General features: G+C 44.2%; 6 long non-coding RNA genes across 9 annotated transcripts; 2 read left to right on the top strand and 4 right to left on the bottom strand.

Annotated features, from left to right (window-relative positions):
- Nucleotides 1–5125: 5125 nt before the first annotated feature.
- LOC137862629 (uncharacterized) lies at nt 5126–11031 on the bottom strand. Its single transcript, XR_011100439.1, has 5 exons — nt 10893–11031; nt 10413–10475; nt 9918–10023; nt 7785–9471; nt 5126–6612 (listed from the first exon to the last, which is right to left on the bottom strand). It is a non-coding gene; the product is annotated as an uncharacterized lncRNA (long non-coding RNA).
- Nucleotides 11032–26063: 15032 nt separating this feature from the next.
- Nucleotides 26064–86170, top strand: LOC137862321 (uncharacterized). Its single transcript, XR_011100183.1, has 3 exons — nt 26064–26264; nt 54574–54712; nt 85111–86170. It is a non-coding gene; the product is annotated as an uncharacterized lncRNA (long non-coding RNA).
- On the bottom strand, nt 69103–76156 carry LOC137862457 (uncharacterized). Of its 2 annotated transcripts, XR_011100290.1 has the most exons (3): nt 75948–76125; nt 69685–70556; nt 69103–69546 (listed from the first exon to the last, which is right to left on the bottom strand). It is a non-coding gene; the product is annotated as an uncharacterized lncRNA (long non-coding RNA). The 2 variants fall into 2 exon arrangements; XR_011100289.1 differs by having other exon boundaries at nt 69103–70556; nt 75948–76156.
- Nucleotides 83269–89341, bottom strand: LOC137862315 (uncharacterized). Its single transcript, XR_011100175.1, has 2 exons — nt 89026–89341; nt 83269–85862 (listed from the first exon to the last, which is right to left on the bottom strand). It is a non-coding gene; the product is annotated as an uncharacterized lncRNA (long non-coding RNA).
- A 22-nt stretch (nt 89342–89363) lies between these two features.
- On the top strand, nt 89364–93303 carry LOC137862320 (uncharacterized). Its single transcript, XR_011100182.1, has 3 exons — nt 89364–89530; nt 90132–90227; nt 92399–93303. It is a non-coding gene; the product is annotated as an uncharacterized lncRNA (long non-coding RNA).
- Nucleotides 93304–94145: 842 nt separating this feature from the next.
- Nucleotides 94146–101527, bottom strand: LOC137862316 (uncharacterized). Of its 3 annotated transcripts, none has more exons than XR_011100177.1 (3): nt 101100–101527; nt 98644–98763; nt 94146–96535 (listed from the first exon to the last, which is right to left on the bottom strand). It is a non-coding gene; the product is annotated as an uncharacterized lncRNA (long non-coding RNA). The 3 variants fall into 3 exon arrangements; XR_011100178.1 differs by having other exon boundaries at nt 98649–98763; XR_011100176.1 differs by lacking the exon at nt 94146–96535 and having other exon boundaries at nt 98055–98763.
- Between the last annotated feature and the right edge of the window lie 6764 nt (nt 101528–108291).

Raw genomic sequence — 108291 nt, 5'->3', positions numbered from 1 at the left:
CATCCGCCCGCTGCCAGAAAATGAATTTGTGAGACGCGAGCTGCTGCCTCCAATCTGCTGCCATGCGGGGGCCTGGCGCTGGCAGGCAGCGGGACACACGCACGCGCGCACACACGTGCACGCACACAAGTCCTGCGAGGCGCAGGTGCTCTGCCAACGTGCCATCTCATGGGGATGGAGGCGAGCAGATGGGGCTCCAGGGCCCTGCGTGTGGTTTGGGGAGCTCCTGTCAGCGAGGAGCTGCTCGTGGATGGACATCTGGGTGCCTCACGGGTACGGCCCAGCCTGAAGAAACTCCTTGAGACCAGCTGGGATCATTTATCCCGAGACCGTCTGGGGATCTCTGCTCACCAGAGGCACAAGCTAATGGAGGAGAGCCCAGCTGGAGTGGCAGGGTAGGGATGGTGGCCTGCTGGCCCTGAGCGTGTTTGCTGAACACACATCTGTCAGCACAAGGGCCACACCGGCCCTGAGGTGCCTGAACCATTATACAGCGTGGGTGGTACCAGGGCAGCACCACATTTCAAAGGTTTCATGGCACCTTGCTGTCCTCCTCCCGTCTTCTCACAGTGCCACCAGCCTTGGGGTTATGGAGGAGCTAAAAGTTCCCGTAGGGCCCCAGAGCCAGGGGATGTGGGCTGTGTGCGCTGCTTGTTTCATGGGCGGCCTGGTGGCAAGATAACAAGTCGAAGCACTTCCAGCTCCCAGAAAACATGCGGCGTGTTCCCCTGAAACCGAATGAGTGCAGTTCAGCTGGAGCCAAATCCTGAAGTCCTTCCTTCACACCTCCAGAGTCGGTCTTTAGATTTAAAAGTCCTCAGCTTTCATCTGGGGCTTGGCTGATACTGTTGGTAAGGACAATAGGGCTGGGGCCACTATTTAGCGTGACTCAGAGACAGCCACTCCCCAGCAAAGCACTATCAGAGCAATTCAGGAGGGGCTTCTGCTCCAGGCATGCATTTCAGGACAGATGATTTGAGTCTATGTGAAAACAACTGCTACACAAAGAGTTAATAGCAAGGGGTGTGGAGGGGGAGGGTGTGGGGAAAGTCAGGGTATCAGGTTTTCCTCCAAGGGGCTCTCAAATGATCCCCAGCCCTGCCAGAAGTCAAACATCTCCTCCCCAGGGAAGCCAAGGGTGTCTGTCTGTTTGACTCAGCTGCCAGAGTCATGTTGCAGAATTCGATCCCTGTGCCGGTGTCCCTTCTCCCCTCTTCTGATCGGCCTCTGCCCACTTCTCTTCTGAAGCCCGAAAGATTTCAAGACCATGAAAGTGCAAAGTGATCTCATCTGGCCCTGTGGGCAGTGCAGCAGGTTCTGCCTTCACGTCCGATACAGTTTCAGCCTTCATGCTGTCCTCTGCTGTAATGCTAGATGGGCTGAACAGATGGGGAGGTACCGTGGCAGGGCTCAGGGCTGACAGCTGCTTGGCAATTATAAATCTGGAATGCGATTTGAGGGGTCTAAGATACTTAGTGCCGGGGCCTTAGTGCAGGAACATATATCAAGTAGGTCAGGCTCTGCACCAGAGGAGGAGTGCAGGGAGTTGCTGTTGTGTGACAGGCAGCTCTGGTCCTTCCTTACTGGGTTTATGCTTTGATGTCAGGTTGATCATTGAGATTTTTAACTTCCCGTGTCATTTTTTTCCCCCCATTAATTCATATTTCTTTCCTGGGCATGATTTAGTAAGACCAAATGCTTGTGAAATGGGACTGGGAATTTCTCACTGATTTTACAAGTCTTGTCATTTTGTCCCTATCGATATTGGAGTGTAAACAGGCTACATCTGGCCTCTTTCTGAGGAAAGGGAACGTTTATATCCTGGTTTCTTATGTGAGAAAGCAGAGAGTTGTGGAGATTAATGAGTTTGTCCAAACCTTGGCCTCACTGGAAATTCACACGGAATTAAGCAAATTCCTGTCCTGCAGCACCCTCCTCCTCCCTGCAAGTACCCAGACTGTAGACTGGCTCAGGGCCTCCTTTAATTAACCCGAACCTGATTTTACACCACAGAGAAACCTCTTTGAAGGAAACTAATGGCATATCTGCGTGGCACCTGATTTGGCTCTATCCAGGCTAAGCCACAGTGTGGATGTGGCCCGGCAGGTGCCAGCTAGCTGAAGGATCTCTTCGTGGTTCTCCTTTGCATGGCGTAGATGCAGCGCGTGGCCATTCTGCAGGTGGGTGTAGGACGCATGCTGGGATCATGGGAACAGGAGAGGCTGGTTTGTGACTGTGGGGAAAAGGAATTTGAGCCCTCAAAGCCAAAAAGCTCTGCAAAATAAGCAAATCACCAGCTCTAGCACATTGAAGTCATGCTAGAGAAAATGATAGTCAAACGCTTTTCTGTATTTTCATGCAGCAGCTGAGATAATTTACTGCTACTTCCTTTATATGGCACAATTGTGTGATTAGGGCCTGGTATGTCTGTGGATGTTTTTGCTTTTTCTGTCCTGTTACCTAGGAGGGGTAATCAGGGGCTTACATATCACAACATGCTGTGTGCTCTTGACTTTTGCAGGTAAAGTTCATTTATGCAAACCCGACTGTATCTATATTTAGCTGACATGGAGTTTTCAGCTTCCATCCTTTTGAGCTCAGTGTTACTGTAACTGATCTCTGCCGTTTGGGACAGAGTGACATGGTCTGAAAAATGGCAGTGAACGCTAATTGAAAAAAAAAAAAGAAAGAAAAGAAGAAAAGAAACAGGACAAATTCAGCGAAAAGCAAGCTATATTGAATATATTGCTAAAGTCACTGGGATAAGGCCTGTTTGCAAAGAGGCCATAGCTCTGTCTTCTGACATTTTCTCACTTTGCAAAGCTCCTTTTATAACTTCAGTCTGATGGCTCAGGATTACTACGCTGGTTTCCAGCTTCCCCAGGCAGCCAGGAGGGATGGAGGATGATGCCCAGTAAAATATCCTGGTGTAGGCTTATGGCCAAAGACGTCTGAGAGGCCAAAATTAGAAGCCCATGTGGTTTGGATGTTTCCTTGTCGCTCTCTCCCTTGTACTGTGATATACTTCTGTTTCCAGAAAGTAGTGATAAATCAAAGATCCAAAGGATTTTCATTGCCATTCTCAGACAAAAAAGACTGGCAATACTCTAGAACCACTGCCTGTCGTGTACAGCAGAATTAGCTCTGTAAAAAACAGTGTGTGGAGCAGGAGCTCTTTCTGGGAATGTTTGTGACTGTCTTCTCTAAATCTTTCTCTTCCAAGGTCTCTGAGAAAAAGGGCATTTGCAGAGCATCTGGAGCTGGACATACTCATACTCTGATGTTTCCATCAGACGTGGAAGTAATCCCATTTTTACTGGAGCAATGTCCTTTCTGAAGCAGTGCTTTACAAAGTAGGGTTCCAATAATAAAACCGCCTGATTTCAGAACTTTTAACAACAAGCACCACGCTCAAATTTTCCTAATTTTTGCTTTTGCTTGTCAATATTTTACCCCTCAAATTGTGGTAATCATATAGAAGGTCTAGATCTCCTGAGTCAGTGGATAGTGTCTATTCTCCAAGTATCAGTCTTCAAAGGGGTCATGAGAGGAGACTATTGTGGTCTAATATTAGGGGGGAAAGGGGAAATTTGGCCTGTTGCCCTTATCCTACATGAATAGGTATTGCTGTCTCATAGTAATGGCATCTCTAGTGTTACCAATATGAAGCATTTAAATCTTACATGTTGGGCTTTCACAAATGCAGGAAAATGGGCATAAAATTACTAGTTTTTATTTTTTAAGAGTATATTTTATTATTAGTCTTATGAGAGCTTAATGTTAATTGCTTTCTCAAGCTTTTTCCCAGTCTTGCGGAGTGGAAAATTACTTTTTTAAAAAAAATAAAATATGATAGAAAAGGAAGAGAAAAGAAAGGGAAACTGGGATTCACTACCTTCCAAGAACTGTAGCTAAGAAATATCAACATACAAGCTGCATTTCTGTGTTATCTCTGGTCACGTTTTGTTTGGTAGCTGGTTCCAGCAGCGGGCGTGCAAAGTGCTTGCTCACCTTGGACCCTCAGCCTTAACTTTGTGTTTACGTATAGCAGGGGATTTCTTTAAAAGCTTGAATCTCAGGTCAGGTTTATGATAAAATGATGGGACAAATCCAAATTCTTTGGTGATGAGACACCAAATCTGGGCATTGACCTTTTATTTTGAGGTGGGCAGAAGAATAACATGTTTCACAAGAAATGCTGAGGCTTTTGCAACTTATGTGTACAAACCTTCGCCTGGCTGACCGTGCATGAACAAGAGCCAGTGCTGGGACGTTCAGCACCTTTGTGCAGTCACCATGCCAGGAGGGCACTGCAGACTAAATCTTTGCTGCATCCTCAGTGTGTGCAAGGGTCAATCTTGTAATATCCCCCTAGAACAGTGGCTGCAGTCCTCCAGATTGGGTGCTGAGTCCTGCCACTGTCCCATGTCACTGCCCTTTGCCCCCACGTCAGAACAGCCTTTGTGGTGTAAACGTCCAGGCAGATCTGAAAGTTCTGCAGGATTTTTTGCCATAAGGAACAGCAGATGGTGCCAAACCTTGCTGCTCATAGGCTTCCCATCTCTTGCTTGGATGCTCAGGAATCTCCTCTCGGAAAATCTGCATCAGCTGTGCCATGCCATGGTGATAACTCCTTGAACACTGAACCTACCTGACCCGACGGGTTTCCCTTGGGTGGCCAGCAGCAACATAATCTAAATGGCTGGTGGCTGAGTACTAATTCATGAAGCTAAGTAGCTGTGGATTGCAGGGTTTGAGGTCCAGGAAGATAAATAGCAAGTCCCTGACAGCGTGCAAGACGGTGCTTTACAGCAGGATATTTCCAGCATGTGTGTGAACTGCAGGAAACAGTAGCTGCTTACTCAGCCGTAGACACAGGATGGTTTGCTTTCCAGCATCATAGGAGAAGTTCATCTCAAATTAGCCTTCCTGAGTTAGCATAAGCACAGGGTGGCCAAATTCCAAGCCCTTAAGATGCTCCTTCCCTGCAGCACACCATACTCTTCCTCCCACCGTGCCAGCCTCCATCTCACTGCTCACAAAGCACAGGGAGACACAGGCTGTGCCAGCCTGCTTGTTGCTCGCTGATCTCAAGAGCTGAGCTGCTGCAAGGTAATGAGGAAGCAAGGGGGTGATGGTTAGGATTGGTAGAAATCTCTGTTTCACCACTTAACCCAGTAATTCTTTGCCTCCGACTCCATTCTTCATCATCCCTTATTCTTGCAGTGAAAGCATGAATCTGGTGATTCCTCCTCCTTGCACTGAGCAAGCACTACACTTGTTTGGGACCTCTAAGAGCTTCTACTGGTAATGGTCAGAAGTAGGTCATGTCACCCTCGGTGATGTTGAGTTCTCAGATTTACTTTTTATACCTTTGTTGTAAGCTGCCCTTCATCCTTTTGCCCCCTCTAATGATCAAATAATTTTCCTCCACTTTCAATGGATCACCACTTTCTTCTATCGCATCCAGAGGGACTGATCGTGCTCAGCACCCCCCTCCGCCATGGAAATCTGGAGCAGCTCCATTAACTGCCATGAATTTGCTCTCAATTTGCATTGATACAGCTGAAGCCAGCCTGGTCCATGGAGCTGCACTGCCGTTCCCATGGCAACAGGCAGCAGTTTGGGAAGCAGGACCCAGCAGGCAGGAGGGATGTCGAGGGTGTGATGGGGGGACTCCTGCAGCCAGCTCGCGGCCACGGGATGAGAATGGAGGCTATATTTGGAGCACGGGCCCGGGGCTCTATTTCTGACTCCACCAACGAACGAACCCTTGGGAAAAATACCTCCCACTGCCTTGGTTTACCTTCCAGTAAAATGGGGATAGCATTACACAGGAGTGTTTTGAAAATTGATTCAGCCTTCTAAAATGCTTTGAGAGAGATCCTCAGATGGAAGGCACGGTAGATCACACGCTATTAATAATCTCACTTTATGCCAGCATCAAATAGATGGGGCTGCGTTGTCGGAGAGTAAGTTCCTATACAAATGCAGGCATTTCCACGGTGCCACGGGGAACGCAGAGCATTGCACGGGAAGCAGGGAGGGGCTTGGGTTCAGGTGCGCTGCTGTATCTTGGGTTATTTCAGTCTGACCCAATGGAAGGTTTGGACACATTTTAGTCCCAGCTCAGGTTCAGAAGCAGCCAGTAAGTGACCTAATTGAATTCCAAATCCTCTTCTTAAATTGGATAGAGCTCTGAGTATTAACTGGGTCCTCTGAATCCTTGTCTAACACCAGGAAGGAAGCAGTAGGGTTGCAGAAGCATTAACAGCTGATGACTTAAATTCATTATGAGAACAGTATGAAAAGCAGTTCGGCAAGGGAGGCTGGTCAAGTTCAGGTCATGCCCAGGTGTGACCTCTTATCAGAGTCAAAATAAAAATGCCGCAGTCCGGGATTTTGATTTGAATATTCACAAGAGAAACAAAAGGACCTTATGACAGACCACAAGTTTAAAAAAAAATAAAAAAATCCACCTTGCCCTGCCCTGGGCATGCAAAACTGTTTCCATGGCTCTAGGAAGGCACAGCTGAAGGATTTCAGAGGATGTGCTTTCTTCTGTGTTTTAGTTACAACAAAGATTTGTGGTAACAAAGGAAATTGAAGTAACTGCAAAAAGGGACAAAAAAAAAAAAAAAAAAAAAAAAAGCAGTGGTTTCCAATGAGTAGATTTTGTAGATTCCTAAGTTTTATTATCAGAGAGGACCATTCTGACTTCCCACAGAGCTTCTGCCAGAGAGCTTTGCTGCTCTGCTTCTCCCACCAGTGCTACAAGCACTTTTAAATCATTTCCTACCATTGCTGAATGTAGCTGGGCTCTCTTTACCTGCAGTGTTGAAAGCTTTGTGGAAACTTGAAAATTTGCTTGTGTAGTGTTGTGTGATGGGGCATGTTATACTGACAGTGGTCTGAGTTACAAAGACTACAGAAGTTTTTTCATCCATTTTAAAAGAAATTATGAATTAAAAAAAAAATCATTTCTAATTTCATTCTGATGAAAAAAAAATCATACTCTCCTTATCTTTTTGACTGTTTGTTTATTAGCTTCCAGTCAAGAAAAGCAGGGGAGTGGAGCACCTACTTTCGTTTACTCACCAGCATAGGTTTTCCCCCAAAAAAAGATACAAAACCACTATTTTCCTGATTAAAATATAACTTAAGATTGGATTTTTGTTTAGTTAAAAAAAATTCATTTGGAAGTGCTTACTCAAAACAAGCACGTTAAAAAAAAAAAAAAAACAAAAAACAAAAAACACAAAACCACTTTTCCAACACATTTTTGACCAGCCATAGTTAGATGACAAGTGCTGGTGCCAGACCATTTGCTCTAGGCTTCCCATTGTTAACACTGCTGGAACTGTACGGGTAACAATGGAGGAAAATATGTAGTAAATTTTGGTAATGAGAAGGCGACATTCTCACACAGTCATTTTTTAACATTTAAAAGAACATTCAAAAGCACAATATATAAAGCAAATTCCAAAAAGATTTATCCTGGGAGAGAAGGCTGAATCAGAGCAGAAAGCCCTTTCATTCCACCAATATTAATTGAGAGAAACACATTTGGCATCGGCATTCAGAAGGTCTGAGTGCTGAAGAAGTAGTGCCACTTCTTTTTCCCAAGAGAAAACACTGTCAGAGCAGTGAGGCCAATTAGCTTTCCTGATTTAGAGGGTGAATATAGGGTTCTTAGAACTGTGAAGGATTCTTTTGGATCGTCTCTGTAGTTCCAAGCTGTGAAGCAGGGGGGAATGTTCTCCTTGTCACCTGGCCGTACCCACCTGTGGAGCACCCCGGGCTGTGGGGAAGGGGCTGCAGAGGTCCTGTGCGCTGATGGTCACACAGAGCGGGAGGGGAAGGGTTATTTGATGAGAGCATCCTGCCCCGCAGTGTAGTGGCTAAGTAAAGCAGGGTTAACGGAGCTAAATATGTGTAGCCTAGCTCTGCAGGATGATTAAAAGGAGGCTTGAAAACAGTCTGCAAGTGTATGCAAGGAAGCATCATCAGGAAGGGAAAGAGCTCTTGGTAAAAAGGAGAAGAGAATTCAGGGCTTGATAGTGGGCAAAGAAAGATATGTACTGGGCACCGATACATTGCTTTCTGGACATAAAGCCAGTATAATCAGGGAAAAGCACAAATCCTTATTGTGTAAGGTTGGATGAAACAGGTCAGCTGGTTCTTCCTCTCACGTGCAGGGAGACCCCATAAAGAAGAGCCTGCATCTGGTAAAAGCAATACCATGGATGATCTCAAATGCTTTTTCCCTCGGTATCTCCATCATTCAAACCCAAAATACAAGGAATGCCTCAGCTGCAAAGGTACATCTCCATAAATATAGTGGGGTTTGCAGGGTCTGATGCTCCAAGAGTCTTTACATTTCGTTTGCAGGGGCCATTGCACAGCGTGGGTGGCATCCTGGCAGTGGCTCACATGCAGCATCTGGAATCTGGCTTCTGTATCAAAGAGATGTAGTGCACCTGAGCATCGACCAAACCTGACGAGGCAGAACAGTGCCTGGGCTATATGGCCAAGGCTTCTGGGAGGGTTGGTACATTTGTATGGAACCATCTCTTGTTTCTTTCTACATTTTTTTTAGTGTCAGAAATGCCCTTGGTGGCATACAATTCCGAAGAAAACTCCTGAAGGGCTGTATTAGTGCGATAGGCTGTACCCTGCCCTTGTCTTGGTGGTGTTATCCTACAAGGAAGATTAAACAGAGACAGCATACCTCTCCCTAGCTGTCAAGTCCAATCATTTAATTCCACTTCCCTGTGGATTTGTAGGTGAGGAGGTGCTCCGGTAAGTCCTCTGCTGCTTTCAGCTGGAATCTTTTTGCACATCAGCTTCATCCGCAGAGCCTAGGGGCTGGTTTTCCTGGGCACGGCTCCTTGCAGCCTTTCTGGAAAGGTTCTCGTAGTGGCACTTGGGGAACGCAGAGCAAGAGCACCGTGAGCAACAGCAAAAAGCCCTTTCAGCATCAGGCGCTCAGATGAGGCACGGACATTCACGTATGGCTGCTTCAGCAGATCACTTATAATGACAGGTGTTGTTTATTTTTGGATTCTGAAAATGTTCCAGCACATTTGCTTTCAAATCCTGCCTCTGAATCCACAGGTGCAAAAAAAGAAGCCTACAGACGTGAAGGCACCAGCAAGTAAGGGCGGGCAGCAAGGGCAAGGCAGGAGCACCTGTAGGGAGACTGCCAGCACCCCCGAAATGTGCTGCTGGACAGCTGCTCACTGCAGCTGGCACTGGGAAACGAGTCACAGCATCTTTTAGCATGGCCCTGCTGCGGACCGTGGTGGTGTCAGACAAGGAATGGTACCCACCCCTTGGCAGCGGGAGGAGGCGCTCCTGGGACTGGAAATATTTCCCCTTGGCCCGTGGAGTTCCCTTGTGCCCAGAGTAATTAGCTGGGCCAGGAGCATTTAAAAGCAAGCACACATGACCGTGCCTCTGATAATGACCCTGGAAAAGTAACGGAATCTAATTATAATTAGAAAACAGCCCCAGCAACATCCCAGCATCACGACGACCATCCTGACTTTGCCACAACAAATGTAAAAATATATCAGCATATTTATAGCTTGGCATCCCTGACCATTTGCAGCCTGGTGCCGGGCCCCCTCCTGCCCTATTCTGTGTACCCTGTGTCACTTCACGAGGAGTAAATAACAGTGAGTGATGTTTACATGGTGTCCAACACCCTAAGATCTTAGCCTTTTTTCTCAAATCACTCAATCTGGCTATTATTAATCTGCTTAATCTTAAAGATCTGCAAATTGACGTATATTATTGCCAAACCCAAAGTCCCATAGGACACCACAGCAAGCCAGTCTGAGTGACAGCAGAAGCTTTAAAGGTGCTTTGGGCTAAAACTTCCAGATTTTAAAGATTCCCCTAGTGCTGCTCACCTTTTTAGTCAGGAAATTCCTCCTTTTCCATCCATTGCAGAGATTTATTAATGTAGTTTTAGGATCAGCATCTCTGAGATCACTTTGCGCAAGATGTGGTTTTAGCCTGGTGATGGAAAGAGTTTGTGGTGTAAGGGGGGTGTGAATTTGGTAGGGAAAGTTCTGCCTGAGGGGAAGGAAATTTGAATGAGTTGCTGTAGGAGCAGACAGTCCATCCTAGTTACCTCACCTTTACTTAGCCTGCTCTGTCATGTTGCCCTAAATGTTCAAAGAGTTGCTATGGCCCCTTTTTGAGGTGGCTGTGTTTTGGAGGGGGGAATGGATGATGGATAGAAACCCAGATTTGCACATAGTTCATGCAGGCTTTACTCCTGAGCAGAAGGCAGGTTCTGAAGCAATGCTTTCTCTGAGAGCTCAGTGGGGATTTGCTGGGTATTTCCACATTTAGGCCCCAGAGCATCCCCTGAGCTCATGGGTAGTTTGTTGATAGCTTACCTCCAGTTTTCACATGTCCTTGGCTATGCTATAATGTTCCCTTCAGCTCATAACAGTTTGCATCTGTGTTAGAAAAAGATCATAAAACTTTTTCTTTACATTGTTATAACAAATTAAACACAAATTCTAGCTAAAAACTTATAAGCATCTCAAGACCTTCAATGCTTTTCCTCTCCTGAATCTTTTCAGACCACTGATTATTAAACTAACTACATAGAAATAAAAGCTATGTCCTGTCACCCTTTCCTGTATGAGTGGCTCCCTGAGTCATTGCTGGAGGTTTGCTAATACTTTTTTTTTTCCTGTTCTTGGAAAAACTTCCTCTAAAGTCAGTGGTCAGATTCTTATCTTGGTTGCAGTGTCTTAGATCAAAAGCTGGCTCACGGAAGAAAACAGAAGCAACCTGAACTTCTTAATGGTATAATCGATATCTGAATCTGATCTAGTAAATATACCGCATTTCAGGTGTTTTTTTCTGACCTAGTAGGGGTTTGCCTTCATGTGAAGCAATTCCTGGCTATTTGCAAGCAGTTGTCTCTCTGAACACTGGTGTTGGAAAAGCCTGACTCACTCTTAATAACCTTAAAGCAGGTTAAGGGTGAATTGCACTGGTTCTGAATTAGGCATTTTTATTCCGAAATAGGAGTGACCACAGAGGGAATTAATCAGGATGAACTGTTCTGCTTTTAATCCATACTGCTTGAAACCAAATTAACCTCTCTGTGTGCACAGGCCTGAAGGATTTAGCTGAAATTGCTGAAAAGCCTCCAGATTTGCATGATAATTTCAAGGGCCCCACTCCTCTATCCCAAAATGCCAGTTTCCCCTCTTGCACTTAGTAGCTTTATCTTTGGTTGTTTTTTTTTGTTTTGTTTTGTTTTTTTGTTGTTTTGTTTTTATGTTAGAGGCCATTACAGTTCAAATGTGTCAGCTCAGGTTTAGGCTGTTGTTCCCAACTCACGTGCTGGAGCTGGCTCCAGACAGTAGGCACGGAGCTCTCGTGTCCTGCCCATTCATACATCACACTGGAGCCATGGTTTTGTGGTGGAGAACCAGCTAGAGAGCAGTACATAACCAAGGCTGACAGCAAACAGCTTTCAAGCACTGTTGGCAGGGAGATGTGAAGCATCAATCAATAACGGAAAAAGCCTGAAACCCTTAAGCAGGCAATCAACCATTCCACACAAGTAGGGGCAAATATGGCTAGACTTAGTCAGTGATTTGCTTTGCTCTGTTCAGTCTCATCCAACTTTCAGAATTGTTCCCAGTAGCCAGAAGTTAGCTTGGATGCAGCCATCACACACTGCTGCTTGTGCAGCCCTGGGTGAGTTGCTGAAGGAGTGAGGGAACGCAAAAGGCAGGAGTGTTTGGGATTTTAGTGTATTCTGTGTTTTCCATTTAAGACATTCCCCAGATTTTGAGGGTAGAGGTTATGCAAAGCTCAATAAGAAAAGTTCTTAATCTAAGCAATCAGGATCCATGCCAAACAGGAACAATTCTGGGAAATAACCATTTTATCTTTGGTACCTAACTGTATTATTTAGAAAAAAAAAAAAAAGTCTTTTATTATGATTAATTTATTGTGCTCAGGAAGTTTATGCAGCTGTCCCTGATGTGGGGTGCTTGTCTCTTGGTTTTTCAGGTCCTGTGAAGTCCAGCACTCAAAGAAAAATGTTTTTCAAGCAGAGCTTTTTTTATTTCTCCTTTGGGTACCTTAACTCAGTGGCAGAAATAACCAAAGGAACGTACTGTGAGAAATACAGAATCCTGTGAAGGGATTTGGAGGGATTTGGGAGGTTTAAAGATTTTTCATCATCATGATTTGGAATGATCAATTTTTTTTTTAAACGTATTTTCCCATGTTAAGCTCATGAAGAATATGAAAATCCTATTAGAAGGGTGAGGTAGATATTTGTGTCCCTACAGGATGCAACAATCCACCTCCTCTGAGAGGTGGGCTCTGACGGCTCTCATTGCTCTTGCTTCTTCCCTTCCACTGGAGTCCCTACCCTGCAGTGACATTGGCCAGCACTTCTGCGCCCTTGTCTCACTAAGGCACCAGCACCTTGCTCAGTCCAGCTCTGAAACCTGTGATGAAGCTGTTGGGGCTGGCCAGAAAGCGGCACAGATTGAAAGCGTTCAGCTCTGGACTCACCTCTTGTCTGTCCTCAAACTGTTCCTCTGTGACCACACTGCAGGAGGCATTCTCCTTTATTTCAAGCCCTCTTTTTATCTTGTGTAAACTAGTCAATTTTATTATCTATTTATTATTTGCTATACCCTATTATATTTGCTTCATCTACTACTCATTATTTACTATCTATTTTATTAATCTAAATTCCATTTGACTGGAAGGTGTATGAAATCCTTCAGGTTGTGTACCCAGGGCAGCTCAGCGTGTTTCCAAGCAGTCTTGCTGTGCAATGGGGATTGCCAGGACGGGATATTTGTTTGCCCCGGGCAGAAGGCTGAGCTGTAAGCTGAGTCTGCCCGGGTTTTGTTTGCTTGTATGTGGAAGGCACTGGAGAAACGGTCTTAAATGCCAGGTGTAGATTTTGGAGTTGTCTCCACCCATCTCCTGATGTTCTCCAGAGGTGAGAACTGTAAGGTAAAGTGGGGTTATATGCTCTTGTAACCCACAGACGGGGTGGTGAGGAGCAGAAACATTCAAGTGACCTGCCTTACCAGAGGGTGGGTCCCCAGCCCCTGGCAAGTGTGACCTTCACATTCCGGCCATGTTTCGTTTGTCCCCCTTTCATCTGTGAACGGCTACGAAAGCCTCCATAGGATTTTGGGGTTTATCATCCACAAATGGCACAGATTTTCCCCATAATGTCAGGTTGTATTGATACTGTGTTGGGATACGGAGGTGAAAACACTGTGTGAGAGACTCACGTGGGTTGAGTGAGGTGCTTTGAGCTCTGTAAACAAAAGGTGTGACACAAATGCCAGAACATAGCCAAAATCTCGTTTCGATCATCCCCAAAGATCCTTTAAGAGAGGAATGTGTGTATTGGGGTGACACAACAGCAAAAAAATTGTTTGAGGGAACCTGTTTATTTGAAAAACGTGCCTTGCTGCTCCAGCCTGAATTGTTTGTCTTCCTTGGAATGAAAGAATGTAGGACATGGAGGGGAGGCTTGCCAGAAAAGCCCTTTGGAATTGCAATGAAATGGCCGTGTTTGTGCTCAGAAGGGTCTCAGCCTTGTTGTGCTCACATCTGCTTTAAGTTATCCTGATGTTGTTTTTTTAATTTTTTTTTTTTTTTAATTGAGTTTAACATACTGAGAAATGCACAAAGCTCTCCGGCCCCCAGGCGCAAGAGGAAAAGCCTCAACAACATCCCCTGACCCTGCCACCACCATGTGCTTCCCAAAAAACATTCCCGAACAGGCGCTGGCGATGACAAACCAGCCTGGGAGCAACTGGATGGCGGGTGCCTAATTGCGCACCACGGAGCGAGGCGCCTTGGAAAGACGAGGGTGGGGAGCAGATAATGAGGGTGGGGTTTGCCAACAGTGGGCACTGGCCGCAGCTGGCAGGTTTGGGGAGCACAGATCAAGACAATTAGCACGTTTCGCTGCGTGATGGATGTCCGGCTGAGTCAGTCAGCTGCTAACCAGGACCAGAGGAAGCAGTCCTCACGCCCTTGGTCCTGCTTCTCAGCAAAGGTGGCTCTGAGCAAGCTCTGAGCTCCATCTATATGTCTTCAGGGCTATATTATTTTGGGAAGAAACCACCGCAGGCTTTCTGTGGTACCCAGGCAGCTGAGGATGGCCGCAAAGCAGCGTGCTGTGACCGTGCCTGCCTTCCGCGCGCCGCCTTCCCATGGGGCAGGAAGGGAACCAGCCATGAGCCATTCAGGCAGCTCTGCTCTGGCCTAAAAATACCAGAGGTTTTCACTGGGATGGTTTCTAGCCAGTTCAAAGAGGGAGAGCACAAAAGGGATTGGGCCCTGTGGGTGTTGGTTGGCCCAGACAACAATTCAGTTGGCAGGGGCTGGGGCTGCAGACAGCAGCTTTATCATGTGAGCCTGGAAGTTGACAAGGGCAGCCGTAGTGCCTGGCTGTCCTGGGGGAATCTCAGCATCTCCACCCTTTCCTTTTGCACATGAATGCCTGTGAATAGAGACCCTGGACCAAGCGCTGGTGCTTACCCTGGAAGAGAGCAGCGCAAGGGCTGTAGCTCCGTTTTCATGTGCAAACAGGGGGTTGTTTGCATGCCAGCAGGCACAGTGAGAGGCACCTACACAGGGGTCTGCTGTACAAGGGTCTGTGCTTTTCACTCTAAGGCAGATACTGTGCCTTCCCCTTCCAGCTTTGTGAAACCGGTCCACAGCTGCTTTGTTTTAAGGTGAACCAGTTCTGATGTTGGCTGCCTGCAAGCATCAGGTTGTAAAGCGCAGGGGGATAGCCCAGGCAGCTCAGCTACGATGCGACAGGCAGGGAGCAGAGGGCTGGAGGTGCGGTGTCACCAGCACATACAAAGCAGCACAGGGACAGTCACCCCCACAGGGACAGTCTCCCTGCCCAGTCACTGCCCAGGGGCTCAGGGGTCGGGGGTGCCCCGCTGGCACTGTGCATCTGCATCTGCGTCAGGGGCAGCCTTGTTGCTGTGTGTGTGGCTGTGCTTGCGTGTGTGCTTGCTGGAAACACGGAGAGTGCTTTAATCATGTCAAACTGCTGGGCTCCTGGACAGGACGGGGCACAGCTGTGCGTGTACTCATACAAGAGGACGATGTATGTGGTGTGGTATGGACGTACGTGAGCATCTCAGTGCACACAGTCTCCTCATTGTGTCCAAAATGCCCCTAAAGGTTCCTCCTGCCCGGTTTTGCACATTATTGGACTCGCCGATCTGTTCTCAGGTGCACTGAGTGGCTGCCAATGAAAGAGACCGTCTAGACATGATGTCAAGCTGACCAGCTTCAAATCTCACTCAGCCCTAGGGGGGTAATCACAAGCCTAGGAGAGGCCTTATCAATAAAACATTTTCCCTGCAGGAGGGTAAAGAAAATATGTAGCAGGTGATTCAAGCAATGGTTGCAGCCGCATAGGTTTGTGGGAGAGAGGGGGAGCTCTGTCCTTCTGTCCTGCCAGGCCAGCTCTCATTTTCTGTGTCAGCAAGGTGCCCGTTGCTTGCTGTACCTTCTTTCCTGGATTGTTCGTGGGGATTGTTTGTTTTAGATCAAAAAAAAAAAAAATCTCAATCTGTGATGGAGTTTTGTTTTTGCTTGTGGGCGAGGTTTGCTTCTCATTCGGGGAGGGCTGCAATTTAGCACTAAGCTCTTTTGGCAACTGAGGGACAAATTCAGTTAAAAAAAAAAAAAAAGCCACCACTCAATCAACAAATAATGCAGGAGGTTATGTAAGAGGAATAAATAACATGGACCCAGGGCTCCCCAGCCTCGGTGCATCTCCCCCTCCTTAGGTGATTAAAGGTTTCAGCACTCCCAGGGATGGGGCTGGCATTGCGTAAGAGCCTCTTTGCTTTGAAGCGTGTTCCCCTTTTTTAAATCTAAGAGACCCAGTGGATATATGGCCAGCCTGAGCTTTTTCAGCAGATGGCTGGGTTTGTTATCATTTTGTATGAATGATGATGATAATGCTGCAGGCTGAGCGGATTAATGCAAGAAATGGAAAGCACCAGCAGTTTTTTTCCCCCCATGGTGTTTTCCCACACTCTAGGGGCAAAACGCACAGCACCAAATCTTTGCAAAGTGTAAAGCGATGGGTCTGCACTGACAAGTGCCATGGGGCCGGCTGTGTGTTTCCATAGGATGGTGTTAAAGAAAAGAATAGGTTCCAGCCTCTTTCCCTTTCCCCTTTGTGGAGTGAAGTCAAGACAGAAATATACTGCTCTTTTGATTTTTAAAAGGGTTTTAACCATATACTGGCAACTCACACCCTGCATATCTTATATTTCATGGAAAAGTGAGGACAACCAGAGAACTAGTAGATAGAAAAAACATCAGCCCCAAGAGAGGAGGCGAGTTATATTCAGTTTATATTTTCTGATTGTATTAGTATCTTCCTTTGTTAACTGTCTGATACATAGCTGAACAAAAAGCTTTGCTTATTAAAGAATTCAGCAACCTACCATGGGCAGCCTGACTTCAAGATCCCGAAGTGGAACGCAGGTCTTTCCATAAGCAGAAAACTGCTGGAGCCTACTGGATTTGCATCTGTGGCTGAGTGCCTGTGCGGATTCTCTCATGGCTAATATGGTTTGAACCCTGCCACAACTTTCCCTTGGAGAGAACTAAAGGGGTCTCTCTCCTTTGCCATCTGCTTATTTGCACAAAAGTGTAAGAAGCTCCTGTCTTTGAGACCTTTGCAGGTCTTACTTTGACTAACAGGCTCAAGACCTAGAGTTTTTTTCTGTTTTCTTTTTTCTCTCTTTTTTTTTTTTTTCCCATTCAATCACTGAAATCTTTTTCCTACTACCATGATGGAACAAATGTAAAAGTGAAAATTTGTTTATCATGGGTCCAGTTACTGGAGCTGTATGAAAAGCAGCAGGTTTTGGGGTCTTGTGACAGAATGGTGGCAGCTGCCAATGCTTCGGGACTTCTGAGCTCTGCAACCAACTCGGAGAAGAGTGGACCAGCCATGCAGTGTACTTCTGGGACTGAAAACCGAGCTGAAGGGAGATGAAAGAGAAGATAAAGTATTGGGACTTTGTTATAAATGCTGGAGAAGAAAAAACGAAGGAATGAGATAGAGAAGCGAAACCACCACCCAGTTTTAAAGCAGGCCTCCCTGTGGGTGCTGCGTGCTGCAGTCCCGCTGAGCTGCAGCAAGGTCAGCGTGCCCTCGGAGGGCCCCTGCAGGAGCACACGTTGTTAGGGAGCTCTGCGTGCCGAGGTGGGAAAGGGCATCTGAGCTGATGCTGGGTTTCACTGCTGAGATCTGGAAAGTGAATCGTGAGCAGAGTTTGCTGGGAATGCTCTGACAAAATGTTTTCTTCATCAGAAAGCAATGATTAACTGAAAACAAACAAACTTTGTTTCATCTAAATGAATAGATTCCCGCTGAAATACAGGCTAAATTCCCCTGGATCCATGCCTGGTTGCTAGTGTGACTGGCAGAAAGCCGGGCAGGCACTGAGGGTCCACAGCTCCCGCGTAGCTCCCACATGCCAAAGTGGGGCTCCAGAGCTCCCAGCTGCACACCCAGGAGCCTGGGCAGCCTCATGAGTCCTGCCCGTGGCTGCATGGACCAGGGCTCTGATCTTCTTCCCCTCAGCAACCAAGGCGTTTCACTGATACCAAAGGCTGTGGTGCCTGAAAAATAACCTGAGCTGTTTCCAAAGTGTTAACTAATATGAAAAGCTTCTGGTGCGATGGGCGTTGGGCTGCCCCTCGTTCAGACACTGTCCTCCAGCAGAGAGGAGCTGGCTGGTTTATTTGAAACATCACGTCTTTTTCTTTACAAGGTGGAATTAGGCACAGGCACTTTGCAAAGAAAGATTTAATCCCATGGATGGCTCAGCTCCAGATGCAGAACATCTCCTCAGGAGAGGGAGTAGTTCTGCTGTGGGCAGCACCTCGATAACCTGTCATCACAGGCAGCACAAGTGCTTAGGAGGGCCACGAGAGCTCTGTCACACTCCCATCACATTTCTATAGGATAAGGAAAACTTGCAGAAGCCAAGCTTTCACCACAAGACTCAAGGATGTTGAAGGCAGCTGAACTCAGAGCGAGATCATTACAGGAGCAGAGCAGCGCTGCGGGTAGGATGGTTACTGGGAGAAAAGCCCAGCAGTGAGCAATGAGGCTGCTTTGCAGGATGACCACTGGTTCTTGATCTTCCCTGCATCTCTTGGATATATCCAAGGAACAAACAGCAATTTAACAAATTGATTGTATGTTAAGTAAAAACTTAGCAGGAAAGCACTGAAACTCTGATTCACAGAATCCAAGGGAATGGTTTCTTGTGTTTAGGTGGAGATGTGTTATTTAGTGGCTGCACAGAGCACATTAATACAAACTGCTCTATGGGAGCCATCCTTGTTGGCTAAAGGGGATCTCAGCAGCACCACCATTAACTCTTAAAAAGCTATTAAAGATCAGGTTTGTCATCAGAGATATTACATATGTTGTCATCTGTTGGAAAGGCAAAGCCATCGTGTTGTATTTAAGTTCTTCCCAGGGTTTTCATCTGCTGTTACACAGCTGAAACAAAATATACATAATTTGCTCTTTGTTACTGCTAAAATGTTCAACATATTTAAAACACTTTGAATTCCCATGCTGAAAGGTATTGTGAAAGCAGTGTTCATATTTATTATTAGAATGAGGTTAGCAAGCAATCTTGCCTGCAGAGACATCTGGCAACAAACACATCTGAACTGAGCGGAGGCCACTTACTAATAAGGTTTCTAAGTAGGGAAAGGGACAGGGTGTTCTCAAAGATCCCGTAGCTGGAATTAAAACAGGGAGATTGAGCTTATCTGCTATGATTTACATGGCTCTCTTCAGGACCTTTTCTGGACATTATTGCACATATAGCTGAAATCATGCAGTAATCTAATATAACGTTGGTTCCAACTTATAGAGCTAAAAATGAACTGCCTGTACACAGTCCAGAAGCGCTCTGGGAAGGCATTGCCAGCAGCCAGAGTATTTCTTTCCTTTCAGACATCAGGGTGGATAATCAGAATCAGTTTATTTTGCTCATTGTAGGAGTTACTCAGTTCTCTCTTAATTATAAGTTGCTGTGGGTGAGCTAAGTGCATATGAGCCAACAGTCAGCAAAGTTTGTTGCAAAGATTTTTTTCTGCCTTCTTATTTTGAATGCAGAGAGGAGGAAAAAAATACAAGGGTGACAGCTGAGGAGGGAAGTCAAATCAGTAACAGTGATTTGCTGCGGGAAATGAGGGCTGTATTTTTTTTTTTTAAGTGGATACCTGACACGATCTACATGTGCACAAGGAATGATGGGGATTATTAGAATTTACAGTCTAGGGATGACCCAAATTTGACATAGGTGCCTTTTGAAGATACTGAATGTGGCAGGAACCACAGAGTATTTAAATGGCTTGTGCTGGAGTACTGAATAATCTCCAACTTCAAATTCTGAGAGACCTGATACAAAAATTACATGGTTTTGTTTGTTTGTTTGTTTTTTAATTATTAATCCATCAAGTTAAAGGCAGTACTGTGTGATTATAGAATAGAAAACATAACACAAATACTTGAGATGGAAAGAGGAATCAATCTGCAAAATTATCAGTCAGACTGCGGTAGCTTGTAAGGCATTTAGAACAGTTTTTGAAGAAAACAGTAATTAAAGACAAGCAAGTAAAGGAAAAGTGGGATAAAATAAAAGCGTTTATCACAGATAAATCACGTCTGACTAACCTCATGATTTTACTTCGTCAGGTCTAGACAAAGGAGATGTGGTGGATCACATCTGTCTAGACTTCAGTGAAACAGCAGAGGTGTAAAGTCATGATGGTGAATTTTTAGCAGAGCTGGAGAAGCTGGGGAGTACAAAAGCGAAAAAATGGGAAAGGAGCCGGCTGAATGGGAGAGAACAGAGGGTAATGTTGAAAAGGCCTGGAGGGAAGTTACCAGTACAATTCTTCAAAGGAAAACTTAATGCCTATCTTAAGTTTCATGAATGACATGTATAAAAGTATCCCAGTGAAATCTGGTGAAAACACAAAGCTGGGCAGAATTGTCAATGCAGAAGAGAAACAGCAAATCAAATGGAAATGAAATGGTCTATTAGACTGGTCCCAGTAGAGAAGCTATCATTGAAAATGTTGAAATAACCTTTTCTTGTTATGCCTAAGAAGATGAGGCCAAGAGGGGATGTAATTGTTCTGGCAACGCAGGACCAGGGTATTAGAACCTATTCAACTTTGGCAAGGAAATAGAAGGGGATGAACTGGCCAAGAATATTGTTATATTCTACTGAAAATCTATGTTTAACCTGGAAACTAGAGAAGTTTTAAACTTTCAGAAGAGGGCCGTTCTGGAGGGGCTATTCAGTAAATCATCTATTTCCGAGATGATGTTTGATCATTTTCTCAAAGGATTTTTCTATGCTGCATGAGGACTGTTCCTGGCCAGTTGTCCCTATTGCCTCTCCTTGCCTCCCCTCCTAGGGAGACTGAAATTCTGAGCAACACTGGGTCACAGAGGGTGTGGGAACATCCCGCCTTCCCTGGGATGTGTGGGTTCATTTCTGGCATTGTAGATGTGAGTCACACGATATACCTGTGAGGAATGACAATGTGGTAGATGGAGCCCTGAGACACGGAGCCCGGATTTCATTCCCATCCTATTCTGACTTGCTTGCGTGCTGTCGGATTAACCGCTAAGGATTTAAGCAGCTGAATAAGAATTTGGGTGAACTGAAGACTCACTTCTGAGCCTGCTGCCATCAGCGAGTGGTCAACTAACATAAGGGATCAAATAAACCTCACTTCCTCATTATCTGAAAGTACCCAAGATACCCCCCACTCTTTCTAAATATGTTCCCACCTGAAGACCTCAAGGCCTAGTTTCCATCTCTGCTCGGTCGCACATTGGAGGGGAGGAGAGAAGCAAAGAGCTCCAGACACCACGGTGGGATGGGCATTCCCTGCCTTGAACCACTGGGACATCTTCCTCGTAAAGAGCTGGAAGAATAACGCTATAGCTGAATTCACAAGAGCTCCAGCATCTTGGGTTTCTGTGCCCAGCCACAAAGGCACTTACCTGGGATAGGGTCTCTTCTTGTTAAAGGATAAACTCATTTTCCAGGGAGGATTTACACATTTTGCGATTTCATTTTTGTGCAGACCAAAAAATAGTTGCTGAAACCTCACTTTTTTTGATTTTCTGGATTTCCACCAGCTTTACCTGAGGTCTCTTCAGAGGTCCTCCTCTCTATTAAGAATTAATAGCGTGTGTGAGGGCTGCCCTCTGAGCTGGTGAGGATCCCAGGGGAAGCAACTCACTTTGGTCTCCACCCGTGGGGTCAGGGAGGCTGAAGGAAGCAGCTGTTCTAGCTGTGGCTTTTCATTTCAGTCCCTGTGCTGGAAACAGAGAGTCTGCAATTTCCTCAGAGTCCAGCCAAATGCTGGACCTGAGTGACAAAACCCTGCAAGAACAGCAAGTTCGCGGAATGTTTTTGCAGCTGCCAGCTTTAACCCAGAGCAAATGACAGGGAGGCAGCTGCAAAGGCTTGGTACTGGGATACCCAGACCCTGGCATCCTTTCCTCTTCCAAACTGCATTGGCTTGCTGGTGTTGGCTCTGCTGGCTGCAGGTTTGCCTTGGCATGTGGCGAGTCCTGTCACACTGCGGCACGGGTAGTCCCTGCAAGGCTCCCAGGGCAGCAACCCATATCTGCCTCCTCCGTTTGTCCTCTGATCAGTGGCATCAGGATGCTCATGGTCATCACGTGGCTGGTCACGAGGCAGCTTGCTGCTCCTTCTCTAAAGGCTCCCTGTGTCTTTTAGGTGAGCCCCGTTATTTGGGATTACGTGCTGCCCAGTTTTCTGCATGAAATGTTGCTCCATCTCAAAGCGTAGATTTGCAAATGCCAGTGTATGCAGTGGCTGGCAAAGGCTCCCAGAAAACTTGTGATGTGTTAACCTGCTTCTGTACCTGGAGAGTGGCGAGAACAGAATGGGATTCATCTCAGGAGCTCTGCCAAATGCAACACAAAATGTTTACATAGGGACAGTGATACTAAGCTGAGAAGTATCAGGCTTTTTGATACTAATTGTGCTTCTCTAACCATCAGGCTACTCCTCAAGCCCTAGATGTATGGGGAATTTCAAGACAGGCCGTAGAAATAAATAGAAGGAATATCCTTTAGATCTTGATTATTGTGTGACTGCTCTTCTGAAATACTTAGGCCTAATGGGCAATTAAAAACACTGATTGTTCTGGCTCCAGTGTCTACCAGCTTGCTTAAGGTGTGATTCAGGACCTCAAGAGAAGACAGCTAAAATGGAAAAAGCAAGTACTTTTTTGTATGTGTGCTAAACAATGAAACAAGGGTATATGGACATGGATGAAGCCCATGCATGCATTTGAGAGAACAAATTCAGAGAGAATAACATTATGCAACATAATTGTGTCCTCCTAGAGCCAGGAAGATTCGTGCACTCTCTGAGTCACGATTAAGGAAGGCCACCCAAAAGCTCATGGCAAACTCTGCAAAACATCCTTCTGGAATGATCTTGTGTCCTGGGTTCTCTCTTCCTTTTTGAATTTTTTTTTTCTTTTTCTCCTATTTCTCTCGATTTCTTTCTTCATAGATTTATCTTTTTCAAGATAAATCACCAGGAAGTGCAGTCACGGTTTCATTCCTATAGTCTTTGCCGTTCCTGACTCCTCTTGATAAAAGCACAATTACACAGCTTTATCCAGAAGAGAGGACCTGGGCCCCTGCTGCACACTTTAACCAGTTGCTTGCTTATGGTGAGCAACGTTTTCAGAGAGGATTAGGATTCTGGGTGCCCAGACACTAATAAAAGCCCTTGCACAGCTACACAATGCTCCCAGAAATTGAATTCCTTTGCTGGGGGCTTCAGCTGGGACACCATAGATTAGCAAAGGGTTTTGAGAGGCTTTTCCCAGGAAGACTGGCAATAAATAATTAATCTGCTTTTCACAGCTGAGACCACAACATATATGCTTTTGCCAGTTATCTACAAGAGAAAAGTTGAAATTAAAAGAAAATAGCTTTCCCCAATTCACGAATAACCACATGGATCTGCTTCAGAGATTGTTTGGCTTTGTCTAAGAATTTTATTTGCTAGGAATATGCAAGCAGGACATCACATCAGTATTTTCTTAGGCTATACGTATATGAATGTGTGCACACAGAACAGAGGGAGTGTTGCCGAGAGGTCCACGCACAGCACTTCTGGATTGCAGCCGTAGTTCTGCCACCATCTTGCTGAAACACCTTACGAAACCCCACTTAATCTCTCTGCTTCTGTAACAAAAGACTTCAATTACAACCGAAGAAGAGCCCCACACTGTGTCGATGGTTGCGGAGTTTCACAAACGGTGGTTTGCAAAGAGCTCAGAGGGCCCGAGTGCCGGGGGCGTTGGGAGCGCTGGCCATTCGGTACGTATTAAGGAAGGCAGAGAAAGAAACTCCTGTGTGTGCTGTTCATTACTCCTGTGCTTGCTGTTCATTACTCCTGTCTTTACTGTTCATCCGAGGAGCTGAGATGAAGACAGGCAGAGCGGCCAGAGCTGCGCACTGACCCACGGATGTGCCGTGGCCTGTGAGGAAATGCTGGGAGCCCTGGGCTGCTTCGACCCGTGGAGGAGACAGGCTGGCTGTGCTCAGCTCCATTAAGGGATGTTCTGAGGGAGAGCACACATCAAATATCCTCATTAGCAAAATGACAGAAAATGCTGTTATGGCTTGAGGCTGCAGCAGGGAACATTTAGTATAAATATTAGGAAAAAACTTTATAATTCCAAGAAGAGTTACAGCAATTGGAACAAACTATCAGGGGACACTGTGGAATCACTTTTAAGCTTCCAGCCATCGCTCTGGGAAGATTAAATAAATCCCAGTCTATGGCAATAGTTGGGGTGGTCTGCATGATCCCCGGCACTCCCTTCAGCCTCAAACAATTCTCTGAATGGAAGGAATGGCTTGTTCGTAGAGCCCGCAGCTGGGATAATGCACTGACTGCTCTTTCAATTATACACGGCACTCCAGGGCAGGGCCCGTGGTTCTTTCTGCCTTTGGAAAGCACCCAGCACACATTAGGCAGCACCACAATATAAATAATAACAACCCACAGTCCCCCTCTCAGCAGCGGGACAGGCGTTTTCTTCAGATTCCCTCCTGTGCTGTGAGCTGCAAGGCCAGACAGTAGCCCACTCCAGCTGAGCAAGTCATTTAAGAGGCAGCCGAAGGGCAAAATCCCATGGCTACAGCACATGGCACGGGGACTTGATGTCAGTACGGCTCTACAAACTCTCCGTCCTCTTCACCCCATCCATCATCCGGTGGGCAACTGCCACCAGGCCTGGAGGAGGATGGCTCCACATGATGTTTTTTAGCATCATGCTAATTATTACTGCAGAGCTCTTATAGGTACCCCTGTCATGGTAATGCTGCCTCTTGCCCTACCAGAGCCGCCTTCCTGAGCAGTTCGAATTGCACTGAATAAATCTGAGTCCCCTTAAGGCACCTCCCTTCTCGTCAGACTGGGGGAGTTTGAAAAGAGTCAGGAGAGCATCTGAAGCCAGAGCTTCTCTCATTCACACCAAGGGAACAGAGCAGCCAGCTGAGCACCTGGGTGCCTGCCAAGAAAGAGCATCCCTGGGGTTCCCAGCTCTCTGCTGTAGTTGTTGCAAAGGTGGGAAGGTGGCTCCTGCTGCACCGTAAAGTCGCTTTGGCCCCATCAGCTTGGATTGATGCTCCTCATTCTCTCATTTCTGTCTGCAAAGGCACCGCTTTTCCTGCAGTAGGCAGTCTTCCAGCACGCTGCTACCCTCTTCATGCAAGGAAGGAAAGTAAGACTGGTAGCTGGTCTTGGCAGGGGAGGAAAGAAAGACTGAGAACATGCAGACACCCCCTGTGACTGCCAGCTACACCTCTGCTGGGTGTAGGTCCTAGGAATGCTAATCTGCGTTGTCTCCTGCTTAGTTTTCACTCTTTTGTTTTAACACTTGTGCAGAAAAAAAATCATTTGGGTTCGGAGACATGCAGAAGTCCCTCTGCAGTTCCTGAGTGGCTTTGTCAGGTGTTCAGCATGCCACATCTGTCCAGCTGAATCGCTCCAATGTGTGTTCCCAGGCTGGAAACAGAGTGGGGAGCTCTGCATTTTTTTGGCACCACACTCCTGCTGCAGAGTGTCTGCAGATTTATAGAGCTATAGCAATAGTATTGGCCACAAAACAATACTGGCTACAAGACACACTTACGATGATACCTAACAGCTTCAAGCCAGAGAGAACATTCCCAGGAACGTCAGGAGAATCTAATTTCCTACTTGGAGGGTGTTGAATGACTTACAGCTTCTGCCTTTGGTGCCAGAAGATAATTCTTAAAAACACACGTTTTCAAAGCACCGTGCAAACATCATTCCTCCTCCACCCCCTGCAGGGATGGATAACTGAGTGCAATGGCTTTATTTTCGATGGGAAGAAGATGATCTTCAAGAGGAAAAGGTGCAGAGACATGAACTGATTTTCTCAGTGACACCAAAATGATGCCTCGGCAGAACACAGAGAAGAGTGTAGCAATACTTCATTCCCAGCACTGCACTCAGACCGTCGGCTCTGAGTCTCCTCCTGATTTTTTCCCTGGTTAAAACAGGCAGCCTCTCTTGACTACCTTGATGAAACTACAAACCAGGAGGGACTTTCAGTAGCAGACATCTCCTACTTGACATGCCAGTAACAGACAGGTGATAACACTAATTAGGAAAAGCCAAAGAACCAGGATTTGGGTATGAATTCAGGTCCACAGCTGATTCAGAGTTAAAGCCAGGGTTTCTAGGATTTGAATTACACAGTGCTTTTTCACCAGAAGATACAAAACTGAACTGGAAATAATGTCCAAGCTCTTTTTGTTTCAGCTGTAACTTTAAACCATGAGGCTCCACAGAACGGCTAGCTGGGGATGAAGAGGTTTGCTGACATCCACCTCTGCCATCCCTCTGCACCTCTGGGGAAAGGTCAGAGCACACCTGATCAGCCCAGGAGACGAACACCTTGGCAGCCTCGTCAACCTGATGAGGTGCAGCTCTAAAAGGCCCTGCCCAGAGAAGCATTAGGTTTTCTGATCAAAGCTTTGAAATCTCCGTTTGTAGGTTTGGCTCGAAGGTAGATGCATCACTAAACAATGCAAGGTAGCTGTGTTGTGTGGGGTGAGTGATAATGAGAATTTGTTTTGTTTTATTTATTTATTTTAGTAGAAAAGCTGCAAATATAAGTTGTATCTTATAAGGGAAAGATGTCTCAGAGCCAGAGCAGAGCCTGGAAGCTGGCTGTGTATCACTAGTGAGTGTAAGTCGAGTTGCCTAGAAACTGGGAGACTTGATAGTCATGGTGAGGCCTCTAAAAGTTGTCTCTGACTGTTGCAGCCCACAGCAACTTCACTCTCTTTGAGCCTTAAAGGTGTTGTGGTCTGAAGTTTGGGTTTGAATTCATCACGTTTTGTGTTTTGTTGTTTTCTGGGCGTCATTAATGTAGGACTGTAGTTTTGCTGCATTTCATTGTTGTAGTGATAACTGATCTCAGCCCTTCTAGCCTTCAGATATTTTCTTTCCAGAAAGAAAAAAAAACAAACAACAACAACAACAACACCACAACCAACCCCCATGAAATCTTCCTACTAAAATCCTCCTGCAAAAGAGAGGGAGCAAACCATTTTGTGTTTGTGGCAGACCGGGTGAGAAGAAATAGGTTTTTGTTGCTGGAGAAGAGATTTTGTTGGGATTTCAGGGCAGTGCAATCCTGCAGCAAACTGCCTGGGAGTGCACAGAGCCTGCAAAGCTCTAAGGACAGTCAGAGAAGCCCTGATAAAGCAGGGCAAAGGTAGAGCTAATCCTATGGCATGGATGAGCTCATTTTTGGGGGTGGTTTTCTGTTTGCTTCTGGGCTCAGGATTTGAAGGTGAGTATTTCAGAAGTGCTCCTCTCTGATTTAGATCTGTTCCTACTGAAATCTGTCTATATCTCACCCCTGATCTCAGTGGGAGCAGAGTTAAACCAATTGTGCAAATCTCAGCTTTACCAGTCACTTCAAATGAGTGCTGTGATGCTGAAGGTTTTGGCTTGGGGTAGCTTTGTTCCCTCTGGATCAAGGAGGTATTGCCCAGAACAGCAGATTAGGCTTTTATTTTTTTCTTGTTAGACCTTTCTTATTCTTTTTGTGGCTCTGAAAGACTCTGTGACAGATGTTAGTGTTCATCTCCAGCTTATTAATATTCCTATACAATTCAGTAACACATTGCTGCTGCTACAGCACTGCCTGACAGCTTACACTCGCAGCACTGAGCCAAGATGTGTAGAAGTCCTGTCTGGCTCCGTTCCTTCCTTATGGCCCGATTCAGAGGGAGGCTGGCTTGGCGGGGGGAGGACGAATAATTATGCCAAGACAATGCGTTTGGCAAGAGACTTCTCTCTTCCTCCCATAACAACTCCATAAAATGTTTGTAAGCGAGCAGGAGCTAGTGTTTTTTTTCCTATTCAGGCATCTTCCTTGCTCTGGATCCTCTCCTGCAGCTGGGATTAGCAGCGTGCGCTTTTCTGCTTCTCGTCAGGAGCACCGAAGTCAGGACTGGTGTTTCCAAAATTAGGGGGGGGGGGTGTTTTGGAGGGGCAGGGCTCTGGCTGTAGAAGACCTGACAGAGCACAGCCAGCTGACTTGGATATTCACCTTATGCCAGGCAGAATAGAAATAGCTGAAGCATCTGGACGCTTTTCAGAAGTGTCATCCCTTTGAGCGACAGCTTGGAGCTGAATGCAGCAAGGGGAGCTGAGCGGGGAGGAAAGTCAGAGCGGTGCTGGGCGTAGGAGGGGAAAGGAAGCAGCAAGAGGCTCTGCTGGTGCAGGAGGCAGGCAGGGGAGGGGAGCGGAGGTGCCAATGAACTCTTCTGGACCAGTCTGAAAGCCACATCTGAGCCTCCCCTCCTGCTCTCTGGGTACCCAGTGCTAGGGAGCTGGCTTAGGGCCACCTGCTCTAATTCTGGAGCGGTTCTCATGTTTTCTCCCCTTGCTTTCACAAGTTTCTCAGGAGGGGCACAGAGGCGTATGTTAACCCGGGGACAGCTGCTGCTCGCCAGTCCCACCTGTGCATCTCATTAGCAGCCATCTCCAGCCTGCTGACCCTCTCAGCTGAGGAAATAGCAGTGGTCTGGTGATGTGACCCCACCTCTGAGCGCCTGGCCAGACAAGAAATGGAAACGTTGCCGCAGCTGAGGCCGTGCCTTACACTGATCTGTTTGTTTGTTTGGCTTTCCTAACTCCTGGGCAGCGCACTCAGGGTTAGCCGGTGGTTCAGATGAGCCCCAAAGAGGGAGAAAGACCTTGAGGGTTGACTTCCTTCCAAGCTGACCTGCCTGTTCCAAGAAACAGAAACTTTCCATGCTGTATAAAGCAACTGGCCCTCTGCTTGTTTACAGGGTCTCTCCTGTGTAACTCCACACATTGCATTTTACATGGCTTAAATGAAAAAAACATAACGGGCTTCATCTCTGAGCTGGATGAGAAGCTCTGTCCCAGCCCCTGCCATGCCCATCTGCATTGGGGATACTTTAGCAGACCTGTAAAGGGAACAGGGCAGGATCAGTACTGGCTTAAAGCAGAGGTTTTGAGGTGAATTTGAATTTGTAAATTCCAGTTTTAAGGTGAGCTCTGAGAGCAGGTCTTACTGTACCTGTGTGATGGATGATATTGTGAGCCCCTTTAACGTATCGTATGTACAACAAAGGGCAGGAATGGAAGGAGGGGATGAAGAAAAGATGTAGGAATGGGAAGAGGAGAGAAGGCTGGCTGTAAATAAATGAAAAAAGAAGTCTGTGAGAGATGAAGAGAGCTTGTTACTTAAAATGCTGTAGCTTCAAGCCTGCAGTGCCTACTTGAATTTTGCTGGGGAAAATGTTGCTGCTGAGACCTGTGATCCAAAAGGCATTTTATCTCTGCCAAATGGCTGCAGATTTTTACTTCTCATTGATGAATACCAACATTAAAATGAAGGTACCACTCAGCCTGAAAGCATTTGTCAGGGCAGGTTGATACATGAGGGATAGAAATCCACATAGACATACCGGTGGTAGGGGAGACTGCTGCCACGGTCACAGGTGGTGGCTGCCAGATCTGTGACATCTTTCCTGACCAACTAGCTCCTTTCTCATGGTATAAAACAGGAGAGCAGCCCGCCTGCCCTTGAGGCTGTAGCTCACTGGAAACACGACGGGTTGGACTGTAAAATCCTTTTGGTCATGGAGCAGGTGGCACTGTGGGGCAGACGGTTCCTTGTTCAAGCAGCCCAGAGGCTGCGGGCACCCAGCGCCTTCCACATTTTCTCACTAACTTGGAATCTGCATGGGGTGGGATGGGAGAAACTATAGGTCAGTGCTCTGACAGCTGCCTAATGGCCTGTGGAAATAGAGATGTTGGGCATGGTCCAGCTTCTGTGGGGTTATATGTCAGCCCTGCAGATCCTCCCATCACAACTGAGCAAATTGTTGCCCTTATTGGCAGCCTCAGCAGAACGGCCAGGGCTGAGGGAAGCCTTGAAGGCTAAAGTTCAGGTGGGCTGGCAGGGCAGAAGGTTTGTCGCTTCCTTTTCCATAAGTTATTTCTGTAGAAAGAAGACTGCTGTGTTGCTATTCTTGTGTCCCTTGGGAGTGTCCTGTCTGCTGGACTACAAGAGGTAGACAGGCAGCTTGGCCAATGTGCACTGTGTCTACTTTTTGGGATTAGGATAAGGAAAATACCTGAAACACAGTAAATATAATTCTAAGGTCCCAAGGCATGGGTGGGCAGCACCTTCTCTTGTTTTGTGGAGTGGTAATGTTTGATTATGGGTATAAAACAGGTGAGCATGTTCAGCGCAGCTTCTTGGGTGGTGGTGAAGATGAGAGAGGCTTCCAGTAGGCTCCCCAATCATCTGTTCACATCAAGTCCTTATAAGCTTGGTGTAATGCTTCCTCCTTTGCAGAGGGTGGTGTGGTGTTGGGTTTAATACAATCACATGCTTAACTTGCACATGGAATTACCAGGACCTGTGAGTAAATTGGATAATTCAGTATGTGCCACTAATTAAATGAATTTAAACTGTTTAATTAACTGTATGTAGCAGATGGTGCATGTGGTGCGTTTGACCTTTAGTCCAGGGGTTTCTACCATAGAGAACTGCAAAGTTGTGAGGTTAGAAAGCTGTGCTTTTGGTCATTAACATCACTGCAAGAGGAAAAAACAATGCATGGCGAAAACCTCCCAGTGTTGTGTACACGATGGCACCATTTTCAGTGAGAAAAGATGATTTCAAATGGTGGATGTGAAAAATGTTTTTCTGCCTTTATTTGCATGAAACTGGAGGAGAAACCACGCTGCTTTGTCTTTCATCAAGATGATATTTTTGTCACTGAAATCTCAAATGGTATCACGAATGCAGTACCAGTGGATTACCTGGGAATGTCGTCAGTACCGTGAGGTGTCTGGTTGTCAATAATAATCTACAAAGTGGTCTCAAATATAGCTTGGTTGCACAATCTTTAGGCTTCAAACTTGTAAAGATGTAATGCATAGATATTCATACATACAACTGCTGAGCTTGTGTATCTGGATGGGGGAGCAGTCTGCTGGGAATTGGAAAGTCTCCATTCAGCTCTTTTCCACTTTCTGGGTCTGAAACACCAACTTTTAGATTGTTGTTTACAAATTGTTTCTGCTGAACAGAGCGACTACTTTGAAAATATGTCAGTGTTCTGCTTCAGTGTTCTCAGAACAAAATACTGCCAAAATGCAGAAACATCTGACACTTCTGAAATTCAGTGATGAATTGGTCAAAATTCAGATGAAAGAACAAAGCTTCGTTTTTCTGTCATCCCCCTGAAAAATCCAGCAAGTTTTCAATATGGTTAAATAACCTGAAAAGGTAACTTTCAGAGTCAGCTATGCTTGGCTTCTTTTATTTATTTATTTATTTTTAAAAACTTGTTAATCAATTTTATAAAAGATGATTAAAAACAACCTTTTGAATTGTATTACTGGACTGTATTACCTGTTTTTTTGTTTCACTGGACCCAAACCAGCTATTTTGGCACCTGTACTGATTTTCAGTAGAAGTCTTTACAAGATTGGAAACTTAAATACCATGCAACGCTACTATTGTGGGTAATACCATTAAACCTGAGTAAGTTTTGTATATTTAGGCAGATTGAGGCAAGTGTTAGTAGACAAAGGAGGAGGGATCTACGTGTGATTATTTACAAAAGACCTAAAATCCGGCATTTCCTGCCAGTGTATCACTTTCATTTAGAGACATGCTGAAGACTAGCTATGGTCCAAATACTACTTTTATTCCAGCCAATATATGGGGGAAAAAAAAATGTCACTCTGAAAGAGCTTGGGCCCTAAAAGTAAATACCTGGTGCTCATATTCAAACCACACTTAATATGGTTCATTTTGTGCTTCCAAGCTCTAATATTATTTTACCTCCCTTCAAAAATATAACCCATCTGTGTTTTTTAAAGCCAGGTACTTATAAGCAACCTTACAGTAACAAACCTCTGTGTGCAACACCATTATTTAACAAAATACTGTCTGCCCTAGAACAGCCCCACAATAAAAAGTCAGTTCATCTGGAAAGTGTCAGTGCAGTGATGAAGTGCAAACACCTTAGGAAGGAAGCAAATAGTTTCTTTATGGCCAAAACCAACAACCTATTAGAAATAGTAATACCTTTTAAAAATAATTTTAATATGTTTTGGTGATGCTTGAAAAATTCCAAACAAACTGGGGAAAATGGGGGTGGTGCTGGGGAAGCTCATGAAATGCTGTCCTTCAGTGACTTCTCATTTTTTCCCTTTATCTCCTTCCTACTTTGATTGCTTAGCTCCTCAAATGTAGCACAGCATCGTTACAGAAGTGTTACCTGCTTGGTGTTAGTTCCAGCAGCACGTGCAAGCTTGTTCTAGGGCTCTGAATTCAGTGCATTTAACGTGAGTCTTCCCAAAATCACCGCTGGCCAGAAGTGCTTAGCGCAGTGGGTTTTGATAGCCATGCTGTCATGTAACCAAATCTGCACAAACCCAAACTGCAAACAGGGAACGCTGTGGCCATAGCTCCAAATGGTCAGAATTATTTGTGTTGGAAACTTCCCACACTGCGCACTTCTCTTCCTCAGCATAAATAACATCTTGAACCTCAGCTCTAAGCAGTATTTTATGATGTCAATCGTTCCTAACCATAGAAGTAAGGAGATGCCAAAACCTTACGCAGCAGAAGATCCTAATGTTCCCATCTAATGTGGCGCTTAGGCTGGAAATGCTGCACTCGTGGTCTGTTTCAAGCAGAGAGTCATTTCACAAAATAGGGACCAGATGAGAAAGATGTGCTCTGTGTCACTGACAAAATGCTGTCAGATGCCTCCTGGCTCTTGATGTGAGTTCATGTCAAAACAGTAAATATTCCTGCAGGAGGAAGGAGGCACAGAAGAGAACAGAAAGGGAGGGGAAGGTCCTATCGGTGTTTTTCTTTTAGCACAAAATGCAGGCAGTGCCTGCTAGCAACAACTTAGACAGAAGCAGCTGGGAGGTGTCCACAAAGACCTTGGTGGTGTTGCCAGCAGTTGTGCTGGAGAACTCGTTACAGGTTGCTGTAATCTCAGCTCCTTCCCTGCCAGTAAGCTCCACCACGGAGCTGCAGCTGTAATCGCTGCTCCAGAGTGGCTTCAGCAGCAGCTGAGACCTTCAGCCCTGGGGAGCCTGTGATCATGGTGCTGGTGGGGCAGAGATGGGTCAATGGTGGGGCTACTGGGCAGGGAAGGCAACCATCAGCTTTCCCTTTTTTCTAGAATTTCAATTTCCCATCAGCTTGAATTGGGTTAGGAAAGCTGAGCTGCCTGAGGCAGCTCACATTCCCTCACTGAGAAAGCTACGGTTGTGTTCCTTGCACTGTGGCCCATGTTTACTTTGTGCTCTGACTGTTGGCACAGAAGGCAGCAGGCCCCAACCATCATTTCAAGACAGAATTGTGTTTTTAAGAAAATTTCAGAAGTGGTCGTTATAAGGTTGAAGAAAACCAAGGAAAACTGCCAGTGATGGGAAGCAGCTGATCCCATGTCAAGATGTGCCAGTCTTCCAGGACCAGCTTACAGACTGATACCGCAGAGCCCCTCGTGTTAACACGGGGCTTGGGGAGGGGGCCCGTGAAGGAACGGGCCCAGCAGGGAGACAATGCTGAACCTCCAGAGCCGAGCTGCCAGCTGTTATTTTCAGCTCTTGCTGACCAAGCCGAGATCCGTGCTGGAGCCCTGTGAGGAGTGCTCTCCTCCCTCCTGCCCGTGCTGTGGCCTGACAGGAAATTCCCCGCTGCAGGGACCCGGGGACGGGTGGCTGCAGGAGCCAGCTGCACGGCCTGCCACAGGGCGGCCGCTTCCTGAGGGCTGGCTCCGCTCGTGCCACCGCCAACAGATTTATGGAGAAGGCAAACCTTGGCTCTTGGCAAAAGCTGCTCCTTTTTTTCTTACCCTTTTCTATGTTTAACCTGTCTACAGCGTGACCGGACCCATAGCCATCACCAGAGCTGCAATTCCTGCTTCTGCTGCTGCGACACGGCTCTCTGACCAGCAGGAAGGTGAATTAGGGTCCATCTAAACCAGTGTATTTAGGCTGCCTTGTTTAAAAGGCTGCCTAGCCTAGCTGGCAGCTACATGGGCACGCAAGCCATGCATGGTAGGGATGGCTGTGTATGTTTTCAGGCGAAATTGTAACCACATTACATGCTATGCAATTCTCGCTGAAATCTAGTCAAGTTTTAGTCTTTAAGTTGGAACAGAATGAATAGACCACTTCTTTGGGGAGTCTGGGCCAGCCAATGGCTTTTAAAAAAAAAAAAAAAGAAACAGAAAAACCACAGCCAACGAACTCTAAACCAACTCTGTTTTGTGTCCAAAGACCGAAGCATAATTTGAAGCGACTTGCTTAAAATCCTTCATGGTGTGGGTAGCTAAAGCCATTGGGTATTTTGTTTACTTGTCTATAGAACATGTTTCTGTTCAGTCCTGGCACCGTGCTCCGCTGCTTGTTTAAACATGCCTAGGAGGAGAGGCAGTGTGAAAACACTCTTTAAATCAATAAAAATAGTTGTAAGACTGAACAAACACTCCAGACTGGAACAGTTCACGATCTTCAGGATCAAGATGTGAATTGTTTTGGAAAGTTGTGGATCTCTGCACCTACTTTGATCAGGAAAATATGCATGGCTGTGGAGGGAAAACTGACCACCGCTCCTGCAGAATGCAGGTCTAAGGCTCGCATAGTACCTTGGACCCATTTTCATCAGATTCTGAACGGCTGCTGGACAGGTTAGCTGCAAAATTACTTCTGATGTGCTCCTACTGCACCCCCAGGAAAGGTCTGAGTGCTGTATGTCATCTTGCCCACCTGGGCAGAGGATAGGCCAGGTCAAGTCTTCGTGTGCAGCCTGAAGAAATAACACGATGGGAAATGAAACAAGGAGCAAACAAGGAAGAGTGTCTTACGTATCACTTGTGGGAATGGACATCAGAATGTTAAACCAAGACAGGCAGCTCAGTTTCTCCACGGCCATGCACTCCCTTTTGGCTTTTGCCTAAGTAAGGAGGAAATATAAATTCCTTGCACATAAGGAGCACCTTGTTCCAAGAACAAGAACAGCTTGGTCATCTGACGGTTTGCGCTGGAAGGTGTCCAACCCAATTGGTGCATCTCCCGCGGAGGATAGCACTGCTACAATGCAATGTGTTTTGGAAACAGCTCGTGATTAACAATGTTCGGTGGAGTGGAAGTAAAAATAATTAGAAGATATTTTAAAGTTCCCTTTGAATGTAATCTGTGGATGGTGATTTTTAAGCAACCTGTCAGCTTCAGCAGCCTCTGAGATGACTCACGCACAGATAAGTTCAAGGGTAGTGATATCACAGCAGCACCTGGCACTGCTGTTAGTGCGAGGAGGTGACTGCTAGGTCTTTAACGGGCATGTGCTTTCTTTCCCAGGAGCTGCAACTTGTCTTCGCAGTTTGTTTTTAAGTGCTTTCTTTGAGGTTGTTTGTGTTAGATCCTCAGGTGGTGAGAAGAAAAAATAATCTTATCTGTGCTGATTCATCACAGCTACAGATGTCCTGCAGCCTGTGGCTGGGGCTTTGCAAAAGCACCAGCCTGACTCGAGCGGTGTTTCTGTGCTGACTCAACGGGACCAGTGCTGAGTACAGTGTCTGTGCACATGTATGTGTGTGCACAAATGTAGGTATGTACAGACATGCACATATCTAGGGAGATCTGTCCTGGGTCTGAAGCCAGATTTTGGAAAAACTAAAGGCTTTGTCCCAGGGCAATCACAGAAACCAGGCTGTTTCTGTGAAATTCTGCGGGTACCACTATTGAACTGTTTGTTAGAGCCTGCGTGAGCTGGGCAGCACGCTTGGGCTGTGCAGATGCATTTAAACATGAACTTGCTCAAGGGAAGATGGTCTTATCATGAAATAGTGTCAGCAGACAGGCTGAGGCTGGCTGCTTTGGGGACAGCTGCTAGTGATACTGTGGTCATGTCACCAATGCCCAGCGTGAGAGCTGATCCTGGAGATACTGAGCTCTGTTGAGTTTATGCCTTTAGTTTGTGCAATCCCCCTCTTCACTCAGTTTTATTCGTACATCCCATCCTGTGGTAGCTGCCACATGATAAAGATGTAGCCTTCTGTAGTATCCCTGGGTGTTTGAAGTCATTCAGTGTCTGCTTTCATATTTATTACACTGATTATTGCTTCCTGGAATCACTCAGAGCCATGTGGACTGGAGTATCTGTAACACCAAGTCATGCTTAATCGTATAGACATCTCAGTCTACTACACAAGGCAGTGTATGGATTGTATCTTGTTTTGTGTACAGCACGCAGCACTGCAGTTATGGAAATAGGTTGGTTTATCTGCCTTTTTGGGACGGAATAGGTTAGTGTTTTTTCCTCTGCTTCTAATGCAGTGATTTTCAATGACTACACTTGTTCAAATCCAAAATTTCACAAGTGTATTTTAAGACTTAAGAAGATACCTCTTGATTTAGAGCATCTGAAAGGAAAGCAGAATGTGTCCAGGCTCTGTCAAGTTCCTGCACAGCCACGGTTCCAAGCACCTCCACAATTACCTTCTTATCAAGCAACTGGTTGATGGAGGCCTCAATGGTTCCTTGGGCAGTGGCTCCTTGTGCTTTTTGCTAGTGTGTGTTTTGAAGCCTACATAGCATCAATCCCTCTGTCCATCCTCTTAGAAGAATGTTACTGTGCCAGTGCTGACACATCCAATGCTGGTCAAATGTTGGTGATATTCAGAAAAGTAGACTTGTGTGATGTTGGAGTAGGATGTGAAAATGGGATTCCTGGCTTCCTCTCCATTTCTGGATATGCAAAATGCAAAACCTGCCTCTTGGAAGAAGTTTGGTTCTGTGAATATGACTTTTCTGGCAATTGAGAGATCTGTGTTAACTTCCATTTTCCAATCTCACCCTCTTGAGAAGACTAGAGCCTTTTCTTAGCTTAGCTAGAGATCTTTTGCTCGCCCTGTTCTTCCCCTGCCTCTGTTGCCTGTTCGGGCTGTAAGCATTCAAGGCACGGTTTGTCCACATGCTGTGTTTGTGTAACACACTGGCCCGTGGTTGCATGTCCACATCTGTGCCCGATCTGCAGAGGATATTGGTCTGTTATAACTCCCAGCTGGCTGGTCTGGCTTTCCACCTCGAGCTGTAGCGAATCCTGCTTTTATTGTTCTGCCGGTCCCTGGTTTCTGCCGAGATGGCATCTGCCACGTTCGTACAGAGAGGGGCAAAACCAGCCCCGATGTCTGAGAGAAATGCTATGGCAATAGAGGAGAAATGGGGGGAAAAGTAAAGAGTAAGAATCTGGCCTTTGAGGCTTGACTCTCTTCTGTAGGTCCTTGGTGGAAGCGTGCATCATCGGCTCTGCCAAGTGGTACTTTTCCAGCATTCTTTACTTTTTTTTTCTTCCCCCTTATCACCATTATGCTGCGTTTATAGGAATTCCCTCCCCTCGTCTCAGATGCTTCCAGACATCGGCTCATCCCCAGCCCCTTTTGATGGGCAGCTCCTTTTATGCTTGCTCTCTCAGGCTTAGCATTTCAACTGAGCAGAACGCCGGTGTTGGTTTTCTCACTGGGAGTGACTCAGTAAGGGATTTGTGCGTGGCCAGCAGCCAGGGAAGAAAACACACTGTCAATGTACATTCGTGCGGTGCCAAGCCCTTCCTGGGCACGGTAACTTTCCTCTCCTAGGGCTGCCGCCTGCCAGGAAGGGAAGACACGCTGAACGGAGGAGGAAGAGGCAAATGGCAGCAGCCTGTGCTAAAACTTGACCTGGCAAACTCAGATCAACTATGTGCCCTTCTGTTGGCACTAGGAAGGCATTTCTCCCGAAGGCAAATAAAGGTCTCTAGTGTTGTCTGGCGATTGTTCGCGTCCCACCCGGTAAATGCTGTGCCTGCAGATCTCAGGGCAGATTCCTTTCTTCTCTCACACGTATGCTTGCAGGGTCCTGGAGGTGTTTTAGGTGAAAAATAGGGAAAATTATGCAGATGAGAAGCTATCGTACTAAGCAGGGGGTCTAAGCAGAACAAAACATTTCACACATGCTTAGATTTACAGCAAAAATAATTACAAGTAGTCTTTTGTATCCAGCAAGTAGAGGAGTGGAAAAGAGAAGCAATTCTGCTGCCAAGGGATCAGAGTGCTGGAGAGTCCGAGCTGTCCACATAGCTGACAGGTATCTGGAGAGAGCAGGATGACCTGACCTTAACCACACAGCCTTCAGGACCCATCAGCAAGAGCAGGCAGAAGGGATGTGGCTGCCAGCTTTGTATCTGGGGAGAAGTCCCACGGGTGAGATGTGGGCAGACCAGCACAAAGCCAGCAGGCTGGTGATGGGCACGGGACTGAAAGGACAAAGGGAGCCAGATGTAAGCACCCCAAATTCCTATAGATCAAGAAAAGAGTAAATGGCAAATGGCAGCCTGTCGCTTGGTTCATGCAGCTGTGAATACTTGTCTCTGAAACCAGCCGTAAGATGGAAGTGTGGGAGAAACAAGCGGTTTCCAAAGCTGTTCTCCAACTCCTGCAGAGAGGAAATGCACAGGGTGTTTTAGAAGCTGGCTGAAGGAAATGTTCTTAGGTTTTTCCTGCCTTTTCCCCTAGTGGCTTCTCTTCTCAGCATCCAAGTCTGTAAGAAAAACTCAAATTCTAATGTAACAAAAATATAGTTCTTCGCTATTTTTAGAAGTTACATGGATTACGTAAACAAGTCGTCTAATAAACAGACTGTGGCCAGGGAGTTCAAACTGGCTTTGGATATTGAGCAGAAATAGATTTGGGCTTACCAACCTAAGATCCCTTAGAGCACATTTCTTTCAATCTATTTTCTCTTTTCCTGGAACTATTATGATTTCAGGATTTTGGGATCATGTATAAATAGATCTGGCCAGCGGACCTGGCCAGAGGTTTGGAAAGATCATACCATGCACTTTTTTTTTTTTTTTTTTTTTAGGAATGACTAAAATAAAGCATTAGAAGTTCTACTGATAATTGTACAACTTTTTTTTTTTTTCCTAAGTTTCCCAAAGGCTAAGCTAAGGTCCAATACTCATTGCAATGTCTAGTTGTCTAGTTTCCCCCTCTGAGGAGGAGAAAGCAAGCCTAAAAACACGTTGAGGGGTAAACAATTTGAATAAGAGAAGCAAGATGATTAAACAACAACAACAACAAAAAAAGGCAAAAGCAATACATAAGCTGCCTTTTAGCAAAGTGTTTCCTGGTTGTTTGCTTGATCTGTCTAAACTCAAGGATCTTTGATGTTTGAGGCATTTAAAGCCAGTCTGCACAAAGCTTTGGGGAGCTGGCAAATATTGCAGAGGGTTTACAGGGAGGATATTGTAGGAGCCAATGCAGGCTCCTCCATTTCTGATATAGCATCACCCTCATTGACCAGCTCGTTGGTACAGCAGAAGGCTGGAGTAAGCGGGATGTCCCCCTGCCGGGAGGCCTTTTACCTTACCTGATAAAAGCAGGGTCTTCTGAGACTGTTGGGCTTCCCACTCCTCTCAGCTTGCAGGACTGTAGGCTCTACCTGAATAGAGGTACTGGGCTTTAGAAGTCAGTAAAGTGTGCGCTGAACAAAAAGGATCCTGTGGTGGCTGCCATAAATATAACAGATTAGGAGGTCAGGGAAGATACTTCAGTGTTTTCTCTTGGTTGGTGCTGGAAGAGCTGGGTTTGCAACGGGATGTAGCTAAGTATACACACAGGCACTGCAAAGCTGGAAACAAGCCCTGACCCAAAGCTGGGAAGCCCAGGGTTGGATTCTGCTTTCCCACATCCTATAACGTGCTCTTTCCCACACAGTTATTGGCCAAAATGGGAATGGGAGCCAGTCAGTGCTCCGACTGCTGTCCCTCTCGCTGGGGTTTCTGTGGCAGACACAGCTCTGGATGCTGTCACAGTATCTGGCAGATGAGGTTTTCCAGGTGGGATTTTTAGACAAACATATGCTTCCTTTTTTTTTTTTTTTTTAAAAAAAAAAACTCTTTTTTTAAAAAAAAAACTCTTTTTAAAAAAAAAAAAAAAAAAGTTTTAAAGGAGTCTGAGGCTTCTTGGCAGATCTGTTAAATTTAAAGCACGTGTGACAGCAGAAACTTTTGTACCTAGGGTAGTAGTAGGTATAAGCAGACTCACTGGGAATGCTGCTGAGTTTGGAGCAGGCAGCAAGGTACAAGCTCAACTGACCCCTGGATGAGGAGGAGACTATTTATACATATGCAATGAAAGAGAATAGACTGTACTGTATGTAACAGATTTGCAAAGTGTTCGGGATATAAATATATTCATTCCTTTGGGTCCTTCTTCCCAATGACAGCTCCCTGACGAAAGCTGTGCCGTGTCAGGGCCTATAGATCAAAGTCATACCTAGAAAGGTTAGATCAAGGTTGTGTTTGGAGAGAAAGTTCCCTGCTTGGAGATTGTCAGGAAGGCCAGGTCAGGTCAAGGCTCCCTCTCTAAACAGTGCTTGGAAGTACCTGGACGAGGATGTGATGTGTGCATGCATTGGATTCACACAGAAAGATAGTGACCCTAAAAGCACTAATCCCTCTTTTTCCAGCTGCCCGCTCTGACCTGTCTAAGAGGGTCCCACTGACAGGTGAAATGAGTTCACCAAAGTCCACTCAGTATTTTCCCATCTCATCTGGCCAGCTGATGCACGTTTCCCCAAATGCAGACACATCCTGAATGGTGGACCAGCTTCTTTAAAGATGTTCTGCTGGTAGGAAAGGACCTGGGCTCTCTTTAACCAGCCATTTATTCTGAAGGCCTCCTCAAGTGAGGACTAACTTCTCCTTCATCCTTTCTGCATTCCCCACTGCTCAGCATAGTGTTTGGGGAGGAAACTCACTTATCATGCAGTGAACTCCAACTGACAAATCCTCCAAAGGACCCCATAATTGCCATAATACGGCATTTCCTAGATTTTTTTTCTTTAAACCCAAACCCACGTTAGCATTTTTCATGAAATACTTTTCTCTGTAGGCTTTTAGTTGAGAATGCAAGCAGTGGGAGCAATCTCAGCAGCACTTAGTTCTGGCACCCTTGGCTTCGGAGCAAGTGTCTTGCTGCAACATAGATCCCCTCTAGAGGGCATTGGTCACAGAGGCACATGCACAGACACGTCCGTGGGTGCGTCAGGCATGCAGAGACCCCTGCGTGGCCTTCAATGTTCTCCAGTGGTCGGCAGGAAGTCAAAAAAGAAGGGTTCAGTGGGTTGTGTGGGAAAAAAAGGTGCCAGGCAAGCTCCACTTCAGCTGTTAACAGGTACAGTAGTGATAATGCTAAAGGGCTTGGGACCTCTGGGCGCTCTCTGAGAAAGAAATCACAAACCCAGTTTTCAAACCTCATGTTTTACTCCTGCAGTGTGTGTGCAGAACGAGTTGGACAGATGTCCTCTGCATGCTCTTGTTTATGTCAAGCAGAGAAAGGAATCCCAGGGCAAGAGCTGTGGAGTCCTGCTGGAAATGGATAGCTCTTCTGTCTTCCTTACTTAGTCATGAGGAGATGTTGGATTTCTCAGGAACTCAGGGTCCTAAATTATTGAAAAAGTTTTGAAGACCTTGATATGTACTTGATCAATATTAATAAACCAGAGTGTGTTTATCTTCCTAATGACAGGATAATCCTTGGCCTCTGCTCGTGATAGTGAGCAGCATCATGATGTATTTATACAACACCAGCATAAACAGCATTTTCCAGAAAGCTTCACCACTTGAGCAAAAAATATTTTGGAAACAGAAGCTAAAGCGTTCAGAAACATCCTCTTGTTCATCTGAAACCTGTCTCTGGTCAGTTCGTGTCATGTCAGCACTGTCTAAATATCCTGTGGCCATAACGCTAATAGATAACAGCCTGGGACATCCGCATGAAGCTGCTGCAAATGACTACATTGGCCGACCTGAATGAGCAGTTCTCCATGGGTGAAGGTGGCTTTGGGCAAGCGTTGGGACTGCCATAGAAACATCTGTCCCACCCTTTGTGACTTGTCTGCACCTTGGGCTGTGAAAGCTTTCCTTCATGCCTTTGCATGTAGGAATCCTACATTTTCATTGCATACTTCTGGACTTTCCAGGCTTGCCACAGGGCTGGAAAATGATAATTTTAGGCAAATCTATTACTAAGAACTGATACTTTCTAATTTAGTACAGTGAATTGAACTGGACTGCTGGACAGCAAAGAACCAAAGAGAGAGAAATGCCAGTAGTTGCGATCACTTGTCCCAGCTCTATTTACTGCTCTCAGCTTATATCCAGATGGATCAATTTGGTCTTCAGGCCAAATCTATTCTTTGCATAGCCTAAATGAAGGCAAGGAAGTTGTGCCTTGGATGAATCTGATGTCTGGGTCCAGACTGTTCTGCAGCTGGCAAGGTGTTTGCCTTGTTTCTCTCACATTCCTGGATGCCACGTGTTTTTAATGGAGGAGGAAGGAAAAGGCTCGTGTCATCAGTGTGGGTGTGTTATGTACGCCTGGGAATCCTGGAGAGAAGACTTTGTGGAAAGGGAACAATTGTTTGCTGTTGGGGAATCGTGTCGTCATTTCAAACGGGGAAACCTGGGTGAGCACACACCTGCTAGCAGCTTGGTTGGTGACAGGAAGGAAGGACTACGCAATTTTGTTGTAATTTGGGGCACTTGGAGTGGATGAGGATTGGTGATGACAGCAGTTACACTTTCCTAGCAGATAAGTTAGTGTCAGAGCACTGGCAGAGGGCGCAAAGACAGTGCCTAGGCAGTTTCAATTCTTTGCATCTCTCTTGTGTCTTCTCCAAGTTTTCTTCAAAATATCAACCTGTCAGAAGGAAGGATCCTATGTAGCCCTGTCAGGAGGAAAAGCAGCTCTGCAACCTGCTGGAGTCCTGCTTGGAGTCCCCGCAGAACTCGCTTCAGACCTTACAGCCCTTTCTCAGGGGCCAGTCAGGAATGTATTTGGCCTCTGTTCCCCTGCTAACAATGGCTGTGCTCTGTTAAGTCTCTTTTGGGTGACAGCCATTCTCTAAAGAGAACATTTTCGTGATTAAGGCCAGCCTAATCTAGTCAGAGTTTGTTGCTTTAAAATACGCAGCACCGATCCCTCGCATGGCACAAATTGACACGGTGGTATCCAAGTCACACTGCCCAACTGGTCTATCTGCTTTAAGAGGCTGCCCCTTGGGCTTGGCTCCTTGATTTACAAGTGGTCTGTGGATTTTATTCCTGACTTTCAGGAGCTGGAAGGCTTTGATTTCGGCATCATCCAGCATTAGCAGCGGTTGTCTTTCCGTGACTGGGAAAACTTGCTGCTATACCAAGTTGCCACTCTCCTAGGAGAATTTGCCAATAGAAATAGTAAAAACCAGAGTGGGGAAGGCATCAGTCCCTCTACTAAAAACTCTAGATCACCTTTCCCATCTTTTCACTTTTGCTAGATTTAGGCTGTTTTTAGGCATTCAGGATTTCATTTCTAGTTGGCTTCCTGCAGCAGATATAGCCCCAAATAATTGAAGGTTATCTGTTATTTCACCCAGCTTTGGAACCAGCCCTAATCTGAGGACTAATCCGGTTCTTGGAAACCAGGCTGAACCATCTGGGGGGAAAAAGGGTGCTGGAGACGTACAACTCCAGAGCAGTACGTGGAGCTGGGAAAGGCTTTGGGGTTTCAAAGTGCCCGTGTGCTTGCAGGGAAAGGAGGAACAATACCCGGAGCTTGCGATGTGGGTCTGCCCTACCCTCGCCCATCTGGGGGAGGCAGAGTAATTCCCAGGGTGCAGAACGGTGATACTCACTGGGTTCAGATGGCTGCAGGAGCATCCGAACACCCTGCCCTTCAGCCCATCCTAGCACCTTCCTTCAGTCATGAATCTCCATTTCATTTTGGGAGAGTTTGCTCCTCCAGGCTGTTATTTTGGCTGTGTCTGAATTATTTTTGTTAGTTTTGTATCCAGCTTATTTGGGGCAAAAGGGGACAAAAGGCCAAGTCAGCCGCCAGGCTCCAACCCTATCAAGCTGCTTTTTGCTTTTAAGGAAATGAAGTCATATTTATGTGCAGAAGTAACCCAGAAATGTGCGCTCCTGCCAAGACGTTTGTTTACCCAAAGCTTAAGGAAGGTGATGTTTGTGTGCGCCCAAAGCTTGAGCAACCACCTTACATTAGAAGGAAGGTAGCTAACGTTTCAACCCTGATCCTAGAGAGGGAAAAGTTCATCACCAGCAAAACCAGTATTCCCGGCTATCCTGATGTGCCTGGGAGCTTTGTTGTTGTACGTAATATTTTGATTTTCTGTCATGCTGTCCATTTGAGATGGCAAAGGGATTTAAAAAATAAAAATAAAATAATAATAATAATAATAATAAAAAAAAAAAAAACAACCAACACCACCTTTTGAACTGTTTTGCTTCCATCTTGGCTAGCTTGCTTGGTATGACTATCTTTGTTTTTTTTTTTAAAAAAAAAAAAAAACAAAGATAAAAAAAAAAAAAAAGAGAGAAATCAAAACAAAGAGAGTGCCATGTAGAAGTTGCACCGGAAGCATGAGCAGGGCTGTTGACTTTCTGGCTCTGTCCTGTGTTGTATAACCACAAGAACATTGTTCCTTTTAACCACTGCTTCCCTTGATGTATGGGAGCAATGAAATAGGAAATAGGTTGCAGTGGCTGAACAGCCACTGACATCTTTTAGCGACTTCTGAAAACTTATTTGTTAGAAACCTGTTTTGCTTTATTTGGGTTATATTTCTTTATTAGTAAATAATAGGAAAATGACATCTACTCAGGATTATAGATGTTCTTGCTACAGGTTTATTAGTGTTTTACTACTGCTGTAATCAGTGCCCTGGAGACTGATGTGTTGCAAACAGTGTCTGTCTTGTATCACCATTAGCTGTACCGCTATTTTATTTCCTGGGTACTTCAAAACTGGAGTAAGAGATCAGTGATATTCTCCTTGTGTTACCACTGGTAGTTGTAATGTAGCATCAGACATAGAGCTAAATAGTTGAGGTGGCAGCTGATAAATGTGAAGCAGAGATGAACGGTTTTGTTTCACCGGTCCCATCGGATGTAGGAGACTCCACCATATTCTTTAATGAAACTGTAGAAGGAAACAATTCTTCAAAATGAGAAGAAATCCCTCGTGGGCATCCTTTGTTATTTGAAATCACCCTATGGGCTTGAGCAGTAAATAATCATGCGAGATCATCACCTGTTCAAGAACAAGCCAACATTTAGTACTGAGGTGAACAAAAATGCTGTGACTGTGAAAATAGCTTCCTCTGACCACCAGGACTTTGAAGACTAATTACACGGCAACCCTGAGGCTGAACTATAAGCTATATTCCCTTGGCGACCTCGGCTTCTCAAACTTCGCTCTCAGCATAAACAAGTTCAGGAAAACTTGCCCAACAGGAGTGTGTGCATTACTAAATCAGCATCTGCCCTTGCACCCGCTGCTTCCTTTTTGGTAAATTGAGGAACAAAGCACTCTGAAAAAGACGCCTTGCTGGAAGCTTAGTTGCCTGGAAAAGGCAACCTTCTGGACACTTGAGATGTGTAAACTGCTCCGTACTTGATAAATTTGGCAAATTCATTTCCAGCTCTTCCTAATGTCAGCCTGGTTTTCCTGGTTCAACTACACGGCCCCCAGTCTGCAGGTCCTGCAAAGGCAAAGCTGCCACTTAGGAAGTGGGGTTTGCTTCTGTAGAGGAAGTAGGAGTTGGTTTCATAACTTCAGTGTTCACCCACTGGTTAATTTAGTGGATGCACAGCTGGAAAACGCTAAGGCTGCCTTGTCAATGTGGCACGGGAATGCTATGGCCAAAATCTGTTGTTAAGACTTCAGAATTGTTTTCTTACTTCTCCTTCTTCCCTCCTCCACCCTGAAGGCTTAAAATGCTAAAATATTTCCATATTTTAAAAATGAGTATTTGAGTATTAATCATATATATATATATTTGTGTATAAAATCTTCATCTATGTACTGTAGAGCACGCCATGAAGAGTGGCCCTTAGAACGGGGCATGTTGAGCAGATAGACTTTTTACTCCAGCAAAAAGCTTTAATAGTAGCAAAATAGGCTTTGAATCAGAATAGGAAGCAAAAAGTTGAAATTTGAAGCATATAATAGAAAAAATATTTTGAGGAGATCTTCAAATAAGAAACATCCTAAAATGTCAACTTTTTCTATCAGCTAAAAGTTGCCCAATAAATCAAAGTAACCATTTTCACTTTGAATTGGCATTTTGAAATGAAAAACACTTCATCTTGAGATGTTGGCTTTACTCCAAAGTTCTCTCAATTGAAGAATTTAATAAAAATTGACATTTTCCTTTGGAAAAAAATTTAGTTCAACTTAACCTATGTTCTCCAAGGGATGTTCTCGGAGGGAACTTCTTTTATGATGAAAATTTCAACTAGTGTTAGGTAGGATACAGCAAACCACCTTTGCAGCTCGCTTTAGTTTCTGTGTAAACGTTTTTGTCTTCCTATAGCATTCTGGTTGCCTCAGCATTTGGAAATGATCTTGCTTCCACCCCAGTAAGTTAGAGAGGAGTAATATTCAGGTGCTTTCCTGCACCTTTTGCTCTTTTTCTTTCTTTCTTCATAAACTAAATCAAACTTCATTATAAGCTAAATGTCTGTGCTTTGTTTGTAAAAAGAGCTCTTACAAAGGCTTTAAAAAAGGAAAAAGGGAACAGAATCTCCAGATGATAAATACAAGTAGTGTCTAGTGGAAAAAGTCAAGGGGGGGAAGAGGAAATAGCTGTGAAAACACTTTTTGAACAAATAGCCGTGCTTTAACTTTGTATTGCAGGGTTGCCTGGATACACTGGAAGAGCAGGGATCCTTCTATATATATTAGTTAGTTTAGTGTTTACTGCTGGAACTTGGAATGTAACTCCAGGCACTATTTACAAATGTTTGGGATGAAGTAGTTCCAGAAAACCAAACAAAGAGGGGAGGGAGGGAAATCATCCCCAAATTCTTTGTTTCTGTTTTCTCGATCACGTTGCTATGCATAATCCGAAATGGTAGGTAGGTAGGAGCTTATATAAGCTGAGGTGGAAGGACGGGGAGATTTATGGTGGCTATTGTAAACCTGGAACAGATGTGCACAAAGATCTGTGGCAGACGAACCTGCACACGCAGCAGAGGTGGCTGAAAGCAGCAAAAGCTGAGGGCAGGCAGGGATCTGTACAGGACGGGTCCCGGTGTGGGTTTGTGGATGTGTTCTGTGCTGGGAGCCGGGTGCTTCCCATCTGATCCCACTGGGCTCTTCCCCCTGCCCCAAGCACACCGCTGCGCCTTGCCATGGTGTGGCACAAGTCACGTCTGTCAGATGTCACTCACTCTCACGGGGATGTGCTGTGAAGTTTGGTCACCGTCAGGTTTCAGGTGTGTGCTTGGGAGGTGTATTTCTATAGTGCCTGGTGCTTATGGCTGCAAGAGCTGCTGGAAAAGTTATGGCTTAGATCAACATGTGGGAAGTTTGTGGCAGTCCTTATTTCCTGGGAAGTTTGTTTTGGTTTCTGGTTCCAGGGAGCGTGAGTGCTCTGTGTCTCTGCAAAAGGATCTCCCAATCGATCAGGAATGCAGATTTTGAAATGTTTTGGAGGAAGGAGGGAACAGTCCTTGCCCAACTTGGATATGGGGTGCTGGTCCCCTCTGATGGGTGCTCTGTGGTTGTGTCTAACTGTGGAGGGGAAAGGAGGTATTTCTGAAAGGAGATATTCTTTTTGATCTTGGCATCATTTTTCTTGGCCTTGGAGTGGTTCCAGTTAATGTTTCGGTTCATCTGGTTTGTTGACTGATCTTCCTTGGTCTGAAAAGGGACACGTTCTTTCATCTAGCTCTGAAGTTCACACTTGAATTGAGATTTTTTCAGTGTTGATACACCTGAAAAACTTCGGGGTCATGTGGGAGCTCTGCAATTGGTTCTGTGCTATACATGTATGCCACAGCCGTGTGTAACTTCACAGTGGGCAGAGCCATAGAGCAGATGAATTCCTCGTGCTCCGAAGCTGCGGTTCCCTACCAGCTCAGCCAGGATGAATCACCATCAGCTTTTTTCCTGCAGTGGTTTCTGACATATGATGGAAGGTGCTAATTCTGCCCAGCGTGGTGCAATGATGCATGCTCACTGGCTGCTTTACTGCAGCCTTTTGTAAGGCTCTGGGAAATGCTGCTTCAAAAGCCTCCCCCACAGTTTTTTTGCAAGCAATTTCAGCCGAAGTATTAACAACCATATTTTACTTTTGACAGTCATTTCTACTATGCCGAGGCGTATCTTATGCTTCTCTGCCTTGACGAGTTGGTGAATGAATGGTGTCAAATGCATTCATAGAGATAGCCCACTTGGCATGGCCTAGCATTGTACAGGTAAATACATTTAGGTCTGAATGTAAGCATTGTAACGAGGTCTACCTCATGCCAGTAGAAATTCAGAGTTAAACCTGTTCATGGGGCACAAGTTTTAGTTGGATTTCAGTCCCCTTGCATTTATGGAAGATGAGTTTGCTGTTTGTATGGTTAGGGGGACTGCTCATGGCATAAGAGGTTTGTCACTGCCAGCCTGCTGGAATTAAACCCTTTAAAGGTCTGTCATGGACTCAGACTGCTCCCTGGGTAATGCAGCAGTGCTGCTGCCTCCAATTTTCTGCCTGTTCTGAGCGTAAAATTAAAGACTTCATTCTTCAGTCTGTCAAAAATGGTTTTCATCTATCCTTAGGCTAGAAAAATTGGTAGTCGATGATGAGCCAAAGAGTGAGATGTTTACCCCTGACAGGGAAGCACATGCTGTAAGAAGTAAATCTCATCAATGTTGTCTTTGTGGTCACAGCTGAAGCAGGAAGATGTACTTGTTTGTGTGCCTCACCTGCATACCTTCAGCACATCCGTGCCTGCCCACACTGCGGACTGCAGCCTCCTTTGGAGATGCCCAGGGTGCCAGGCTAGTGGCACAGAGATCACCGTGATCTCATTTACCCTGCACAGCTTCCCGCAGGATAGCTGCAGCCAAAGATCCTGGAGAGCTACAACAGCTTACACACCAGCTGACTCTGGACTTCTGGTGTACGCAGCATCAGTCAGAGGTAAAGTGGTAACATCTCGGTGGGCAGAGTTCAGCTATCAGACACCTGAAGGGTTGCTGGAATTATCCTGATAAAAATCAATTTTCAGTGGTAGCCCTTAATGCTGCAGAGCATGGAAATGGAGGTAGGGGATGGGATGGTTTTAACAGATCGATGCAAAGTGCAGCTTTCATATCACCAGATAGATGCATGTTAGCAGTGCTCTGCTGCTGCAGCGCACTGGTGCTGGTCTGCCAGGGACATGTGTTATGTCTGGAGTCTTGACTGGTACTGCACTGGTAATGAAGTGTGTCTTTTTATTTTCATTTCTATGTGGCTATTTGTGCCAGGACAGTACCTAACACTAGGAAAGATGAGCAAATAAAAAAAAAATAATTGCAGAAAGCATTACACTAATGTTCGTAAGGACATAGAGACATTACAGTTGTTTTTCATTCCATAATAACTCACTGTTTGGACAAAGGAGTTCAGAGCACTGGCACAGGCTTAAAAAGGCTATGAGTAGGTTAGGGAAATAATCAAAAAAAGGTGAGCTGGTAGGAGATGGAGCAAATAGGCTTCTGTTCGATGCTTGGGGAATGCTTGCTTTAGTCAGATTTTATTCTTTAATTTAATTCTCTGATCTGAACAGTTGTTTACCCTTTACTTTATCAACAGAAATGTTTGCCTCCTTCAAAGTTCATATCCCTTTGCAAGCAAAATCACCCAAAGAAAACTTCAGCCTCAGCCAGGCCAGAAGGAAATTTAAAAAAGAGAGGGAAGAAACTGAGATAGAGAATAGAAAAGGAATGTGTTTGGGGAAAGTCAGGAAAGTGTTCTGTGTTAGCCAGTGAATCTTAAACAATATTAACTTCTTAGCAACAATGATTCTGTTTTGTTTAACTAACAAAGGATATTGTAAGCAGATACATGCATCTGGGGCAGATAAGGTTTGAATTGGACAGTTCTTTTATTGGCCTGGCATTTGACAATTAACTCAAATTTAGCTATGGGACAAGAATTATGTATATTTGCTTCTGAGACAGGGGTCAGATGTAAGGCTCCCAGAACTTTTCCAGTTCCTTGCTAAATTTAAATCTTGATAGAATAGAGCCCAGCCTGTCCTCTGTATGTTTTCATGCCACTCCCAATGGAGCGGGGAAGCAAAGAGTAGAAAGAATTAAACCTGTCTCTTCCTCTCATTAGAAGTGTGACACTTGTGCTTGCATCTCTTTTCCGTCCGAGATCTCAAAGCACATGAGAGGAAGCTTGAGCATTCTCTTAATGTCGATGGAAAACCAAGGCATGGAGCAATTCAGTCACTGTTCAGCCCTACAATGTCAAAGCAAGTTGGTTTTTTGTACTCCACATAATGAATTGTAGGAACACGTCCTCTGTGAAGTCCTGCATTGAAGTATTTCAGCACCCTAGGAAGGATAAACAGCCAAAATACATTGAGTGACTGCTGGTCTGCAGTTATACAGGGGGCTGGCAAGGCTGGGAACAGACCCCAGGGAATCTTGGATCCCATCCCCACCTCTAATTGCAAGATGTGCCTCTGCTGCTCTGAGCAACTGCTTCCCTTGGTGAGGTAACTTCTTGTTTGAACCTTGGTATCAGGAAACGGCTAAAAGTCACGTATAGATCAATTGGCGGTTTTGTTTTCATCTCAGCTGGCTGAGGGCTCCCTTAGCTCTGCTGGCACTGGCCTGTCCCCGCTGTCACAGTTGCCCTCTTCACACTTAGCCTCGAGAGGCCAGAATTCACAGGCTGGGAGGCTGAACCTCTCTTGCTACTTTATTTCTGTCTCAGTTCAGACAGATTTTTGCTGCCAGTGAAAGCTTTTTCTAACAAAAAGGAAGAAAAAAGCCATTTCTCTGTGCTCACCAGTATAAAGGAGTGGAACTCATTTCATAGAAATCGGTGAAATTAAGTAAAGCTGAAGAGACAGAATACAGGGGTGTAAACTTAATTACTGAAGTGCTGTATTAAGTACCTGGATTAGGCACGAGAAAGATGTGCCTCTCGTGGGAAAATACTTCTTAGCCTGTCAGTCCTGGTGCTGAGAGTTCTCTAAATGGAGAATTTCTTTGGTACCTGTGTGAATGAGTGCCACACACCCAAATTTTACTGAGTCACATCTGGACCAACCTCAAAATTTCCAAAGCTGAGCTGAAGCAGCCAGCCTTTTCTTAGCTTCTCATCCCAATCCTGTAAAACTGCACTCCTCCCATAATCCCAGCACAGGTTTCCATGAAATCCTAGGTCCCAGCTTGTCTGATGGCGTTGGGCCATGCTTGAACCTTCAGCATGAGGTATTGGTCATGTTTTCTGCTGACATGAAAGCCAGATGGAGAGCTCTAGAAGATGTATTTGACTGAACTACTTCAGTTCCTGACTCACTAACAATGCACAAAGGCAGGCACTGTATATTCTCACTGCCTGCATGCATATAAACGGTTTATATTAACCTATTTCACAAGGGTTTTGTGAGGATTAGTTAATATTTGCAAGGCATTCATGGACGTGCAGCATATTAAATATTGTGAGCCAGTTCCTTCCTACTTAACTTGCTTGACCTGATGACTCTGAGAACCTTCGATTCTTGTTTTCCTCTCCAATCTACATATCGTAATCAAGCAACCTCTTTGGCTTCTCGTACCTTCAGCTGTTGGACAGGAATGGCAGAACTTCAACTCTTCTCTTCACAAAGATTTGCTCTTTTAAAAGAAGGGGAAAGGGGAGTCTGTGCAGAAGAAGGGGTGCGATGCTGCTTAGGCGCTGAAATGAGCAGAAAGCTGCTGTACAAAGGAAAATGGAAACAAGCCTTTTGTCAAAATGCATTTCTGAGCGTGAATGTAATCTTGAGCAGCTTTCCCAGCCTCTGTGTAGTGTTACGTTAGGGGCTTCTGTTTCAGACTAGTAGAAGGGCTGATCTCCTGTGGTTGGTATATAGTTGTTATCATAGAACCATAGAATCAGTAGGGTTGGAAAAGCCCTCCAAGATCATCTAGTCCAATCATCACCATACTACCAATGTCACCCACTAAACCATGTCCCTAAGCACCACGTCCAACCTTCCCTTAAATACCACCAGAGATGGTGACTCCACCACCTCCCTGGGCAACCCATCCCAATGCCTGACATCTCTTTCTGAGAAGAAATTTCTTCTGATTTCCAACCTGAACTTGTGTTGTGTTCCTTATAAATCTGTTGCATTTCCAGTATCTCGTGAAATACCTATTTTGATAACGTCATTGAAGAGACCTGCCCAGGAAAATGGCTTGAGCAGGCCTTTTATTTCCTCATACGCTATGTGATGCAGTGTCAAAGGGTGAATTTGCTCCCTGGTTTTGACCAAGATCAATTTGTGCACTTCTGTATAAAGATGTTTACCTCTCCTTGTAATTCTTTCTATATACAAAGCTAAATGCTTCCTCTAATTAAGCTTCTGTTATCGTTTGTAAGCTGGGGTCTGATTTTTTTTTTTCCTTCTTGGGGATGGAGTGGATGCCCAGGTCTGAGAGCTGCAGTCAGACCAGTCTCATAGGACAGGATCTGACAGAATCGGACAAGCCATTGGGTCCTTCCAGCCCTGTATTCCTGAAACACATACTGAGTAAGAGCTATAAAGGGCAAGGGAACTCTGCTGGTTGCAGGCAGGGTAAGTTACTGTTCGTAACACAGTGTACTAACTATGAGAGGTATGTCAGACCTTGCCGGTGTAAATTGGCACAAGCTTCAGTGGAGCTGCAGTGGTCTTCATCAGCTGAGGACTTGTTCTTCAGTGCTTAGGAAGTTAGTAATTTTACGCAATGACAACAACAACAAAAAAAAATACAGTGATGTCTTTATGGGCCATTAGCTTATTCCTGACTTGTTAGCCATCAGTGTTACTTCCCTGGGGAATGTGTTTCACATCAGCAGATTTCTATACTACACCATTTGCTGATACGACCTTCCTTTTTTCCCCTCCCAGACCTTGATTCCTCCTTTTTTTTTTTCTTTCCTTTTTTTCAAGATGAACCTCTTGAACTTTTTTGCAAATTCCCCTTTCATGGTAGTTTTTCTTAGCAAGCTCTTGCCAGCCTTTGTACTCCTCCCCCTGTCCATCTGGCTGTGCTACTCACATTTAGACCTTTATATCTTCCCGTATAAATCCTTCAACCTTTTGGGGTTTCCTTTCAGTCTGTGGGATTTTTGGCTGTATTTCTGACCCATAGCATCCTGGGAGTAAATTGAACATAAGACGTGTCCTGTCTCTGTAACAAGACTAACAGCTTTTCTATCCATTTTTTTTTTTTAAACATCATATTCTGCTCCAAGCTTTGATCTAACTTTCTACAGTCCATTTAATGTCAACAGTTTGCAGTGATTCTGCTGTTAAAATATGATTCTATTAAAATATCTTTCATGTTATTCCCCTTTTCCCAAACACTTCTGTTTGCATTCTTAGAGATTTTTTTTTCCATTTAGTCCCTAGGTTTATGAACTCCTTTTGAATTGTGTTCTCCCTGCCTTCCCTGGTGTTTGCAGCACCTCCTGATTTAGATTAAACATCTCTGAATTTAATTAGTGTGCTCTCTACTCTCATTCAGATCATTAAATTGGTCCACCAGGAGCAAAGCGAAGGATGAGCCCGGAGCAATATACACCTGTGCAGAGGATCAGACAAATGAACAGCAATAAGCATTAACAGAGAAATTGTTAATATCAATACACTACTTTCCTGGGGAGAGTGTTGATGGGATCTAAAGCCAGGCAAAATGATACATGAATGTTTAGTCTCAGGTGGCATCTTTTGCAGATAAATTTGGATTAAGCTGCAATAAATTCATGGTCCTGCCTGTTAAAGCTGTCAGCAAAGTGTGAGGAGTCCAGCCAAGATGTAACACAAGAATGGATTAGCATCTCTCAGTCTCCCTGGGATAACACAAACTATAATGTAGCTGCATTCCTGGGATAGAAGCAGGACATCTGAATGACGGAATGCAGATGTCACCAAAGCGTAAGCTTCAATTAAAGACAACTCCGATGCTCTGGAGCAACATACGTGGATGCACCGAAAACCCTCTGAGAATGACAAGAGAGAGAAACTGAAACATTTTTAGCTGAGTTTAGTTGTATATTCTGGCCTCTTGGGCCATGGCCAGACTGCTGCCAGTGCTAAGAGAGCTGTGTTTTGATTGAATTCTGTGACAATCAATAGATTACAAGGGCAAATTTTTATGTTCAGCAAAACAGCGAGTACCATTTGGAGATGGATTACCCTGTACCTTCTATCCACGTATGCCTGGTACATGTTTCATTATTAACATTCTTCACAGATGGATCAATAGACCTATCGATCTACTGAACAGGCTAAATTTTTTCTTTATCATAGTAATGAGAGCTCACTGATGTCTGAATGTCTTTGTTTTGCTGTGCAGTGTTTTTAACTTTAACTCCACTCAAGAGTTAAAACAGTAGCTAATCCAAGCTCGTCTGTTTTTCATTTGGAAGTTTTGGGCATCTATTTTGTGAATGAAAGCACATAGCCTAACAGATAACCTTATGTGCCTCCTGGGGACTACAGGGAGTTATCTCAAGTGCAGCATGAACACCTAGATGTCAGTAGACTATAAAAATCCAGGCCACAGAGAAACATTAATAGGATGCATATCATGGCCTTGACCTTCAAATATAGACAAGAGCAGCGAGTGAGAATATGAGGTCATGCTAGAAAACACCAGTGCACCAGTTTTGATAGCCACCATCCACTATACCGAAATCCCTGTTGATTTGCTGTTCTTTTTTTTCTTTTTTCCCCACCTGCTGTGGCTGAATTCAGATGGTGAAGCAGCAATCCCATGGCTCTGGGTCAGCAAAGGGGGGAAATGACTCGCTCTCTTGCGTGGGGCAGAGGAATGGTGGCCTTCTGAAGGACCTAGAGGCTTGCTGAGGTAGCCAGTTAAACAGGATTATTCAAGGTAATATCAGAGGTGATGTTATTGATACAAGTGGAAAAAAAATACACAGCCTGCTTTAATTTTTTTGTCTAGTGGGAATGATTGAGGACTGTTTTGTGTGCTTCTTCATGGAAGGCTGCAGTTAAGAAAGCCGCTGAGGGTTGCTGGAGGTTCAAGTGAGGGAAGCAAAGAATTTTTGCACTCTGTGGTTGTGTTGAGGGAAGGATTTGGCAGCAGACAGGCACACTGTAAAATTGCAAAGCGATGGAGACAGAGCTATAGTGGCAACATAGAATGAGTTGAAAACTTTTCTTTAGGCTCAGACTATAAAAAAAAAAAAAAAAAAAAAAAGGAAAGCAAGTTTGACATTTATGTCTCTTTCATTTTTCCTCTAAAATAGACTGCTTTTTCCTCCAGAGTTTCTGCAGATGTAGGCACGAGTAGCAAATGCTCCAGCTGCAGATTTAGAGGGCAAGCTGTCTAGGCAGTCATTATGATTCTTATTCTAGAACCAGCTCTACAAAGTACCCACCCTCAGAGAGAAATTGTTAGGTTTCAGCACATCTTGTTTTCTAATTTACTACCAGAGGAAACTTCCCAGGCTGGGAATTCGGTTTGCCGCACAACTGAGGAGGGGACTGAGAGCTAAGGGGGGGAAGCATGACGTGTGTAGACAAGATGAAGCAAGTTGCAGGCTTTCCACCTGCCCATTGTTAGCTTGCATACTTGAGCAAAACCAAACCACTACCAACATCTAGAGACTTGTATCCTGCAACACTCCTTTTCTGTCTTCCCTAGAGTTTTTGAGAGGCTGCACCTGACCTTTGTATGGGCTGACTCTAGATGTGCCAAGCAAGCAGTTCAGTAACAAGTTAAGTGGAAATAATTATTTTAATTAGTGTAATTGAATTACACCGAAGTATTTGTGGGGACTGCTGTTCTGCTTCAGATAAATTGTTCAAACTGTCCTGGCTATATGTCACTCCTAAACCAACACATTATGTAGGGGCTTAAGAAGGGAAAGGAGATTGGTTGGAAAAATGCTCGATTAACTTCAAATTTCATAACAGCATGAACACAGGATGGATTGCAATAGGTTTTAATTGGACAGCAGATTATTATTTTTTTTCTTTTGTAAGTTGTCATCACATGCACCTAGCTTTCTCAGGGAGTCATAAGGTTATAGGTATTTTCTTAACCTTTGTTTCTTGCTTGTCATCAACAGCTGAAGTCCCATCACCATCAACTGTGGGCAAAGCACAGCTGCCCTTTACATGGGACCTTACCTTTTAGCAGGAACAAATTGATCAGCTGTCTGAAATGCTGAAGGTCCTCAGTCAGCTTAAATTATAAATAGTGGAGATCAGAATGAAAGATGCCTGAAAATTTGGCTATTTTTCTTTTGCAGTTAAATTGTTGCATCTCAGAAGGTATTTGATTGCAAGTGATTACATCTGCTTTCAATTAGCAAAGGAAATAACAAGCAAATCATCAGTGTTTCCCTCCACAGCAGTCTTTTGAGGAAGCTTTCCATAAGCTATGTACTTGACAGCATATGTAGCACTAATACTTGGTATGACTGTTTCTTCTCCTGCAAGGAAATGTGATTGTCACTAAGGAAACCCACTGTATACAATTAATTTGTTGTAGCACAATCCATTTTGCTTCAACAGATCAGACTTGTCACTTGGTGGTGGTGGCTGAGATCAGTCAGCATCAACTGTGAGCACACCCAAAGCGAATTTCAGCATTGGTTTCGATTCCTTGGCTTCTGTCTGTGCGTTGTTTATGTTGGGACTGAATTTGACTCTCACGTGTGCTGTCCTTTTGTTCCTGTAAATCCTCGAACTGAGGTTATGACGGGTGATATAGCCAATGCCTCCTGACCTCAGTGATATCATAACAGGTTACTCGAATGCTACCTGAAAGTCTGTTTGTGATGGCCAGAGTAAATGTTTGGTGAAGATAAATACCTGGATGGTAAAACTAAATGCCCGTTGGTTATCTAAGGATGTGCAACAGGGAAAACACTAAAGGAGTTGTAAGAATGGTTTATTCACATGGGCATACAGTGTTTTATTAAACATGCTAAGTTTGGGGTATGATAGAGCCTTTCTTTTTATTACATCCTTAACAGTCAAGTGAACATGGATTTAGAAGAGTGGAATGTTTTAAGCAAACATTGCTGACCTAGATTTTCAAAATGGGTGAGCTTGAGGATACTGTCTTCATTTTATGCCTTGTTAACTTAGCCTGTTCTTAGGAGTTTCTATGGAAACTATTTCTTCTTTAGTGATAGACAGAAACTTTTGATGGTTCAAGTAAGAAGACAGTAGCATGAGGCAGTAGGGCAGAGAATGTAGGGCCCTAACGGAAAAAGACAATGAATGAACTTTGAACATAAACAAAGGAGTGATAGGAGACCATAAATGTCAGTGCACTGACAGCTAAATTGACTCAAGTTACTAACGGATGTGATAGTACAGACTTAACAGAACATGACCCTGTTCTGATGGTTAATGTAGTTAAGCTGGGCTCAGGATGGAATAACAGATCAGTCTGACTTTCTCCTTATATATGAAGAAGTAGGGCTCCAACCCAAAATTTCAAACGTTACTGCTGAAGGAGTATTCATGTTGCACCAAGCCTGCTTCTTCTTTGTGCATAAGGCATCTGAATGCATACTTATGTTAAATAGTGTGGTTTTTTTTTCTTTCTGATTGTGTAAGCACACAGTATTTTTACAGTTTCAGACTAAAACACTTCCATTTTGCTTTGAGACATTTGGATGCATTCCCTATAGTTTTACATCTTCTTAATGTGATCTCATAGTTTATAGGCCAAAAGTGATATAAAGCATTTAGATGCTTGTCACAACAAAATATTTCAGCAGAGCCAGACTGAAAATTATGCAGACAGCTGGGCATCAGTTAGAACAGAGTTGTGTAGGTGTGATTCTGGGTTTTACTATCATGAGATTCTGGACAAGCTATCTGATAAATTTCTGAAGCCTGTGTTTTCCAGTCTCTAAAGCAATATGATGATATCTAACTTTTTATTAAGTATTTATTACTTGCCAAACAGGAGGACTAGCAGCAAGTCAGAGGCCCTTGAATAGTACTATGGGTTAGAAGTAAATTAGCCCTATTCTTTTGCTTTCCATCATAAGAGTCTGTTATACCCTGAATATAGAATGCACTGTAAACAGAGCTGCATCAAACTGTTGAGAGGGGTGGCAGGATGTCAGAGCTTGTCTTTCTGCTCACAGGTTTAAGTTGTGGTCTTGTGGGTGGAACATGGGAGGTACAGAACAGCAGTGAGTCTGGCACAGCAGCCTCTGGAATACAAGCATCTATCCCAGGAGTCGCAGTTGGCAGTGTGAGGATGTGATGCTCATCCAGTTGAATTAAAAAGCTGGAATGTGAATCTGGCAAGCTTTGGATTGGTGTCCTAGAGTTTAAAAATGGCAACAGCCACCTGTCCTGTTACTGCACCCTGGGAGCCAGCAAATTGTAAGATGAACTGTAGGAGCTTTTAATCTGGTGCTGGTGGGACTTCGCTTGGAGCTCTTGCCTTGCGTTATTTAATGGATCATTCAGAGGTCATCTCTGCTTCCAGGGAGCTCTGCCCTCCACTGAAACAAAACCCACAAACCTGGAGACTACTATGCAAAATGTCAGCAGGGAAGAATTTGGAGCTGGATGCCTGTTCTGGTCTCTTCTGTCAGTACCAGACTGTGAGGTCTTTGCAGGAGCTTGGCAGGTGCCTTGCAAAATCAATAGCCCATTTATTCAGTTAAGCTGACAGTGGCTAGACTTTGTGCTTGTGTTGGTACATTCACTTATGAAGTTGTCTGGGGCTTACCAAAACCAGACAGTAATGGCACTGGGACCAGGCTGCCTGAGAGAGTGACACACAAAAAGCATACCTGGGGCCAGCTTGCTTTAGGGAGAAGTTTCTTGCAACCATTGACAGCTCATCTGGCCTCATACTGCAAGGGTTTTTCCCTTGCTTGTTCTTTGATCTAGTGCAGACAGGTTATTTCAGGGTATTCTAGTTATTTTTGAGCTTTCAAAGGATTGTGAGAGCACAGAACAGTACAGAGATAAAAATAACCTCCATTTATTTAATGTTATGGAGTGTATAAAACTGCAGTCACCTGGACTGTATGGGAAGGCCTCTGTTCATATTTTCATAATCGTGGGCCTGGTTATTTGTGAAACTCAGTTGCTGTGTGCAGCCTTGAGGATGAAATGCTGTTCCTCAATTCCTTAAGCTTAATTAAAATATTGTTAGGCTGATACATGGAAAACATTGCTGAAGCTGCTCTAGTACTGTAGCAACGTGATGTAAAAGGGAGACGTGAAGGTCGATAAAGGGGATTGCTGGGTCAGGAGTGCTACAAACGGCTTGGCAGTTGCTGTGCTCTGTGTATTTGTTGCCACATGTTTTCCCTATGTTCTGAATCAACCATTCCATACAAAATCCCTGAACTTGCTTCTTGTGTTTGAGCCTGAGCACAGCCTTGGCTTGACCACAGGCCAGCCGGCCTCCTCTGCCTGGTCCTTCACCTTCAGCGTCCTGCAGCTGATTGCACAAGGCAGACGTTCCCGGGGAACATCCCTTCTTCACATGGACGGGAACTGCCGTTACTCCGATTTCTTGGAAATCGGGCTTTAGGTGCACGAGGATTGTGAAACCGAGGCCGGAACATACTGTTTTACCAGATCTCCTCCTGGCAGCAGCCCCATCCATAGGCAGAAGAGCTCGTGCTGCGTTCTTCATCCTCCCAAATCCCCGTGGGTGGGGACAGTGGGATCTTTCAAGAGCGGGAATTGGTTAGCCCCAATTTCCCCACTTTGCTGGTGGTACAAACATCTACTACCCAAAGGCTATTTAGGAAGAAGCCTGTCATGATAATAAGTGAATATCAAAACCATCTTATGACCAAATATTATGAAATCAGCAGACCACAAGAAAAAAATAGCTGAAGTTGCTAGGGAAGATTCCTCCTTTGCTTTCATGTGACTGTATCTAATCCACCCTAGCCTGTCAAATTATTTGAAAGGATGTTATTACCTGAGTTCAGGACATAAATATTATAGCACCTCAGTACTTGCTAGCGTAGGTACAGTAAGGAAATCGTACACCAACAGGAGATTGGTGCTGGGAATGTAATTCACTGTTATAGCTCTTTAGGGATAGAGTTTACTGTAATGATCTTGTCTGAATTTTGAGAAGATTAAAATTAGGAAATCTTTAGGAACTAAATAAGGCTTTTTAAAATTATTAGTTCTGAGAAACAAGTACTTGCTATTAATGGGAACTGCCTAACTTCATTGCATCTGACAAGGAAAGAGTACCTGACCTTCTTTGTAAGACACCTAAAGCAGAGATTAGCCTTAATTATCCTCAATATTTGTCCTAGAAATTGTCGTGTTGGAAGCCCCAGGTACGCCCTAGGCTGTGGTGTTGGATGGGGTGTGGGGAGGAGTGCCCCGGAGGCACACTTCCCTTGGGCAGCCCTGGGAGGCAGTGTGTGCCCACGTCAGCCAAGACGCACCATGGGGTCAAAATCCCTCTTGTGCTTTCCCCTCCTTCCCTGAGATTAGTAATCAAGTGCTGAGCTTTACCACAAATAGCCTGTTACCGTCTTGCTTGGGTCAAGCGCAGGGCAGGGGCAGAGGCCGAGTTTGCCCTTCGCTCTCGTGTGCCACAGGGGACGAGGGCAGGTTCCTGCACCCGGCCCAACGTGGATGAGTAAGGAGAGAGGGAGTGGCAGGTTTCCCTGTACCCCATAATACCCACCTGCGTGAGTGGAGAGTCCAAGTGACAACTGAGCAGTTGCAGCCACCCCCAGATACCTCACTCCTTCCACAGAGCTCAGACAAAATGGTGAGGGCAGAAAATGGGTCAGAAGGAAGAAATATCTGGAGGAGGGAGGTGTTACCTGTGTGTGCGCTTTGCATGGCCCAGTGTAACCCCACTGATAACAGCGTAAGACAGATAGGCAGGGCCCTCTGAGATCTCAACTTTTGGACTTGGTGTTGTAATTCCCTATAAACACACTGAAACTTGCCTCTCTTTTTCAGGTCGTGGTGGTTTTAGAGCAGGGTTGTTCTCATCTGGCACCACCAAGGTTGGACTAGATGACCTTAGAGGTATTTCCCAACCTCAGTGATTCTCTGAAATGCTCACTTGGTGCTCAGAGTATGGAAGGTGGGGACAGACAACCTGAAGTGAATGTGTGACCACAGCGTAATGAGTTGTAATGAGGGTTATGTCATCATACTGGTTGTTAAGATTACGAAGATACACAGATTTGTTGTCTAAGAAGTCTTCAGTCACTGAAGAGTCTGGCTTGGTGCATTTAATTTCTGTGAGGTAGTGTCTCACCTGACCGTAGAACTGCCCTGGTTAAACATCTGTCTTCTCATGTTGCTGTAGATGTTTTGGAAATGTTCTCTCATAAGCCTTCACAAAAGCATCTTCCCTTTCGCGTCTGGAATTCAGCCCTGTCCTGATCAAGATGAATCCCATTCTCTGGAGCCAAGGAGGAAGAGTTTTATTATGACTTTATGTAACTTGAAATACTGAAAGGCTTGAAAACTGTCAGCATGGAAAACTTTGCAGCAGTATAAACCATCCAGGTTTCAGCGCAGAACAATTTATCCTTGTCATATGACTCTACAGGGCCAGCACACAAGGCACAGTTACTTCAGCTTTTTCATGATCTTTCTGGTCAATGTGATGAGTTAATTAAGAAATAAAATATCCCCTCAAAACCCAGGAAGAGGTATTTTAGACCAGCTTTGACACAAACTTAATCAGAGTTTACTGAAAGTCTTTTCAAATAGAATTGTAGCGTAGGGAAAGAGACAGGTGCCACTGCTCTGTAAGCAAACTAAGTTTAATTGAAGCCTGTAATGTCTTAAAATATTCAAGTTGTCCTTTTCAAACCTAGAAATCAAAATCCAGCTGTCAACTTGCGCTTGAACTATAAGCTTTCAAGGGCAGAGGGAATTTCTTTGTCTTCATAAAAGCAATCATCATGTGCACCGAAGCATAATGTTTTTGTTATTGGGCTACTCAATTTTTATTAAGATCCAGTAATTATACCAGGCTCCACTGTTTTCCTTTTAAAGAGTTTATTGTGCAATCTCTTCAAAACTTGCTTATACCTGCCAAGCTCACTGGGTAACTTTAATCAAGCTTTTTATGCCAAATTATTTTGCAAATCATCTCTGCATGAAAGATGTCATGAAGTCCACCTCTGCCAGGCCACCTAAGAGTTGCCCACAGCTTTAATTTTTGGGAAGAATGTATGGAGCATAAGATTTTTGGAAGAAATGGGGATTGTACAGTTTTGGGTTCAGGTATCCTAGGACGAACAGAGCTGAGGCTGGGATCAGGGTTCCACTCTTCCGAATAGCCACAGGTTATGACATATATTCTGTAAGTGTGACTGTTAGGAGAAATAAATACCATCTTGTAATTTTTTTGGTGAGGGAGATGAAAGCAAAAGGCCTAAGAAAGGTAAATTCTTTTTCACGTAGTGCAGGGAAATGGCAAAAAGCCCCAGGACTCTAAGATCTTCTTTCAGGTCACCAGTTGAAATCCATCCTGAACCAGCACTTTATCATAATTTCCCACAAAATATATCTGTTTACATACTACATTGCTGCACAGCCCTCAAAAGCCTGCTGGTGTTTATCGCTGTGAGCTCAAAAGTATTGCATCGATGCCCACTGCCTGTGAGAGCCCACCCCTTCAATGACCCCTCAGCAGCTGCCTCGTGGATGCCAGAGAACAGCTTCTCTCCATCAGCAGCATTGCTTCAAACTGGATAAATGTGAAGAGGAACGTGAGGGTCAACATGAGGAGTTACTCAGGAACAGGGACCATGCCTTAAATCCTCATTGTCCCTTGCTGTGCATTAGCTAACTCCTGGGACAAACCCCAAGTCCCTTCAGATCAGCCTGACGTGCGTGCGCTGGCAAAGCATCATGGATGCTTAGGCAACTGTTATCAGATCTCTGTTTATAAATATAAGATTTTGAATTTGGCTTGAGTGCTTAAGCTCACTAGCAGGCAGGCTCCCCACCACCACCAAACAAAAGCACAATAACAACCACCACGAACAATCACTGTTTCACCTCTCCCACATTAGCTATTAATAATGTTAATTTACTTCCTTTGAGGGATACCATATGGTCCCCTTCCTGATCCCTCTACAGGCATAAGAAAAAACTAAGGAAATTAGAGAGACTCCATAACACTGATGGCAACATCCAATGTCTTATCAGGCTTCCTGTTGTTGGGAGTATTGTTTTCCTTTAAAGATTAATATTTACAATGGTTACTTAGTTATCTTAGTTCATTTGGTGACCATTAAAGATTCCAGCCCTGAATGCGATGAATGAACCTCCTTTTATTTGTCCTTGATGACTTATTTGTCTTGTGCCTCGTCTGGCTGAAAATCAAGGAAAATAATTATTGGGTTGGGCTTTTACTGCCATTTCATATGAGGGCTCAAAGTGCATGTTTCTGTTTGTTTTAGAATGGGAGCCCTTACCCACTGCTTCTGCTGATGTATGCATATTTAGGAATATGTTTTGCGATTAGCCGTAAAGTTAACGTGGGTATTTTCCCGATTTTTTTATAAGCTGTATGCTTGGTTTTCGTACTCTTAAGGGAGAAAATGAGGGTATTTTGCATTTCATCCGTGACTGCAGCAGCTGCAGGCTCACTGAAGCAGTCGGTGAGAGGACGGTGCAAGCAGGCGCCGCGTGTCTGGCTGTTGGGCTTGGACTGGAGGAGTAACGGTCCAGGCCTGTCTCTAGCTTTCCCCTGTGCATCAGCATCAGCATCATCCCCTGCAAGAGGAAAGGAGATTTATTTATTTATTTATTTTTAATAAAAGCCCAAGCATACATCAGGAAATGGTCGTTCAGCATGGCACAGATTGGAGGCAGGGGTTAGGGTGGAGACCCCAGAGCTGCAGAAGCATTTCTAGGCCTCTTCTAAGCAGAAGGGATTTTGAAGTCACCTTGGGCTGTCCTCGTCTTTGCTAAAGAGGAGCACAAAAATATCCTCATATTCACAGGGGTATTGGACGCGGCCCTAGAGAACAGCAGCAGAGACAAACACGGCCCACATTGCAAACGACTGCATTTGAGACTCAGGCCCTGTGCAGCATTACAGCAGGGATGAGTGTGGGTACAGGAGCTGTTTTCAACCTGTCCTGTTTTTCTCTTCAGCATGGGTTAAGGATGCACCTTGCCTTTCCCAGAGGTGGAAGCTCCTGACAGCTCGTTGTCACCTTCCCAAAAAAAGGGATTTATTTCCATTTGTGCGCATGGAGGCCCCGCAAACGCACTTCTGCTGGTAACCCCCACACTGACCACCCCCCTGTGCAGCCTTTCTTCCCCAACCCATTGCCGTTTTCTCGGCTGAAGTCCCGTGGGCCAGGAGGACCAGCATTACGAGCAGGTCAGTCCGCAGCCTGCAGGGGCAGAGGGCTCGGCGGGTGTCGTGATGCTCATTTCGCAATGTCTGCGCGCTCGGCATGCGAACCACCAGACCCTCGCGAGCAAACCAAGCCCGTTCTCAGACACAGTTGGCTCCCAGAGAAGGGATAATTTATAACGGTGACATTTCCAAGGTTTCTCTCTTTTCCTTCTCCCCCTTTCCTCTCCAAGTGCTCCCCCTCCTCCCAAATGGTAAAAATGGGCCAGACCATCCCAGCTTTTATAGGGGGAGGTTGTTTTTCTCATTTCTTCGCAGACTGCTGTCTCATCCTGAAACTGCACATTTGATGTGCTTTTATAATGAACTCATTTACACTGTGACAGATGTTTTTGATATGATAAGAAACATGGCCCAGGGGCCAGTGGCGCTGTGGAGCCACTCATGTTTCTCACCTGAATTGCAAATGAGGTATCGCTTTCTTATCAGTTAAAAAACATGAGCAACTGCACGTATAAATAATATGCCACCAACTGCCAGCTGTTTGTGCCAATGACATTCTTCTGAAAAGAATAGATCCCCTCATCATCTGTTCTCTTCCCTCTTGCAGAAAATCTGGAGCTCTTCTGCAAGTGCAGCAGAAGAGATTTGTCTTTTGGCTTCAGATACAGCAGTGAAAATGTCTCTTTAAAATAATTCTGTATTAGCAAAAATAACTTCCATATTTGACACAGGTAATAGCTGATTTTTTGAGTGCTTCCTTGTCCTCTTTCTGCATATCTCTAGGCAAGAAAGAGTCAGTGCAGCTTTCTGTTTCCTAGGAATTCCGTTTTAAAGAATTCACCGTCTTTAAGTGGATTCAGGGTTTCCATTCTGAATGCTGTGGAAGAATGTTGCTCTGTTTAAAAATGCTTTTTTTTTTTTTTTCTAAATAAACATGAAAGATAACACTAAGTCATTTTTGTCTTGGTGAAAGGTTGGGCTTTTAGCTTCCCTGAATTCAGGGTGAAGTTAAAATGCCCCTGGAACCTCGGACACGGAAGCAAGCAGTTCTGCTTGCTTGGTAATCTTTATTAGTAAATTTTGCGGCGAACAGAACTTAAAAATACTGCAAGGTGAAATTGTTCAGGTGATTGATCAGCTTGATGTTTTCTTTGAGTAAAGTTGAAAAACGCTTTTCAGCGTTTTGCCAGCTACAGGCAGAGATGTATTTCTGTTGCAAATGACCTTCTGGGAGAGCTTGACTGCAGGGACATGATTCATTGGCAGCCTGCTGGTGACAGGCATGTTCCTATTGTTCTCAAACTCTGGTTTCACATTTCTCCTGTTAGATAAGCTGCAACCATTAACTACACAGTGAGCTACAAATAAAGTGTGATGTAAGAATTAAGCTTATTATCTGATTGGCAGCATGGGGCCACTCTTCCAGGTTAAGGGTTTGAGCAGATTTTTTTAACAAAATGATGCCTTTTCTTACAATTCAGAAAGCATTGTCCTCCCAAAAGATAAAATATGCTTTTGGAAGCTGCAGTGTATATATATAGTGTGAGCTATAAATAGTCTGGAGCTAGTTCTGCACAGTACCATGTGCAGAAATATTAAGGACAGATTCTGATCTTCAGGGCTATGCAGGAGGCTACTGAGAAACACCACATTAACGCCGTGGCTTTTGAATTTAATTTGGTGTTCAGATTCATATCAAGATCAGAATCTGGTCAGGGATTTTAAGTGTATTTTGAGGAACAAAGGAGTTTGGTGGCCTCTGCTTAATCTTAGTTTTAGTTGGAGATTACATATCAATTTCTAGAGCTATTGTTTGGGTCAAATACCAAGGCAAATGGATTCACTCTTAAATGAGGAATGGCTTGATTATCACGCTAGCTGAAAAATAGGTCCATCCACTCCCACTGTTCAGCTGCTGTAAATGGATGTATGTAAGGATTTAGAAATGGTTGCTATTCAGATCCTTATGAGGGTAAGATGACTTTCAGCAATTGAATGATTTATGATAATGTTGATATTCACACAGGCTATTCATATGGCAGGATAAAAGACCACAGTGGCTGGTCGGTCTCTTTCCTTGGGCACAGGCTGGTTACAGGCTGATGCTGGAAACAAGCTCACTGGCAGGAGCGTTATCTTCCCTGCTACAAAGGGGTGAGGGCCCAAAGGAGGGGGAGTGGAAAAATACCTTCTTGTATTGGCCTTGTGTTCTCCTTTCTGCTGTAAAATCATAGTGGGACAAAGCACGGCAGTTCTACTGAGGGTATACGAGGCAGGGTCAATGCCACGGTATTAACCTTACTTAGCAAATTAGTGATAAACATAACAGATCTTGTTTCCGCAAGGAATTTTACAGCACCTTCTGGTCATGCATTACAATCTGCTGCCCTCCCTTGTATCCTCACGTTTTGACAGGGAGGAGAAGGTCTGTTTGCACCACTTGTTTGTACCCCTTAATTTCGGTGCATTTTGGAGGCCTAATTCTGGGTACCTGAATCCTTCCTAACGTCAGGAAGAGTAGGTGCACCTAAGAGAAAGAAGCAGGCCACTTGTGCTGTGAGGCCTGAGGTAGAAGAGATGAATGCTCCTGGGCTTTGGTGGTACGTGGCCAATGGCCATGTGGTCAGCCCTGCTGAAGAATTTTTGGGGTTCAGTTCTTTGCAGCTTGCCACGCAGAGGGCTGCAGGATTCAGCAGAGTAGCTCATACCTGAAGGCATGCAGTTGGCTCCCAAGGATGGTGTTCCCTGTAAGATTCACACCCCTTTTAAAGGGAACAAACACATCAGCCTTTCCAGTCACCTTTCCAGTCACCTTTCCAGTCACTGCCAGAGCAGGCAGTTTATTTAACAAAGCTCTTAGTCACTCCTGGGGCAGGACTTGACTCCTAATTGCATTTGGTATCTGATACGCTGTCCCGACAGCTCTCAGGGGTTGTAGAAAGGGGGCAGAAGAGGCAAGAACAACTCATTTTGTACACTACTTACAGCTCATGAAGCACTGTAGAGGCGTCCTGCAAATGGGCAGCACTGAAATGCGCTGTGGTTGGGCCCATCGTTGGCACTGGGGATCAGAGCACGCCTCAGAGTTGCCTTCAAGGTGCTTTAATTCATACCTGACAGAAAGAAGGGACCTACAAGAATGCAAAAATCACTTTGTCCCTCTAAAACTGCAATGCCCCCCTTTTCATCCTTGCCATGCATACGCAACCAGGACTGCTGGGAACAGGTGCTGCCTTTCCACAGGTACACTGACACTTCCAGACCAGTGGCGTGTTATTAATTTCCAGTAATAAGCACAAGATCTGAAAGCAAACCAGTACAGCTCACTCAAATCCCACACTGTGAGCTCCTTCCACAGCCACCAGACACCAGCCAGGGGCAATGAGAGTCCCCGTTGCTCTTTCCCACTAGGTGACTGAGCCCATCCAGTCCGTGCCACCCTCTTGGCTTTCGCTCTGGCTGTCTGTGCCTGTGGGACATGGCCTAACCCCTGGCTGTATTGGTTGCCTCTTCTGCAGAGATGCATTTCATGAAACAATAGGAGCTGATCGCATACAACCCCAGCACTTCCTTCCACTTGTAAATGTTTTACATGGTCAGTGGATTGAAACAAGCTGTTCAGGCTGTTCTGCTCCTTAGCTGTAGCCCTCATGCTCAAGCTTACAGGTGAGCACCTTTCCCTCCTCAGTGGTAGCTCTGGTGCTGACTGTGGAAACATCTCCCCCTGTCTTCAGCTTGTTCCAGGCAGAGAAGGGAGCTTCAGTGACAGACGTAGCTCTGTTATTTATCTAGGCATGCCTCAGTCTTTTCCCAGAGACTTTATGAAATGAATCTCTGAATGATCAGTGGCATAAGCATGTGACTCCAAGCCACTGGACAGAAAACAATTTAAAAAAGCACGCACTAAAGAAGCAAGTCTGAAAGATTATGTGGTGTTAGAAAGCACTCAATTTAGAAAAGTGCCTAGCTCGCAAGTGAATACCATGTCATAAGGCAATATTGCAGCATTCCTCAAGGGTAATGGACAGAAATAAGTTCTGCTTTTGTTTGTGACAAATATGGATGATGCTGTGCTGAAAGTAAACACGTTCAGATGCAGGTTCAAATCCCTGTGCCCTGTTTTATTTTTTTCCCTGGCTGCTTGACCCCAGTATCAGTAGGCTATCTTGACTCATCCTCTTGTACAATTCTACTTTCAGGTTCCCTGGTCTTAGTTTGACGTTAATGCCTTTCAGCACCTTCACTGAAAATTGTCTCAATTCAGGCATCGGCATCCAAGTTTGCAGGATCATTGTCATTTCCCAGAGGTAGATAAAATGTTTCTATCTTTGAGACTGAAAATTTGGTGTCTCAAAATTGATCTGTTACCATCATATAACTAAGTTTATTTTGAGAAATGGTGGAATAAGACTCGCTCTCATGTTGATATCTAGTAGCACTTGTTTTCTATCTCTCTGTTTTCTGTCGAGCTGGTTTAGGGCATAATGTGCCACTGGAGGTCAAAAGGTAACAAACTGTGGTGAGTTATTCCTTTTGCATCCTTCCTTTTATTTTAGAAAGTTCATTCTCACCTTTCAATGACTACGTGGATTTTTCAGTTTTTACTGGTAGGATCTAGATCCGTTCTCTTTAGTGGGTACAAGATCCCATAGGAGACTCCTTGAACTTTGTTAACCATTCTTAATCAGAATTACAGCTTTTCAGTGAATTCTCTTTGATACTTCGCCAGATTCTCTCACCAACTGTTTCCCTCCCACCACTATACAGCTTATGCCACTATACAGCTTATAGTTCATGGGCACAGATTCAGAACAGATATGAGTAAAATGAGCAAAGATGGTTATCTTTCCTGTAATAAATTGAACAGAATTGGTCCCTTTTATGGGACTTAGTGTCATTTGATATACAGTCCTTGGCACTGGGAGCATTACCAAGAAACGCCAGGTCACTTCTCATTTATTTGCAAGAGCAATCGGAGTAGCCAGCAGAATTCACTTTAGACTTTCTATTCATTCCTTGCTTTGCTGCTGTTACATGATTGCACGGAAGATTTGTATGGTTTATAATTTTTTTCAAAAGCATTCTAATCTTTCCCATGCTGCTAAAATGAAATCCCAAATGTCTTTGGCAAGATGAAATCTATCACATTCTAAAACTTCCATGTACTGTTTGGTTTCTTTGGACAAGTACAAAGACCCCAAATATTAGCTGAATTGTTCTGTAAACTTTGAGAGAAGACCCTCTATTCTAATCTAGGAGAGCCTTTCTCATAACAGTACAGGTTTTCCTTTATGCAGGGTGCTTTTCACAAAGGTGCCTGTTTTCTGACCGTGAGGTAGAATTAGTATCTGCAGATTCAGAACCTGTCTGATGCTCCATCCTCTCTGGAGAAAAATAAAAATAAAAAAAAATAAAATGAAATTCTATTCCAGTTGAACTCAGTTGAACTAATACAAATATATTTAATAAATAATAATAAAAAGGGCAAACCTAACCACAACCAGACAAATCTCCTCACAAACCTGAAATCTCTTGTCTGTCTGAATCCTCCCTGGCTGAAATTGGATGGGTTTCTGGCAGAGACTTTCTAGAGTATGTTCAGCTCTGCAGCAGTAATCACACCAGCTTCTTCAGCCTGATTCCTTTGACATCTCTGCTAGTTTTCCATTTCATAAAGGCACAGAGGAAGCCAAACCTGACCTTGGTGCACTCTTATAAGCAGCATGTCAACAAAACAAAGGAAGAAAGAGAAAACCATTCCCAATTCAGTGGAGATCTGCAACACTTCTGTGAAAGTGCTGTGCATTAGCAGAGGAGTGATGGTCTCATGCAAATCACTGCAGGCTCCGACAGGAACTTGCTGCTGTTGTGTTCTGGCTCTCGACAAGTTTAATTCTAACAAAGCAGGAGTTGCTTTTCATCCTTTGCTGACCTTCACTACTAGGCTGTGGGGCTCTGCCCTCATATTTGAGGGAAAGAAGCCCTCATGTTGGCTTCAGTGGTTGTCTTTCATGATGAAACATCTTCAGCCTAATATCTTTTATTGGCAGCAACTGAAGTCAGATGCTTAAATCTCATACGGAGACTGAATATTTGCAGAAAGGGGTTCTGTCCAACTGCCTCGTGTATTCAGACATGCCTGAGTGACCCCAAACATATTTCTCCTCTGTCTTCTCTACTGATCTTAAGCAACTTGATCCCCTTCAGCTGCATGGACGGTGGTAGGTCCTTTCAGATGCTCATATTAACTGGTCCCCATTGGATGTGAGAGTTATTTTGTGTTTTTTTCAAGGCAGGTATGAAGGCTCGCTGCTCCCAGGTGCTGTCGGTACTCTAGCTCCCACTTTACATTCCTCACATTCCATCCTGGTGTGTCTAGGCAGATATCTCTTGGCTGTTTAAATTGAAAAATAGTAACATTGAAGTAAGTACACTGGGGTCAAACAGAAAGTCAAGCAACTGCTTTGAGCTTAGACTAAGAGAACGAAGTGAGAGATTCTATGGACAGCAAAGTTAAAGGAACTGGCCTTTAATGCAGTGCAGGAGCAGAATGAGCCCTACAGAGAGACAAATAGACTGAGCACAGACATGATGTGAAAATATGAGAAACAGCTAGTTGAAAAGTTCCCAATAATTTTAACCTCGAGGAATTCCGAAGCAGTATTAGCTGTAGCACATCCAAACTGCAAATGCTCTGAGAGTTTAGCATTTTTGGTAGCGTTTTAAAAATCCCTGTCTGCTTTGCCATTGTGTTTTCCCACCCTTTAACCAGAGAGCAAAGATGACGGAGCGGAGCTAGAAATCTGAATATTAAATACTTCACTAACCACACATTCTCCATGACCATAAAGAGAGGCAAACTGATGTGAAGAGAAGAGGCCATTAGAGTTCATCCAATAGCATGCATGTGTGAGGCAGTCAGGAGACACGGTGTAGTAAATGAAACCATGTTACTGTATAAGGAAAGATTTGGGTATAGTACCCATTACATCCGAATGGTCATATTGTGCAAGTATAGAAAACAAGGATCTTTCCAGACTTCACAGAGAAGCAAAATCTCTGCTTCATCTAGGCATAGCTGAACTGTGCAGCCAAGTGCATTAATGCCACACCAGGTCAGTCGGGTTATAATTGTCTCTAACCAGAACAGTCAAAAGTTACAGAGTTCACTTTCTGCTGGGTGAGTGACACCCAGAAATTCTTTCCAGACTTACAAACAAGCAAAGAGACAAGTTTGAACCTGAACTTCAGTGTAATCACGCCACTCAGCAGCATAAACAAACATGGCATCGATTGGAAAATTATTCTTCAGGCGTCAGTTTTGACTGATCCAGATGAGAAGTTTCCAAAGTTAGGGTCGTGCCCCGTGGAGTGCTGATGGAAGAGAGGTCACAAGCCCGGAAACGAGGTTGCGAGCTGAAAAGCTTGGGAACTGCTGATCTAGACAGATGAATGGTCATGTCAAGGGGGTCCCTTAGAATATCCTTTTTCCTCTCTCCTGCTTCACAGGCAGTGACTTGAGTGAGTTTTAAATCTGACAAGACTGGCCTGTTTATAGCATGCTGCTGTATTTTTAAAAGTAGATCTCTGGAAATGAGTCCAAGATGACCAGGGAGATGGAAGCAAGGGAGGCTCTTGAGGGAAGGATGTGGGACAAAGAAGTGGAGTAGAGGCAGGTCTGTGGGAAACAGGATCTGCCAAGTAAAACAAGATTCAACAGTGTTGAGTAGAAGAGATGGAAGCTTTTTAAGGTTGTAAGAAAGCTTGAGAGTCTAACTTGGAAGGTCAAATTAATCTCCCAAGAGGTTGGAGGGACATAGCTTTACTCCTCTGTGAGGAGTCTGGGCTGCTGAATTGTATTCCTTAACGTGAAAGCAAACCTAATTTTTGGTGCAATTAATGTTTGGCCAGAATAAGGTATGTACAGCTGATGCATATAGAGAAATAAGGCAGTGCATCTTTGAGTCTCTGAATGGCCTTCTTTACTATCCTTGTGTTTCAAAAACTACCAAAGCTAGGCCCTGAATTTATGTATGTTAAAAGAGAACCACTGTTACCGGGAACTTCTGCAGGCTACTTTGTAATATTCATAGTATGAAAAAGGTGGAAAATACAAGTAGACCAGAAAATTAGCATTGCTTATACTACTAATTCTGTTTTGTCACTGTTAAACATAAAAAAAGAATACAGCTTTAGCAGTGTTTGGTAAAAGTCTGTGAAGATTGAATATTGGTGATTCTTTGTGCCAGCAGCAGTAAGTGGTTGTTCGTGGTGTAGGTGCTCAGCCCGGGGACTCAGAGAACCACCCAGTGAGCATTGGGTTGCTGTTGAAACTCCAATGTTGGGGTCTCAGCAGTCTGAGTCCCCTTGCAGCCGTGCCTCTGAAGTTTGTGGGAACCCGCTGAACTCTCTCCTGAGCATCACAGAAAACAAACAGAGCACCTGCAAGTCATGCGGGCTTTTACAATACTGAATTAGCGTCAGTACGAGAGGAGTGTCAGCACCATGCAATGGATATCTTGAACAATGTCTATAGCACCCTATTTGCTATCCAAGGGCATGGAGGAGGAAAGCAATAGATTTGGGGCAATTAGGAGGGAGTATAGCAACAGCGCAGGTTCAATCCGGGACGGGAAATAGGTCTGGAGGTTAATAAGACAACACAGGTCATCATCATAAAGCAAATATCAGGTCTGTGTGGTGCAATACCTAGCTGTGGCTACGTGCTAGGAACAATGCGGAGGTAAAGTCAGTAATGTCGTGTGGTATTTATTTAGTAGCATTATGCTGAGAGGAATTAATGGCCAGGGAGGTCTTTGCATCCCGCTGCAGCTGGGGGGTTTCCTGGGTGCTGTCTTCCAGGCTCTGGGACGGAGCCGGTGGGTCCCATTCCAGCACTGAGTGCAGCGCTGTGAGCCGGTGCTGGAGGTACTAGGCCGCAGGGCAAGGCGGAGCCAAGTTTCCTGGTTATCCCAATTCCTGTTACAGGGACTAAAATATTGACCTGGAGCCACAGGTGCTGGAGAGAGAGGAAGCCAGGAGAAGGCATTGTGTCCGAGCCCCTGAGAGCAAGCAAAGGCAGGCCTTTGTGAGCCTTAACCCCACCGGTGGGGTAGGCTTAGGGATTTCTGAGCAAGGAAGCTGTCTGCTGATGATTGTTTCTAGCAAGATAAAGACTCTGTGAACCTTTTTGTGATTAAATGAACTTATGCCAAGCCTGTACCTGTTTTGAACCACTAATCCTGTACAGCGTCAAATAGCAGCTAATTGGTCAAGCGAGTGATGCCTAATCTTCAGGCCTTCGTGTCAAGGGCCATGGAAGCTTTGCTTTTTTCAGGATGCTCCAGACTGAATTTGTAGGTAAGACCCAATTAAGACTTATATATGCGTATCTCTCAAGTGCAGGAATAGTTTTACTAAAGCCATAGAGATCATTCATATATAAAGTTACAGGCGTGTTTCAGACATGACCAGATTGGTGCAGAACCAGCCCTTATCTCCTGTTCTGGTGATCCAGTCTGGACTGGTCTCTACAAGTTTCTCTTCAGAGTTTAAACCAAGCCTTTGGTTTGAGAAATGTGAGGTTTTATTTTCATAATTACCTTTAGTTTTGGAGCTGCCCTTGAGGCTATTTGGAATCCATTGAAACACGTTGAACTCTAAATCGGAGGTTTCTTTATTTCATGTCAAATGCGCAAATGCCAAATATTAGATTTTTTGCCCCAGTTGTGTGGATGTTTAACTTCCAAAGCATAGTATTTTCTTGTAAGAAACTGATAACTGGTATTTAATGCTGTACTCAGAATTTATCATTTCAGCTCGGCTGATTTTACACATCAAATCATATGACTTTAGTTTCCAAAGTATTTCCCCATATACCTTTTCCAGTCTGCAGAATAACTTATGAGGAAAATTATGCTGTCTGTAAACATTTCAAGATACATGGCATCCTCTTTGCAGGGGAAGTTTTCTAGAGGCCTGGCAGGAATTTTTGATTCTCATATGCAGTTTAAATATTCCAATTCTTAATTTTTTCTATTACTGCAGATTATAGAGTTCATCTCTGTAGTGCCACCCTTAAAATAAACTGTTCACATGTCATTTGTCGATAAATAACATAAGGGCTCATTCCTACCTTCCTAATGGAGCTCCTAGATACTGAAGGGAACTTTTCTTGGACAAAATATGTGTTCTGCCTACCCAAAATCTGTAAGTCTTTGGAATAAGTCCTTTACATGAAACGTAATGCTCCCATGTGAAAGAAGCCAGGTATGATAAAAAAAAAAAAAAAAAAAGAGAGATTAAAAAACATGGGAAAAAGAAAATAAACAAGAGGCTCTTCTTGCTGCAGGCTATTAGGGAGTATAGCTGTAGAAACAGACAGATGATTTCATCTAATGAAGCACCTTCGGAGTATGTGTTCTACCTGTAAACAGAAGACATTTTTTTTATATATTTCAGTATTAACAGGGCGTCTTCTAAGGAGCTGTGACCTTTAATCTCATTATGTATGGATTTGTGTATGTGAACGTGACATATGAATTTGTTACCAAGATACTATTTGAAGCAAACATCCTAAGGCCTTCCAAGTTGGCAAGCTGATGCAAATTTCTGAGTCACCTCAGCTGAAAACATTATTTTTTATTTCTACAACATTTTGGGATGCAAAGGGAACATCAGCCATCTTATCTGACTGATGCTATCAGGTGCTTTCCGTTAAATTTCCTAATATATATTCTAGAGACAGCCAAACACACACATAAGTCTGGATATGAATGGCACTGAAATTAAGCAGAATTTATTCTAATTTATCAGAAAGGTGGAGCAGCTCAGCTAACTACAGCAATTGATCTATAGCAGGATAAGGTCTCAACAAGTTCTTTCAGGCTTCAATTAGTTTGCATCATCTCATTCGTTGCATTCCTGATCTCTCTTCCTTCCTCTTCTCATGTTGTCATCTATTCTTAGTTTATACAAACACGTACTGCTACATAGAGACTTCTCTGCCACAGCTGGACCAGTGGTTGAACCAGGCAGACTCCTGGCAGATCCAAGCACGGACAAGAATCTCAACACAGAGACCATTTACAAAATGGTCTGGGTGGGGTCTAACATTATAGTTTCTCTTGAATTGTTTTTCCCTTATTTCTAATCCTATATAACAGTGACTATTAATTAACAATCTGTTAGCTATTTCTGAGAGCTATTCTGGAACATGGCCTTTAATAATAGGGAATTGAAAAACGGCAGGGGAGTGACTTCCAGCCCTGCATTCCTTCAAAGAATCCTTTAACAATGCACAGTATTTCTCGGTGCTGCACAATATCTATTTCTGAATTCCAGCTGCAGCTAAGACTTTCTTTTTGTTCCTGGTGGAGTTGCCGGCATTGTTTCATCTAATGGGGGAGTATATTCCAAGAAGAAAAGACCCACAAAAGTGTATTTGAAGTATTTTCACCTAATCTGAAGCATGATTTTTCAAGATCTTTCAGAGTGCCTGTAGCATAGACAGCTACACAGTTAATGACACTTTACTAACAACATACCAGATCCCTGTAGCTCTAATATAATAAATGGATTGTAGATCCCACTCTCAGCACAGATATAATTAGCAGGATTTATTTCATTCTCCTTATAAAGACTGAGTCAGTTCCCCCATGCTCTGAGCATGCTGAAATTCTCAGAGAAAATGCAGCTGAGTGCATTTATTATCACTGGAGTTAAGTATTTTTTTGTTGTTGATGCCAATGTCATCATAAATAATGAAACTTAAGAAATTTCATACCTTCGTGCCAGTGCATCCAAGCTTTATAAAGGCTGTCAGTGGCCAAGAAGTGCATTTTTAAAGTTTAGCATAAATTAAGGATTATTTACATAAATACCAATTTTTATAGGGCAAAAAATTTACTGTGAAGCACCTCACGTATATTTTCAGGCAATCAGAAAGTGAAATTTTGGTACGTGTTTACAAGAAGGGGAAACTAAACTTCAGGAAGTCACATGATTTCCAGTAACAGCCCATATATAGACATGTAGATGATGAAAGCATTAAAAAAACCTACCAGCAGGTATTATCTCTGTGTAGCCATGCTCCCATATGTATGGCATAAGGCTCCTTCCCCCCCCTGTTCCAAGAATTTATATCACCAGATATTTCGGAGAATTTACAGTTCCAAACTGAATGTGCGGTGGGTGATACAGCTTCTCTGGAAGCTCAGAGTGACAGTGTCCAGTGGAAAGAAAAGTACAACCCCTTGAGTACCTGACTGTCAATAGCTAAGTAAATAAATCCCAGGCAAATAGTAGTGGTACTAGAGGGAAGAATTTTATCCAAATCAGAAAGCAGAAGCCAAAAAAGGAGGGGTCTACTGCTAGCTAATAATTCATAGGTGGGCCTTTTCTACCAACTCTTCCCAAATGACTACAAGCTCTGCTTTTTCCATCTCCCATAGAGAATGTTATGGTTAAGAAGAGAGATCTTGAAGTGATGTGACATGACCATGTCATTGGATAAATAATGTAAAAATAAACTTCTTGTTAATTTTGTTTGCATGGGTTGAGGTCCTTGTTCACCTCCAATAAAACAAGCTAATTCCCCAGGTCTGGAGTATTCCCGGTGCCTCATCGGACTCTTCCAAGCTCTGAGTCAGATCTTTATTTCCCTTCCTTGCTCCTCAGATGTGTGTGTTCTCTATCCCTCTGGATACCCATGAATGCAGTATAGACAAGGTGTTTGCACAGCTCAGGGTAACTTATCCCTTTGCTGACTCCCTGGGCTATGGTTAAAGGAGAGTTCAGAAACTGGGAACAGAATTATTACATTAGATACAGTCCAAAAGTTCTATGTATTTTTCCTTCAGAGAAGGAAGCTGAGCTAAGTTGCAATAAAAGAAATTGTGGGATTTTCGGAAGAGAGTAGATGGCATAAGGAGAAAGCAATGTGTTGCAAGTGGGTAGATCCATCCCATGGGTACCATATGTTTTGAAATCCTTGCGGTTTGGATAGTGACCAGTTAGTTTCTTAGCCAGAGGCTGCCAGCTCCACCCCAGTGAGCAAGGAGTTCCTGCTGCCACAGAGCCCCAAAAGTGCCTTCGCACCCTGGAAGCCCCTCTGTCGCTTATCGACACAGCAAACAAACAAGGACCTCTGCAACAGGATGTTTGCAAAGAAAACTGGAACTCACTGCTTGCTGCCCGTACCCTGCTTTTCTGCAGGCAGCTACTTGAATATATTTCTGCATCGCCGAACTCGACCAAAATTCATGTTTGAAGTGCAGATTTCCTCCAGACAAACCTTGTGCTGCTGAACTCTGTGGAGGAGGGAGCCTGGCCTGTGTAGAGGTGTCAGCGCTGACTGCAGGATGCAGAATAGGATCTGTAATACAGAGGTCTGGAAGATAGAAACTTTGTGTGATGAGGCCTTTCTGTTCCTATAATTAAGATATTTGCACGGTTGAGCTCCTGCTTTCATAATCCACCCCTGTGATGACTACCAAAACCACTCCTTCAGAGAAGGTCTGCAGCCAGTTATCCAGATAATGAAGAAGGGCAGGGAGAGGGAGGGGGAAGATTAGCCACAGTTAATAGAAAACATATGTCAGTAAGCCTGTGACTATTCAGTGTGTTCATCTTTTAAAATGTGGTAAGTGCATTTCCTTAGAGCACAGGGATAACCTTAGGCACCAGGAAACAGCTCGCAGTTGTGTTGTGTCTGTCATAGCTGTGGTGCAGTCGAGGCTGTAAGGGGATGGCCAGTGGGTTGATCCAGTACCCAGATAATCCATCTGTGGATAATCAACCACTGACTACGTTCAGGATGTGATTTTGCTCTTTTCTTCATTAAAGCATCTGTTGTCAACAGGCATAATCAAAAGTGCTGCCACGTCGATGTTCTTGCGTATTCTAATTACGAACTGGACTTGGAGGCGGTCTTAAGATCAGTTAAATTATATAATGTAACATAGTGTATTTATTTTTTTTTTAATATAAAATGCATGGGTAATGTTGACCAGGAAGTGGAGAGACTGTACAGAATTCTGTACAGTGCATGGAAATACAGCTCATAGTCATCTTTTGAAGATTACTCAACTTCAGTGGAAAACACTTAGCTTCCTACAACTAGAGGCATTCCTCTGCTGCAACTGAATCTCACTTTTTATATTGTCTCTATTATTCTTTCTAGAGAATCTAGAAATAAGGATAAAATATCCTATAGTGGCCCCTACATCTCAAGAGTCCTTAATGCTATGAGTCGTTCATGATGGGTAGCTTTTTAAGTGTTTCTGGAGGAGCTTCACAGTTCTCTTTACAACTGTGTGTTGGCTTTAGGACTTTATTTTCCACAAGTTGAAGTCTCTCACACTTGAAGATGCAGACCCTTCAAGAAGCACTCAGCAGTACCTTCAGGATCAGTCCCTTCCTGCCTGACGCCAGTGGAAGTTTCACCCTTGATTTCAAAAGGCTCCTGATTAGGCCTGAGGACTGTGGTCCTTTCTTTCCTTCATCCCTTTGCACAGTTAATGCGCTTATACTTACATAAGGTGTGCCCAGCCTGTGCGAGGGGGGATTCATGCCACACGTGACAGGAGCTTTGTCCCAAAGTGCTGACGCCCTAAGTTTAGATTTGGCTCAATGAGGGCAAGTAATAAAGAAAATATATAATGGCAGTGAGATCAAGGGTTACTCGGGTTTAGTAGTTGAATGTCCTGATGGCCACGCTGATTGGAGTGACTCACCAGCTGCAAGCTGAAAGGAAGAAGTGGGGCATCAGAAGGATGTGGCTGTGTGGAGACCTGGTGAGCAGAGATTAGGAGGACAGTTCATGCCCAGAGAATAGCTTGTCCACTAATTTCATTGTTTTAAGCATTTAAGGCAGACAGGGCTAATCACTAACAAAGATGCCCAAGGGAGCAATGTTGTATCAGTTATCTTCCTGAGAGTTTGACTGTTTTGGTTCTATTTATTCTAGACAAAAGAGCTTATTTGTGATGTTTCATCTTTAGTCTGAATGTCTCTAATTTGGACATCCATTTAATTTGGAAGGTTTCCACCCGACACCAGTGAGACTGATTAAAGTCATGACTTATAACCAAACGTCTTTCTCGCTCCATGTTGCTGACCGCAGCTTTGGTTATGAATTGTGAAAGAATGTTAAAATCCAGTGTATTTTTCTCTTTGTGGGCTCTGTTTATTTTTATTTTTAACATTTTGATTGGGCAATGAAAAATGTCAGTGATGCCAGTTGCAAGTCTTTAGGTACAAATTTGCCTTTCAGCCATTGCATGGGAGTGATTATTTGCTTTTAAAAACTGACATCTGGGGATTTTTAGTTCCTTAAGTCTCTGGAAAAATATGGCATTGCACAAAAGCCTGCAGTTTGAAAGGTAGAAGCAGGGCCAATAAGGGGACAGCAACATTTTTTTTATGTCTCTAACTTCCAGAGAGCAGTAGCAACAAGCTGAGCAGAGGTTGAAGGAAGCAGCATTATTACTGCTGTTCCCCCTTGAATTCCTTTCATCAGTCCGGTGACTACATGTGTCCTGATGATACATTTCTGGGTCACATGTCCCTGAAAGATGGTCTATATGGAGACGCATAGCATGGAAAGTATGCTAACTAGAGACTAGTTATGTTGACAGGTTCCACAAGTGACGTAAATTTCTATATTCCTCACACGGACTTTATTAATAGCACAGGACTGAGTCAGGGAGAGCCAGTTATTATTCTTTATGTAAATAAATCAACAGAAATAAATACTCTCTTGTTCCTTATCGTATTAAACCTGCAAATAGCTTATTACCTTACAAGGCAGCTTAGGCAAGCACACCAGACCACAGGGAAACGCAGAGCAAGTGCAAGTCAGCACTGAGATTTCCCCAAGCCAGGCTACGTGGCCATAGGAGAGGAGCAAAGGCACAAGGCTGCAGCTCACAGAGTCCAGAACTGGAGAAAGGAGGCCCAGATAATTATTTCAAAAGCCAGTCTCAAGCGTAACCAAACTGAATTCTTGTTTTGTTTTTGGTCCAATGGAAACTTTGCAATGGAAAAGTCAGATAGATTTTTTTTCCTTGGCTCTGTCATCAGAGATGTTGCTGTTTTTCCCAGTCAACTTTCTCCAGTTTTTCCTAGTCAACTTTTCTCCTCTTTTTCCCAGTCAACTTTTCTCAGTGGGATCTGAATTACCCTTTCTGCAGGATACTGCTCCAGTTAGGAGGTCGGAGGGAGAAAATTCTGTAACCGTAGGGTGTTCGTACTCAGATTCTTTTCAGGATCATCAGCCACTTCCATGAGGGAGTAATTCTTTCTAGTAGTAGTAGCAAAATGTTGCCCTGGTGTATGAGTTAAATATAGCTGGAGGCACAAAGCGAAGAGTTAGAGATTGCATATCCAGTTCTCTGTGTTCCCACTAACAGGAAAAACAGAAATGCATCTAGAGAGGCTCAATCCAAGTATTAGTGTCTCCTTCCAAACACTGAATAAAAACACCTGGATGGAAAGGGCTTTTATTAGTTGGGGCTCATCTGTATTAATCACAACCAATTCATTTTCCCTTCAGCAATGTGGAGAAGTATGGAAAGGCCGTTGCAGTTTGACAGAGAATGAAGGTGTTGCTCACCTGTGATGAGTATGAACTAAACTCAGAATATCCAAATATTCAGAGCCTGGGCCATGCTCTGAGCTCATCTTTGATAAATTTAAAAAGGGGATGCATTTTTACAGGTTCACTCTAAGAAAGAAAGATTTGTCATGTGTAAAATTCAGAACATTCCTCTGTGCTCTTCCATTCATATGATGGAAATAAATTAGAAAAATGGTGTTTATGTATTAAGCAGGATATGGCAACAGGACTATTGCATTTATATCTGCTCTGTCAGCAAGGAATTCATCATAAATGCATCAGGCCAATGTGGTTTTCAGCCGTGCTTATGAGGATGATTTACCTCCTGTGCAATCAAAATAAAGACACATTAGTGGCTAGCAATATTTACAAAGTCTTCCAAGCTGACAAGTTTTAGCTGTAAGGGAGGAATGAATTTTAAATTCTACTCATTTCTTTTCCTCTATGTCTCAGTTAAACACTTCACATTAAATTCCTGAAAATTTTCCTGCTGCTGTTACTTGTAATGGTCCAGAAATGTCAGGGTATCCTTGAAGTGGAGCACTCTTCTCCAAGGCACTTTACATGGCTTAATTAGTGCAGCTATTTCTTTCCCCATGCATCCTCTGAGGGATTTCTTTATGCCAGATGCTTCCTAGGTATTGAGAATCAGAGCCAGAGGTCAACTGATGAGCTGCTGATTGCTCAGGCTGAATGTGATTTAATGCAACAGTTTGTATGAGCAGTTTGCAAAACCCCTCTGGGTAGTGTACGTGCAGGGGTGTTCTTGCATGCATGCATCCAAGTCTCTGTTCAGTGTCACAGATGTGCATTAAAGGACTTGGCATGGCTGAAGGTCGTCATCACAAGACCTCTGCAGCTATCTTTATAACATTTTCTTCACTCTGCTGTAGCAGGCAAGAAGCTTTAAAACTGATAAAAATTAGCTTTTTTTCTTTTTTCCTTTTTCCTAAGCAGCAATGAAGGATGTCCCTAGTGTTTTCAACCAGCTTTATCGTCTTGAATCCCAAACCTCGGCTGTATAATTGTTATAGTTGGGCAGTGTAGCAAATGTTAATCATTTTAAGGCCTGGAGCCAGTTCATGTCTCAAAGTCACTGGTTGAATGTTTTTTTGTCCTAAGCAGAAGTAGTTCTGATTCTGGCTAGTGATATGTCATTAATGTGAATCCTCTAAAATGTTTACCCATTAAAAGTGAGACTTAACCCTGAGATAACAGAAATAATTCAAACTAGCCTAAAAATAAAAATTCAGTTCAGAATATGGTGATATCTCTTACCAAATCTCTTCTGAACATAGCCATTATGTGAATGTCAGCTGCAGGACTGCATTTCATACTGGGATTTTCCACTTGGCCTTTATTCCTTACCAGTCTGATAATGGGATGAAAAGTGGACTTGAGGAATGCGGTTCAAAGGATTTGCACTATTGATCTCGTGTCCCAAGCCTGGCTATGTAATGCATAGGAAGGACTTTTGAAGATACCGTAAAATGGAGACAGCCCATGCAAGGCCATGAAACAAGATACAGAGCTTAAATGTGGGACAACTGAGGAGGAGGAGGCAGGCAAAAGGCAGTTAAGAGGTGGAATACAGTCAAAGGATGCTGTAAGAAACAATGACAGTCCTGACAACACTGCTATGGGCTTTCTTCCTCTGTCTGCCTGTGATGGTCTTGCCAAGTTAAATTTTTTAATGGGCTTATTTCTGTCCCTGAAAAGATGGGGATACATTTTTAAAGTCTGGATAACAATTCTGAACTCTAAATGAGTAAGAAATCACTCAAATTAATAAATAAATAAATAAATAAAATAAAATAAATAGCAATGGTAAAAAAATCTGTCTACATTGCTGCATCTTATTTTATGAGAAAGGATGGGAAGATGTAGATAGTATCTGAGTGCTACTGCAGTAGTGTACACTGAAATTCAGGCTCACATAGCTGAACAGAAATTGGTCCATGTTTATTGCTGTGTTTGGTGCAGACACTGAAATACAGAAGCTCTGTGAAGAACAGACATGTCTTGGGTGCTGTTAGTCGGTGTATTTTACACTGCACATAACAATGCAGTAAAACATTGTTACTGGCAAACATCATATTCAAAAAATATCCTCTTTCAAAGAAACTTAATCTTTCTTACATGGGTATTATAGACTACCCCTTTTTACCAAAGGAAACCTGATAGCCATGCGTTTCAATTTAGATTCAAGATACACATAGTCTCTCCATCTGCCTGCATTGTCTGTTCACAGCAGCTTTTCCTTTATCAGATCCCACATATACGTGCTGTAGGACCCCAAAAGTTGCAGTGCTTTTGAATCCTTTTTTATTTAGTCTGCTTCCTATCTGTGTTCTACACGTGTTCCTGTTGAGCTGCCTCAAACAGCTCATGTCACTTCTCTGCTGCTGTGCATTTAGGGATTTCAAAGTCCTTCCTGGCCCTAGTGAAGGTGAGAGACGTTTTGTGGCTTCGTCATCAGGTCAAACTCTGGAGGAAAAAGCAGGGAAGAACTTGTTCCACTGCCTTCATTGTATATATTGACAAATTAAGGTTTACACATGGCAACGTTTTGACCAAGTAATAAGGAAGTAACCTAGAAAACACCCAGGAAATTCTCCACGTGCAATAAAATAATAAAATTCAAGTCTGAGTCTTCATCCCATGAGCTGTCTGCAGGACCTCCCTACACTTCTTGGGTGTACGCAGAGCTGAATTTGTCCCATAATGCTATTTGCAAAGATTGATTTTTAAAATAGCCCTTTGGGTGAGTTTATGAGGAAAGGCAATTGCTCCTGTGCCGGGAGTTTTGTTTTGGACAGGCTCTGGGCTGCTGTCTGACGTGGCGCGTGGCGTTACGTGCAGCGCGGGTGAAGGCGGGTGCGGCTGCGGCCTGCGCTGCCTGGGCCTTGCCGCGGCTTGTTGGGAGGCTTGTTGCCATTCCTACCCGCTTCTCTCTGTGGTCTCCTTCTGACACAACACCAGCTGTAAGCCGTGGTTCTGTTATGTAATTCATTTAGGAGCGAAAACTCGCTCGTAAAGTTTATGGTCCCGCTCTCCCTGAGACAACCCAAGTGATGCGGCCGGATGGCGGGGAGAAGGGAAATTTCCCTAGGCAAAGGGAATACTTATCTGCCGGGGCCTGCTATTGAAAAACGGATCTCTGCTCACATAAGCAGGAAAAAGACATTGAGGCTTATTTGTATTTCTGCCCCTGAGCACAAAGGGGCTAGAAAGCAGGCGTCTCCCACCGATTGTGTGTTCCTCCTGTTTGGAGATGTAATCGGAGTCCACACACTGGGCCACAGCCTTTCCTCAGCTCCAGGGGTTGGGGCTGGGAAGGGTGTGCAGGGGCAGAGGACTGGCCCCGGCACAGCATCTCTCCTCCATCTGACGTGCAGCTCAGAGCTAGCAGCAATGTTCCTGGGGGAGGGAAGAAAACAGATTCACCCTGTTCACTCAATCCCAACTCACCAACGAGAGAAACAGGCTCTCTGTAAACAGTACAAATGAAACGGATGTTTCGCTCTGCTACTGATAAGTTTATCAGCAAAGCCAACGTGCACTTCAGACCCCTAGGAAAATATAGAAGTTGAGGGTCCTCAGCTAACCCCCAGCTTGCCACACCCTGGGTGTCAGTGTTTATGCTTTGGGACATGCCGGTCATGGCTCCAGTCACGGTGACACCAAGGCTGGGACGCTGGCACTGTGACCACAAGGCCCAATCTTACCTTAGCTGTTGTTAAGTGCTATTGCAGCGTATGGAAAGGGACTGCAAAGGTGCTAGGGAAGATGAGAACAGTTGCTTGTGGGGAGCATCGTGGCAAGGCCGTACTGGATTTGGGGTGTGATGTGAGGCAGTGGCCTCTCCAGCTGGTATTGTCCATGAATAGACCATTGTCCTTTGCAAGGAAGGAAAGAAAACCCTGCCTCGTCTGCAGGGGCACGGAGCCAGTATTGCCTCACCCAGGGCTCAGCCTCCAGCTTGGAGGTCTCACAGCTCCCAAATGCCTCACCCACGTTGCCTCAAACTCCTGCTCTAGCATCCTGTTACACACAGGGCGTTTTGACCAGCTGGATTTTGTTCCCTGCAAGTGAGTGGCTGGGAAGTAGGTGTGTTCCACGGAGCTTATAATAGAAAGCTTGCTTTAACCTCCATGATAGAGAGATTAGCACCATTCCAGAATGATATAGTACATGTTTTTTTAAGGGTCCAAAGGTAATTCCTGTTTACAGAACTACTATCTGCAGAGCTGAAAGAGCCTCGTAGCATTCATGCTAGGGCAGCGGCTGTCAGGTCACGGAGATTCCTTCCCCTTTGCTTCTTTTTCAGGTGGACTCTTGCCCTGCTGAGGGAGAACTTGAAATGCTCTATGGTTGGCTGACCTGGGCTGTTGTGGTTGTGCAAAATCACACTGCTCGTCTCTGCGATGAGAGAATGAGGAAATTCTTACACCTACTCCTGCTCTCCACCACGTGCCATCTCCTCTAGTTTATGAGGATGCCAGTCTTACCAAAGGTCATTTTGAAACCCCAGCAGAGCTTCTCTGAGGTGATTTTTTACATCTTGGAATTTTTGAAGTTTCTAAAAGAAACTCTTTGGCTGAGATCCACATGAAGTTTGCTAATCCTTATAAAAAAAAGTCATTGACAGTGAAGTTCTGTTTGCAACAATCTCAGACTTCCTTTGGTTGTTTGTCTCTGCAAATGCAGTCTCAAATACGTTGATCCACAGTGGTCCAGCCTGCTACTCCTGGTTGTATTCTCATGCCCAGCACTGTTGCCATTATCAGTGTGCAGACACCAAGAACTGGGCCTGTGGTTCTGCTCCCACCAAGCCTGCTTTTTCAAGAAGTATGAAAGACCAAAAGCACACTGAACAAAGACCATGTCCATCTGCTAATCAGCCTTTGAATTTTTAGTTTTTCTGAAAACCAGAAAGTACAAGATCTACCTTTCTGTGTAGATATATTCTTGCATCTATGAGGAGTTTCGTGTAAGTCAGTCATCTGAGCCTTGGTGAGCCAGTGGAAAGTCAGAAGTGGCATCAGCCTGGAGTTCCCTGTCCGCTTTACTGGTGCGGTCCTGGAGAGAAAACACGCAAAGGTCATAAACCCAATGAAGTAAATTCATCATTTCACTGATGGTTGGATTTACCCGACTCTGGTGTATTATTACTTGCCTTCCACATGTTAATTTTATTCACCACTTCTTGACCGATACCCTGTTGAAAATGTTTGTTTTTCATCCCTCACAACAGATGAAAATTTAAGGTGCATTTTGGAAAAGTAGCCCTTAATACACTTTTGTGTTTTCTTTAATAATTACATAGTCTGGCACTCACTGGCCCATGGTTTCCCCTCTAAGTTGGCACATATTTAGCTCATTATTAGCTATTACCTTCTAGAAAGATAGTTGCATTCATACAGGAAAAGGTATATGAACATGTAAATCTAGCACCTAGTATATTAACAGCAGATAATAATTCTAAGTAATTTTTAATAATTCCTAACTAGTTTCCTTCAGCTCTCCCTGAAGGAAAGAGAGGGACACGCTTAGCATACACAAAGCTGTTTTATTTACTCCAGAAAGATCGTGAGATCATGCTGCTAGTTGATGAGGCACCTTCCTTCCCCTCTCTACTTCTTGTTTTCTCTCTGTGTCTAGGCCCTCTGATCTCGGAAATGATTTACACGTCCTCTGCAAACTACAACTATCCTCTTCTCTCTGTCATGCTCTTTCTTTGCACAATGCTTCTGCTGCGCTTCATCCCGTTGACTTCAGCACTCTCCCACCAACGCACAAAACTGATGATGGTGCAGATCACTGCTGCTTTTGTTGGTACCTACAATAATACCATACAGCTGCTGCCTGCTGTCCTGGGATTTTCCAAGCGCTCCTGCGGCTGAGCAGGTTGCAGACTGATTGAGACATGTTTGGTGGTTCAGCCAGGTTTGCCACAAGGGGGGGTGAAGAACAGAAACCAGCTGTGGAAATTTACTGACTCTCTGAAGATCTCATGACTTCTTGCTAAATCTGAAAATTCCCAGTAAAACAAGAACAATTTTGTTTCTAAACCTCCTGTGCTGCCTTTCATCATTCTGTGATTACCTGCACATTGCACGGTCAGTGCCATTTTTTGTCAGTTATAGAAAACAGTCCATCATTTGCTGAAAGGGCAGAAGGTAAAGAATGCATTGGTAAAGACACTAGTTGCTGGTTCAAAGAACTTCCACACAGATGGTGAATTAAATATATATATATTCAACAAATTAGCAAACAGTGTGCCAACTTTTCTGAAATATATGCACATTAGGAGTATGAGTGGGAGCAAATAAGGTTGTGAGGAATCTTTCTGCAGCTTCTGTTTTCAAACAGTGATCTTGCAAAGAAGTCTTTTTCTTGCCTCTTTTTTAAAGGTAAATATGTGCGAATCTCTTTAAATCATCTGAAGTGGATCATGGTTATGACTAAGAGATAAGGAGGGATTTGTCTGTCTGACAAACTTCCCCTCTGTTTTCAGAGTAGACTGGTATTTTCAGAAGCAGCGAAATACCGCTCAGTGCAAAAAGCAGGGCATATTGTAAATTGGAGATCTGCCAGCTCATGGGCTGAGCAAAAACTGTTGAAATGCAAGATGCTTCAAGGCTCCGCTCTGTTTCCTGCACTAGAAAAGCCCCTGGTGATGTCTCTAAGTAAAGGTTTCAGTCTCCAGTCCACAGGAGATCAATGTAATGCCTACTATAAAGTCAATAGGAATTTTCCATTAGTACAGTCAATTGTTCTTAGTCATCTTTATACTAGACCATATCATCTGCTCATCAGAATTAATCGTGTTTATTTAAAAAAATTGAGGGAGGGAGAGTGGAAGAAACCAGGAGCATTAGAAACAGAGAAAAATGCCTTGAGTCTGGCTTATGCCTCTAGGCAGGGCATAAAATGAATCTGAAATAATGTAATTTCTAAGCAAGCCGTGGCTAGAAGTAGAAACAGCAACAGTGACAAGAGATGACCAACGCAGTCACTGGCACCACTGGTGGTGACAGCCAGCAGAGCCTGCAAAGCTCATTCTGGGCATGTTGCAAGGCCCTGATACCACCAATAATGCTGCAGAGTCCTGTTTTGCTGTAATGTTATTGATAAGGCTTCGTAAAGAAAAGCAACTAGCTCACACAGCCGTACTGAAGACATGCAGACCAGGGGATTTGCCTACTTAGGACTGCTTTTAGACTTGGGGATGAAAGGGGAAAGCAGCTGTATGTATTCCATAGGGCACCCACTGTAGCGAAGCCCTTTTTCTCAGCCTTTATTGAAATACCAACGTATTGGAATACCAAGTCAAATACTAAAAAACCTGTAGCAATTTAAGGTGGGAGCAGGACATTTGCAGGTAGATAATTAGCTAATTAGATAATGATAATCTCTTGCTATGCATAGCCAAAAACTTTGTACAGTACAGCATTTAGGTCAAGATACAACGTATTGAATACTGACATACTGAAATTTCTCTGGATCTGTCTAGGAAAGGGTAAAGACGATGATCCCAAAGACTCCCAGAAAAATTATTTAAAAAAATTAAGATCAGAAAATGAAACCCATAGAGAAAAGCAGACACACTGAAAGCAGCAAGACTGCAGCCCTGTACGTCATATAAAATGAATGCAATTCACCATGCTGAATTGTTCATGCTCAGACCATATATGTTCAGTTCTTGACAAAGTAATCTCTTTGCAAAGCTACATAATGCAGCAGAGTCAGCTATGAATGACTTATAAACAAAGAAGCTATTCAGCTGTCAAAGCAATTTTCAGCTATATTAAAACAGAATAGGATGGGATGGATTCTGCAGAGCTCTCTGCTGTGTGCTGTCCCGTGAAGGCAGCGGCATCGCATGTGTGTAAACCACGCGGGGAGAGGGAGTGCGTGCGTGCACGGGCGGCCGCCCACGCAAACACATGCACACACACGTGCGCGGGATAATCGCCTGTTGCCTTTCTGAGCTCACGTTATACATTGCAAAATGCTTATTTAAATTGCATTTTTGCTCTGCACTTAGGGATGTCACCGAGTTCTGGCCATGGCGATGACGTGCTCGGTTTCCATAGAAACCAATGTACTTTGGAGGGGGAAAAGCAGAAGGAGACTGAGAAAAACAGAAAAAATTGAGCAGAAAAATTGAGCAGAATAAGGGAAGTGTGTGGTGTGAACAGATCGTTTGGGTACTGGGGCTGCTAACAAAGTGACTTACCTTGTCAGCAGGGAGACACCTTATTCATGGGTATGTCACTTCAGAATATTCCCAGCAGTTCAAATTTATGCCAATTAAATGAACACACCATCCTATTGCTCCATATATACTAACCACCATTAGGTGGACTGAATCTGGATTAGAGAGGCCAGGCTTCCAGTGTGATTTCTGCTGACACACAACTTTTGCTGTTTGCTCTGTCTCTGGTGTCATTAGCAGGTGTTTCCTATCTTCATCCCCAGACTGGGGAAGGAGGCAGGGCCTGGGAAACTACAGATTTCAACTAAGGTTCAATGAAATACCTGTCAAGTCTCCCATAAAAAAGCTGTGTATGATCTGTACCTCCCAAGGGGTAGGCGGGGCAGGGAGAGGCATGCTGGAGCTATTTTATGATTTTTTCCTTCTCAAAACAGCCAACTTGCCATTGAATCATTTAATCACTAATTAAAAATCCTGGATAAAACAAGCTATCTACAGCTTTCTGGCAAACATCCCACTGACTTTGGTAGGGCCAAGATTTTACCCTTTCCTTGACTGTAGAGCTTGTTTGTTGTCACTTCTTTTTCTTTAGCTGTTCTATGTGTTTTATGCCAGGTTTTTTTCTTTTAGCTACTTAATTTATTTTTCTCAAATGTTATCTCATTTTAGCTCCAGAATGAAGACCTTTAATATGATCACCTCTACAGGTAGTCCATGGCCAGGCTAGCTGTGTTTTGCCCACATCCTTTCAGCTGTGGTCTAGGGGAGGACAAGGAGTATATGCAAGGGCAGTAGGAATTCCGGCAGCTAAAGCCTTCATCAAGCACCTCAGTGATCATGCACCTAGATTTGCAGGTCCTTGTTGCCAGAGCTATTTGCTGCTCCTGGGAGTCCCTCAGCTGGTATCTGACCTGCTGGAAAAATGATGGACTGCTGCAGCCTGGAGCACCCAGCCATTTCATCTACCAGGGCTGAGTGCTGGGAGTAGAAACAGAGTCTTATATATAAGAATGCTGTTGGTTACCAAGTGAAATTCCTGTTATGTCTGTGAATATACTTTGGTTCATACTTTTACTGTCTTACCTTTTTGTATTTACCAGTCACATATTCTGTAATTTTGCTTTCAGAGCTTGCATTAGAAGAGACCTATTCCATTTCTGCCTGGGGCTGAATAACTCTAAGATGCACCCATGCTGTCACCCCCGCTGGCTGCTTGCTTTAAGGTAGGGATGTGCCAACAAACCCTGCTTCGAGGAGGCTTTCTGGCAGAGTGCAGTTGAGTTTCTGCCGTGTTCTTCATGAGAAGCTACTGTTGGTCACACAGGGCTCATGTACAAGGGACTTGAGCCAACTCAAGTTGCCAGGACCTACTACTGCATTCTTCAAAGCTTAGGGCACCAGAGTACAAAAAGGCAGCCAACACCCTAATCCCTTACCAACACATTGGGTGACAAAACCCACAGCAGTTACCTGTTATGTTGACGCGATTCAAGCCCATACTCGTCAATTTATCTTTATTCACCCAAATCCATATCTAACCCCCAGTGCTGACAGGTAAGAGTCTTGTTTGATGGCTCATCAACAAATTATAACAGTAAAACAAAATTAAGTGAAGGAAGATATCACTTGGTGATTAGCTCTTACCTTGCTTGTTTTCCTTAGGTCTAAACTTTGAATTTTACAAGTTATATGTTAAATGCTCTGATTTACTTTCTGGTACACAGACAGAAAGAAGCAGATTGTAATCCATGTGTTTTGTAGGTAATATAGAATTTTTTCCTCTGGGGAATCCATCAGTGTGGATGCTTACTATGTATTTATGAGACCCCTTGCAGATCTTTAGGGTAGGTTCTCAAAGGTTCATTCTCTTGGACTTCTTATTGTTAACATTTATTCTTCTTTTAAAATGGCAAGCTCTCATAACTATGCAGAGGGCTTAGTTCAAACTTCAGGCAACTCTCACATCACTTTATTTGCAATTGGGCTTCATGCAGGACTCAGCAAGATTTCATTCAGCCCTTTCTATAGTGTTGGTTGCAATGCTGTGGAGGTGAAGGTGAGCAGGGAAAATTGCTTTTGGCTTGAATGTTCTGTATTAGTTAGTCAGTGTTGTGTTTTGCTTGTTCCAGAGGCTGGTTATTATCTTTGATAGTATGTCACCCTGTGCAGCAATGCTGAGCACAAGAGAGAGCATCTCTTACATGTGCTACCACTGATTCACTGCATGTATTTCCTACGAGAATACCTCAGTCACGTCAAAACTGCTCATTTCTAGATAGCAACTAATATGTAAACACTAGATATCATGTGACAAGTTTGAAGGCCAGATCAAGAAGGTAATGTTCAAGGGTGATGTCTGCACAAAAAAATAAACTTCTGGAAGCCACTGTAACTTCATGCATGAATGAGGAGGATTTGCATGACTCAGGACTGTCTTTTTTCCTGTTATTCAAGTACTGGGATGAACAAGCAAGGTTAAAAACAAAGCAAGCAAGCAAGCAAACAACCAAAAAAATAATAATAAGTCTAATAATAAGTCTGTGCAACCCAAGTGTACTGCTTATCATTGTGTTACACCAAAACAAAATTTGTAATGTACTTTGCCTTGAACAATGGGATTTTCCAGAGTCATCAGTGTAGTGTTGGTTTTCATCCTCTCTAGTATTGCTGTTCCTGACTTCTCAGCCTCTGGAATTTTCATCCTAATTTTCCTCTTTTGCTTTTAATGAAATAGCAAACTTAGCTTTATTATCTCCAAGAATTCTCCCACACAAGGGGATTTAAAATTTCTAAATGAAAGTCAGCAGGAGAAGATGATAGTTGGTCTAATTTCCTCAGAAATTTTATACCTGAAGTATTTATAATAATAAGGCTTTGTTGCTGGAACCTTTGAATACCAAGAATCTGAAAGAGGTATCTGAACCAGCAGGTTCTGAGAATATTTCCTAGATAGAAACCCAGGAGGAAGAAGAGGAGTAGGGGAACAAAAGCCATGTAATCGTATAACTGAGCATGTAATTTTCAGCAAAAGAATTTCTTTTTGAGTTTAGTATTTTTTCTTTTGATAAATTCTTCCTGTAGAAAGTGAAGTTTTTCAGTCTCTGTACTGTTCCAAAATTTAGGCTTTTAGTTTTCTTGATGTGGTTATTTTTTTTGACATCACTTAGTGGTGATGAGTTTGTGTTCACGTCGTGTGATTGGATGGCTTGGTCATGCTTAATGACTTCAGCCTTATAAGCTACATTTGACTCAGAAAAGTATCATTTGCTTGTTGGAAGGAGAGCCTGCCTCATTAATCAGTCAGTGAAATTTACTTCTCATCAAAAGGTTTTGTCATGGTAGGATTCAACAAGACTTAAATGGTACATGATACTTCTTCATGTTTGCTTTACAGGGCTGAATCCCGCACATAGCATGGCTTTTTGGAGTATGACAGCCATGAGCAAATTTTCAGTCACACAGTGATTCTCAAAAATAACTGAAATTGGATGCGAGGGAAGATCTGTCTGATGATGATCCAACATAGTCATAAATATTTTCTCATTTTTTCTTTAGTGTTTGTCAGCCCTTCATACTTTCACTCTATTCTCTTTTATAGCTTCTTGGCTTTGTGTTTTGGTTATGCCTGTTCTGGTTCTCAAAACTAGTTTTAGAATTTACGGGAGATGGTCTTGAGTATTGATGAATCCATGTAAACTAATGCAGACATATAAAGTGTTAGCTTTTTTTACAGGGGTTGTTTTCTCTCACTAAGTAAGAGAGATCTGGATAGATTGGAGGTATGCTTTATGATCAGTCAATCTGTATAGTTGAGCCAAGCTACCTTATAGAATGATTCATGCTGTGATGTGCCACTTGAAACTTGGCCTGAGTTCTTGCTGGATGATGGTTGCCTTTACATTATGATGGTGAGATGTTTCCCTACTCCTAAAATAATCTGGGGTATATTCATTGATTGCTTTTTTTTGTTGTTGAAAAGTTAGTTTTCCACCAGGTAGCTCCTTCTTCAAAATCCTTGTGCCATCTCCCACAGTATTACCTCACAAGTATCTGGCAGTTAGATTAAAATCAGGTTGCAGTATAGTTTGTTTTGTATGAACATTTGTAAGTCAGCTGTTTACAGGAGTTTCCCCGAGCATACAAAACCTGTGAGTTGCATATCATTTGTCATCAGGAGTTTGTTGTTGTTAAAGAATTGCCAGACAGAGCCTTGTTCTCTTTCCATAATACTAAAATTAATCTTGGTTATAATGGAATCCTGGTACAAAATGCATCCTTTTGCATTGGCAAATCAAGTGCTTGGCATCAGCAATATTTACATTTACATTGTTTTTGAACTGCAGTGTGTGCTGGAAGGTAGGGTGAAATATTTCCTAGATGGCCAGATTATTTCTAAGAAAAGATGTATCCTGGAGCAGAAATTTAGAAACCTTCTGTTTCAGAGGAGGCTTCATGGTCAACACAGTTACAGTGGGGTTTTACTAGATGTCCATGGCCCCTCTTGCATTGCCTTCACATGGGTTATACCTTGATTTCAGAGCTTTCCAAATTCCTATTGTACAGGCAGCTGCATGAGCTACCTTTCTTTGTGCTCCTGCTTTGACTTGTTAATATCCATCCAAGTTCTTAAGAGATTTGTTCTCTGTGCAAAAGAAAAAGTGACTGAAGTCTCTTCTGGTTATCTCATTGCACTCTGATGCTCACGATCTTATCTCAAATTGCTAAATAAATATAAATAATATTTATATATCATATTTCTTCATAAGTATATGTTGTTTCCACTCTTCCTGCATTCCTGGGGTTTGAGCAAGGGGAGATCAGAAAACACTGAGAGAATGTTAGGATACGTGGAAAAACTTGCAGAGACCTTGATTCCAGGAAGGAGATACACACATACTGATAAACAATTCCTTATCTAAGAAATACTCCAGAAAGTGTTTCTTAAATAAGAGTGCTTCTCTGAAACTGAGCATTTGGTTGTGTGGTGGTTTTTCAGTATTTCAACACCCTGCTGATAGTGTTGTGAAATTCTTGCTGGGCCTTAGCCAATTAACTGAATAAACTTTTATTTGCTTAATGATTTTATAACTCTTTTATAGGAGATAAACTTGCCATTTTTTCATTTGATTTCTCTCCTGCATTTTGTGTAAGAATACTATCTAATCTCACAGAAATTACAAGTCTTTGAGACTTAAATTCTTGCAAAGTTATTAAATACATCAATCAGAACACGTTTGGACACTTAACAAAGTTCTCATTATGTTTTTCTGTGATATTTTTAGTATTATTACAGATAACTACTGTTGTATTATTAAATACATTGAATTCTCTTATACGCTGTAGTGTAATTTTCCACTTCACTTCCCCTATATTTACACATACTCATACACCTTCCAATTAAGGTCGTCTTTCAGTGCTCTGCAGTGTCACACTTTAGAGAAGAACTGAGATCTTCCAAATCTGAATCCCATAAACTGTCTGCAGAACAGTCCTTCTTTCTAATGGCCATCCAGCCCCTAGAATTCAGCACAAAGGTTATGATCAGAAGTATGATAATATCACCAAAGACATCAAATTAATGAGTAGGTCTTTGTAGTTACAAAAGGATTGAATAGGAACAAAAATATTCCCTACAAACTGCAGATTTTATCACTCTATTATTGTTGGTAGTATATTTCATATTTTCAAGCATTCAAGTAATGTATACATAATTAGAAGCATGAGAAAAGGTATAGAAATCATATCTGGAGGCTACCTTAGCGGAGAGAGAATAGGAGAATTCTCATTCAGTATAGATAAAATAAATTTCTGTCCACGGGGCATAGGCATTGAGAGGAAAATAACTTATATGAAACCAAGGGCTGTAACAGCCTAATTTTGTTCTCTGGACCCAGGTAAATTTCATCCTAACACAATAAATAAATACATAATATAAAGTGAAGTGCCATTTCCTGATTCATTATCTTGTTAGACTCCAAATAAACATATATCATGCTGGAATTGCAATAACACAGACTTAGTACATATAGAGGGAATTGCATCCAGCTACTAAATATGAAGAAAATGTACCAAAAGCAAATGATTTAGAGGAGAATGAAATTCTCCTTTAGACTCAGTGATGATTCTGTTATGTTCTCCCAGGGAAGATGGCCCTTCTCTTCTGTAAACATTTTTTATTATTTTCTTTCTTAAGCAAAAAAATGAAAAAAAAATCTATTTGTATGTAGAAACAAATTTATGATATTTTACTACATGCTATCATCATTCTATAAGCTGAAAAGCAACAAATCAGAATGTTCAGCAAAATAATTTAGGCCACTATGCAATAATATATAAGCACATTAGCTACATATGTATGGGTAATAGTATAAAGCTGTTTTCTCTGTTCTTTGTATTCTGCATCACCTGAAAATTTTTCTTGATGCTCAGAAGCTGCCTGGAGCCCATATATGTCAAGTGTTGTAGGAATGGAAGAAGGAATAACAGTAGCAACAAATGATGTAATTATTGATACAATTATTGTTGCTGTTATTATTATGAATGTTTGCTGTAACACCTACTGTGGCTGGTGATTTTTGGACACTTCAGTGCTTTCTCTTCACTCCAGAGAGTCCATAATCCAAGGACAGAAGTTGGGGAAGAAAACATCAATAAGAAATTTATGGAAAACTTACCCCCAAATCAGCAAGGTCCCTTATAGCAATGGAAGCACGCCCTTAGCAGGGTTTATATGGAGGCGACTTATAAGATGAGCCATGGGTGACTGGACAGGGTTTAGGGTTTGGACCATGGTGTGGTGGCCTTGGAGCACAGGTGGAGGAGGTTGTGGGCACCAGTGAAACACAAGGCTGGAGACAGGTGGCTTGAAGCATCTTAGGGCACGACCGTGCCAGCATAGAGCACGTGAGTGCATGGAACAAGCACCAGGGCTTTGAGGGTGGTGCTGGAAGTCAGAATTTGCTCCATGAAGGTTGGGAGGCTGGTTGAGGAATTAAAAAATTTAGCATGGGAAGTTCTTAGTGAGCCTTTGTCTGTAGAGAAATGCTCTGAGGAGACAGTAGTGAGACAACATTGGTGTAAATCCATGTGGTTGTATAGATTTCAGTGCTGCCCAGCTGAGAATTTGGCTAGCAGCTTACAAATCCCCTGCGTTTCACATATTTGAGTACAAAACAACTTTTCTTTCAGACTATAGTGTAATCATGAGTCATTAGCCTCTGCTTGATGACGATCCAGCTACTTTGTCAAAGCACTGAAATAAAACTGTGCATCTCAGGTGACTTAGCTGTGCAACATGGAAAAACAAATACCCTCTGTGTCATGGACAGTGCCTTGTACATCCATGGGGAGATGTTTGGTGCCACAGCCTGAGCTTCTCCCCAGAAAGGGCAGATCCGTAAAACAGCTTCTCACCAGACCTTCAATTCCATTTAAGTCCCCCAGATAGATTCAGGGTGATTTTCACACATGATGGCCACATCTAGAAAGAATGACTGTGACATCCATGTTGAGTTACGGGAGGGCTCACACACTGAAGATGAAGACAAGAAATAAATGGCCAATACCTCTTTAAGAATCCACAAGAGCAAAGCAATAAAAAAAGAAATACAATAACTCCGATAATAAAAACATTATCTTATAGATTTCATACAAACTTTGCCTTAGGGAGGCCACCTGGTTTGTGCTTTACTGACACAGCTGTTCGGACTTTTTTCCTTTGCTACATAAAAACTAGAGGAATCTGAACAGCTGTTTGGGTTAATTTTTTTTAATGCCTTCAGTAAGTAAAAATAAGGGCAAGTGACATGAATAAGTGATGTGAGATTGCCCCCAAAGATGCTTTAAAAACTTTCCAGAATATTTCCTGAACCTTATCCACAGCGAATAAAGTTCTGTTGTCCAGAAGGAGCTGAGCCAGACGGGACATTTCCACTCGTGGCTGACCAGGTATAGCATTACCTGTCCCGCATCTCTTCATGTAGTAAAGACTCACTTAGATTGGGGCAAATTGGCAAATTTAGTTATACTGAAATCAGCCCAAGGTAACCCCACTGACTTCACTGGAGTCACTTAGAATTTCCATAACTAAAACTAAAAACCAAAAACTAATTTTGCTTAAAACCATCCATAATTTGTTCCGTTTCCCGTCCAGGGAATTATTCCTCATTTTGAAGGGAGACAGTGAACAGAATTGGTCAGGAAGCCTGGACAGACATCATTTCCCAAAGAAAAATGACATTTTTGCTATTTCCAAAATCACAGTGTTGCGGGGGGGAAGAGCTGGTGCCGATTAGTGCTGCCCCTCCTGACACGGAGCACACTAATAATGTCCCAGCAGGTCAAAAACGGGTCCGGTTTAAGTGGGTGATGGAATGAAGTAAGTGGGAGTCGCTTTGCTTTTTGTTGCCCAGTGCTTCACACACCTCTAGCGGCAACCCTCTTTGTTGCCAAGACAACCCTGAAGAAATACGAAATCCAGAACAATACCCTGTGCACGAGAAGCCTCGTATTCTTTAGTGCACACGTTCATTTTGAATGTCAAGAGAAACACTGCCCTCCAGATCATCCCAGGTAAGTCCAGGTAAAGGTATAGGTGATGTCTGTGAGATGATAATGACTTGCATTTATAGATTGTCTTTTGTCCTAACGGCTCCCAAAGCTTGAGGGGATGGCACTGAGAGCCTGATCGATGTTATTTCTGCAGTGCAGCGTTACCTGCAGCTGCCCAGGCAGTACCAGGAGGGTTCCTGAGGGCTGCTGTGAAAATAAGCCAGGGCTGGGGCACTGACAGCTCTCCCCAGCCTGTGCTGCATGTGGAGGTGTCTGCAGTGAGCACTGAACACCAGGCTGTGATGATCTGCCTTTGCAGTGGTTTCTAAAGGTTTCTCAGGCAGCTGAATGCAAGTTAATGCAGCCATAAAGGTCTTTTCATTACTAACAGGGACTGGACCTAGCTGTGCTTGGTCTCCGGGTCAAAGGAAATATACGCGTGACTTAAGCCTCTTTACTTAAGGTCTTGGCTCAGTGCTGGACAGTGGAAGGTCTAGAGCTTTGGTGTTGTTTTTTTTTTAATGCTTATTTATTTAACCCCAATGAATGTAAATTGGATAAAGGTCCAAGAGGTCACAACAAACACCTCCATAGACTCTTAGGTATCCTCTTGCAAAGACTAATGTCAGGAAATTTTCTGTTTCTAAGAGATATGCTATGTACAGTTTGCAAATATAAGCCTCACCTTTCCAAATTATCTCCAGATCATCTTTGAGCCTCCCATTTTATTCTGGAACACTGTTTTTGCCACATTTGAAGCTCATTTTGACCTCCTCACTAGGAATGGCTATGCTAGGAGGAAGTAATCTCCAGTCAGTCAAAGCTCTTTGATAAATAGAGCAGCAGCAGTTGGAGCAGGGAGCACTGGATTCTGCATAGACAGAGACTTGGGGTTTTTAAGTTGAGACTGGCACTAGCTTAGTCCTATAGGCTGAGCTCCAAAACTGTGCCGTACATGAACCGTAGCACAGTAAGTCAGGGTATCACTTTCAGAGCACGCTCCTGATCCAGGCTAAACCTCAGATGTAAATTAGCATTTTAGGAGGAGAGGATCAAACTACCCAATTCTGAAATGGGAGTGTTGCATACTTGACCATCACGGTGAGGAGCTCCAAAGCAGAACTGGTTCTGCTTTGCTGAGTCCATCAGCATGCCCAGAGCTTCAGTCTTCTTTTATGTCATGGTCTCTCCCTGGCTGTGGGAGGAGTCCTGAAAATGAGATGTGGGGCTGTACTTCAAGCAACAACCCTGGAAGCAATAGTTCTGCTCTTGTCTGTCTGCGTGAAGTACAAACTCTACAACATACTGAGACCCATCTCACCCTCGTCCTACTGGAAGCCACATCCTGCTGGTTTCGGGTGAGGCATCCCTGAGCTCAGGCCACTGCCTGCTCCCGTTTTAACACCTTATAAACAAATTGAAAACTTGCAGCTCAGGAACAAAGGAGGCATGTGAAAGAACTGCAGTTTCACGAACTGTTCAGTGGGAGTTGGAGCTATTATAGAACATCCCGTTCCAAAAGGAAACAAATGACAGTCTGACGCTGCCGGGGAATAGTGACGTATGTGGCTGTGGTGTGAGTCAGTCCGTGCGAGATTCAGATACGGACCTAGGGGGAAAACATTTGTGGCAGCAGGACCAATCACATGCTCATAGATGGAATTACCTCAGCTCATTTTTCATTTGGGTATTAATATATTTGCTGCACTTCTTGAGCAAAAGGCAAATAGCAGCCCAGACAAAAAGGCACGTGTAGGGGCCGTTCTATCTGTCTCTTCTTGCAGCCTCCTGCTTCCCACCCACACTCCTGCACAGACAGAGATAAAGTATCATGAGCCTTTTGGTGTATCACTGTTTTGTTCAGTAAAATGGAATGTGTTGTTGTTGTTGTTGTTGTTGTTATTTGTGTTCTCTGGAATCCCAGAGCATTCCCATTGCAAAGGCACAGGCCCATGAATGGAACAACTAAGTGAATTAGTGGGGAAACATTTTGTTTATCTCTAAGTGGTGTCTTGCTTTTTAATAACTTACAGCTCAGTTGAATGCTTGTGTTCATTTAAAAATGAAAACTGAAGCCTAAGGATCCTTTTAAGGCCCTAAAGGAGTCTGTAGAGCTAATTCTCTGGTATGTGGGGGATGTGTAACGATGCATAAATTGTGAAATGAATTGGCTGTTTACTGGAAAGTTACAGTGATCTCGTGGATAATGTCAGTCTGAGATAAGAACCCCTCAAGAAACCTTGAGGACAAGGAGGCTTTAGTAGTAATACTACCTTGAGGTGTTCTCATCCCCGACTTTTTTCCCATCATTTTGCTCCAGCACAGCCCTCTTCCAGTTATGCTCAAATACCTCTTCGTGTGACTCTCCAGCAAACCATATCAGGAACTGATGGGAATTAAAAACCATGACAAAACACCCTGTAAAATAGGAAGGATCTTGTTTTCTTTTTCTCTCTCTCTCTTTTTCCCCAAACAATTCATTTCATTTAGCTCAGTTCCTTGATCAGCATGGCCCCAAGGAACAACTGCACAGGCCAACTGCTGAAAGGCCCAAATGTTTTGTGGCAGAGAGAGGGGAAACGCTGGCTGGGGCTGATGGTGGGAACTCCGTGACAGTGCTGCCACCAAAATCTGCAAATCGGTAAACCGTAGCGGGTGAAACGTTACTTCATTCAGCAGCAAAACAGAACAGCTGCTGTGTGTTTCCAGAAAGAACAAATAAGGGGGATGTTGTTTGGCCACAGACTGTGTCTGTGCCAGGGTTGGAGGACACAGTGGGGGAAGGATTTGGGTTCAGGCAAGTGAAGTCTTGTGGGCAAAAAAGGCCTCAGAAAGCCATAGCAGCCATCAGGTATTTCCCAGCTCTGATGATGGAATCTCAAAAACATATTTTACTTTTTCATGGAGGTTCAGTCAAATCTAAAGCAGAACTGCAGGTTGGAGGTGTGTTCTAACCCACAAACAGGACCAAAAAATGGGCCTGGATCAGTGTTTCAGAACAAAAGCAGAAGTCTCCTCAAAGGAACTGAGAAGTTTGGTTTGTGCCTCTCTATCTGTAATTGCCTCATTTCTTTACTTATGTTTTAAAGCAATGTTAGACTGAGGGAGCTCACCCAGCACACTTCATCACCAGACATGGAGAAGGCTTTGCTGGTGTAGCACGAAGCAAGTCTATGGGTGTGCAAACCACTTTGGCCAGCTCTGATGTCCGGCAGCACTAGCAGAAGCAAATGGGTAAAAAAATACCTCATTACAAATTTTGCCTGTAGCAAAGATCTGTCAAAGCAGGGTGGCTGCTTCTGCAGCTGAGGCCTGAAGCCTGTGCAGCTCATATCTCCCCAAAACGGCAAGCCCAGAGCCGGCACAGGCTCCCCAGCTCATCATTATCTGCAGCATCCTTCCTTCCCCCTCCTCTGCCCTGGCATGGGCACCCTCCCCTCTTATCACTGAGGTGGCAATATTTTGTTTGCACAGCTGACAGCTCTCAAACTGCCTCTACGTGACCGTCAAGGTCACAAAGTCATTTGATCCCTTGACCGAAATACCTGTAGTAGCCTCTGGTCCGAGCTACACGATGCACTGCTGCCGGAGTAGCTTGCAAGACGCTGAAGGGACAGCTTTCTGGCGGCACTACAAAGCAGCTTTCCTGGAAAAGGCAACGGTTTGCCAGTATTGCAGACTGGTAATTTCATGCCCATAAAGAGCTCTTATTGTAGTCTTGAAATCCAGCCGCACCCTCTCTGTCCTGGCCTCAGGTGTCGTGCCAGCCCCACGGCAGGACAAGGTGTCAGCAGCGTGTGCCGGCACCGCGGGCCGCCTGCCTCAGGCAGCGAGCAAGGCCCTGGAGTGCCACAGCCCTGGGGAGGCCAGGAGAGGGGCTGCCCGCTAGCAGGTGTGAAAAACAGCCCCGCTGCTCCTCCTGCAGCTCGCTTTCCATCAACTCCTCGCCCTCTCTGCCGAGCAGTCCGGGCCCTTGTACCCGGCACAAAGCTCCAAACAACCCCCGGCGTGCTGGGCCCCACTGAGGGGCTGATGTCACCGTCCCGCAGCCCGCCGGCATGAGTCACGCCGAGCTGCCGCCAGGCACGGGGAACACAGAGGGCTCTTCATGGGCCCCGAGAAGGGCAGGAGCCGCGTGGGAGGGCGTTGCTGCAGGAGGGGATGAGGCCAAGGTGCCGCAATGACCCTGGGTGCTGGGGAAGGGGGTGGGGGGTGGCCACACCTCGGCCTCCAGCACCCAGGGTTGGAAGGAGGTCACCTCCTGTTTGGATTTCTTCCCTTGGGTTGTTTTGGACAATTCTGCACTTGTTTCAAGAAAGGATCGGGGTGGGGTAGGAATGGTTTTATTTCAGAGGAATTCCTGTGACTTGAGCTGCCTGAATTAGTCAGGAGCAGGGGAGGGTGGTACGTGTCCAGAAACGGTGCACAGGCAGGGAGCCCAGGCTCCCTGACAGCACGAACAACCGTGGCTGAGGCACGTCCCAGCATTTAGGCACCTTCCTGGGGTGTCCCGCTGCCCCTGGCCCGCGGATGGCTGTTCTGTGTCAGCGAAGTGTTGCAGCATTGACGGGCACCAGGGCGGCGTTTTTAGCAAGGACAAGGTGACGCAAATTACACGAGTGAGCGCGAGTAGAGTCGAAGCTGCTGTCACCAGGGAAGGGAGGCATCTCCCAGTGCCTGCCAGCAGTGCTAAGATGGAGGGGCTGGGGGGCACTGATACTGCCTGCCTCCTGGGGAGGGGGCTCTCAGCATCGCTTCTCTGTCTGCAAAGTCCAGTTCCTAAAAGCGATGGCACCTGTGACATGCTGACATGAATAGTAGTTTCTGAGCATTTCCAAAAACCTCTGAGCTTGCCTAAGAAAAAAGCATCAAGTACTGATGATGACAGAGTGTATTATATCTAATTATATGAACCCTGGAATCGGCTATTTCCCCTTTCTTCCATCATTCTGATATAATTGGAAGCAGGAAGACACTCACAAAAGAAATACTGTTTCTGTGAGCCAATCCAGCCCATTTTTGCAGATTTTTGCTGAAGGTTCAGAACCAGCAAATTGAAATAATCCTACAGACTTTGGCTTGCTTACATAAAGTCCTAACCGGCCACTGCAACTGATTTTTCTAAATGGTTCTTTTATGTCCGCAAGGAAACAAACAAAACCTCCAGATTTAAATATCACTGAACTGTAGGACTTTGGAAATCCAGATTCAGCTGTGGATCAGCTGTGGAGCATGAAGTTAAGATTTTATGTGAGCGCACATGCTGGGAATCGGGATGAATAGCAAACATGCAAATGCAGTATTTAATTAGGAGTCACATGGAATCAAAACAGACAGCTAGTTACATTAATAGAGAAGCAGACAGAAGCACTGAGCATGTTTGCCTATAGATGTGAGGTCACACTTGAATAAGTTGATATGGTTGTCAGGATTTTATGAAAATGCTCACAAATTGCCAAGTTTCGTGAATTTTCTCATGGCCAGGGATCCACGCTTTGTTTACTATTTGCTATTCACTACTGTCACTCTCCGCTAATACAGGCAGGAAAACAACGTCAGGTGACTGGTGCGATCAAACACCTAATGAATAGGCAGTGCTGAATAGTGGGAGCAAAGGGACGCTGAAAGCCTTAGAGTTAGAAAGTGATGGGCCATGATGTTTTGCGGATAACAACTGAAGTTTGAAAAATACCAGCTTCGGTATTTGAATGATTTGCTAACTAAGATAGGGATGTGTGCTAAATTTGCAATTAATATTATTTTAAAGAATAGATCAAACAGCTCTAGCAGATTTCCTCTAACTGACAAGTTCCATTAAACAAGAAAGCTCATTCTTAGTAGGAGATTTTAATATAACACTGAGAACAGAGAACAAAACAATGAATGGAAACATATCAGCAGTCAATTTCCTGCGAATTCAAGCCTGCATTATACTTTGTTCTTTGCTACAGCCACAGCTCTGTAATTATCAAGCGTATTCATGGGACTTTTTCCTATTGACACTCAGCATGAGTGTGGCTGGAAAGAGATTAAGCTTTTGTGGCAGCCATTTGAATTTGTCTAACTAAAAACAACCTGCAAGGCTGTGGGGAACCGTGTGTCTCGGGGGATTTGTGATGGTCTGCAGAACCTATGGGTCACAGGTTCAAACCATGCACGTTGGTAGCGCCGGGCTTGTAGCTCCGTAACGACTGCTCATCTGCTGGCTGCGGGTCGTGCTTGCTGCCAGACCTGGCACGGTCCCGAAGCTAGCACTGATGATGGAGCAGATGCTTGGGGTTGTTTCTCTGCTGTATGACAGATGGACTTGTTGGGAATGGACGGGATTGATGGGCAAACCACTGCCCACCACCTTTTCCTTGGAAAAGGAGCTTTGTTGTGCCAGGACATCATCTAGCAGTTCCCATAGAGCTGCTTCTCAGCTAATACAGCAAGGTCACAGCAGGCCAGGTTATCCCTTACCCATACAGTCAGTGGAGGTTTTTTTTGCTATTAACCATTGGCTTTGTGTTTTTCATGTGCCCGGTGGCTGGGAATCCCCTGCAGCAGGGGAAATGAGCTTTCTGAGAACTGGCCTCTGGTCAGCTTTCCATGCAGGCTTGCCTCTCCTCACACGCAGTGCAGAGGGAAGGCGATGGGGAGTTGGGAGCAGGGCCTGGGGGCTGCTGGTTATGTCTGTGAGGAAGGCTTAGGGGTGGGCACAGAGCGATCCTGCAGAGCTGCAGGAGAGCGAGCTGGCAGCTGGGAGCACCTCCAGCCTGAGGATGTCCAGAAGGTTCACGTTTATTCAGGTAAACAGTTTTCATATACATGTATGTTAACATAGCATTTTCTTAGACAGTGCTGTGTCTATGGACAGTGCTGTGCCCATGCACAGCTCCACCATTTGGGCAGGAGGCATTTCTGCCAGGCATTTCTGCATCTCTTTGCCATGCAGTGCAAGTATGGATGGAAATTCAGCTGCTCAGCATGCAGCGCCTGTTCATTCCACAGAATTGAGTGCACACCATGTCTTTTTACACAGTTCTCTGTTTCTGTGTAAACAACCATTTTAGCCAAAGATGGAAAACCAAAATCCTGTTTACTTAGGCTCTCTCACAGTCCCAAAGAGCAGGAGCCTTAGTGTTGGTGTACTGGCCCCGCTCCAACTCAGGTAATTGCTGTGCATTCTGCCCTACTTACACACCCCCTGTAGTTTCAATTAGAGCAATTGTTTTCATTTTTCTTTCCTGCCCTGTCAAGTATTAATACAGTTGCTGTTAAGCTGCTCGTGTGGTCCCTTGCTTAGGTGTTGTGTTTCCATGGTAAAGGCAGGCATCCTTGTATGCATACCTGGACTGACCCCTCACTGGCGGAGCCTAATGTAATGCTGTAATGGAGCTGTGCTGATCTGCACTACGTGAAGGTATGGCCTTGCTACCTAGAGACCACTTTCTTCTTTTTATGTAAATGCTCTATAAGAGCATGTATGATTTATTTATTTTTCTACTCACTCTTCAGCCAGGTTTGCAAATAACCTGAGGTTCGTGGAGTCGCTCACACTTACGCTCACGGTGGTAGTGTGTAGAGAATACAGCATGCAACTTGTGTATGCGCTGCTCTCCAGCTGTTCAAGAAATGGATCTACAGGGATATCTGAACTCTTTCACTTTTGGATGTAGTCTGGTAGAGTTCACAATGTGTGATGCTTTATGTTGTGAATTGGAAAATGTGTTCTCTGGAAAAAAAAATAATCAAAGTTTACTAAGAGAATGAAGCACATGGAAGGATGCCTGAAAGCTATGCAGCTACAGGAGATTACATGCTTGTAGCCTAAGCCTCCTGGTATATTGAGTATTAATGTTCAAAGTTGGGGCCTGCAGCACTCACTATGCTGTTTAGCTTATTGAGACAGTTTTCCTTTCATCTGGTAAAGAACTTGGCTTGAAATGGCATGGATTTGGGCTGGTGAGCTATGTGACACACAGTGGAGTGAGTTCTGCTGTCCGATTCTCCAGTCTGTCATGTGGCCCATCAGATAGGCACATGCTGAAGGGATTGGTGTTTGGGTGTGTGGAGCCACGTAGCTCGTGGCTCAGGCTACTCAGTTGCTTGAGGCGATGGTAGCTCAGTTCTCAGCAGCAAAAAGGAGCTGGGACCAGATTTTTTGGGGGGAATATCTGGCTAATTCACACACAATGCCTACCCATATGTGTCTGGCACTGTATAAGACACTGTGATATACTACAGGGCCTCCTTCTGTCCCACATAAGCTCCATCCTCCTGTAGGTCTTGCACTTTACCTGCCATCCACATGCAGGTGTCTCAGGTGGTCACAGTTATTTAAAATAGCTCTAGATGTCTGTATATAGACACATCAAGCCCACCCACTGGTGAAGTGATTCAGCTGAACAAATAATGATAAAGTTTGCCTTCAAAATGAGATGTTGGTAAACTGAAAGATCCTTTGTAAAATGAGTCGTGTTTTCATTCCAAAGTAAAGGTAAGGCTGCACCCCCAGCACTGACAGGAGATGGGCTGGCACCTTTGCTCACAGCTGAGCCTTCTCCTGGCTGGGGAAACCTTTGAATGGGATGGATGGATGCCTGTGTCTGCCAGATGTGGGTCAGCATGTCGTGCAGGTGGCATCATGCTATAGGCAACACTGAGGCAGATGTGTTTTAGGTTGTTGTACATCCTGCCCTGGATGCTGTTCTCAAAGTGGTACAAGCTACAGTAACGCAATTCCCACCGACCCTCTTAATTAAGGTAGTGAGCCATCTGGTCCAGCATGACCTGGTGGGTGTATGGAAGTGATACAAGCAGTCCCTGTATACCTCCTGGACCCATGGCAAGTGCAGATCAGCTGAGCTCAGGGGTCAGAGACCAACCTGTGCCTCATTTCAGCTGAACTCTGAATTGTCTTGGTTTCAGATAAGCCATCCTGACTTCACCTGTTCTCTCACAAACTGTTTTTTTCTTAATAATGCCTTTTTATCCACATGGGGGAACGTTTTGTCTCTTTAACACCTTCTCCACATTTGTTTCTGAATTTCTAGAGTGAAGGTGGCACTGTAGGTTCAGAACAGCAGGCAGCGTGACCCCGGAGCTGACTGCCACCCTCCCTTATGCACTAGCTGTTTGCAGAGTCAGTGCAATTCTTTATATACAATTTTTCCCCCCTTCATGCTAATCGAAAGGGTTCAGTTGTTTTTCCAAAGCAGTCTGTGTCAGCTGTCACACGCACGCACACGCACGCACACACAAAAGCCCCAGCTTTTATACCCCCAGCCATGAGTGGCAGGTCACAGGTTCCCTGCAGAAGTGACGGGGAAGGTAAACAGCTCCGAGCACGCCGTGTTTACCATTGCCATTCCACAGCACAGCAAAAGCCGTCCCCAGCCTTCCCTGCTCTCATGCAGCAAATCACACACTGCTTTGTAAATAGCAGTTCATAAAAACAAACCAAATGATCATTCCTTACCAGGCTTATATTACAGCCCGCCCAGGGCCTTTCCCTTGCTTGAAAGGCCTGTAGGAATTCACCCACTGTGAGCTAAATCAGGGGCGGTTTTAACTCTTGGGCTTGGTTTGAAAACAGATCACCTCTGAAGGAATACACCTTTAGCACTGTGCTAAAAGAAAAGTTCTGGGGAGACCGACGCACAAAACACCGGAAGATTTTATTTGTGCTCTTCCGTATGAAGGCGGTTATTATCCTACCAATTGTTTCTGTAGCCACTGTTTACACAAGCAAAAGATGGCACACAGGAGCACGCACCAGCAGTCTGCGTCTTCTGCTGCAGCCCCGCAGTGCTGAAAGCAAGGCTGGGGAGCCTGGGCCCTGCCTGGGTGCCAGGCGGTGGCTCACTCTGTGCTCAGAAGGGGTGAGAGGAGCCACCTGCAGTGGGGAAGAGCACTGGGGACATGCCACATTGAAATGGCCGCCCCTGTGGCATCAGGGACCAGGTGAGGACCACCTTCCACATGGCATTGCCATTTCCCCAGCCATGCACGGAGGAGCGCCGTGTTTTGCTGTCTGACAGCAGAGGCAGCTGCAGGCTCGCGGTGGTTTCTTCAGGCCACAGCACGGGAACAGTAAGAGCAGCAGCGCCCATCGCTGCCTGACGCGCTCCTCTCATGTTTGCAAAGGGTGTAATTGCTGTATCCCGCCCAGCTTTTGTGCAGGCTGTAGAGGAGAGCAAGCAGATGGAAATCGGGCTTAAGCTACCCTCACCTCCTTGAAATCACTCTTCAGAGAATTATTTACCAGGTAGTGGTAACGTGCTCAGGACCATAACGAATTAAAAGATTGCTGACAGAGCCCTGACCCCAGCCGTGCACAGAGGGAAAAGGGACGGTTCTGAAATCCATCTGATGGCTAACCAGTTGCCAAGGTAGAGGTATTAACAGAACGGATGAGACCGTCCCTTCTTAACTCAAATCCTGCCGGCCACATTTCACACCATCTGGAGTTTGTGCAGAGCCTGGTTTGGGAATCCAGCCAATAAAGAATTACAATAATCTAATCTTGCCACGATAAAAGTGTGAATAACCATTTCAGAGTCTGCCTGGAAAATTACCACAACCTGTCAATGCGCCTTAGGTGGTGGCGAGAGAGGATCTGATGACACACTGAAAAGCGCTTCTTAGAAGATAAACAGGAGTTGGCTCGTACCAGTGCCTGAACTGAAAACAGGCAGGTTTTCATCAGCCCAAACAAAAGGCAGAAGGAGAACATAATTGCTGGGCTTGGGA

This window comes from Anas acuta, chromosome 11 (assembly GCF_963932015.1).
Source record: "Anas acuta chromosome 11, bAnaAcu1.1, whole genome shotgun sequence".
NCBI lineage: Eukaryota > Metazoa > Chordata > Aves > Anseriformes > Anatidae > Anas > Anas acuta.
This window is presented reverse-complemented; position numbering and strand designations above follow the sequence as displayed.